This window comes from Coenobita brevimanus, chromosome 86, assembly GCF_032717465.1.
Source record: "Coenobita brevimanus isolate Jiangsu-jjx chromosome 86, ASM3271746v2, whole genome shotgun sequence".
Taxonomy (NCBI): domain Eukaryota; kingdom Metazoa; phylum Arthropoda; class Malacostraca; order Decapoda; family Coenobitidae; genus Coenobita; species Coenobita brevimanus.
The window spans coordinates 27,278,610-27,401,399 of NC_137039.1; the positions used below are offsets into that span (position 1 = coordinate 27,278,610).

At 41.5% G+C, this 122,790-nt stretch overlaps 5 protein-coding genes across 7 annotated transcripts in view; 1 reads left to right on the plus strand and 4 right to left on the minus strand.

Annotated features, from left to right (window-relative positions):
- Window positions 1-14,273, minus strand: part of LOC145410623 (uncharacterized) — a 19,785-nt gene extending 5,512 nt beyond the window's left edge. The window contains exons 1-2 of the mRNA XM_080280736.1: window positions 12,731-14,273; window positions 12,084-12,685 (exon numbers count right to left, since the gene is read on the minus strand). Coding sequence (XP_080136862.1) covers window positions 12,084-12,685; window positions 12,731-14,273 — 2,145 coding nt within the window. The remainder of the gene's footprint in view (window positions 1-12,083; window positions 12,686-12,730) is intronic.
- A 20,167-nt stretch (window positions 14,274-34,440) lies between these two features.
- asf1 (histone chaperone asf1) lies at window positions 34,441-49,066 on the minus strand. Of its 2 annotated transcripts, none has more exons than XM_080280884.1 (4): window positions 48,861-49,066; window positions 44,708-44,823; window positions 40,155-40,331; window positions 34,441-36,032 (listed from the first exon to the last, which is right to left on the minus strand). In XM_080280884.1, the coding sequence occupies exons 1-4, from the start codon at window positions 48,967-48,969 to the stop codon at window positions 35,832-35,834; spliced, it is 603 nt and encodes a 200-aa protein (XP_080137010.1). In that variant the 5' UTR covers window positions 48,970-49,066; the 3' UTR covers window positions 34,441-35,831. The 2 variants fall into 2 exon arrangements, with proteins under 2 accessions (XP_080137010.1, XP_080137011.1); XM_080280885.1 differs by having other exon boundaries at window positions 40,155-40,327; window positions 44,704-44,823.
- A 6,060-nt stretch (window positions 49,067-55,126) lies between these two features.
- LOC145410543 (uncharacterized) lies at window positions 55,127-67,290 on the minus strand. Of its 2 annotated transcripts, none has more exons than XM_080280660.1 (6): window positions 67,249-67,290; window positions 65,729-65,956; window positions 64,208-64,321; window positions 61,057-61,686; window positions 59,688-60,018; window positions 55,127-56,614 (listed from the first exon to the last, which is right to left on the minus strand). In XM_080280660.1, the coding sequence occupies exons 2-6, from the start codon at window positions 65,953-65,955 to the stop codon at window positions 56,519-56,521; spliced, it is 1,398 nt and encodes a 465-aa protein (XP_080136786.1). In that variant the 5' UTR covers window position 65,956; window positions 67,249-67,290; the 3' UTR covers window positions 55,127-56,518. The 2 variants fall into 2 exon arrangements, with proteins under 2 accessions (XP_080136786.1, XP_080136787.1); XM_080280661.1 differs by having other exon boundaries at window positions 67,261-67,276.
- A 13,059-nt stretch (window positions 67,291-80,349) lies between these two features.
- Window positions 80,350-97,975, plus strand: LOC145410624 (uncharacterized). The gene is made up of 14 exons (XM_080280737.1): window positions 80,350-80,410; window positions 80,795-81,004; window positions 81,655-81,767; window positions 82,422-82,604; window positions 83,272-83,479; window positions 84,094-84,383; window positions 85,156-85,771; window positions 86,257-86,360; window positions 86,770-86,878; window positions 88,397-88,452; window positions 89,283-89,450; window positions 89,536-89,718; window positions 93,180-93,334; window positions 97,951-97,975. Exons 1-14 carry the CDS (start codon window positions 80,365-80,367, stop codon window positions 97,973-97,975), a joined length of 2,466 nt encoding a protein of 821 aa, XP_080136863.1. The 5' UTR covers window positions 80,350-80,364.
- A 7,976-nt stretch (window positions 97,976-105,951) lies between these two features.
- Window positions 105,952-120,177, minus strand: LOC145410829 (isovaleryl-CoA dehydrogenase, mitochondrial). The gene is made up of 9 exons (XM_080280950.1): window positions 119,939-120,177; window positions 116,379-116,468; window positions 114,282-114,503; window positions 113,925-114,086; window positions 113,317-113,482; window positions 111,800-111,893; window positions 111,015-111,105; window positions 107,922-108,090; window positions 105,952-106,173 (listed from the first exon to the last, which is right to left on the minus strand). The coding sequence occupies exons 1-9, from the start codon at window positions 120,077-120,079 to the stop codon at window positions 106,040-106,042; spliced, it is 1,269 nt and encodes a 422-aa protein (XP_080137076.1). The 5' UTR covers window positions 120,080-120,177; the 3' UTR covers window positions 105,952-106,039.
- Window positions 120,178-122,790: the final 2,613 nt, after the last annotated feature.

Sequence of the window (122,790 nt, forward strand, 5' to 3'; positions counted from 1 at the left end):
TCCCACCTCCTCTCACTCCCTCACCTCTCCTCTACACCCCCTTTATCTTATCCCCCTACCCTACCTCCTCCTTCTCCCACACCTCCTCTCTTTGATAACCTCTCATTCTCCTTCCCCACATTTCTCATCCCACACTCGCCTTTTCTTTTCTACAACTCCCTTTACTTATTCCCTTCCCCATCATCCCCTCCTAATCCCCTTCTCTCTTCCACATCCCTTTCCCCTTCCTTTACCCCCTTCCACCTCTCCTTCACCCCCAAACATCTTCCTCCTGCCGTCCCATCTCCCGTCTCCTTTCATCTCTCCCCTCCGTCGATCCTCCCATCTCACCTCCTCTCCCCCTTCCTTCCTTTATCCCCCTCCCCCCCCCAGTAACCTCCTGGCCTGTATATTCCCAACCGCCCCCCTGCTCCCCCAACCCCCCCACGACAGATGTTACACTGGGAACTTTTCTAGCCCGGACACTTCTGCCAGTCATTGCTGTTTTCCTTCACTGCCTCACCCATCTACACTCTCGTCTGGGTGTTGCTAATGGGAAGAAGAGTACGCCTGTCCCTGTTAATTTACAAGAATACTACACTAAATATCCACGTATATAATTATTAGGTAAAACAACAAATGTGTCTTGTTAACTGTTCAATTGGGAAAATGTTTAGCCATATTTGAAAACTGTTTACTAAGAAATTACACCACGATAGTTTATGCTCACCTGGACCACCTGGGCTATGCTGTCTAATCACTTCCAATACGCTGTCTAATAAATACTTACAGTCTCCTCGAAGGCTAGCTATTCTAACATCAAGGCAGGTCTACTCTAATTATTACGAAAACTACATGTATATACTGTATCTACACTAATAAAAGTGCTACTAACATCAAAGTTACCAATACTTCCCACCATCTAAAAAAAATCGCACACACACACACACACACACACACACACTTATACATACACATACACAGGTCCCTCACTTCACAAGCCACACCTAAGTCGGGAAATATTCAAACCCTTTACAAACAAAATACAGGTACACGGAAATGGCAACACTCAATAATTACCAGGAAGGCCATGCATCACCAAATCCCAGAAAATAAACAAATAAACAAATACGGTACCTTAAACGCATATATAAATAGCAGATAAAAAAAAAAAACCGCAATATTCCTACGTTACAATTACGCTTCATTCAAACACCGGAATAACCAGAAAACAAATGGGAGTGGATCAAAACCTCGCAGGTAAATTCCGGCCGTGATCAGTTGAATGTCCGTCTTAACCGCCTCTGTGACGTCACTGGGTAAGGTGACGTAAGCGACTAGGTGGTCTCTCTCTCTCTCTCTCTCTCTCTCTCTCTCTCTCAGTATTAAGCGGGTCTTCGATTGTGATAGAAGGTGGCATGTTGCAAATGAATCTGGATAAGACACGGCTATCAGCGCTTCGATAGCCCTTATCTGCAAAGGCACGGCACAGAGAGAGAGAGAGAGAGAGAGAGCAAATAATACCGAAAGAGGAAATGAATAACAAGCTGTAGCCCGATACGGATACTAAACCAAAAAAAAAAGTCAGAAAAAAAACAGATAAAAAAGACAGATAACAAAATGATAAATGATAAAAAAGAAAACATGAAAACAAAAAAAATGACAAGAAATAAGGAAGACCGAGAACGAAAATTATGGAAAAAATAAAAAGAACAAAACGACACAAAATTAATACGAATAAAAGACCAAAAGACATACTAGGTCAGTTCTAACACTTTCACGGCACACAAGGTCACCCTAGACCAAAGCCAAGCCACTTCCGGGGTGGTGACGTCATAACATAGGCCTGTCTGGAAGTGTAGCTGCCTTATATTCACACACACACACACACACACACACACACACACACACAGAGGAAACATTAAGGAGACATGTGGAGGGATAGGGTGTCAATGGCAGGAAAGTGGTAAATAAAGCGTAAGGAGGGGAAGGAGAGACGAAAGGAGGGACCACACACACACACACACACACACACACACATAAAGAGTAAGAGGACAAGAGAATGAATGGTGAGAGAAAGGATGAATAGCGGATGAAGGAGGCTGAGAGAAATGGATCAGAGAGAAGAGGTGAAGGAGAGGAAAAGGAAGATGAGAAGGAGGAGAGAGGAAATGATGGAAAGAGGAAGAGGACAGAAAAGAAAAACGGAACGGAAGGGAAAGGAGAGGAAAGGGCAGAAGAGAGAAAGAAAGAAGAGAAACGGAGGGAGAGGAATAGTTAGGAAGGAACTGAGAGAACAGAGGGACAAGGAGAGAGAAAGGGTGGGAGAGGAAAAGGGGGAGGGAGGAAGGAGGGAAACAGACACAGGGATGGAAGAAGAGGAAATGAAGGTGAAAATTAGGTACGGGAGAGGGAAGGAGAAAGAAAAAAGGGAGAGAAAAGAAGAGAGCAAAGCATCAGACGTATGGATGGGTAGGGGTGTTGATGGGAGGAGTGTGGTGGTAGGGAGGGAGGAAGAGGATGGGAGGGAGACAAAAGAGGAAGGAAGGGACTGGGAGGAAGAGGAAGGTACCGTAAGTAAGGAAGAGGAAGGCAGGAAGATGGAGGAATGGAGGGAAGAAGGGGACGAGATGCTGAGGAAGAGGAAGGAAGGGAAACGCTGAAGACGTGTAGGGTGTTAGTAGGATGAGAGAGAGAGAGAGAGAGAGAGAGAACAGGAAGCAACACACTCACTATTCACACAGCCATACTAGCCTACTCACACTACCACGTACACCTCCTCTCTCTCTCTCTCTCTCTCTCTCTCTCTCTCTCTCTCTCTCTCTCTCTCTCTCTCTCTCGCCATTAAAATAACCTTATACATTGCACTGCCTAAAAAACGACGATAAACAAGAACACCATCAACAACACGATAAATAACAATAATAATAATAATAATAATAATAAATAAAATCCAATATAGTAATAAACAACTAGACACGCCTACAATAAAGCAGCCGACCCACCTGCTACAATCTATTATCAAGAGCAAATATAAATACAGATAAAAACCCACCGATGTAGCAAATGCCGCCATTGTTAGCGGATGAAGCAGCAAACAACATGCAAAGCCACAACTGTCAAAAAAATATCCCGTCATTTTTTCCTGCCAGATTTCTCTACACTGGCAGGAACTGAACAAATGGCTAAAATTATGAATGTGTGTGTGTGTGTGTGTGTGTGTGTGTGTGTGTGTGTGTGTGTGTGTGTGTGTGTGTGTTATAATGTATGGAGGTGTTATCCTGGGAGTCTAAATAAGTTTTCTCCCACAACTGCCGCACAAAAGCCAGAATTTCCTATCAAATTACTAACCATTAACCTTCATAGGAATTGAATATATAGCCTAAATATACGGTATATACCAGTATCACAGTGCCAGAATTCTTTGTATTCTCTCTCTCTCTCTCTCTCTGCGTTTTAGTGACTTGCATTGGATTATAACAATTGATATTCATTTTCTACGGAGCCAAAGTCTGTCTCTGCTACAGCTGCCCGCTAAAGCTCCCCGCAATTAGACTATTCTCTTTCAAGTTTTTCTCTACTGGCCTTGATGTTAAAAATAAAAAATAAATAAATAAAATATATAGCCTAACTGTGCAACTTATCCTACTCAAATTCTCTTATTCGCGACTGGTAGAGACTAAAGTGGCAAAGGATTATAATTTTAGCCTAAGCGTCTGTTTTCTAGGGAGCCGAAACGCATCTCGTGTGCCGAACGGGGATGAGATGACGTCAGAGGTAAACAAAACAGCCCCACGTGGAAATGACACCATTGTTGGGTGTAATTGTGGTGGTATAATTTTCTTGTGCCCTACTGTAAAAAAAAATGCTGCGTAAATATTTCCCTAACTATATTAAACCTGGTCGTGATTAAAAAAAGAAAAAAAAAATGGAATTTAAATAGGACACATCTGAGAGAGAGAGAGAGAGAAAGGGGGGGGGGTTATTGTATAGCATGTAAGTCGAGCCAACTCACCCCGGATCACTAACAGGTGCAACGTATTCGATCCTACGCAGACCAAACATGTCTTGCCTTTTCATATCAGGCTTGTGTGTGTGTGTGTGTGTGTGTGTGTGTGTGTGTGTGTGTGTGTGTGTGTGTGTGTGTGTGTGTGTGTGTGTGTGTGTGTGTGTGTGTGTGTGTGTGTGTGTGTGTGTGTGTGTGTGAGAGAGAGAGAGAGAGATTTTCATTTCCCTTCAGTCTATCTAAAGCCTGATCACCTTGCACTCATTCTGCCATCCTCTCATTCTCCTCATCCCCCATCAACTTCACTTCTACGCACTCATTCTGTCATCCTCTCCTTTATCTTATTCCCCATCGTCTATGCTCATTCCGTCACTCTTCATCCCCCTATAAACTTCACTTCCATACACCCAGTCTGTCATCCTCTCATTCTCATCACTCCCTATCAATTTCACTTCTATAATCATTCTGTCAACCTGTCATTCTAGGAGCATGAGTTCCACCAAGCCTCATCAGACTGAATATTATCAAAATTATACGGTGCCTATTTTTTTACAGCTAAACATACAGACAATTTGGCGACGTAACACCAAACTTATTTCCATTGCAAATCACTTCCATTGTTATTACCTATTTATAATACGAGAGGAACGTGGTCATCCATATACCGGTATTACAAAATAAATATTGTATATACATTATTTGTAATACCGGTATATGGATGACCACGTTCCTCTCGTATTATAAATAGGTAATATAAATGGAAATGATTTGCAATGTAGATCAGATATTTGTTCTAAGATGTTTAGTGGAGAAGTATCTAGGGAAGGGAAGGAAAGTGTATGCTGCCTTCATGGACTTGGAGAAAGCTTATGACAGAATAGATAGGCAAGGTATGTGGAGGGTATTAAGAATATATGGAGTGGAGGGGAAATTGTTGAGTGCTGTGAAAAGTATGTACGAGGGAGCTAGGGTTACGGTGCGAGTGGATGGTGAGCTGAGTGAGTTCTTTGATCTCAATGTGGGACTGAAACAGGGTTGTGTGATGTCTCCATGGCTGTTTAATATATACATGGATGGGGTTGTAAAGGAGGTGCAGGGTAGGGCAGTGGATGTGGGGGTGGCTCTAATGAATGAGGGTGAGATTTGGAAGCTTCCGGTGTTACTGTTTGCTGATGATAAAGTACTGTTGAGTGAAGATGAATGGGAGTTGCAAGGTTTGGTGAATGAATTTGGGACAGTGTGTAGGAGGAGGAATCTGAAAGTTAATGTAAACAAAAGTAAAGTTATGGTGTTTGAGAGGAATGAAGTCACAGAATGTGCAGTGAGGTTGGATGGTGAGGATATGGAGAATGTGAGTGCATTCAAGTACTTGGGTAGTGTGATGAGTAAGGATGGAACTTTAGGGGATGAAGTGCGTGAAAGGGTACAGCAGGGAAGGAAGGTTGTTGGTACAATTAAAGCAGTGATGAGAAATAGGGAGGTGAGTATGGAAGTTAAGAAGTCACTGCATGATAGTATTGTGATCCCTACCCTGACTTATGGAAGCGAGGCATGGACCTTGCAAGAGGGGAACAAGTCAAGAGAGCAGTGGAAATGAGTTACTTGAGAGGAGCATGTGGAGTGACGTGAAGGGACAGGTTGACGAATGAAGAAGTGAAGGAACGCTGTGGGGTGGATGTGGATGCGGTTGAGAAGATTAGGAGAAACACACTAAGGTGGCTTGGACATGTGAAGAGAATGGAGAATGAAAGACTAAGAGGGTGTATGTACGTGAGGTGGAGGGAGGGAGAGGGAGAGGTAGACCGAGGATGAGGTGGAGGGATGGAGTTGAGAGGTATGTGAGGGAGGGTGGGGGTGAGTTGGGGGGAGGGTAGTCAAATGGTGGGTGACAGAGCGACTTGAAGGCGTATTGTCTGCGGCCACCCTTTGAGGGATTAGGGCGTCGGGCTATAGATGATAGTCTCATATTTCTTACGCAATGATTTAGTCTCTCTCTCTCTCTCTCTCTCTCTCTCTCTCTCTCTCTCTCTCTCTCTCAAGCCATATTTCTAAGAATTCAACGTGCGTCTATCTTACAGGAAAAAAACTGTTTACGCAATCTCTCTCTCTCTCTCTCTCTCTCTCTCTAAGCCATATTTCTAAGAATTCAACGTGCGTCTATCTTACAGGAAAAAAATTGTTTACGCAATCTCTCTCTCTCTCTCTCTCTCTCTCTCTCTCTCTCTCTCTCTCTCTCTCTCTAAGCCATATTTCTAAGAATTCAACGTGCGTCTATCTTACAGAATAAAATTATTTACGCAATCTCTTTCTCCGTCCCTCCCTCCCCCTCTCTCTCTCTCTCTCTCTCTCTCTCACACCTGGAAACCCAACCAAAACTATAACCAAACTCAACCACAAAATCCAGCCCTCCACCTTCCCTTCCTTTTCTTTACATCAACCTCAACATGGCATCGCGTCGCACCATAAACTCTTAACATTCCCCATCAATTATCGACTTTTGGCGTGTCTGCTGCATCACCCAGCCATCGAGGGTAACCAAAATAGGAGAGTGGCTTGAAACTGCATGTCCTAAGGGAAATGGGTGGAGGGGATGGTCCTAGGATGGAAGTGGGGAGGGGAAAAAAGTGGTGTGTGTGTGTGTGTGTGTGTGTGTGTGTGTGTGTGTGTGTGTGTGTGTGTGTGTGTGTGTGTGTGTGTGTGTGTGTGTGTGTGTGTGTGTGTGAGAGAGAGAGTTTAAGGAAAGAGAAAAGGATGAAGATTATGAGGAGGAAGAGACAGATGTAGGCTACCGTGATGAGGTGAACAGAGAAGGACGGTGGGGTCGTGTGAGGGGAAGGGGGGAGGAAGTGATGGGGAATACAGTCTATAAGAAGAGGGGAAGGAAGTGGCGGGGCGTGTGAGGGGAAGGGGAGGAAGTGGTGGGAACAAGTGAGGGGAGAGGTAGGGGTGGATAGCAGGAGAGAATTGAGTAGGTGAGTGATGAGGTAGGGACAACAAAAGGTCAGTGCAATGAGAAACACGGACAAGAGGGTCGGAGGGATGGGAGAAGTAGAGGACAGGATGAAGAGCAAGAACAAGGAAGACATAATAAGGGGAACAGAATGGGAAAAGCAAGGGGCAGAAGATGGGGAACTGAGGAAGAGTAGAAAGAGAGAGGGAAAAAGGGAAAGAATGGAGACAAAGAAGAAATGGAGAAATAAGGGAAACAGAACAAGAAAGGAAGGGCAGAACACAGGGAAATGAAGAAGGACAGAGAGAAACTGAAGGCAAGAGGGGATGGGCTAGTTCGGTAAAGGGGTAAAGGGAAAGCAGACTGAAGCAGGGAAAGGTCTGTGGTGGTAAGAAAAAAGAGGGTGGGGGAAGTAAGGTACGGGTAAGGGAAAGGTGACAGGAGGATGGTAGAGGCAACAGGGTAGAGTGGAAGGTTAGGGTAGGGATAAGGATAAGAAGGGACGGGGGAAAGGGAGAGAGAGGATGATATAAAGCAGTAAAAAGGAAAGAGCAAAAGACCTACTGACTCTTTGAAGGCTGTCTAATATTGGGCAGGTTAAAAATATGTAGGCCCAGGGGCGATTCCACAGTAGTTTTCGTTTGTTTGCTTCCTCCCCAACCACACTTATAACTACATTTTTTTCCAAAAAGTTCAGTATCCACTTTCACTACCCCTGTCAAATGTTTAGATAATTAAGATTGCTACACAGTTTAGTCACCAAAATCATCATATAATTCAGTAATAAGTCATTTACACAATTCAGAGTCTTTCGTTTGGGTGCTTGCAAACCACTACAAACACCTGTGGAATCGGCCCCTACTCTATTCAGTGGGGATTTAGAAAAGCAGGAACGGGGAGTTAGTGGCCTATGGGAAGTGGGGTGGGTGTGATGAGAGGTAGAGGAATATGGAAGGGGGAATGATAAGGGAGGAAAGGAGAGGACAGACGATCAGGAAACAGGGGGAGAGGGGGGGCTGGGCGATGCAGATGTAGGCAGGGAAAAGGGTGAGAAATACAAGACAGAAAGGGACAGGAGGTAACAGGAGGATGAAGAACCTTGTGGAAAAGAGAAGGAAGGGTGAAAGTTAAGTAAGAGAAAGGGGAGGCAGGAGTGGGTAAGAAAGGTACGAGAACAATGAAATGTGCGTGTGTAGGAAGAAGGGGAAAAATAAAGGAAAAGTCAATAGGTGCAGTCCGTCTTTGGTCAGGGAGGGTAGTGAGTCATCCTCTCTCTCTCTCTCTCTCTCTCTCTCTCTCTCTCTCTCTCTCTCTCTCTCTCTCTCTCTCTCTCTCTCAACATTACACACTCCAATACACATCCCATAAACATTTCTCTCCTCTCCCCTCAAAACACACACACACACACACACACACGGACAGCTTGCAGACACTTTTGCACAGACCCCCCCCCCCTCCCTCTCTCTCAAACCCACCCAAAAAACTCTCAAAACTACAGCGTAACAAAAAGTCACATCACACGAAAGCTGCAGTTAGGTGTGGTTAGGATAGTTTTTGTTCCTCTAATCCCTTCTCGCTCTAGCCACCTCTAGCCTCCACATCCCTTCCGCGTTGCCTAGGACGCATCCAGGGCTAGGCAATTCATGGGATAGGAGGAAGTGGTGGTGGGTATAAGGAAATGTAACACAAGTAGAAGTTGTATGAAGACAGTAAATTACTCTTCCCTCCTTAAAACACAGATATTATATATTTCTTTTCTCGTTCCAATCTAAATTGTAATATATTTCTAGCACAAAATAACAATCACAGGCTCTAATCAACTGCCTGAACACAAACTATTTTTGCCTAGATACTGTAAACAAGGTCAAGATTCTTATAACGTTTAAGACTGCCAAACGTAACAAAAAAAAAAAAAAAATCTGGATTCAACACAAAAGCTATGATATTAATCCCACTCCTACTACTATTAGTAATAATTATGAAAATACTGCTGCTGCTGTTCTACTACTACTACTACTAATAATAATAATAAAAACAAGATATCAGTAACAAGATAGAACCCAGCAGTAAAGAATGCAAGTAAAAACCCACCAATATACGCCTACTTGATTCCTGTGAAGGCTACTACAATTATCGTACCGTACTAATATTATAGGTGTCAAGAGCTATTACACCGATCAGTATCTTTTTACCATATAGCCTAACCTACTCATACAGCTATGCATACCGTACATGGATATAATACACAGGTTTCTTACCGTTGCTAAAATGTTAAATATCATTAGTAATATGTCTAGTGGGATGCTATCAGTGGGGTATATATTTTTCTTTTCACAATATAAACGAAGTCACACATTTCATACTTGGTTCAATATCTACCATGGATCTTAGCAAATTTCCAAGATAAACACGTCGACATAGCAGTTATTATCAGAAATACATTTTTTTTTTTCTTCTACGTATTTTTCTTTTTCCTCGTGCTCACTCGAGTCTGGTTGTGAAGTGTTTAGCAGCTGTATGAGTGACCCTAAAGTATAAACGGTCTACACTAGGCACGTAAAGCTCAGGATAGTTTGTAAATGTGGACTCGCACACCTTCACTCTCGTATTTAAACGATCACCTGCATCTCTTCATTTCTTCCATACCGCAACGTCTTTTATAGGTACCGGGTACCGGTTCTCTTCGTAATGCCCACAAACTATTTTTTTATTAAGCTTTAGGAAAGAACCTTCGAACTGGAAGGGTTCTGTAGGTAGCCCTGATTATTCTCCATAGCACTAAAGGTCTTTCACTGAGTTTAAAAAATCATCTGTAGCTGACACCATCGTAGTGAAGACGTTCATCGCTTCATTACGATATCAATCTGTCTGTGTCAAAAGGCAATACACCAGTAGCCCAAAAGAGAAACACCTTCTTGTTTATTTCATGATGGTTACCGCCAAATAATTTTATGCAGTTTAAGAAAAGTCGCTCGTAGGGCAAAAGTTAAGGGCAAACCACATATAACAGTACTGCTGTGGCCCTGTGCAGCACCCACGTCCTTTACATTGCCCTCGTAACAATGCCAACAACTATAACCAGCATGCGGGCTCCTGCAACACATAGGGGTGCAATAATACGTGATTTTGTATAACTTACTACTCTATTCAAAATTCACCAAACTAAACAAGAGGCAACAATAAGGGCTTAACGGTCATTTTAGCCCTGTTTTCAACGTTCACATGGGGGATGGAGATCTCAGGCAAGGCTTTTGATACCTTATAGGACAGTATGAAAGAACTAAGAAAATGAAGATCAAAATATACGGTAGGTCCACTCGTCCATGCCTATTATTACAGGAGGCAACAGAAGCTACGGGGCAGTTTGTAACATACTATTAGACGATGGGGGTGCCACATCACAAAGCCAATACATGTCATACTTTCATCCAGCATTATATTCATTAGCAATATTTTCCTCACAGGTAGTCATTATCTTTTCCTGTTGCCTACCAACTTCCACAAATTCTCGAGCTACAAAAAACGAATTGCACAGACTATCAAACTTCAGCTTCAAGGCCTATTAACTATTTACTGAACTATTTGAGAGTCTACATGATGTAACCTAGCCAAAGCCCTACAGAATTTACCCAACATTATCACTTTCGTCCATATGCCTCCCGTACGTAACTAAATCTATCAATATACCAGACACATAAGTAAATATATAAAAATCGTGGACTAGTTTCATATCCCAGTCGACGAAGAACGTGGAGAACTTCCCCATTCATCACAACTCTCTCCTACAGTATTTTTGTTTTGCTTACGTGTGCAAGACTGAGTGTGGTAGTTTGGGAACACAAACACACACACACACAACCTTCTGGTGCGGCGTGCAGGCTAACTGGCAAGTATCAAAATTATCTACCTCTTCACTCCCTCCAACAAGTTAGAATCTGTAAATCAATACAACGGCTTATAACATCACCAAGCTTGTACAAACAAAAACAACTATGGATACTGCATTCTATATATACTACGCTGCTCCTCAGACTACTACATGAACACTAGGAAGACAACACAGAAAAGGAAGAGAAAGAAGACCTTGATCGTTTACTACCGGTACCTACCTTTTCCTAGTTTCAACCTTTACATAGCTACTGTAATGGTTGCATCCTTTTCATTCTCGAAATAATTCCCTACACATACAGCTTTAAGCCTATGCTTTCCTATGAAGCTGAAAGGTATAAAAATCAAGGGATGAAAATGACTACAGTGAACATCCTTTAGTTATACCATAAATACAGTCTAGGCCATATACATAAATCTATCATCCCAACTATTTCCACCTCAAAAGATGGAATACACCTACAGTAGCTACCGGTACTTTTTTTTTTTTTTTTTTGGGGGGGGAGAAGCTTTTCACAGCTTAAGAAATGGCAATACATGGTCAAAGCATATACACGACTCTTAATTAATATCTGCTTTTCCCACCTGTCGCTTTGTACAATGTCGCTAACTCTACTTACCAGAACTCTACATCTTCAAACAAGAAACTCGTAATATCAAGCCAATTTGGTAATGCCCATGTCCCAAGCCTCGAACTGAGGTTACGATTAGCCTATAACAAAACTGTGTTAACTGTTGCATCCTCCCAATTAAAGCAAAATGAAAGATGACATGACGACTACAGTGGCTTCTAATTGTATGGTGAGAAGATGGCATGAAATACGGTACAGCACGAAGAGTTGGGAGACCGAGAAAGTCCGCCACTGCAGAGACAACTGACAGCTGTTGCAGAAACTTGCCACAGAGTAATCTTACTGATCTACCGACTCCGACCAATAGCCCAAATAATCACTGGAACATAATTTGGCGGCTGTTGCAGAAACTCATCACACTGCAACCTACCCAGCATATTAATATTTAATTTGTCTACCCTTTGGCCACAAAGAAACCCACCAAAACCCAAACTTCTTTGTCAACCAGATACTGTAACAAAAAAAAAAAAAAAAAAGGCCAAAATCAGTTTTATGTCCAAAATACCAGTTAAAAAAAAAAAAAAAAAAAAAGACTAGTTATTGAAACACAAACCTCAATGCAACTTCACCAAATAAACCACCAAACAACACAAAAAGAACAAGATGCTACAAAGAAACGTTTCCTCACCTCTGGCCTGCGTCGTGATAAATCAATGCCGTCATTTTCGATGTAATCAGGAGTCTCCTTTTTAGTCCCGGTGAAGTTGAAGACCAGGGTGGTATTCTCCTGCTGGTGCCAACGATCCCGTGATGAAGCCGTTTTGCCGGTATTAGGACTGCCCAAGAGAGCCTGTTTATTTGTGTTCACGGCCTCCACTAAATTCCCTCTACCTGGACTCCTCACCAATTCCTCGGTGGTGGGAGATGAGGGCTTTTCTGACTTCACAGGAGAGCGCACTTCCTTAATTTCAACTTTTTTAGAAGTTGGCTTTAGGTCTACCTGGGGCGTGGGTTTGAACAGTTCCGCTTTCGCACCGGGTTTACCACTTTCCACTTTGGTTTGTTTGGGCGTCTCCACTTTGGCTGGGGTGTGCACTTTTGAATCCACCGCCGGCAATACGGGAGGCTGTGAGCGTGATTTTTCAGCGTTCTTTAGATTTTCCTGCTGTACGCGATCACTCTCTACGAAGGGAGAGTGCGTGGAGGGGGAGAGGACCCTACGAGAGCCCACTGGGGAGGAGGGAAGAGGGGAAGGGGTTGGGGAAGCTTGTTTTGGTGCCGTGACCTGGTCTGAAGACCCACCAGCAATATCTGCTGTCTCCTGCTGCACTTTACTCTCTTTCTTCACGTTCGCAGACCCGCCGGCGAAATTAAACTCCTGCACCTGACTATCCTTCCTGATGTTGGACACGGCTGTGCTTGATATCCTCCTGACCCCTTGCTCAGCTGGGCCCGCACTGACACTTTCGCCGTGCCTGTCTGCGAGGTCACCGTTCACCAAGGGGGCAGTGACGGAGGCAGTGACGGGGGTTAAGCCAGGCCGGACTCTCCCCAAGCCACTTTCCTCACTCCTCTGCCCTCCGTCAACCTCGTCACTCTCCTTATTGCTGTTTTTCTCACCGTTAACTGCCCTGACACTAAGCGTACCTCTGGGAGAGGCGCGAGTTGTTTGCGACACCTTCTTGAGCGATTGTTTGGCTTCCTCGATAGTGACTGGATGACTGGTACCTGCCGGGGGTGTCACTTTCCTCGGAGGTACGTTGGTTGGCTTGGCTTTAAGGGCTGGCTTGGACACTGGGGCTACACCGTTCGTCTTGTGGCCCTGGGAACTCTTGTGGGTGGCGACTTTGGCAGCCGTACCGCGGAGAGGGCGCTTGTTCCCCGCCTCGAATATCCTCTTCACCTGCCGTACGGTATCGGGAGGAGGCATGTCTTCCTCCTCTTGGCTGTTGGAGGACATTCTGCGTGTGAGAGGTGGAGGCATCTCATCCACACTCCTCCCGTTCACCGTCTTCAGCTCTTGTGGCGGCGGTCTCGGGGTTTCTATAATAATGACATCATCCTTGGCCAGCGGGTTGAGACTAGACTGGAGACGACTCGAGGCAGATATACTCTTGGGCATACCAATCCTCCTCCCCCTGTCAGTTTCATCGGCTAGTCTACTACTGAGGGAATCCACTGAACGGGCCCTCCGCATCACTTCCCTTCGTCGACTGGCTGAATCATGCGTCGGGCGGGGTTTGGCCGTACTGATACCCTTTTCCTGCCACGTGGGTTCACTATCAAGCAAGTCTTCTAGTGAGCTGAACTTTCTAAGAGACGGTCTAGACCTGCTCTCCCTCATAGCCAAACTCATGTAGCGGTTCTTTAGCTTGGACACGATGCCGGGTCCATATTCCAGCTCGCCATCTTCTTGCTCGTAGGAGTCACTGACGGAGGAGTAGGTAGGGGAGGCAACCCGAGGCCCCACGTCATGTAGACCCTTGTGGTGCATGTTGCCGGCTGCGGGGACACTTACGTCACTAATTATTGCATGCTTGGGGCCCTTACTACCATCACCAGCACTGCATCCACCACGAGCACCTTCCAAACGAGAACTGAGTGACTGGTTCGCATGGCCTGCGGAGGAGGGAGGGGGGCCACTCAGCGAGCGTCCCACCCCCTGATGTTGACCACTCAGCGAGGATGCCGTCGGGGAGGTGGGGCCACTCAGCGAGCCTCGGCCGCGACCCGCCATCGGTGGATTGGGAGTCGGGAGGCCAAATCCCCCGTGAATTCTAACATTGGCCCTCTTACGTAGGATCAGTTCTCTTTTCCAAGCTGGTAGGTCGTCGAGCGGGGTTTCCTGCCCACTTATGTAACCTTGCATCGTAGCCATGATAACGACACCCTCTTTATCACTCAAAACATCCGCCAGTGAGATACCACACTTCCTAAGTTTTACACCTCTCACTCCACCATCTCATGCACCGAGTTAGTTTCCATGCAGGACTAGAATAGTACACTATATACACACACTTGATGAGCTAAAATGTTAGTATCACACACACAATAGCATATTTTGTCCGAAGGTGTGGCAGAGTAACGCCCTCCGCCACCGTTCTATCTTCACTGTTGTTGATAAGCCAGTAGCCGAGTTGGTGTTGTGCCGCGAGAATTATTAAAACGTCGCAAATTATAAATAGACAGAATTAATAAACAATAAACATCATACTGCGAGTTTGAATGGTATACACTAGATATTTTGTCAGAAGTTAATATTTCATACGAGGAAGTAAGTGTGCAATTTTTCGGAATTATTGATCAACGTCTGGCGGTACATGGAGCCGAAGTGCCAGGGGAGGCCTCTGGCGGCAATGGTAGGAAGCTTGCTGTACTCACAGCTGACACCTTTTCTAACTGTACTTTCAACCATACTCAACGTCACCTCCTTCAAATTAAGTCCCCAGGTTCCCCACCCACAGCCCGCGTTTCCTCAGAGCACCCTCCTTTCCGGACTTTTGGGTGGGTGTCCAGTTAGGCTTTCATGGGGAGGTCAGTTCAAGCCCACTCACACAAACTCCTGCTGAGTCACTTGCAAGTAAAAGCTCTCAGATCCCTTGCACTTCTCACGTTCTTAATGAAACTGGGGCGCGTGAGGAAGTATACGACTGTACTTAATGCAACCAGAGCGAGGCCTTGAATTAACTGCGAACAGATGTCACTGAAGCCCAAATGTTTACTCTTACCCTTTTAACGCTTATCTTCACGTCACGTCCCCCGATAAGATAGCGAATAAATTATTTTGTTCTCTGATAAAGAGCTTGTCACTGGTATTCACATAATTCGTGCAATGCCTTAACTGGGACCTTTGTTACAACTCCCATACAAATATTATTGATGCATACCACATGTTACTGAATCGCCATAGATGTCACCGACGAAAATTGGGTGTTTTGACCTACTAAGCTGTCATTTAATATTTCATTGTAGCTTCCCACCTGTACAGCCACGTAATCACAACTGATAAGATAAATGGAATAGTGTGATATCTCGCTGTGCAATACATTACAACGGAATACCATCCTGCTAATGGATTTTATTTTGGATTAAAATAATTGTAATGCATATTTCACACATGAAAAATGTTACTTTCCGTCTCTGCAATTTCAGCCTATTCAGATGTTTTTGCTTTTTTTCTCGCAAAATGTTCAGCATATGTGTGACCTGATGATTTTTCTTCCAACATTTTTTTTTCTTTCAAAGTCCGGATTTACAAACATTCCGATCAACGATCAGAAGATTTATATAAAAACAACTCGCCAAAGAGATGCTTTTACGAAGTATCCAGTGTCAGCAATAATAAATCTTGCTGTGACAGCTGAAATTCTAGGGTTAGTGTTTTTTCTCCATCAAGAACCAATGCTATTTCGGTATAATTACCGTTATTTGTGGTACTTGAAGATACCATAATCTAAGAGGTACAGCTTCATCTAGCCATAATCAAAGAAGAGGTACGGTACATTTAGCATAAGCATCGATATTGCGTAAGTGATGCATCTCCATATGGTAAGGATGTCGGATAGTTTTAAGTGAAAATTCTAACAGGAGATATTACTCATGAGCAAGATAGGCAAGACCGCAAAGTTAATGAAATGTAAAAAGAATGTACCGTACAGCAAAACACAGTAAACACAACTATTTTGCTGATACTTTTTTCTTTTTCCTTCAGAATGTACAGGAAAACACAGTAAACACAACTACTTTTTCTTTGCTGACACACTGCTGAACTTATCTGCACCGTATTACATTAGTTTATCGAACGTTGATATTAAATATCTTTGACGTTAAAATGCCAACATCCCTTTCTGACCAAATCGTAGATATTTTTTACACTCACTAACATGAGATGATTTTAGTTTCTGAAAGCCTTCGAGGTCTGAATGAGCCTTAATTTATCTCCATAAGTATACCCCAGTCTGCCTATAATTCCATTTCGTTTTGACAAAGCCAGATGATTTTAATCTGCTATGTGAAAACTCCCGCGACTTTCGTTGTCGTGTGAACCCTAGACTAAAAATAAGTGTGTTTGTGTGCTAAATACTGAGGTTCGTAGTACTCTACCGACTGCACACACACACACACACACACACACACACACACACACACACACACACACACGCACGCGCTCGCGCGCGAGGTAAAAAGGCGTCCAACTGATAAAAGATAAGGGTGATAAAATATGACCAGTGTTCTACCCACGCTCGTCTTTCTTCCGGTCCTCCTCCTCCTTTTCTTATAATAATAGTAATAATAATGAAAATAGTGATAGTACTACGACCAACAACACATACTTCTGTGCGACACTAAAAACTCCCTCGCACATCTTCCATGGCTATCAGTTTATATGCAATACCCCATTTTCCTCTTGGATTTATTTTTGTTTATTTAAGTTCATCATTATCATCGTCACAGTTTGCATTAGTAACATACAAGAGACCATTATACTGTGGCATTAGCAGAAAAATTATGAACGAAGAGATATTACAGAGCAAAATTCACACACACACACACACACACACACACACACACACACACACACAAGCTCCAAGTGATCATTTCCAACATGGCATTTCTTTGTCATCCTGTCAAACTAATGCTATGTATTTCGTACCTACTGATTGTTACTGCCCAATAGCGAGTACAACCCACTCAGTTCGCCCTACTGTTAAAACACACACACACACACACACACACACACACACACACACACACACACACACACACACACACACACACACTAACCCCGAGATGGAGGCCAGCCACCTGCTTGGGGTAGATTTCTTTCACTCAAGTGACCTTTGACCTACGGTATGTGACCTCTTGGCGTAGATGTGATCAAAATCTACTGTCCTACAAAAAAAAAAAAAAAAAGGAAAGAAAAAAGTCAAGGTTTCCAAAAGATAGACACACAGGTAGACAAAGAAAAAAAAAAAAGCTACGTAGGCAGTAAAGGAGTGTGAGTATATGGTCCCTATTAGTTGTTTATGTAGTGCTTTCAGGAGGAGTCATTTTTGAGGTTTTATCTGCGTAGACTACTTTGGGGAGTGGAGTCTGCCTCAGGGCCTGAAATTGAAACACCGTAGTCTTTGATTTTTGCCCCGTCAAGTTTTGTACGCTTTGCTTCCTAGCTCTGCATATTATCCCTTGCACCTGTTCGGCTGCTAAATGACAGTGGGAACTCTAATATTTAGCTTAAATAACTGTATCTTTATCAATCCATATTTCTTGCACCTCAGGATTAAAGAAAAGGAAAAAGAAAAAAAAGGCATCGCGCAGGACGGGTCCAGTTGTATCCTAAATAGTTAATATGAGCTCAAGAAGTCCCAGTATTAATCCGTTACCATCTGAATGTGCTTCATTGTGATAACATTAATGGCTAGGAAATACCACAGCCTCTTGAAAGCAGGGCTACCAAGGTGAGATCATATCACAGGACATATTGCAAGTCATTATAGGCTGTTGTGTTTAAACTCTTTCCTAAGTCAACACTGATACTTTTTTAGTGGGCGTACGTGATGTTAAGTACAAGGGAATATCGGCAAGAAGTAAAATGGATCAATAAAAGTTAAATTTTAACGCTATAAAGTGACTAGATAAAGGGTTGTTTGAATCTGACGCTAATCCCTTCACTGAGATAACGTATTTTCGTTCTTGCTACTTTCACCTCATACATATTGAGCTCAGGGGAGACTTTAAACAGGGTTGGGTAGAACCTTCATGAACCACCTCAGTACTACGGCGACCTCTTAAGCTGAATAAAATCACCCTTCAACAGCAACAATACACTGCCAAAAGACGTCCTCGTACTGAAGGGATTGAGCAACATGAGACTGAGGGTAACAAGTCAAACGGGTGGAAAGCCTTACTATAAAACTACGAGAGACAGATATCACCATGTATGAAAAGGAAAATATTGTCACGTTCTGTTTCATCTTTTTTTGGTCTTACTTTAATTTCCTTTCTTATTTTTCATAAGCTCGAGTGTCGTTTTCGAATACTTCTTGGCTTTGGTTGTATTAGGTTTTCCTACTATCTCCGCTGATTCTCTTAGCACGTTTGTTAGTCTGTCATTCAGCTCATCGATGTCATATTCAGCATTACTTAGGGCCTGAAATCTGTTCCTTATTTCCAACTTAAAGGATCCTTTATTTTCGTTCACTTTTATTAGGCATATCTTTTTATTTTTAATCATCTTACTTTCACTTCTGAAAGTGAATCTGGCTGTGCAGCCCACCATTCTGGTCACTTCCGATATTTACTTTGTTGCTAACTAAAATGCCGGGAATAGTGACTGAGGGCAACACGACTAAAATGCGCGCTCCCGCCGCCGACCCCCCGGCCCGCTACGGAGCCAGGTAGACCAGGTGAATACGACACTGGCCCAGAGCGAGACGGGCTCAGGTGTGCCCCGACCTTGTGTCCCTCTTCCCCTCAACCTGCCCAACCACGACGTCGCAGGAATGCGAAACTACTAATCGGCCGGACCAGTCCTCGTCAAGATCTGGGTGGGACTGCTCCAGATACAGGCCCAGTCAGTACCACGGTAACGGCCACTGTACGTCCCTCAGCTGCTTACCCCTGCAGCCCCGCGACGATGGCCACTGTACTGTACATCCTTCTGCTGCAGCCACATCTTGAGCCAGTCTCAGTGTAACGGCCACTGTACGCACACTGACAGGCAAAGGCAGGAGAAGTGGAACCGCGACGATGGCCACTGTACGTCCCTCATCCACCTCCTCCTCCTCCTCCTACGGGAGTAGCACCGTGGTAACGGCCACTGTACATACCGGGGAGGGAACGGCCACTGTACGTCCCTCAGCTACTTCCCGTTGGGCAGGCAGACCTGCGGTGAGGGCCACTGTACGTGCCGGGAAGGGAACGGCCACTGTACTTCCCTCATCTGCCTCTTCCTCCTTCGGGAACAGCCCCGTGGCGATGGCCACTGTACGCGCCGGGGAAGGAACAGCCACTGTACGTCCTTCTGCTGCTACCCCAAGGGGCTATGGAACCTTGACGACGGCCACTGTATGTGTCAGGGAAGGGACAGCCACTGTACACCCTTCGTCCACAGTCCCGAGGGTTTTCCCGTTGAAGGAGGTCCCTTGTGCGGCCCACTCTCCACCCCTCGGCTGCGTGGGACGCCCTTCTGTCTCTCCCTCCAGGTATGGTTCCCCAGAGGTGCTGCCATTCCATGAGTGGTGGCGAGGTCCTGTCGCTGAAGGCGGGGTTCACGCCCTCCAGCCTGCCCCTGGACGACGCCGGATCCTGACGGACACCCCGCGGGCAAGGTGCCGCAGCCAATCCCTGACAGCGCCCCCACCTAGAGGCAACTAGGTCCCAGGCCTCCCAGGTCCAGCCCCCGGACCCCAGAGTGGGACCGATCTGGCCCCACTCACCGTCAGCCCTCCGCCAGGAGCAAGAAGCGGCAGGCCCGACTCCTGACACTGTTTGGCCCCAGTCCTGAGGGCCCCTCACCAGGTCATTAATAATGACAATGACTGTATGTGGTATAAAAACAGTGAGACAGAAACACCCCCCATAAAGTGTCTCTGCCCCAGATTATCCAGAGTGCTGTGTTGCCAAGAGATCAAAATACCACGTTGAGTCCAAAGAGACCGAGTGTATGAACAGTGTCACCATATCTATGTGATATTCTCTTGTGTAATAACTCAGGTGTAAGCACAGTGCCCGTGTGATATGTTGCACCAGTATTAACTGACCTGTCACAATACCCCATCCACATTCAGTGTACCATTGTATGTATATTGTAAGGAAGTTAGACTAAGGCAACATATGTGTTAAGGTGTCTTGCCGAGTTTTTATGCCCTGTTCCTTTGTAAGTGTTCTATTTCCGGTCTAGAAAGAGGACCCCACTCAGTCGCTGGTGCCTTTGGAACGAGAAGTCGATCTAAAAAGATCCAGCATAACACTGGTGGCAAGCGGTGGTTCTGGATCCGATTAGAACACGGAGGAACGAACAGGGAAATCTAGCACAATGGCAGCCAAACCACATATCCAACTGCCTAAATTCAACCCCGAACAATACGACATTGATGTGTACTTGGATATGGTAAAACCCATATTAGACATAGGGTTTGAAAACGACAGGGAGAAAATTGCCATCACACTGCCTCACCTGGGCAAAATCATGGCAACCATAGCCACAAAAATTGTCCCCGAACTATAGTGGGCCCAATTCACACATATCGTGAAACAGACAGTTACGCCTTCCTTGGGCAGAGTTGTCGCTCTCTCACAACTAGACGCCCTCACATACGATGGTAGCCTCGATGACACGTTCATCCAGGCACGGCGACTCGTCACCGCCGCCTATCGCGAAGCCAGCACAGCCACTCGGGATCAACATATATTCAAGACCCTGCTGAGGATCCTCCCAAGCACAGTCAGGGAACACTTTACAATTTATGATCCATCGGGAGACATGGACCAAGATCTGCAGCTTGTACGACGCCTCCTCGCCGCTCGCCCCACACCTCAACCAATAAATGCAGTCAGTAAGTTTCCCACAAACAAGGCCGCGCTACAAAAGCAACGAACGCCCCCACCACAACCCACTCCCAAAACCACTATCTCATCATCCCGCATACCACCTACTACGCGTATTAAATCATCCCAAAATCTATCTTTCTCAGCTTCACCCAATCCTGCCTGTGGGGCATATGCTGATATAATTGCAGTTAATCTTTCTGCCGAACAGAATTTTCACTATCAATATCCTCTCGATTATTGTCATAACATATTCCAACCATTTCTCTGCAACCATCACACCAACACCCCCATATCCATCTGTTCCCCCCCTGCCAAAACAACTTACAGTAACAGTCCTTCCCAGCAATCTTTCTGGCTGATCCACCCCTGTCCCATATAACCAAACCATACGTGCTCCCTACGTGGGTTGGTGGAGGGTTAGTGCCCCTCCCCGTAAAAAAAATAACTCAAAGTCAAATGGCCACCCCTTATGGGATTATGGTGTCTGGCAATAGATAGATAGATCGATAGGTGTCAGCCTAGAGACAAATTTCGGCATAAAGAGGAAGGAAGGAATAACTTAGCAGGGTTGAACCCCAAAGAGGTTAAATTATTGAGGATTAACTGCATGTATGGTAGTGTTTACATAATCAGGTGCAGTTCTTTACTTGATTTCCTGGTAGGCTGATCATATAGTACATACTATATCTTTTTGTAAGGAAGTTTCTGTGCCTTATTCTTAAGTTCAGTGTAGTTGCTGTTTCCATAGGAACCTTCACTGTCCAGGACTTAGGCACCTGCAGGACAAAAGGACCACACCTAGTAAATATTATAGCATTCCTTAATGTTGTCTCAGTGACATCCTAATAAAGTCGTTGTGGTAAATATGTTTTACCCTATACAGTACTATTGAGGCTGATATCAGATGATATTGTTCAGCTCAGGAGACACTCCTCTGAAGGTATTAGAAACAATCTCCATTAATCCGTCAAGTCTGAAAATGGATTTTGTTTTAGGGAAATGCCAGACCTATTAATTTATCGTAGGAGAGATCCTCCTTGGTTATAACACACCTGTTTTATGGATGTGAGTGCAAATATCAGACCTGTATGCATAGTATTAATGAACTGGTATGTTTGCAGCCAAGAACGTCCTGGGACAGCTCAACCAAGGCATTTATGTCCTGTTTTCTGGTTTGGATTTTGAGAGGTTAATTTTGGCCTCAGGTCCACTTGGGTAAGTCAATCCTTAGTTAGCAGGGGGAAGTTACTGTGCATAACCAGATGTCTGTCCCTTTGGGTTGTATGTAGAATGGTCTTGTACCTCTTCCTTAGTAATTTATTGACAGTTTTATTTTCTTATACTTGTATATTATTTATACAGTATATTTTTTATATTGATATGTATTGCAAAACAGCATGGATGATTATGTCAATATGTCAGATACATATACTTGATAAGGAAGAGGTGCTAGAAAAGTCTTATCTAACAAGAACACAACCTTTTATCTTTTTTGAAGTCTTCAGTGCCTAAATTTGCCCCTTCAGTCCAGTGACGTTATATTTTACTCTTGCAAACTTTATGCAGTTTTATTCAGCTTTGGAGAGTTTCCGAACTGGTGGAATTAAATGTATTCTTCATCAACTCCTTCACCAGTAAAGGTGTTGATGACAATTATCTAGTGTTACAGTATCATGTGGTGTTTACATGTTGGTTTGGGTGGCTTTCCTTGTAAATAATGGTGGGTCAGAGTGTGCATAATCAGGGAATGGATTGCAGATGAGTAGCTTTGGCCTGCAATCCACTATTCACATTCAGATGACTCTGGGACAACAACAAAGATGTCAGTAAATATATATATATATATATATATATATATATATATATATATATATATATATATATATATATATATATATATATATATATATATATATGCTGCTTCCCCCAAGGAAAGGGAGGTAGCCGAGACAGGACGACACACTCCCCATTTATTCATCCATTCAAACACATTCATTCACATCTTAGCCCCAAAGGGGAGAACGGACAGATCCTCACCGCACCACACCGCACAAGGGTCAAGTGCGCAATGCAATCAGTGACATCCGCAGCAGGGCCCGACAGCAGAGCTGGTTTACCCCTGCCACATCATAACAGGCTCATCCCCTTACCCGCACCTGACCTGAAATAGCTGATCAGACCAAATGCGGGAGAATATCCCCTCAGGGCTGCGTCATCACTTATTCATTCACAGTTTCTCTCCATTTATTTCTGTCACGCACAGCCTCTCTTCCTTGCTCAACAGACATCCCTCTCGCATCCAGCGCTCTCTTCACACTGTCCATCCATCCTATTGATGGTCTTCCTCTCAGCCTTACACCTCTCACATCAGATCTAGTTATCTTTTTCACCAATCGCTCATTATCCATTCTCTCCATATGCCTAAACCATCGCAACACCCTCTGCTCAACTCTACCAGCCATCTCCCGAACAACTCCAGTTCTCCTTCGCACTTCATCATTCCGCACTCGATCCATACGCGTCACTCCACACATACTCCTCAGACACCTCATCTCCATTACATTCAAACTTTTCCTCTCTGCCACACCCATATTCCATGTTTCAACCCCATATAATGCAGTCGGTACCACAACACCCTCATACAGCCTTCTCTTTACATCCATTCTAAGCGAACTACATCTAAACACTTTTTCATTCCTCCCAGCACCTTTCCTATTTCATTTATTCTAAACTTCACTTCTGCATCTATTCTTCCATCCACAGCAACATGTGACGCTAGATATTTAAAACACTCTACCTCCTCAAGCAACTCGCCATTCAAAACTATATTCATCCCCCTACCATCTACCAACCTCGTACACTTCATCACTTTACTCTTATTCTCATTTACTTTCAATTTCCTCCTTTCACACCCCCTTCCAAACTCCTCTACCAACTGTTTCAATCTCTCCTCTGAATCAGCCACCAGTGCAGTATCATCTGCAAACAGCAGCTGCTTCAGATTCCACTCTCCACCATCAACATTCACCAGACTCAGACCCCCACCTAAAACTCTTGCATTCACCTCCCTTACAACACCATCCATGTAAATATTAAACAACCAAGGCGACATCACACATCCCTGTCGCAGCCCCACTCTCACAGGAAACCAATCACTCACAGCATTTCCCACTCTTACACACGCTGTACTATTTACATAAAAACTTTTCACCCCTTTTAGTAACCTACCATCAAGTCCATACAATCTTAAAACAGTCCACAAAGCCTCCCTATCAATTCTATCATACGCTTTCTCTAAATCCATAAAGCCCAAAACACATCCTTGCCTTTCGCTAAATACTTTTCACACACTTGTCTCACCGCAAACACCTGATCCACGCATCCCCTCCCTCTCCTAAAGCCACACTGCTCATCACCAATCACTCCTTCTGTACCCTCTCTAACTCTCATAATTAACACTACCATACACCTTACTTACAACACTCAACAGACTTATACCCCTAAAGCTAGTACATTCATACTTATCACCCTTGCCTTTATACAACGGGACCACACAAGCACTTGCCTAGTTAACTGGCACCATACCTTTCACAAAGCACACATTCAACAATCTTACTAACCAGTCAACAATAGTCACTCCACCACCCTTCAGGCATTCCACAGCACACCCTGTTTTCATCTCCTTTACTGCCTTCTCCACTTCCTCCTTCGTGATCAAAGAATCATTCAACTCTCCCAACACATTTATTCCTTGCACCCTTCCATCCGCCACAATCTAAGCCACCCTTCCTCCTCTACATTTAACAATCTTTCAAAATACTCTGCCCATCTCTTCCTTACTGCATCCATCTCAATTAACATCCTTCCATCCTCTGCTTTTACTCGTTCTTCCTTCCCAGACTCTCCCTTTCGCACCCTTTTCACCTCCTTCTAAAACGTTTTCTTATTCTGTTGAAAATTCTCTGTAAGCCGCCTACCCCACCTCTCATCTGCTGCCACTTTAGCATCACGCACAGCCCTTCTCGCCCTATTCCTCTTTTCCTTATACCTCTCATATGACATCTCATCCTTCCTCTGCAGCCACACTTCATATGCACGTCTCTTCTCAGCCACGGCCATACGTACTTCCTCGCACCACCATTCACTTCCTTTTCTTACACCACCACCCACACGTCTCACACCACACACCTCTTCTGCATGCCCCACCACAGCACTCTTAAATAACTGCCATTCCTCCTCCAAACTGCCATTTTCCCGATCTTTCATTGCGTTCCACTCATCTTTCAGTTTCTCCTAATACTCTATCTTTTTCTCTCTTTTATCCAACTCACTCACTTTCAAAACCTCCCTGCCACACCTAACCCTCCTAGCTCTCACCCATCTCTTACCTGCTCGTAACTTTCCCTCCACAAGGTAGTGGTCAGACATACCTCTACTCTCCCCTCTCAGAACTCTCACATCCAACAATCTTCCTATTACATTCCCAGACACAACCACATAGTCCATCAAAGCTCTATCAACAACCCTTCCACCCTCCTGTCTCGTCCATGTATACTTATAAATATCTTTCTTCTCAAACATATATATATTTTTATGTATACCTGCAAAACATACCTTGGGAGATGACTGGATAGCGTTGCCTGTGGGGTACAACAGAGAATTTTGAGTTACAAGTGAATCAGTTCGCTGGGCACTCTGTTAATAACCTCTAATTACAGTATACAGTATATCTGTTGTCCACTTCTCATTTCTTGATCGTACCCTCTCCTTTGAAATGGTGAAGAATTGGTTTAATGATGAATACTGAAGAGCATGATGTTAGGCAAAGAATAATAAAATATGAATAATGAAATATGTTTGTGATTTTTTTTTTTTTTTCACTATGAAGTTGATACTGTCCTTTCTCTACAAGTGGTACGTGTTTTCTTTGCCAAACAGAACAATGCAGGCAGCGTGTGATGTTGCCTTTGAGTAGCCTATGTCCACCTCCGTAAACAATTTAATACATGCACTGGCGAGTTCCAGTTGATGCAGGTTTGTTTTTATTAAATAATTTGTGTGGGGCGTTCATGATGATTAAAGCCTTTTCAGTTTGGATTAGTTTAGGTTACAAAGCGTTATCATGAGCAAAACTTCACCAGTAATCTGCTGCCAACATTGTGTCCTGCTATCCATGTCTCATTGCCCCTAAACATCAGAGAAAATGGGAGAAATGGAGTTCCCCCGAGCTAAGCCCTGTATTGGACTATATAGCCCCGTTAGGGTTACAGGAGCGAGCTACCACTCCCGGCACGGCAGCCCGGGCGAGGCTCGCACTCGCAATCCCCCGATTACGAGTCCGGCGCGCTACCACTGTGCTACTGCGCCCCCCTAAACATCTGAGAGAAACCCTCTGTATAATACTCTTATGTTGTATATTTTGTATGTTTCATATTCTATCTATCTAATGCCAGACGCCTTAATCCCATCCGGGGTGGCCAAACAAATTGCCTCCATATCGCTGTCCCCCGCCATTTCTCATTGCCGTGCTCCCAGCTGACATCCCCCTTTCTCATATACCTCTCCACTCCATCCCTCCATCCACCCACTTAGTGTAGTGGAATTCTGTTTTTTTTTAGAGTAGCTCTACATTGACTGGCAAGCCAAATGATTTCCTGTAAACCAGGAAAGCATTTATAATGCTGGGTGGTACCCTTATAACCAACCGATACATGTTCCCTACGTGACAGCAAGTGGGTTGGCGGAGGGTTAGTGCTCCTTCCCGGAAAACAACTACGGTAACTAAAGATACGAACAAGATGTTTCCACATTGCCACCACATAATTGTCCTCTTGTATTGTACTGTTTGTAAAGGCTCCAACATGCTTGCATGTCACCTAATGGTAGCTCTCCACAAAGCTTTATCTCTGGGAGCCTCCCTATTCAGTCTCATATCCCTGACGTCACAGAGTTACCTTGACATCTATTGCACAAAATGACATAATACTGAACAAAATACCTTCCATCAGTACAGCCGCCAGTGTAATGTTGTTGAACTTTGTTGTAGTACAATTTTTTTTTTTAATGGGTATTGTAATAGCATGACTGCTGCCTGTTAAGTTGTGCAAAGAATAATTGGTTGTCAGACCTGATTAGCCTAACCTTTCAGTGGGGTGAAATTGCTTTGTACTATGTTTTTGCTACCACATGATTTTAAGGAAAGCCCCCTAGCAGAAATGTTAATGAAGGCTCTATCTAACTCCTATAGGCCAGGTGTAGTCAGACTAGAGGGTCAGTTTGACTAGTGATCAAAAGACCTCATTCCTATCTAACAACAAAGGTTCAACGAATTTCTTGCTACCACGACTTGTTATTCAAGTTATGAGAGTGGCCCTGCCCCAGTGATTCATTACTTTTAACTAGGCAGAGTTTTTCATCCTCTTGCAGATTATTACCCATAGCTCAGAGGCAGAAAAAGATGATATTTTAGCTCAACATCCTTTCCATTCTTGGTGACTATCACTATTTTATAGTGTTTATCTCCTTACAGTTCAACATTCAGGGTGGAGATAGCAAGTTTGTCTATTTAAAATGAACAAAATATACGTGAAAATTAAAATAATTGTAGTGGAATGGCCCGGTTCCAGCAGATGAAGCAAACTGAATGTAGCATTAAAGTTGTTATAATGGCCCAGTTTCAACATGTGAAACAAACTGACTATAATATTGTAACAAACTTTCCCCACCCTTGCATATCCCCAGGGTAAGATAGCTAACATGCACTGTGACCTAAGTGCTTGCCGGGCCTACCTGTACTCTGTAGCTCATGCTGCTGACCTGGGCCACATCAATAGGAAGGACTGTGCTGGTGTGTTGCTGTACTGTGCTGAGAGGGCAACCCAAGTACATGTACTGTATGTCTGCAGGCCATACAGTGCCTTGGTAAGTCATCCTGGGCATCATCATCTTCACCTTTGCCTTCATTGTAATTGTCATCATCATCATCATCCTGACCTTTTTTCCCAACTAGGGATAAGGTGAGACAAGATCCAGAAAACAATGAAAGAACTATCATCAGCATTCCTAATACTTTGGTAAGATATTCTGGGAATTATCATCATACACTATCCTGCCACCAACAATGTTACCATCACCACACTGCCATCACCACTTCTACTGTATAACCACTGTGCTACCACCACACTGATAATACTTCAGTTGTTACTATTACTACTACTGTTACTGCAAAAAACATTTGATATATTTGTACTGTGAACAATGTCGGCCTGTCCATTTTACAATCCTGTATATAAAATGAATTATTTATACAATGAAAAAACTAAGGTAATACAACATGACTTTATATGTTTAACCATTAGTCATTGTACATTCCACCCTTGGCTTACAGTACCACTGTTGTTGAATTTGTCATGCTGCCAGATAGTTTTGCAAAATATATGAAATGTGTCATGACAGTTGTCGTCACTATCTGATGGCTGACTTTGTTCATCCAATTTCTCTGGTTATTTCTTGATTGTTGAACTCTTCATGGACTAAAGTAATCAAGGCATTCCCTTCCTCCTCCTGGAGCTTCTAAGCCCCAATATTATAGCAGGGAGAAAAGATAAAAGCTTGCAATGGCAAGGCAAAACGGAGACAAGGGTGCTAGTGGTAGATATGTAGCCTCACCCTGCCACTCACTGATGGTTATTAATGTGTCATTTTGAAACTGAATCATACCTCACAGATGAAGAGTGTTCCTGAAAGTGCAGAGGCTCACATTCCTGTACTACATGGGTGGGAAATGGAAAATTAATGGATTAGTTGTGGTACTCCAATAATAGTATTGTGTGTACTGATCGTAGATATTTTTGTCAGTTTTTATCTTCCCCCCTTGCTATCATAGTGGAACCTAAAAAGCTCCAGGAAAAAAAGGAATGCTTTGGATTACTTAGGTTTATGAAGGGCTTAACAACTGTGAATTTGCAAGAAATTTTGGATGATCAAAGTAGGCTGTCAGATACATGGACAGTTGATAAGGCACACTTTATTTTGCAGAACTGTATGGCACTGTGTCAAACTTGACATCAGCAGTATTGAAAGCTAAGGATGGAATCTCCAGTGACTAATGGTCAAACATAGGAAGTCAAGTTGTACAGTATTGCCTTTGCTTCATTCCCATTAGGTGTACTATCAGTTTTACTATTACTACTGTACTGAGTGAATTGCATAAATTTCTTCACTTGCAGGAGGTAATGGCTAAATCAACGATTATCCCACTGGGCGCTTCCTCAGACATGCCAAATTATACGAGATTGGAGGTGGAACCAGTGAATTTCGACGCATAGTCATTGGCAGAGCTCTGAATGCTGAGTATAAGTAGTGATCTGGAGAAAGAGCGATTTGGTCAGTGATATCAGTTAGTCAAGTGATGCAGTGCATTCATTCAAAGGAAATCCCACACTGAGGCTGACCATGGTACAGCTGTTTTCAGTGGTGCCAAAACTGCTTATTTACCAACAGTTGCTGGAAAGTTAGAAGAATTATGTATAAGAACTATAACAAAATTATAATCCCTGCTTGGAATCTGAATCCATGTGCTTAAGGCTGAACATTTCCTGCCTGAGTGATGATTGAATGGCTAAGTTACCAAGCTTGTAACATTTCACTCATAGCAATACCTCCCAGAGTCAGTGGTAGCCAACCATCATTTACCCCAAGTACAAGCAATGCAAGATTCAACAAAGGATAGGGATACAGACCTTGTGGACTGCAGGATAAGATACACTCTTACAGTCTATCATCATTCTTTCAGGGGATGGGGAGATGAAGGATGTTTGTATAATCACTTCCACCACCCACATGTATTGATCCCACCACAAGTAGGAACCCTTCATCACCGTTAACTCCACAGGGTAGGAAGGTAAGTAGGGAACTACATAGGAAGAGAGGCAAGGAGACAGACAGGTAACAGGGAGGTACAGAAGGTAAGTAGGGAAATTAAGTACAAGTTAATCCTTTGTATACAGTACTAAACAATTAGTTGCACCTTAATACCTCCCAATGAAAGAATTACATAGTCTGCAGGAGTGGTTATGAACCAGAGATTAATTATGGTAAAGAATCCAATGCACATGGCAAAGATTATTTTAGACTTCGTCTTCAGGACCATAGCATGGCAACATGCAGCTAGAATCATTAGTATTCTAATAGGATGAAGTTAGTCAGCGAAAATATGGAGTATATTATTACTGTAATACTGCAGTGATACTGCAAAGAACCATTACAGTGTTTACATTTTGTTTCAGCTGGAGTAAAGTAATTATTAACCGTGATGTAAAGACTGTTAAATATTCCTATATACTGTATTTTTGTTGTAACTTTTGTACCACAGTATATTATAAACTGCTACTGCTGTGAACAGAACTAATTTACTGGGTACATTAACATTATAGATAAATCTGAATGCCAGTTAGCTTTTGTGTGTGTACAGTCTTTACCTACCATTGGGCGGGGCTATTTCGGACATTTTCAGCCTTCTTAAAAAACTTTTTGCTACAAAGAACACATTGTAATTAACATAGGATCCTCATTTATTCCATGGATATATAGAACAATGTTTTGAGAATAAAATGGTGCAAAGAAAAATGTTCTCTGATAAAAAAAAAAAAAAAAAAAAAAAAAAAAAAAGGCAAATTTTTAAAGCAACACTTCTGAAAATCTTGGCTCTGAGGCTATTTTGGACAATACCTTAAATTTTCATTTAAAATGCCCTTCAGCCAAACAGTAACTATTTTTCATCAAACACTGATGTTATAAAATACTTAGATCAAGTATAAATGTACTTAAAAAAAAAACTTAAGATGGAATTTTAGGATATTTTTATGAATTAAATTTTATGAAAATAAAGTATTCTATGAAACCTAGTTATTTATTTTTTTATTAAAAAGTAAGTTTAGTTATAGAATCAAGTTATAGTGACAGTTGCCTGGACCACCTGTAGTCCATGCATCCATGAGACACTCAGCCTTGTTGACATGGTAAGGGGGCAATCATTTGCCCGGCCACAGTGCCAGCAAACATGATGGGGATGTTAGTCTTGCTTGTGTTCATAACCCTCTCTGATTACTTCATTCCCCTACTGAAGAACTGCATTTTTTATCTGGGATCATCCTGTAGGTTTGTCTTATGGTAATTTATGATGTTTGATGGAGGAGTGCCAGACAAGAAGTCTTCTAGGTGGGAAGAGTAGTCTTGATTTTGCTCTTTGGTGATGGCAGCATGTTTTTGACTGATATTCTGAGTGTCTTCTGGTAAGAATATGGCAATTTCTCTTATAAAACCCAGCAACCCACTCCTGCCTTTGTAGGTTTTGCTGAAAGGCACAACCATCCTCGCTGTTCTGTGCAGATTTACTTTGATGTCCTTGGAGTCAAATGCCAGGCCATAGTCCCCAAGAGTTACTACATTCTGAGCAATTGCTTCTTCCTCTTCCCTTGTTAGTGAGGTGGGATGTCCTGGTTGACTAATGTGCAGCCCTTCAGTTGTGGCCTTTTTGTCTAAGATTGTGCTGTAGGGCACATTAAACTCCATGGCAGCTTTGCGAAGTCATCCGTCTATCCAGATCAGCTTGAACAGCTGCATTAAGGTTCTCTTGAAAGTAATTCTTAAACTTGGCAGCCCTCTCCATGGCTCTCTTCTTGTAATTTCTTACCATCAGTAGACAGATAAATAGGGGGAAAAAAAAAAAAAAAGGCCTTTGTAAGTTCCAAGAAGGTGCAAGGTTGAACAAACTAAAAATGCTTCAGCAAATGTGTCACTGTTTGACATAACCCCAGACTTTTGTGCATTTTTTTTCGTAGGGTAATTATTGCTCAAATTTAATAAAATACTGGGTACACAAACCTTAACAGTCTAAAAAAAAAAAAAAAAAAAAAAAAAAAAAAAAAAAAAAAGGTGGTTGTTGTTCGGTGTCTTTAAGTCTGGTATCTGCACCTTAATATTTTCTCACCAATTCTGCAGGAAAAACAGTGCCTTAAGAACACAGCGATAACAACAAAAGAAAAAGAGACTAAAACAAAGAACAGAAAAATAACAACTCCACATAATTAAAGTACAAAGCATACAGCATCTCGGGGGGGGGGGGGGGGGGGGGTCAATATTTTTTATAATTAAAAAAACAAATCATCATCATCATCATCATCATCCAGACCTCTTTTCCCACCCTAGGGCAGGTTGAGGTGTAGCAATGTCCAGACAGCCTAAATTTGCCCAAGCCAATGGGCCACGCTTCCATTCACTCATCATTCAAGCCTCTGGAATCCTGGCTCTATCGGATACGCCAAAAACATTCACCACGTTCTGTAACTTCACATAATCGTATCTGACAGAATCAATCCAGATGCTGCCATGTTAAAAAGGGGTGCCATAAATCCCTGACCATGCACTTCTCACAAAATTCATCCAGCCAGCTCGATCTCCTGTCAGTTCCCTAGCCTCACCAACTTCCAAACCTCTCTTCCTCACACATTCATCCACCATATCTCTCCACCTTCTTCTTGGCCTACCTTGCCTCCTCCCTCCTTCGAATTCGCTCAGATATACCTATTTAACCACACTATTGTTATCCATTCTCTCCACATGACCATACCATCTCATTACACTCTCTTCAATTCTGGTGTCCACCGACTTTCTCACCTAACATCTTTCACAAATCACATTATTTCGTATCCTATCCACCCTCTGTACTCCACATACATTCCTTAGCAGTCCCATCTCCACTGCTCCTACTTTTGACTTTTCATTTCCATGCCACACCATAGTCTCACATCCATATGTTAAAGTTGGCACTAACACTTCTTCATGTTAGCCTCGTGCAGCTGCAACACTCAAGCCTCTGTTTCTCATCAAGGCCTTCATTGCACCAGCTGCTTTTCTTGCTTGTGTCACTCTGCTTTCAACTTCTTTTGCACATTTTCCTCTCTTTTCTCTCACTGTACCCAGGTATTTGAACTCTTTCACCAATTCCAGTCTCTCTCCATTTACTGTTACATTGCACTGGGAGTCACCTTCTCTCTCAATAATCATCACTTTACTCTTTTCCACATTTACTCTTATGGCATGACGCTTACAGACATCCGCAAAACTCTGTACTAGCCTACCAAGTTCCTGTCCAGTACTTGCAAGCAGTACTGCATCATCATCATACAACAAGCTTGAGATATTCCATCGATCACCAGTGCCATCCCTCTCTCCATTACTCGTGTTTTTACTTCTCTCATCATCCCATCCATATATATATTGAACAACCAGTGGGACATCACACAACCTTGTCGCATGCCCACACTGATCATGAACTATTCACTTAGATGCCCATTAACCCTTACACATGCTTCACTACCATCTTAAAAACTCGACGGCACCTAGCACCTTACCCTCTACACCGTGCATGCGCAAAACTTTTCACAATCCTTCTCTGTCCACTTTGTCATATGCTTTTCCCAGATCCATGAATGCCATAAACACCTTATGGTCCTTCTCACAAGCCTTCTCTACTATCTGTCTCACTGCAAATATTTGGTCCACACATCCTTTGCCACTCTTAAACCCACCCTGTTCATCACTCACTAGGACTTCTGATATATCTTTCACTTTCTCTATAATAATTCTTCCTTATACCTTCCCTACCACACTCAGTAAGCTTATGCCACAATAATTCGTGCACTCACTTTGCTCACCTTTATTTTTGTACAGGGGTACAATCACAGCCTTTTTCCACCCTGCAAGCACAGTTTCACTCATCCATGCCTTCTTATATATCTCCAACAGGCACTTCATTCCATTCTCTCCATTACATTTAAGCATCTCTGCATACACCTCATGAACACGCCAGCTGCCTTCCCATTTTTCAGCCGCTTCACAGCACTTTTCACCTGTGCTAGTGTCACGTCTCCTGGTACTGCATTCCTTCTCTGCACCCTCCCCCAAACCAATCATGTTTACAGCTGCTCTGCTCTCTCTATTCCCATTCAGTAGGCTTAAAAAATAAAAAAAAACAGAGGTCTGCTGTCTGAAATAGCCCCGTCTGATGATACAGTGTCTCAAAGTTGGTACAAGTAGTAATCATTTATGTTGTAGCCTCAAGCTGATCAGGACATGAACCCAATGGACTTCACACTGAAGCTGCCATTCTCATGCAGTCCACCACCTACTTGTCAGGGGACATTGAAAAAGTGGAGGACATTTGTACATCTTGGTGCCACAGCATGAAGGTGTCTCTCTCCAGCACCTGAAACACTTTAAGGATGCTGTAATTTATTTAACTGCAGAATTCACTTAATTCTTGCTGTCTCCGGGAAGTCTAATTTGGGTCACGATAGACTTTCTGAATGAGGTCTTTCCTATTGAATAAAACTGTCTATTAATGGTAAGGAGGTCACCTTGAATCAAGGGGGTAACAGCAGGATGACAAAAGCAAGGAATTACAAAAAGAACATTTAATTAAAATTCCTAAATACAGTAGAACACACAAAACTTTTCCCCCCCATTTTTTTCTGAACGACTAGCTGACCAATTATTAATTACACAGTCACAAGCTGGCCTCCTGCAGTTGCTTCATGAATCATGCTTCAAGGCCTGATACTTCTGACAGATGATGAAATTCCTGTTGTATATTGGCAGTCCTTGTTTTATGTCTTGGATGCTACAAAATATTACAGTACTAGTTTTTCTGTACAACCTATAGTAAGACCATGGGAAAACTGACAAGTTAGCTCTATAAAATAGCATTGGAGGTTTGACAGAATTTGTTCAGAATTTACTGCGGATCTACGTGAAAAACTGCATAAAAAGGGTGACTATACAACGAGGACCTAATGCACCATGTCAACTTCTCCACTTTTGTTCTAGATCAACCAGTTACCAAATTACCTGTACAATTATAACATCTACTGTATCCGAATGTACTAAGCCACTGACCTTGGCCAACTGGTATTGCTGAAATATCACCTACATTCAAATACAAATATGGTAATTCCTCATAAAAGTACTCAGACAGTACCTTCACAACAAAGCAATAATTAAGTCAGGATCAATAAAACTATTACTGTATCCATACAGGAAAAGCTTACCACCAAATTTGGTAAAGTTTACCTCTAATTATCATGCAGTGTTAACCCCTTCAGCCTGAGGACACTATTTTATTCATGCTACCACCAAATGACTTACTCAGCTTAGAATCAACTTTTCAATATGGAAGGGCAGGATGCAGCCTTCAGTGACCCCTTCATTACAAGAAGTCCTTCCTAATTTTAAATAAAACTTAGTAAAATGAAAAGCACATCTTGTAGAAGAGGTTAAATACTTTTTCAGTAATTTGAAAGATATTCTCTTCAAGCTGGACTGCAACTTCCACACTGCATGTGTTGTGAAGATTTACTGTAAAACTATAACTGTGCCCTAGAAACAGTGGGTCAGCTGAAATAAGGTCATATACTACAAGATCCTGACCTCTTCTTTCTACCTAAGAATGGGGTGAAGAAACAAAAAGCAAAGAAAAAACACCAGGTATTGATTGTACACTTGTGCATTAAAAGCTTAATGTTTGTTAAGCTTCTTTTTTAAGTCTTGCATTTCATGGGGTGATGGGACAAACACTTAATTTATTTTGTAGTTATATTAAACAGAGCAGGAAGTGGATATGCTGTTTAATAAACTAAGTGTTATGAACCATAAAAAGATTTTTATCTAATCTGACACAATAATAAACTCCAGTTAATATCGAGGAATTAAATAAAGGTATAGCTATATAATAGAAATCTAAACAGGTACCAATCAATCCTTATTCCTCTTTATGCTAATATAAACATAAAGCAAATATAAATTTTCAAAACTAAGGCTCAAATATTTACGCAACTTCCATAGCACAAGCGCTATTGCTGTTCTCCATTAATGCCGCTGATTTTAGGTCAGAAGAACTCTGGGAAGTTGAGGCTGCTCCATCAGTAGCATTTTCCGATGGGGGAATATTTTCAGAGTCCTTTGCATCGTCCCAATCTATTTTGAATTTTGTGACACGGGGTTGAGAGCCAAGAATATTTCTTTGTAGCTGTAAAGAAACAAAAGAAATCCTGTTTCTGAAGAATCCAATAAGAGGTGAAAAATTAAACTAACAATATCTGGACCACATGTGTCTGGATTACACCCCCCCCCCATAAAAGGCTTTGAAATTTGCAGCAGACATTATGTATGGTATCTTTCTCTGTGACCAAATTTGAAGTTTTCAAAGCATTTTCCTACACACACACACTGTATTAATATAAGGGGGAGAGGGGGAGATTATTCTGGGAGTGTCCTCCAAGAGGTGCCAGTCAATGAGAGCATCCATTTGCCAGGAGGTGGAGAAACCAATCAAAACAGTAGTTTGTATATTATGTCAAAGAGTGCCAGTTTCCCTGTGCTCACTGGCATACCAACACCATTATAGCATGTTGGACAGTACTATATATAATTCTTTGCTACCTGCCATTCTTTTCCATGCCAACTGACAACCAACAAGAAACACCTCATACAAGGAGGTGATGAAAAGGATTGACTGGAAAACACTGTTTACACCATTCTAGGGATTTCTGAGCCTTACTTTTCCCATAAGGTTTATTATTTATTCAGTATAGAATTAGTCAATCGTTTGCCATAATTTAGTGTAGTAGGTGGGGGCGCTCACCATGCACTCACTCAATGTAGTGCTGCTTTGGGTGTCTGCCCTTTTTTCTCTTCTTTCCTTCCTCTTCTGTCTTTCTTTCCTCTTTCTTTTGCCTACGGGTGACTTTACACTCCCTCTTCTGTCTTTCTTTCCTCTTCCTTCTGCCTATGGGTAACTCTACACCGAGTGACAAGCCAAATGGTTCCTGTACACCAGGGAACCATCTGCTACACTGGGTGGTATATAACCAAATTATGGCACCTGGTGGTTTAGTGGGTAATTAAGGTGCTCCAATTGGATTGGGCCTGTGTAAGTTTATATCCAACGGGTGGTTGGGGTTTACTGCTCACATACTGCCACTCAAGGATGAGTGAGGCTGGTCACTCTTATCTTAAAGGTCAGGACCAACTTGCCTAGCCCCAGGTTCCTATGCTCCTCATAGGGCGACACACGATTGGATAATGGATGGTTGGATGGATTATTTGGACGACCAATCCGCAGGGAATTACAAAAATTGACACAAGACAAGACCACTGAGTGGACCAATGTTAAGAGGTAATGTCTATTCAGGAATTTTGTCATAGAGTACAGATTTCTGATATGCAAGTTACACCCTCTGACAACTTGATTAATATGTTCTTTGTAGTTTACCTTTGAATTAAAATAAACACCCAGATTTCTAACAGAAATGACTGGATGAAGCTGTGACACATCAATGTTCAAAACCACGGCATTATCAGTGTCATCACCCCTTCTGTTTCAATCTGATGATGATCTCAGTTTTACCAGCATTCAGCTTAAGTTTCCTCCCAGCCATCCAGATCTTAATATGAGACATTAGTGATCCAAGCTTAGTCTTGGTATCATTATCTGAAATCTTAACACAGTGTTGAGTGTCGTCAGCATAAAAATGATAGGAGACGTCAAGAGCATCAAGTAAAGAAGATAAACTACTCATGTAGACAGCAAATAGAATTGGACCCAAAGCTGAGCCCTGAGGGACTCTGAATAGAAGGGGAGCAGAATCAGAGCTAGCATAATAAAAAACCACTCTCTGAGATCTGTCCGACAGACATGCCTTAAGAAGCAAAAGAGCACTGTCACATGCACCACAAAAATACATATATTCAAACAATAGTTTATGATCTACTGTATCAAAAGCTGCAGATAAGATCCAACAGAACTTGGAGAGAGGACATCCCACTACAGTTTTTTGCCACCAAGTCACTATGAATTCTTGTTAATGCAGTTTCTGTTGCATGGTATTTTCTGTATGCTGACTGAACAACGGGAACACCTCTGTTATGTTCCAGTAGTGGTAAGAATTGATCAAGTATGGCACGCAATATAATCTCGGATAAGAAAGACAGGTTAGAGACGGGACAATAATTTGTCATGTTTGCAACATCCAGGCCTGGTTTCTTTAGCAGAGGCCTAAGCATGGCATGCTTCTGAGACTGCACAAAATTACTTTCACAGAAGCATCTATTTACTAGTTACGTTGCAGGTAAAGTCTGCTGTGTGCTCATACACATCAGGCAGTTGCAACGTGTTAAACGGATTGAGTGGGTAAAGTTTTGTTAAGATCTCTGTTATAACATTTGACTTTATTTACATCCAGTGGATGAAATGGGGCAACATAGGATTGGATGATGGATGGATGAAATGTTGAAAGCAAATGACCCTCTGTGCACTATAAATGGAAGTCAACTGAGTTCACTTCACTAGAAGAACCGGTCTAAATCATTCCTTATGCGAGATACCTTGGTGGAAAAAATGAAGCAAAATCAGAGGGCAATTGGGCATCAGATACAGAACTTGGTTTAACAGTTACATTCCTCTGACCAACCAAATGGTTCACAACTGCATTCCCCCCCCCACCACCACCACCACAAGAATAAACTTCATGTGATAATACCTTGCCTTTTGGGATTTTTCAATGTGAACAACTGCTCTTCTCACAAAAACATAATGCAAAAGTTTTGATTCAGTCTGTTGCAAGCACTATCACATTTTGCCTTTCTATGCTGTCTATGCAAAGAATTAAGTTAAGATGAAGGAGACAGATAATTAGGAGGGACTGCGTGGTCCATGAAAGGTTAAGACTTGGAATGCTTACATTTCACTTCAAACTTATGGTAGCTTCTAAGAAACTGCAAGGTGGTAAATTAACACCTTCAATCCCATGACATAGTGGTTTCATTTATTTCTGGTATACTCAGATGATTTTATTCTGCTTGGGGGAGTTACTTTTGGCTGGAGGAATTAGAAGAAGCACCTACTACCCTCCTTCAATATGGCAACTCTTCCCTTATTCGAAAACAATCATTCTGAAAGAACCAGAATAAAATGAAAAATAAGCCATCATACTGAAAGGGTTAAATTCAACTTTCATCTAACATTCTTCTTCATTCTGGAAATAATGAAATTTCTGAGAATACAACATATCAATCCTTAGCATCTCTCAACACTTTACTTCCAGGTTTTGGGGTTGTCAAGTCCAAAAGCGGCACAGGACTCACTAGTAGATTAAATTTTAACACTCCCTATTGACTATTAAAGTATGACAGCAGCAGCAATGAGGGACTTATTAAGTGACCCCCTCCCCTTTTTATAATGATAGTGACCACATTCATGCTTTCCATTTATACTGCTACTGCTGTCTGTCCTGATGTGATACTGCGCTGTTAGAGTCTCATCTCTAGCTGCTCATTCATCTCTGCTGTAACACTCCCACAGTTCTTTCTTTCATTTATCCATCAACTAATCCTGTGTTGTCCCATGAGGAGTAGTGCCCAGGGCTAGGCAAGTTGGTCCTGGCATTTAAGATGAGAGTGACCAGCCTCACACATCCCTAAGTGGCATTACGTGAGCAATAAACCCCAAACCTGCACAGGCTCAATTCGACTGGAATGCCCCAATTACCCACTAAACCACCAGGCGCCATAATTTGGTTATATAGTTACCAGCCAGCAAAGGAAATGGTTTCCTGGGGTACAGGAAACCATCTGGCTTGTAACTCAGTGTAGAATCACCCACAGACAGTAGGAAGAGGAAAGAATGAAGGAAAGAAAGACAGAAGCAGAAGGAAGGAAAGAAGGAAGGCAGAGAGGAAAGGACAGGCACTAAAGAGCAGTACTACACTGAGTGAGAGGATGGTGAATGCCTCCACCTACCACAGTTCTTAATCATATATAAACATGCAACTTCATGTCATGCAATCAAACCAAGTTACAATGGTCTGTCTTTCACACACTTTAATATTACTGCTACCATTTAGTTTGTTATACATAACTGCCTCAGTTTAATGCAACACATAAAGTCAGAACACAAAAGCAGGCTGCCACTTTCACCATCATCTTAATCAGTTTCCCATCAATAAGTCAAATGGATAGGATCCAGCTAAGAGAAAAGCATATATGTAAACCAATCAACAGAATGCCCAGTGAAATGAGTCAAACATACATCCATTCATCATGCTAGGCATCATAATTTTTGCTCTACTTCCCCTCCCCGCCTCTCCTTTACCTTATCAAATTTGGGTATGTCTGGCGGATTTTCCTGGAGCTCAGGGTCGGTGTAGGAGTTGTTGACATAGTAGCCTACTCTCACGAACTCCTGCCCCTTGTACCCACATGTCAGGAGTACAACCGTTACACCCACTGCATCACCTACAGGTATCTTCTTTTCATCGGGAGGGTCTGCCTGCGAAACAGTTCAATAATTTGATTAATAACAGATGATTATGACACCTTCAACATAACCATGACATTTCAAAGCATTACATAAACAAGGAGACTCATTACCAACATCTTTCTCTCTTCCCCCCTTCCTACTGAAGGCTGGAGGTAGGATCCAGAAAGATTGAAATACTGATGTGTAATATTAATTTTCTGCTGCCCTGGGTGAACTTCTGCACATTTCAAGAGGAACACATTATCATGATCTCTTTTCCTACATGAAAGTAAGGAACACAATTTAAAACTACCTGGAGCTCAGGTATTTATCACCATTCTCATTAAGTTTCTTGTGTTCAAATGGGGTGGACTGATACAAGGTAAAGCTCTCTGAATCATTCAGATATCAACCATGAAAAAAGTGATGTTCCATGTACAACACACAGTCCCAACTCCTTTATGACAATTTTTCTATTCTGTACTTGCTGTCTCCACACGATATTATACAGCACATGGGAGATCGCACAGTGAGGGGAAGGTCAAGCTGACTGTTTCTGAAGCCTTCTGTCTATAGTTCTACATAAGCTGAATAAAATCATGAAAAGCTGGTCAATGTACTACAGAAGGTAACTAAGAATGGATATACAGTACTGTGTGTGTGTGTGTGTGTGTGTGTGTGTGTGTGTGTGTGGAGGCAGGATAATGAAGAAGTGAATTACAGATACTTGGATCTACACACAAAAACTTAATACAGTCTAAACATTAATCTGTAAAGGGAATTTAGAATGGAATATTGGTATAAAAACAGTATCATCAATTCAGCATAAAACAATGACTTGGTGATTTGCCATTTTCAAGTACAGTAATCTCTTCTTACAGCCTTTTCAGTACTGACTGCAAGGTAATTTACTGGTATTACATGTAAAGTAATATGGGACAAAAGTTTGCCTACTCTGGTCATGCCTTGTAATATGATGAGGTTATGTCATGTGAAAACCCATGCTGATTTGTTGTATAGCAAGATTGGTGTAACATGGGTTCAATGAGGCTAAGGGGAGAGGATGTGACCATGTAACCTTTATTTAAAAAAAAAAAAAAAAAAAAGCCCTTGGCACATTCAGTAGCATCACTTTCCAGAGGGGGTGGCATCCTTGTCAAACACGATTTCCAAGTCACAAGTTTCAATATTTCACACACAAGATGTTATCTATCTACCTACTGCCAGACGCCACAATTCCGCAAGGGGTGGCCATTTGTTTTTGAGTGTTTGACGTGAAGGGGCAATAACCCTCCGCCAATCCACATGCTGACACGTAGGGAACAAGTATGGGATGGTTACATGGTAACCATTTGACACTGTAAATGGTTTCCTGGCTTACATGAAACCATTAAGTTGTCCATCATCTAATCCTATGTTGCCCCATAAGGAGCGTAGGAGCCTGGGGCTAAGCAAGTTGATCCCGATATTTAAGATGAGTGTGACCTGCCTCACTCATCCTTGAGTGGCATTGTGAGCATTAAACCCACCCACCCCTTGGCTATAAACCTGCACAGGCTCAATCAAACTGGAGTGCCGTAATTACCCACTAAACAACCAGGTGTCATAATTTGGTTACATGGTTACTACCCAGCATAGTAAATGGTTTCCTGGGTTACAGGCAGCCATTTGGCTTGTCATTCAGTATACAAACCATAAAGCAACACTACATCGAGTGAGTGGAAGATGGATGCCCTCTCCTCCCCTGATATAAAGTTGTCACTCAATGTAAAGCCATGTGAAAGGAAAGACTAATAAAGTGACAGAAACAATGCTCTTCACAATACTGCACACTACACTATTTGTTATGGACTTGCATTGTTATTTGTCAATAGTAATGGTGTTTCAATGGCCTTTCATGCACAAAATGAAGCAATAGGTAGATGACCACAGCGAATGTAAACACTGGGCAGACATCTTGGCTCAAACAGCTGACTGAGAATTACTGTGTATGTATGATAGACATGATTTCCAAGCCACATTTCTTTTGGTTATATGGTTACCACCCAGCATAGTAAATGGTTTCTTGGTGTACTGGAAACCATTCGGCTTGTCACTCAGGGTAGAGTTACCCATAAGCAGAAGGAACAGGAAAGAATGAAGGAAAGAATGACAAAAGAGGAAGCGTCAAGTCACCCGTAGCCAGAAGGACGAGGAAAGAAAGAAGTAAAGAAAGACAGAAGAGGAAGGAAGGGAGGGAGGACAGGAAAGGGCAGACACCCGAGAGCAGCACTACATCGAGTGAGTGGATGATGAGTGCCCCCACCTACCAGAAAGGTGGACAATCATTGCAAATGTAAACACTTGGCAGCCATCTCGGCTCAAGCAGCTGACTGGGAGGCACCATTCGCAATTTCACCATCGTTACAGCAAAGCTAGGTACCCTATAACTTTTAGTTCATCATTTGAGTGATTTATCACAGTGAACATATGTATAGTGAGGACTGACTGTATTCTACTGAATTTATTTCACACACATTATATTCATCACTTTCCCATCTGGTGCATCATATCACTGAGATCATCTACAGATGAAACATATATCTACACTGTACAGGACTAAGAATCTCTCACCTTATAACCAGCAAAGCACAATGAGAAGTAGAAACAAAAAGCAGAACCTCGTTATACACTGAACCAGTCTGCAATAAATCGCTCATACAGTGATGAATGCCAGAACTTTTTTTTGATATATAAGAGCATTTCACCTGTACGATCATTATGATTCTACATGAAGCCTTGCTGATTGATATACGATCACTATTTACGGTTATATGATTGCTGACATGAATGCATACAATCATTTGTTTGTTCCATGATGGCCTATCAACTCATCACTATTGGGTATGTTAGTGTCAGTGATGGAACAATAATGTGGTGATGGAAATCAAGCTGCAAGTTAAGTGAAAAAATTACTAGCTTAAGTGAGCTGGCAACAAGTTAAATCCAGTGATGTGAAATAACTACCAGTTTAGGTGTTGGACACTTGTTGGGCGAGTGACCCTTGGCCAAAAATGTATCCCCATTGAACCTGTGTTATAACAAGTCAATGAGCAATAAACTGTTATGCATCCTCAATGTAAAACAAGGGCATGCTGTGCTATGCAAAATTTGTCTTTACTGTATAAGATAGCAGCCATTCTGCACACTCAACACTCAGATACAAAGTAATAACAATTTTACACCCCTAACTGAGCTAGGACAGTGATATAATATGATTACTGCACTTGAGTATGACAAGTAATGGGTCTTCATTATCCTGAATCTGTTCCCACGAGTTGTGTTTCTAAGAAGATGTAACGGTTTTGACCTAACTTGGACCCTCTCCTGGTACCGGGTATGCTATCTTCACAAAAACATGACTCAATAAGCTAGTACAATCTCCTCCCTAATAAGATACGACCACGACTGACACCAGACATGGGGTAATCATAATCTATAATCATGATCGACTGTAATTAATTACAGACTTTCGTGTAATCATAATCATAATTGATTATGTTGGCATTTTTTTCAAAGTAATCACAATCGTAATCAATTACTCTCATATTGTAATCATAATCATGGTTACTTTTATGATTACAAGGCCCCAGATAAGTTATTCTTCCACAAATGCTCGTCAAGAATAAAATACTGTAATTAAGCGTCAAACAATCAAAGATACACCATAAAAGTCCATAAGTAATATGAAAACAGTGAATTGTAGGTTATCACTTAGAAGCTTCCATATAATACCCTACCTAGGCTAGAATAATACCACCTAGGAAGATCTCAGTTGGTAGAAAAGTTAATACTGTACAGTAGAATGAAAGGGTCAAGGACAAAGTGAAGAAAAGTCTCGGTGCTTGAATTATTAAAACGCGTTTGTATTGCAAACTGGCAAAAAAATAAAGGAACAACTTACTGGACATTGCACTGTACAGTATATTTTCAACCAGAGTAACAGTTGCCATTGGTTCTGCTGAGCTTAACTCTATGTTCTTCCTTACGCAGGCAATTCTTTTTAAATTATTTGCATATAAGATATATATCCCTACAAAATATCAGTTTTATACCGTATTACTGGATGATGTTTTTGCTTTTAAAAACTAACTTCAGCTATTTACTCAATGTTAAGTATAAGAGAAACGTGCTCATAATTATATAGTGCATAACAGTACATGTAACCATGACTACTTCTTATGTAATCATAATCCATTACTCTTACTTTTACTGTAATCATAATCATAATCGTAATCTGAAGTTTGCAAAGTAATCATAATCGTAATCGATTACAATACCCCTGTAATCGCCCCGTGCCTGGCTGACACATGAAAGCATGTTTAGAGCTTTTACAACAATACGGCAATACCATAAGTGTAACCCACCTGGAAGACAAACATATGCTTGCCCTCTGGTACCGGCCCCACATATACAGTGTCTAGCGTCTGGTCATAGTTCTCACTCTCCGCACTGCCCACATAAATAATTTTCCACTCCAGATCTGAGGAAAAAGTAATGAGTCAGTATATGGGACTTTTAACAACTGATGAAGTCTGGATAGTCTTATGTACTGGATCTAAGAATGAAATACATGTAGGCTATGACACTACAAAGTTAATCTGAAATTTTCAAATCCAGAGGAAGGCATATCTGAAGTTCTCAAATCTGAAATCTTTGCATCCAAGCTGTCATTCAACCAAAGAAAATTCACTCACATTCTGCCCCATCATAAGTGTAGGGGCCCTGAGCTAGGCTACTCGATCTCAATATTCTGGGGTTGAGAGACCAGCCTCACTACCCCTGAGTGGCACTGTGCGGGCAATAAACCCCAACCACCCCTCAGATGGGAATTTTGGTACAAATTTTGATACGACCTCAGATGGGAACCCTCACAAGGTCATTTATTAGAAAAGTATCTAGAAATAACAACAAAGGATATTTATGTGAATGGTTCTGCCTAAGACAAGGACTCCAGATTCTCAAAGCCTGATCCATTATACCGTACTGTTTAACAGATGATGTGTGAATGTGTGAAGCACTGCCCTGGGAATACTATTTAACAGTTCTACTTTTCTTTTGTGCCCTCTTTCCCTGTTCCAGGTTCATACCTCACCCTACCTTTTGGTTGGGAAATATGGTTGCACTGATAATAATTATGATCAACTATTTCTCAATAATTAACCTTAAACAAATAAATGGATGATGGTACCATACTTAAAAATCAGCTAACTGCACACCTGTGATTGTAAGTTACCGGTACGTGTTTCCCAATACTAAAAAATATGAATACCCTACAGTATAGTAATCTCCCGATTACCCGGACGCCCAGAAGCCTACCCTGACCATACATTACCCAGATGCTGTGATCTAGCCGTTCCAAACCATTATTCATACATTTTTTCCCACTACCCGGACTGTGTCCATTTCGAAATTATGATCGCGCAAAAAACTTCCACCTGGAGAGGCGAGAATAGCCCGGTGGCACCGCCGTGTCGGGCTGGTTTGTTTATCCCACGTCCACCAGACAGCCACTGCTTGCCCTCAATTTCATGTGTGTAGTGAGTGGCTCTTCCCAGAACGTTGTTATGGCGGCACATACTGTATGATAGCTTTTGTGGTGGTCCCCTACTTGCTTCAGGCCTTGCTATTCCTTGCATGCCTCTTCCTGGGGTGTGTGATGATGGCCGCTTCACCAGGGAAAGGTGAGAGGGTAATGCTGACTCTTTAGAAGCTGGAGATGTTGGTCAAGACTGATGTGGGATGGCTGAATCGTGAGTGTTGACGTTGATTTTATTCTAGCTCACTGTACTGTACCATGACTTTATTCTATTTTACCATGATTTTAATCCATTTTACCATTATGTTTTGTGTGACCCCCTTTTTTTGTGTAGCCGGTTTTCTCATGTCACTGCAGGGCCATACCCTGCGGTAGTGACTGCTTGTCTGTGGTTGTTGGGTCTACCTGACCATGGTAATTGCTTGGCTGTGGTTTATAGGTCTGTTTGACCAGATACAGAAGTATTAGACAACAGGAACAAGTTTTGAACAATGTACTGTAGTGGCCTTTCACACTGGCTTTCAAAGTTAGGTTATGTACAAATAGGGGCCAGGGGAGAAGTCCACTATCTGGATGGGGCCAGTACCCGGACATGTCTTTGGCCCTATCACATAAGATAACCGAGGGATTACTGTACAGTACTTTTTTTTAATGCAGAGAGGAGACAATGTTGTATGCCCAAACTCAATTTTTCCAAAGCCTTGGGAGGAGGGGGGAGGTTCAATTATTTTGTGATAAGGTAAAAGAATACCACAAGTAATCTGATGTATACTGGTCACTAAAACTACAGTATGCTAACCCTTAGAGATTTGAACATACATGTAAATTGCATCACAAAGTCATGCAGAATATTGCATATGTCACTCAATCCCTAACAAACCCCAATTGTCTGGGGTAGTATGTCAATGGAAATAAATTTTCACTTGCAAGCATACTTCACAAGAAAAGTATCATCAAATATACTGAGTGACAAAAGGATATCCCATACTTCTGTGGTTGTTTTTCTAGTCTATGGAGCACTGCATTCCAGACTGTATTTATTAATACTGTTCAAGAGGCTTTGATGATAGGCATATGATAGGTTTAGATTTAGAATACTGTACCAAAGAATTCAGAAGGCTAGATTCGGTCAATTAACTTTTGTTTTGTTTTTTATTACTTCACCCATTTTTTTTACCGACTTTAGTGTGTTTCATTAAAAAATAAACAAATAACTGTCATTAGCATCAGAAATGCTGAATTTTGTCATTTTTGACCTCCCTCCCTCCTCCAATGGTGGTGGGGGATCATTTATTATAAATGATAAATTGATCAAATCCCATGAAAATCCCCCCCCCCCAAAAAAAAAGGTGAAACCCAAACTGGGTACCAGTACCAGTACCTATCTTGGGGGGTGGGGGTGCTTTGCCCCCAAGATATTAAACAATCAGTCCACCACTAAACCTAACCTTGAATGCCACTCACAACTAGGCTAGAACCTACCTTACGATGCCACAGCTTTGTCAGCGTATTTGTCTGTATCAAATTTGGTGGGGATAAGGAGACCTGCAGCCTGGTATGCACATGGTTTTAGGGATCATTACACCGCCAGTATCTCATCTGCTTTATACCAGACTACCGTAATGTATCACTGGACACTTTGCTTTGGTAGGTATAACCCTGTAGCTGCTAAAAATCTCTAGGCTTGCCATGTTGCTTTGAAAATACTGCTGGACTAGTCCCACTGCACCAGACCACAACCTCCGCTGGACTAGTCCCACCACATCAAAGCACAACCATCACACAGCAACATACTGTATTTGAAGAAACACTTTCTGCTGCTGGCAGACGTGGCTGTACCCAGCACGCCCAGGTCCACACTAATTGGCTGGGGGATTAATCATGGTTCTCTCATTGGTTCATTCATAAAAGCCATGAAAAACTGACAAGGGGCAACATGGTCGGAAAAATGACAAAAAGTTGAGACGGTATCAAGGTCACAATCACTTTAAAGTAGCTCCCACGGTAAGATCCAGATCCCTCAATTAATCATGAATAATTTTCATGATCGTATAAATCTTAAACATGCATTTGCAACAGAAATACCACAAAAAGCCTCCGTCCCCTCCATTTTGATGAGAAAATATCATGGCATGCTCTAGAAAAACTGCTGGGTGTGATAAAAAAAAAAAAAAAAAAAAAAAATCCAGATTTATCTAACATAATCCTGATCATATTCAACAGACTGTCAGGTTAATGTTGGGTTATGCTGTTAAGAACATCTAATCTTATACCAGTCATATTAAAATGGTTCGTTAGGTTATGTTGTTTGATAAGTTCATCTGCTGGTAATCCAATACCAATAATAATTTATTCAAAAGACTGAACTGGATTTGAGTTTGATTAAGTTGTCTGATTTGAACTTAATCTACTGGAGCTTAACCTTACGTCTGAATGTACTTTGCTACTGAAGATGACACCAATCTCTCCCCCCCACCCCCCATAAAAAAAAAATAAATTGCATCCTACATTACAAACAAAACAATGCCCCCAAATACTATCTGCAATAATTCAATACGAGGTAGTACAATGCGAAATACACCTACTGCAAAAATCCATAAAAGAAAAAATGGTTGTCCAAAACCATACACTGTCCCTTTCATTAAGAGTCAGATAACCAGTAAGTTGTAAAACTAGTCTATTCCTTGATTATGCTGCCCAAGTTTGCAATTATACAACTGAAAATTATTAAATACCTAATAATTGTACACCATTTAAAAAAAATAAAATATAAATGTACTGTTTATAACCTGCCACTTCGCAGACCCGGAACAAAATAATTATCCTGCCTTACGAGTTTTGTCTCGCATCCAAATCCACACAAATTTATCATTCCAAAGCCTATTCTCAATCATCAACTTATTCCATTATTTGTAGTTTGCATGTATGGGCATCAGCAGGCCCGTCACGGAGTAACCCAACAAATCCTAGGCAATGTTTACCTTCCTGGAGGTCTTCCACACACTCAAATGTTATCTCGAACTGGAAGGGATTGAAGAATGGCGAAGGATTATCCAGCACCACTACGTTCACTATGTGCACCTTGGCCATCCCGGTAGCCTAAAAAAAATTACCAGAAGCCACACTTTAATTCACAAACTACCATACACTTCACACGATCCACCTACAACCTTGGCGGCAAATGTTGTGCGTGCTGTGGGGGAAATATGGCGCGAAACGTCACCACGACTTTGAGTTCTTGACTATGATTGGGTAAGACGATGGGGATGTGTGCTGCCGCCTGTGATTGGCCATTGCAACGCGGGAGGCTTTGAAAATCTGCTGGAGGTCATGTACCCGCATATTTGCACTTGCAAGACGGTTGAATGTCAGCAATGCAGCCTCAGTGAAAAGACCACTTCAGTAACGACGTGAAACTCAGTACAGTACAATGAAGCCGAGATGAGTGGGAATCTTGCGAGGTACTCTGCAGAGCTTTTTTCTTTTACGCAATCGGCTCACATGCAGTATTCTATACTTATATCTATCTATATAGGCACATAGATAGATAGGTGGGGAGATGCCCATCATCCACTCACTTGTTGTAGAGCAGCCTTCAGGTGACTCTACACTGAGTGACAGGCCAAAATATGGTTTACTGTAACCCAGGAAACCATTTACTGTGCTGAGTTATAACCATATACAGCAGTCAAATGACACCTGGCAGTCTAGTGGGTTAAGTTGCTCCGACCAGATAGGAGGTCCTGCAAGGGTTTACACATTAGGGATGATTGGGGGTTATTTCTCACAAAATGCTACTCAAGGACAAATGAAGTTGGTCACCTTTGCCTTAAATTTCAAAAGTAGACTAGCCATGGACCCTTATGCTAGTGATGGGACACATTTGGTGACCACTAGGATATCAAAAGCAGTATAACTTCATCATATTATTTATAACACATCCAGAGTGTACGGTATGTAACAGGTTAAAGAGAACATCATAAACACTGCAGTCAAATGATATAAGAAACTGGGAAAAGCTAATTTCAGTTATGAATACAGTACTGCACCTGTATTACCTTATCTTCATCATTAACCACACCTCCTTTCCCACCCAAGGGCAGGGTGAGGAATAACAACATTCAGACCCCCAAATTTGCCCAATCCGATAGGCCACGCTTCCATTCACTCATCATTCCAGCCCCCAGAATCCTGGCTCTATATGATACGCCAAAAACATTCATCACGTTCTGTAGCTTCACATAAACATATCCGATAGTCAATCTTATCTTCAGTTAGCTTAATTTGTTGTACTGGACCTGAAGAGCCTCTCTGTTCTATTGTCTCTCTTAGCTTATGTTTCTTTTATTTTCCATTTTTAGTCTGGTGAAGAGGAAAAGGGAGGGTTAAAGGCTGAGAAGAGTAAGTTACACATGTGATGAGGAAAAAATCTGAGGTAGACTGAGACTTGGGATGAGGTCCTGTGTGGAGACCTTCAGGATAGGGGTTTGGGAAGGAAAGTGGCTTAAATCATGACACATGAGGAGCTGACATCAAGTAAATAGATGTACTCATGATAGCATGTTCCATGATTTTTAAACATGACATACGAGTATAGAAATACTAGAGGTCCTTTAAGTGTTTTTTTGAGAAATTAACCCTTATACATCGACTGTTCAGCATCTCCACTGCAAAGTTTTTCAGTGGGCGCAGTACTGCAGGTTGACCTTGATGGTTGTCTCCATACTGTACTCCCAGTGGCTCTGGGGCAGCCTGCCTCCAAATGCCTATGTCATCACCATTTTCATTTGTACATGGAATGATGAACCTCACACAAGATTCTCCAGTAGTCACCACTAAGGGTGACATGTTTGTAGGTATGTAACTGTGAATGCCAAAAAATGTTTTCACCATTTTCAGTAAATCAACAGCTGTACCTATGATTCGTTTTTGCTGGAAGAACAATAAAAGGAGAGTGTAAACTCTTCCCATAAGTTTCTTGCTGTAATAATAAGTCTAGACTATGAGACGAAACTAAACATAAATATGATTGAGAATTTTAATCCCAGGATCTGCTGGGAGGGACTGCTTGTAGCTCAGGCTGAGGCACAAAGGATCTTGGCTTCTTCCTTACTTCACACACAGTGCAACTGCCTTGCTTCTCTGGGCACAGCTCTAATTTGACTGTTAATCAAGATGGAGTTCAGATTTTTGGAACCCCAAGGTTTCTAGCCATAATAAAATAATAATACAAAGTAGACATTATGCCCCTAAAAATTAAAAGCATTTCATTGACTCTCATGTGGTCACATTTTCATTAGTATTTCATCACAACTAACATTCAATGATGCAGAAGGAGTTTGAGAGCTAATATGTCATCATTAACCCTTGCACAGTAGGGAAAGTTCAAATATTTTTTTCTTCCAACCAATGCCAAACAATCAGCTTCAGCTGAGTGAGTCATACAACCCTGAAAGAGTTTTACAGCACTAAGCTTTGATATGGCAGTCACTACTTGGTCCTGCTGCTACAGATGCCAATATCCAAGAGATGTCAGGAAGCTGATGGTGTTACTTAACCTCAGTCTGTCTGGCTGAACACAGGTAACTCACACTAAAGGAAAGTTTGAGAAAAAGAAAAGAGAAAGCACAAAAATGGGATAGCTATAATCAGCATGCCCAATGAAGTGAGTCAGACATTCATTTTCACTTCAACCAAGCCCCTGGAATCCTTGTTTCATCTCAAGCTTAACCATTTGCACAATATATATATATATATATACAGTACCCTCGCGTCCAACACGGTAATATTGTCATGCATGGGTCCAGTGTTGGACAAACAACAGGGCTTATGGGGAAAAATGAATTATGTCAGCAACCCTAGGAAAAGTCATCCTAAATACCTACTATATACCTATACATATATCGGTACTACTGTAATTATAATAAGTGGTACTGTACTATGAATGATAACTAACCTTTTAGGATAGTGTTGGTGGGCTTGCTGGGAATGGAAGGTGATATCCGAGACTGTAGGTAGTCCTACTGGGTCCCTGGAGGATGGCTGCTGGCGTCACTAGCGGGTAATGGCTGCTGCTCCTCCTCAATCTCCCTCATAAATCCTTTGAAATTCCTCTCCCTTTTCTTCTGCCTCTCAATGAATTCTAGCTTGGTGGCCTGAGGGAGGTGCCGCTGCTTCTTGGGGTTCTTAGAAGGCTTCCTAGGCATCGTGAGCACGGTAAAATGCAGTAGCAAGGGCAGAAAATGCAGCGAGAAAAATGCACCGTCCAATGCAAATTATGCGACTGAGTGGTGCTGTGGCGGGAGAAATTTAAACAAAACATCACGTGAGAACAGAAGTGTTTTTCATTGGGCGACATCACGATCTCGTCATGATGGCGGGCAGGGGAGGCTACTTGATCATACGTTTTGATTGGCTGTCAGCGTCACGGGAATGTCCAGTATGACCGTGTTGGACCGGGGGTGATCGTGCTAGAGGCGAACTCTGCGGATTTCGCCCACTTCTCGGAGCTTCGTCAGCGTTATGCTTATGCACCCATTTTACAGTACTTAAATCGTATTAAATCATACTAATTTTTTGCTCTCCGTGGTGGACGCGAATCGTGCTGGACAAACGCGTGTTGGACGCGAGGGTACTGTATATATATATATATATATATATATATATATATATATATATATACAGTATATATATATATATATATATATATATACTGTATATATCTTTTTTGTCATATTCTTCATTATATATGTGCTTCTCAGACACCTGTCACAGAGTAAATCCATTTACAATCAATTTATAAAGGAAGAGAAATGCCACATCCATGTCATGCGCTCATCTGTCAGCTTCACGCAGTCAACTGATGCCCAGTCAATATCTATGCTAGATTAAATTCCATACCTTACATTCTCACATAAGCATCTACCATACACAATACCCAATTCATTACACCAATATCTGATTCAGTTTTATAAAATTACATGAGCAGTTCTGTACATTAACGTACCTCAGCATCTAACCTGTACCATCTGCTTCACATATCACACCTTGACTTGTATTGTTATATCAAAAATACCCTTCCCCCCAATGGTAGGTGAGGGTGCTCACCATCCACTCACTCAATGTAATGCTGCTCTCTGATGACTGCCCTTTCCTCTTTTCCTTCTTTCCATATAACAAAATTATGGTGCATGGTGGTTCAGTGGGTAATTAAGGCACTTCAATCAGTCTGAGCTTGTGCAGGTTTATCCAAGGGATGCTTGGGGTTTATTGCTCACATAATGCCACTCAGGGATGAATGAGGTTGGTCACTTTCATATTAAATGTCAGGATCAACTTGCCTAGCCTCTGGCTCCTATGCTCCTCATGGGGCAAAACAGGATTAAATGATAAATGAATGAATGAAAATGCAGAAGTTTCCTTATAATTTCACCAACAGTCAACTAAAATTCAAGATTCAGTATATTCATCTTTAATAAAAATAATTACATTCTTCAAATGAACTGTACATGCAAATGTCTATATGAGGTATTAAATAGTGCTATACATTATAATGAATGATAAAATTAATATACAAGCAAATATCATCACTAAAGTTATTTTATCTCACCTAAATACATGAAGTTAGTCGATATTACTGGATGGTTAATAAATAAACTAGGTCTGTGCAAAGATAAAAGAAAGAATTTGAGGATAAAACAATAAATAGCATGGTGCCAAAGTTAAGAACAGTACCATCACGAGTAAATATTCCCTGACAATCCCCTGCCAGCATTGTGTCTTGCCTTCCACATGTTGCATTCTCTCCTCTGTATATCAGAGAGAATCCTTCCTCCTTAAACTCATTTGCTCTCTGTTTCATACGGTCATCTCATTAATATCCTATGTACCATGTTTTATCACCACAGTCGGCAGGGAAGTGTCAATGAACCTTTAACTGTGATGGTACATTACATGTACTTAGAAGTCACAAGGTACAAGGGTAGACTGATAGCAAGTGTGTACCTGGATCCACTCAGTATTTTCTTCACCTCATATTCTGGGTGTTCATGATTCACTTCAGAGTTGCACTGTAGTCAAGTGAGTGATTCTATGTTATATCCTTCACCCCACCCCACCAAATCCAAACAAAATAAATAAATGTTCACTTAAAGTTTTTTCCCCTTAAAGTATTGATTTGCCTATATACATAAATTACTTAAAATGAGAACCACATGTAACTAACAGCATATATCATAATAATACTAAATGCACTTGTTATACATTTTCCAAAGTTTCTTCATTCTTTCCTCTTCCTTCTGCCTATGAGTGACTCAACATTGGGTGACAAACCAAATGGCTTCCCGTACACTAGCAAACCATTTACTATGCCTGGTGGTAACCACAGAACAAAATTATGGCACCTGATGGTTTAGTGAGTAATTAAGGTGCTCCAATTGGATTGAGCCAGTGTAGGTTTATATCTAAGGGGTGGTTGGAGTTTATTGCTCTTGTAATGCCAATCAGGGATGAGTGAGGCTGGTCACTCTCGTCTTACATGTCAGGATCAACTTGCTTAGCCCTGGGCTCCTACGCTCCTCATGGGGCAACATAGGATTGTATGATAGATGGATGGATTAACACAAACATTTGAATGGCAATATAATGAACTACAATATGGTGAACATCAATCACTGCAGAAACTGCCATACCACTAACTGAACTCTACACTCATGGCAGCATTTACATACCACTGCAAGCACTAATGTATATCACAGTGCCAAGAAAAATGTCATCAGTATCAACCTTACCCTGTTTCATCCATCCATCCATCCATCATCCAATCTTATGTTGCCCCATGAGGAGCGTAGGTGCCAGGGGTTAGGCAAGCTGGTCCTGACATTAAGATGAGAGTGACCAGCCTCACTCATCCCTGAGTGGCATTACAAGAGCAATAAATCCCAAACACCCCTTGGATATAATCCTACACAGGCTCAATCCAACTGGAGCGTCTTAATTACCCACTAAACCACTAGGCACCATACTTTGATTATATGATTACCACCCAGCATAATAAATGGTGGAATTGGTAGAATCAACAAATGTAAGTAGAAAAGCAAAAAAATTAGAACTATCAGCAAAGTGTTCAGTGAAATGGACCACACACATCCATTTTTGGTGTAAAAGTAGTTATACCATTTACTGTTTCATTCACACACATACAGCATGTGCAAATCTTTCACAAATCTTGCATTTTGCATATAAGGTGGCACATAAGCTTAAAGTAACTGCAGTTAACGGATGAAGCTGCATTATTACAAGATCACATTTTGATTTCGAAGATGTAAAACTTAAATGCAACATCTGTGTTCCTTCGTCTACATCCTAAAGACTAGACAAAGTTCTGTGGCATGGTAGGTAGAGACTCTGATAGCTGATGAAGCACTGTATTATCATGCATGAATCTTTCCATATAAATGCACAATAATGCATAGAATAGCTCTGCCCTGAATGAGCATTTCAGCAGCACCAAATATGAACACATATGTACCTAGTCACAACAGTCAAGGTAACCGAGTCGCCTGTTCCCTAACAGCCTGACTACTAAAAAGCTTAAAGCAGAAACCTGCTTAAAATAACAAAAAAGCTGAACATATAAACAAAATAGGTACATTCTGTACTTCCACTCTGCAATATGAAAGACAAAAGAAACTGGAATGCAGCAATGATCAAATTGCCTTGTCAAAATGTATGGTACTTAACCCATTCAAAAAATGGCATTTATAACTCTAGGTACCATCAAATGGTGCAATCATCATAAGAGGGAGCTCTCATAGTGAAGTGGTTAAACAGTGACTCATCAGAACCTTAAATAACATAAATTATCACTATGACAATAATGAATGCATGTCAATGGAATGGGAGAAAATAGAGGCTTCTGAGTTTTGAATGGTGAGCATTTAAGACTTAAAAGATTCAAGAGGACAGTTATAATAAAAATACATTATTTTCAGACTAACAAATGCAAAAATATATCTAACTGGTGAAAATACTTCATGCATCACACAACTGGTTGTTAGCAGGAATGTTAGAAAGTATACATACGTAAAAAAATTAAAGTGGAGAAATTACAAAGGAAAAGCATTAGGAACAAAACTTTTGGTGGAGAGAGAGAGAGAGAGAGAGAGAGAGAGAGAATGTTGGATAAGGAAGAACATGAGAGAATGAGGAAGAGGGCTGTGGTAAAGAAATATAAACAGCGAAGATAGGAAGAGAGTAAAAACAAAGAATGGTGTAAAAATAATAAAAGGTGAAAATACAGTGAATGAGTAAAAACTGAGTAAACAGATGAGATGACATGAATGAAAATGGATATGGGAGATGAAAACAGAATAAGAGGATTGGCAAGGTGGGGAAAAAACGGGGACAAGAGGATAGGCAACAAGGAAAAGAAAGAGGACAGTATGACGGGGAATATGGTGTAAAAAAGGATGGCAGGAGGCTAGGTTAAAGGGGGGGCAGGTGGAATTGCAAGAGACAAAATGAGTACAATGGGCAAAAAGAGGAAGAACAAAAGAAAATAGGATGACAGACAAAAGAGGAAATGAGAGGGCATGAGGATCGACAACAGGCGCCTTGGCAAGAAGTGGTAACTTTGGTGTCACCGGGACAGGTCAGATGCCTCACTGGATGGACTGACACTCTGTCTAGGCTCGGCAGGTGGTACCACTCGCTTCTTGAGCAGGTGCTGACCAAACTGCAGTGAAGAAGAGTTTCCTTACACTTGGTTAAGACTTCATCATCATCATTAATAAAACCCTGTTTCCACTGAGGAAATAGAATCTCTGTATCTGAAGCCATAAGCATGTTCATAGATAACATAAATGACCAAGAAAGTATAGTAGCCTTTTGTTGAATTGAAACTTGAAAAATATGGCTCCTGCATATATATGAAATTTTGTGTAAAAACTTGTGTAAAAAGAAATACCCAAACACTGAATTACCATACCTGAAGGGCTGCAGAAGGAGAGATAGTACTAATGATAACTTGTTTATATTGTACAGTGTTTCAGCTCTTGCCTTGGTAAGCAATTGCTTGAAACAGTTTCATAATGAACCATCCTCAACTCATACTAACATGAAATGAAGTAAGCAGTAGTTAAAGAAATGCACATTTCAAGTAGGGTACTTCAGCTAAGGTACTGGAAACATCAAAGAGGTAGCTGGAGACAATGAATAATCTGAAAATGGAAAAGGCTTCTACAGCTGCAGGCACTCTAGCCAAAAAGATGAAAAGATTAACTAATGTTAAAAACAAAAGCTGATGAAAATACACTGATGTGGCAAGCAACTATGGAAGACGCAGAAAACTGACTATTGTACCATAACTAATCATGCTTCAAAACCACCAGTATCCTTTTTACCCTAACTTGGCCCATATTTGTCCTTTTGCAGCTTATTTCATGAAGCTCAGTGAAAAAATAAGACAAACTATGGCTCAACATTCTTCTCATAGCACTCCTCATGACTAACATCATTTTCTAGTATTGATCTCTTGCTATACCTCATGACTCATGATGGGGAGATGGCAATTTTAAGCCAACTTAGGGTAAATTCTGCATAGCTAGTTGAGATTCTTAAAAAAGACACATCAGCAATATTAAAAATGAAAATCATGAGTTAATGGGTACAGAAACAGAATAGGCGAGACACGAAGACAAATTTATGAACAAAACATTCCACACAAATAGCTCTCCTGTTGGGGAGCTACCAGAAGGAAAGAATTGTAGGTTACTGTCACTTTCAACCTGACCCTCTTTCCTCCCTAAGGATTGGTGGTGTAATATCCAAAAGACAAACAAAGATATGTTACAAGAGAGGGAAAACTATCAACAGTAAGACAAGTGTAATGAGCCAGACACTCTTTCACACACTATTTACACACCAGGTTTCATGGCTCCACCTCACAGGGCTAACCATCTGCACATTTTTATTTATTGCAAGTTTCTTTAAATACTGTATTTGCATCACATTACCTTCCAGATAGTTTCAGAACTATGAAATTAAACAATCTGTTCAACCAACTAAAAGCTCTGTCTGTTCCCTAACATTATCAACTTCCATAATTCACCTTCTTACTTATTTACCACATCGAATCACCTTCTTTTTGGCTTACCATGACTTCTACCACCCTAACACATACTCCACTTTCTTACACACAAACACTTACCACACCCAATCACCTTCTCCTTGGCTTACCATGACTCCTCCCACCCTCAACTCACTATATCCTTTTCACTACCCAATCTATTAATTCTTTTATTCTCTCTATATGACCATACTATCTATGCACACTTTCTTCTACTCTATAATAAAAAACTTTCTTACAGCTTCCACAAAGTATGGTACAGTATTTCTCAACTCATTCACTCTACACACCCCACACATATTCCTCATTAATCCCATTTCAAATGAACAACACAACTTGTATATTTGGTCTTGCCTCTACTATCAATCCAGTTTCCTAACAGCAAGCTCTAACTCATACAGCCTTGTTTCAGTTCTACCCAATTACCTCCCCTGATTCATTCTTTTTGGAGCTGTATATATGTTGGGTAAGAAAGGAAAGTTAAATCTATTGTATTTTAGCTCTGAAATATGAGCAAACAAAGATATGCAGTACTTATATACAGTCAGAATACAACATATTACATCATCATCATCATCTGGACCTCCTTTCCCACCCTAGGGCATGGTGAGGAGTAGCACATCCAGACAGCCTAAGTTTGCCCAGTCCAATGGGCCACACTTCCTTTCAATCACCATTCAAGCCCCTGGAATCCTGGGTCCATCTGATACGCCAAAAACATTTACCACATTCTGTAGCTTCACATATACATATCCATTAACATGACAACATATTACACAGCCACAAAAACCCAACTACTATTCATAGAATCAGGCCCTACAACAGTGAGTTTGGTCTTGTTCAAAACATGTGTCAAGATTACTACATCTTATATCAGAATATGGGAAAATACAAAATATACTCACTGCACACAATTCAATGTTCAATAGACATCCTGTAGCTGAAGAAACCATCTAATGCCAAATATGATTACCAGTATGTGCCAGGAAAATTCACCATCTCACACCTGATGATTACTGCTACACAGGAACGGGTTTCTGTCATCTCATGCGAGGTGATTAGCACTTCAGAACTTCGACAGCCAATTGAAGTCCCTAATACTGTATTCCTCCTATTCCATCCATCTAGACCAACTCCCAGAGCAATTCCTTTATACAGCATGACTAACTGACCTGTTCCGAGCCTGCCTTCCGCGGGTTAGACCTGGACTGATAATATGATGAAAATTTTACTTACTTCCTATGAAAGAAACAATGCATTAACCACTATCTTAATGTATGAAAGTAAAACTTAAACTTTTATCCTCATTACACAAAAAATTAAATACAGCAGAAGTTAAAAATACATCATTATCATCATCACAAACACAACACAAATACATTAACCCACTCACAGACGGGAGAACTCTATTAACTATTCTACTCCAGCAAACACCTGATGATTTTATTCAGCTGAGTGAGTCACTTGAGTATGAGTGTTAATCCTGGTACCAATAACCTCCAAATGGTCAAGGCAAAGCTGGTATTCTATTTCAGCTGACACCCGATGATTTTCTTCAGCTGTATGTGAGTAATGGAACTTGTGTATTAACAGTTTTATTCTATTCCAGCTAATACCTGAAAATTTTATTCAACTCAGTGACTCATACGAGCTTGAAAAGGGTAACAATCAGTCAACATACCACAGGCAGTGCAGGTTTCTCCTCATCTTTTGGCCCTGGCTTTGATGACTTGAGTGATGGCTTTTTCAGGAGTTTCACCAGATTCTGTGCTGGGTTACTGTTCTCTTCCACCAGCTTTCGCCTGGGTACCTCTGACCAGTTTCTCTTCTTGGCCTGGGGTGTGCTTTCTTCGGAGGAGCTGAAACCATTGTGATCATCATGATGGTCTTTCTCTGGAGATTCTACATTCATCTTAGCAAACCGCTTTTTCAGAGCGTGAGCAATGATAGCTGCTGGGTCATTAGCTAATGGTGACTTGTCTCGAGATCGGACAGGAGTTCCACCCGGTGACCTGTAAATATACATTGTTGCTAAGCTTAGCTACTACCTTTTTCTTCCATATATCCACTTCTTTGCTAATTTATGAAACATACTACCAGTACTCTTTAGCTCATTCCAAAAAGTGACTATCAGACAAATACATTTAGTAAACTGTCAAATATTAATTCAAATCTTATTTAACACACAGCAGGTAGAATCTAGATACCAGATACAGGAATGAGACAGCATAAGAGCAGAACTATCAAAAGGGTAGACTGTATAATGGACCACATAATCATGTGTATATCATTTCAGCCTTTGAACCCTTAGCTCAAAACCATTTACAATAACCAGTGGTGGGGACCATCATCCATTCATCTGATGTAGTGCTGCCTATTCTTCCTTCACCTTTACCATTCTTCTTCTGTCTGCCCTCCTCTCTATCAATTTCTCCCATCTTTCCTGTCACATTTTATTGCTCTTCTTTCCTCTTCATGGGGCTTTACATTAAGTGACAAACCTAATAGTTTCCTGTAAGCCTGAAAACCATTCAAAATGCTGTGTGGTTGCCGTATGACCAACCTATAAGCATTCCCTACGTTTCAACAACTGGGCAGGCGGAGTGTAAGTGACCCTCCCCATAAAACAACTAACTCAAGGACAAATGGCCAACCTTTACGGGATTATGATGTCAGGCTATAGACAGGTAGACAGATAGATATCCGTTTTTTTTTTTTTTTTTTTTAAATACATGTGCATCACAAAAACAGTCTGCTGCATGCTGCCCATACAATAAGTAGCAGGATGAAATACACGGCCAATTATGTTTCAAACAAAGTGGCAGAACAACAAGAAAAAAGGGCTCTTTAAGGCCTGGAAAAGCAGAGGTACAGTAATATGGAACAGTACCTAATGTCTAATCACAAGACAATGAGGACTGGAGTTAAGAAGTTTGTAAATACAGTACTAGTCTATATAAATTTCTAAGCTGCTCAACAATTCAGAAATAACCTCATAACAGTAATAAAAATACTGTGGCTAAGGTGACAATACAATGTTCTGATCGTACCTGGACACTTTCTTTAGCTTGACCTTATTGAGTCCCTTCAGTACATCCATCATACACACTGGGGTGGAATTATTTTGGTTCACTGGGTTTACTGGATCCTTATGCTTGTTTGAGTTCTTGTTTTGTGCTACGATGATCTTGTTTTGGGCTATTAACTTTGAAGGAGGAAGTGGTGGAGGTACAGGAGGTGGAGGAGGGGGGGGTGGTGGTGGAGGGGGAGGAGGCACTGAGAATGGAACAGGGCTGGGTGGGGGAGTAGCAGGGCGTTTTGTCTGATTTAATATCGATGATATTTGTTTTCGCAGTTGTGACAGCTCATCTTCAAGAGCTGATATCTTGGCAAGTGCTGAAGGGTCTGTGAAGGGTGAAGCAGCATGAATGGCTGAGTGATGCAGTGCTGACTGATGCAGCAATGAGTTCTGGAGATTAGTGCGATGAAGTGTGGAATATTGGAAGATATCATGTGGCTTGCTGCCATCAGGGTAATAGGCCACAGGATGTCGCAGTGGCCCAGACTCTGATGCATGGCTAAAGGGTGTGGAGGAACGTGGGCTGGTTTCACCATTACTGTCAAACTCACAGGCCTGAGGGAAAAGCTCAGGGGCCGTCTCACAGCGTGACAGTACAGGCCTGAGGTTGAAAATACAATTAATTGAAGCTACATTAAAGTAAATACTGCTTGTATTCAACAGAAATAAAAATATATGGAAAAAAAAAAAAAAAAAAAAAAAAAAAAAAAGGGGGGGGGGGGAGGGGTGCAGCTGAATAAAGGCTAAAGAATCTGTGGATTACTACTTGAAATAATACCAGTAAATCACCAAGTACAGTAGGTCAATTTGTAAATGACAGAATGTGTACAAAGAGGTATACGGTATGGGAGAATCCACTCATCCATGCATCATCCAATCCTATGCTGCCCCATGAGGAGTGTAGGAGCCCGGGGCTAGGTAAGTTGCGAGTGACCAGCCTCACTCATCCCTGAGTGGCACTACTGTATGTGAGTAATAAACTCCAACCACCCCTTGGATATACACCTACAAAAGCTCCATCCAACTGGAGGGCCTTAATCACCCACTAAACCACCAGGTGCCATAATTTGATCATACGGTTACCACCCAGCATAGTAAATGGTTTCCTGGTGTACAGGAAACCATTTGGCTTGTCACTCAGTGTAGAGCCACCCACAGACAGTAGGAAGGGGAATGAATAAAGGAAAGTAAGACAAGAGGGAGTGTAAAGTCACCCACAGGCAGAAGGGCAAAGAATGAAGGAAAGAAAGACAGAAGAGGAAGGATGGAATGAAGGAAGGAAGAGAGGAAAGGGCAGAAACCTGAGAGCAGCACTACATCGAGAGTGGATGGGGAATATCTTGTAATATTACTGTGAAGGAAATGCAGTTTAGTGTGCAAACTGCAATTTATTAAATCATCATCATCATCATCTAATCCTGTGTTGCCTCCATTTATTAAATTACTGTACTAATAAATGTAGGTACTGTAAACATCAGCAGAGATCATACTTTTATTAAATGTGATGCTAATGATGATGATTACCATGTTGTGTTTCAATGTAACAATGATAATAGTGTTAGGATACAAAATCACTGTATCTCCAACTTTAAAATCTCATGTCAAACAAATTTTTTTTGCCCCCCATGCAAACTATAAATGCAGCTGTTCTTAATAATTTCTCGGTCTTTTGAAAGCAGTGCTTGGTAGAGTATATTTAAGTCACATCTTCCGTTTACTACACAGACTGAGGCTGAACAAAAACAGCTCAAATGAAAATTGTATGTGACTTACATTACATACCTTAATTACTAATGTAGATAATGAAGGAGCTGCACTCTATATTTTTTGTAATGGTGTCAACAAATATACCTGTTCTATTCTATTGACACACAGTACTCACCATCCTGTATGACAGCATGCATGAAAGTAATACTTTAATATAGCACCAATACAGTATATGCAAATACAAGCAAGTACAAAAATAAGTGTCTGCCACAGTCCCCTCATCTAAATTCTGATCATTAATCCTTTGGGTCCAAATGATGAACCTCTACCATGCAATAATTCTTGGAATTATTAATGTTATAATCTCCATCTGCCACTGAAAATTCAAAGCATGATACAACTACGAACATACCCGCTATTATAATTCTGTCACAATGTCCTATAATCAACTGGGATTTTTCCAATAATTAATAACCGCATGATAAGTGAAACTGAGTCTAGCAGTTTATCTAGCTATATTAACACTGTACAGTATAATGAAATATATAAAATGATCTTTCCACAACCAAAATGCTGATGGCTGAAATTCTGAGAAATGCAATGAAATTCATAAACTAAAATATTTTAATATCATTCCAATCCAGGTTAACAACATCCACAGTAAGAACAGAGCAGCTTCTGCTAATAGTAGTTTCTGTCAGCAGAGCACAATTACTGGACTCATTCTGACTTCTTCTTCTCCAGGGGTTTAAAGGCTTTGGCCAGTATATCATCAGTTCCCTGCCCACTTATTCTGACTGAACATAAGCTGAAAAACAAGGCTTGAAAAAGTAATTAAATGAAAACTGCAAATCAGAATGTCTTGGGAATTACTCATCACCATCATTCTATCCATACCTGTTGCTGAAAAATGAGGTGGGCAGGATAGGGAAATAGTAAAAGAAATATCAAAAGTGCACAGTGAAATGGGCCACACACCCATGTAGCAATCATTCCAGCTGTCAAAATTCTCAGCTCCAGCTCAAAGGCAAGACCAACCTACAAATCTCTTTCTAAGATGTGCTCTACAAACACCTGTGAGAAAGAGCTATTCCACTAACCACCAAAGTATAAAGGGGTGCAATCCTTGTCATATGCATCTCATGTTTAGTTAATGATAAAACTGTATTATGATCACTGTCTGGCATTAGCTGCAGTGTTAAATGGTATGCTTGCACTATACTGTGGGCATTATTTGCATAAAGCTGCATATACCAGCATTATAGTACCAGAGCAAAAACATTAAGGCAGGTGAAGTATAGAAACTACTGTACAACATGGACTGATCCACATCAAACTGTAGTTTTAATTATATATATATATATATATATATATATATATATATATATATATATATATGTACATAAAAGACCAACCTGAACCTAGTGGAGCGTTCTGAATCAGCGAGCCAGCGTGGGTCAATGGTGCCCTGCGTGTGTGCTGAATACAGAGAGTCACATGAGGTACTCAAACTTCGTAGAGCGACATATCTGGAGGAAAAAGAAAAGGGGGGGTGGGAGGAGAGAATTTTGAAGTTCAACAGTACACTACATGAAATGTAAAACTGTACTAAAAATTAAAGGGTAAAAAATTCAAGAGAACCAAATTTGTGGTCATTCTTTTCATAAAAAAAATATTTTCTCTATTTTCTATTCAAAATTAAAAACATTCTTCATAAAGATAATGGATGCTTACTAAATTACTTTGTGTGCTGCCTCTGTCCCTCTTCTAGTTAGTTCAAACTCACTAATTTATGCTGACAGTAATTAAAATGACTAGATATTCATTCAGCATGACTGCAGACTTTAGTTTTTACTATTATTATGCTTGTTACCTGAGGGTAAAAGAACTGCTCTAGCAGTTATTTTTAAAATCACAGCACTGTTACACCAGCTACAAGTTCAGGGTGAAAGTATTATAAATTATGGTATTATACCACACACATCAATATCATAGTTCTGTACTGGTATGGTAGCACAGTATTGGATATCGCAATTCTGATACGCTTTTCTGATTACCGTGAACATCTGTGAACATGTGACATACATAGTACAGCTGGTAATAAGCATTCACTGACCAGGCAAGGGCAAAGAGTTGAGAATTCTGTTACAAACTGAACCTTCGATAAGATGGGATTTTAAAAAAATAATAATAAATCAAAAAAGTAAAATAAAATAAAATAATCCCCAAGCTAGACCTCATCAGATCATATAGCCCTGCTAGGGTTACAGGAGAGTGCTACCCCTCCCAGCACAGCAGCCACTGGGTGGGGTGCGAACTTGCAACCTCACGATTACGAGCCCAACACCCTACCCCTGAGCTACCACATCCCCAGGATGGGATTCAAAGCCTTCACTCATGACACACACTGCATGTTTTAAACATCTTTGGCTAACAGCAAAGTACAAGATAAAATAAAGTCAGAGTTCAAAGGCAAAGAGCAGTTCAAATCTCACTTTCAACAGAGCATAATGATTCGATGTAAAAAGGATTACCAGTATATAGTCAAAAAGCCTGATGGGGTTAACTTTAAGAGGGAAACATATTTTAATGAAGTAAACATGGATCACGTATACCACAATGTTTCCTGTACAGTAATTTATTCAATTAATAGTCTACTACATTCTAAACTTAAAAATGCATGTGCTGAACAAGACCTCCTCATTCCATTTTTTTTCTGTTTTTAACCTCCATCTAACTGCATACAATTTACTGTACAAATGAGCTTTTGTACTGAAGAAATAACTGAAGACTGTACCTAATCTTTCCATTCTCTAAAGTCTTTCCTATGCTAGATACAAGTGCCTGATGGTAGAATGAATAAAACCTATGGTATAATACAGCATGTCATGGTTGTAAAATAATTACCGTATAGCAAATGCATAAACTATACCTACCTGAGGTAGGGTCTCTCTACTGGCTTGAGTGGAAGAGCTGAACCCAATATGCGTACAAATGAACGTCCGGGGCGACTGGGTGAGTGTGAGTGAGTGGCCAGTTCCCTTCTGAGGCGCACCATGAGTGGCGCCAAGCCCACCGACTCCACCACCAGCCACACCCCATCTGCCACATCTGCTGCCAGCTCCTGCCCAACACCCACCACCAGTGCCCACACACCGCTCATCCTGCAACACCAAAATATAAATATCAACAATACAAGGAGAGAAATAACAACATAGAAAATAATATATAAACTATGATTGGCACAGAACAACTTGATATGCATACTGAGATAAAAACCATGACAATTATATTACCATCTCCCACAAAGACAATTGTGTCGATCTTATATATTAAATACCAAGAAATATTCTTTAAATAAGGATGACAATCCTATCACTAAAAAGGTATATGGCAATTCTACCCTCAGGCATCTGTTCTACTGTACTCCCAGCCACATAACGTACAGGCCTGGGCAGCCAAGACAGCCAAAAACATGATGGAGTTTGGAGGCGTGAAACATGGCAGATGACGTTTTGCTCCTTTGTTTATTTTTGGTACTCAAATTCTTTCATGCAACATCTCTTATGAATACTGCATGGTTTATATATTTTGACAAAAACATAATATTATACAGTTAATGCATTCTCCTCTCACAACCTGCTCATGTGTGCATCTGAGTGGGTCCCTGAAGGCTATAGTGCTTTAAGTAGAGCTAAAACCTCCCACAAGCCAGCCAGGGTGCTGTTCATTACATCTGGCTGCCAAAGCTTCTTCTACCATCACACACTCATGGGCCTTTCTTTCCCAGCATACAGATAAGACAGGGTGACTGGTGTCTACACAAACTATCCTGAGATCTTATTTATACCAAGCCATTCAATGCTTCAGGGCAATACATGCTATCTGGACACACACACACATCCCCTAAGAGACAAAAGCAATCTACAGCACAGCCAACCTTTTGCCCTGCAGATATTAGCTGCTATGCTAGGTAGGGTGTACCGTACTGTACTGTATAATTGCTAGGAATTCTCCCTGACCACAACATAAAAAAATGTAGCAGGTAAGGCAAATGACCCCCCAAAATGCCATTAATGACGAACCACACTTTAAATAATTATAAATAATGATATCAAAGTTAGATATGGTACTGATGTGGTAAACTAAAATATAAAAATCTAAACCATCACTCAAACTGTACACTAATATTCCAGACTCAAGAATTATTCACAACAATAAAACAAACATAATATAATACTATCATGAAAACGGACAGTGTCAGGTGGAATATCTTATTGCAACCGAACACCCGTCACAACCTAAATTTTTGGTTCTTCACTGGGCTGTGACTATCTCGGCTTCTCAGGCTGCACAGATTGGTAACTAATCACGCAGTTTTTCACCTCACTTGCTGAGACACTCTTGATACAACTTAAAATGATGCACAATCAAACCATTACGTAGATAAACTCACTTAAACAAGCACCTGCTTTCATTTTTCCCGTCTGCTATGACATCAACCCGTTACCCGACCGTTGTTCTTTATCTCAGGGTTGCGCACCGGTGATAGTTATCTCATATGACGACATAAAATAGGAATACACCTATTAAAATAAACTACATCAATATACATAACAATAAATTACAAGGCACTGCCATTGATACTCATCTTTAAATTCAAGGAAAGGGGAAAACTTGTCGCCATGGGAAAATGCTATTTTCGTAACAACTAATTTGGACACATATAAAACATGCAAATCATAACATGAAAAAGACATTCAGAGTGAATCACTAATGTATAATAAAAGCATGAACCAAGACATCTGATAATATCGTCTTAACACCGACTCACATTACGTCGGTCAAAGCGATGAAAACATAAAAACTAAACTGTAATAGAGCTACCCACACATCATTCATGAGCGAAAACAAGGGTACTTTCACACACACACACACACACACACACACACACACACACACACGCACATCCTGGATAATGTGAAAGATTCTGCTTGTGCATGACTGGGCTGCTTCTGAGTTTCAGAATACTGTGCCGTTTATCTACAGTATAAGGTTAGGAAAAAAAAAAAGGGGGGGGGGGTGTCCTTTGAATGTGCGAGTATGCAGACCACTCAAGAGTGCCCCTCCCCCACTTCTCTTTCTCGTGGAATATATTATGCTCTCCGTTAGGCCTTAGCAGAGTATAGTCTGTGCCAGACGTGGCACTTCTCCCTTAGAGCTTTACTTAGCATAGCATACTTTAATTGTATTGTACGTTATTTATATAATCACAATAACCTCTTAGTGTGTATCAGAAATATATATAATGAAAAGAGAAAAGCGAGGTGCTACGAAATCTCCAACGTCATTTTTAGGCAAAGGCCTATTATCATTCGCTATCTCCCGCTAATAACTGTTATCACCAGCCAATATCGCTAATACCAACTCTTTAGTAATCCCGTATTATATGCACTGATAGGCGGGATGAGTCATTTTGTGAAGTGATATTTCCTTGACGTTCACCTATCGATAAGAGCTTTTCATTTTAGGAAATCTATCTATCTAACTACCTATCAACTAGTGATTTTATTCAGGATAGGACAGACTTCGAAATGGAATTAAATATAGTCTTCAGTAGCCCCTTCAGTACGAGAGGTCTTTTCCACGCTGAATAAAATCGTCTGAATTTAGAGAAACAATAGAGACAGCATCTTAATGAATGGGTTAACATTTTCTCCAAGTTACATGACGATCATCATCAATGACAAACCATTTGATTCAGCCAGAGAAGACCTTATAATAATGAGGGATGTATGAAAGCTGTACCTAAGCCTTCCGGTGCAGTCTCTCCTCTACAGAATAAACTCGTCTGGCAGGAGAGAGAGAGAGAGAGAGAGAGAGAGACTGTGTGTGTGCTTTATTCAGTGTGCTTTCTAAGGATCCCTTTAATGTTTCTTGGAGGGAGCTAAGCGTATAATGATAATGATGATGATAATGATAGTGTGTGTGTGTGTGTGTGTGTGTGTGTGTGTGTGTGTGTGTGTGTGTGTAATGTGAGATGCATGTGCTTGCCTGACAGCACTGCGGGAAGATACAGCATATGGAAATAGTGTGTGAAGGTCACACACACACACACACACACACACACACACACACACACACACACACACACACAACTAACAATGTCTAGTGCGTCATTGCGCAGGAATGATGAAATACAAGAATGTCAACACACACACACACACACACACACACACACACACACACACACACACACACACACACACACAAACACACACATACAATTAAAGACACATTTACACACTCACGTATACACACACATATCCACAAATAAATATAGAAACATACTAACACATTATCACTGAAACAGTGAGTGAAGGCGGTAGGATAACGAAATAGAAAAAGGTACACAAAAGTATTCTTCTGTCAACAGTGTTCAGAGTAATTTAGTACGAAAAATAAATTGCTTAGGAAGAGGTGCTGAGAAGTGTCTTACGCCACTGGCTCTAAAGGGCTCCTTACAAGGTCAATCATGATTGCGTAGTCATTGGTTTTGTCCATACTAATAAGGGTGTGCAATTTTCAGTTATCGTGCGCGGCGCACCTTGCAAAGATGAGTACTGAAGGCGCATATACAGCAATAATTCTTGTTCCAGAGCAGTGGGGTAGCCAGAGGAATGGCTATGGGTAGCACTGGCCACCCTAAATTTCCAAGAGAAATATTCCCAGCGTTTCCCAAACAGTTATCCCTGGGCTGCCGCTTGGCCACCCCATTTTTTAAATGTCCGTGCTCTAGATACCACAGAGCCCACGAATAAAAGGAAAAGGAGAGTCTGGATGAAGGACTGGCATATGAAGAGATCAAATTTCACACATGAGACGGCTTTTACAGTACCATGATTGCCCAATCATCTCCGTACACCTTCAGGCATAATTATGCAAGCGTCATGATTGACGAGAAATTATCAAACCATGCTGATACTATTCAATCATTTGTACAGGCATTCAGTCACACCAATACACAACGGGTATGCCTGTGCAATTACCATGTTTGCGTAATCATGCATGACTGTCTAAGGGGCCCTAAAACCTAACCCTCCTCCTCATTCGTTTACTTCTTATTTAACTTAGGAAGGATCTCTTGTATAATCTGTAATTTTTAGGTATATTTCAGCTTAGCCACACCTTTACTGTAAGAAATTATTATTGCTTTCAGTAAGAGGACATTTGTGCTAAATTCTAACTGTAGTTGGTTTATTTTCATGTGATGGACCAGGGCCACTCCCACAACTTGAATATTAAGTCTTGGTTGCATGAAATTCAATGAGCCTTAGTCATGAGGGAGGAAGGAGTCTCCTTGGTTACTGCTCAAATCAATTCTCCAATCTGACTAACACTTGGCCGTGAACTGAGGTGAAAGATGTTAGGGATCTTGGTCAGGTTAGAATGAACGAGCTTTGTGAAGGTTATATCTTTAAAATAATATGGAGATAGCGTGACTGAATTACAATAGATGTCCTTGGGCCAACTGAGTCATGAGAGGACTACCTCAGTGTAAACACGAGACATGACGTGTGTGGTCGACGATTTCTTTCAAACCTACAATCATTGATGGTAGAACCCTATTCTAGGTGGCATTGGAGACTTCGTAGCACATCTCTCATTGCAACTTATTATATATATTAAACGTTGAAAATTTTTCGCATGCTTTCTCTCGTCTTAATATCGTCACAGTTTAATATTAACAGCACGAACAGAAAATAAAGGATGTTCCAGCAACTGAGTATGGCGGGAACTACCTTAGTGGGTACACACGAGACATGGGATAGTACAATATTCTAAAATCCTGAATAATTCCCACTTGTATTCGTGCCATTAAAGATTCATGTGTATTTTGAGGCACTAACAAGGCGTAAATTGCAAGGTGTGGGACGCAAAGCACTTCCCGACGACTATTTCCCATGCACTGGCCTGTGTCATGAGCCTCAAATATACGGTACTGGTTTTCTGTGTATAGTGATTTACATTTGTTGTTACCAGAAGACGATCCTTATCCACTCTCGGTTCAGTTGTAGGCCGAGTGTAGTCAGAAGAAAGGGTCGATTTAAATAGTAACCAAGGACGCGCACTCCTACATCATAACTAAAGCTTACTGAATTCTATGCACCTGAAGAAGACCCATAACCCCTTCCAGCTCAGTTGAAGGCCGAGTGTAGTCAGAAGGGAGGGTTGATTTGAATAGTAACCAAGGACGCTCACTCCTACCTCATAATTAAAGCTCATTGAATTTCACGCAAGCAGGACTTGGTATGCAAGTTGTGATCAGTAGCTCAGTTCCATCCGATGAAAATAAAGCCACTATAATTGCAAGTCTAGAGGCTGCGTTTTTGGTATATTCCACGTGACACCTGTTCCTTAGCGATTTATGCTGCATATTAGGCCTGGATATCCTCTTACATGCTATTACTACAAAACTAAGTCGAATTTAAAGCGCTATGAAGAACCTAGAAGAGAATGTAGAGATTCACTCCGCAAAATAAATCGCTACGGAAGAGGGCGACTCCTTGCACCACGCCAGAACTTTAACCCGTGCACACTGATGATGTTTGTATAGGTCAGAATTCTAAAGCTTGGAAGTGACCTACACAGTAATGTAAGGCTATGTGTATGGGTGAGAATTATAGAGAATGGACAGGTTAGCTTGTAAAAAACACAGATACTGAAAAAAAAAAAAAAATCTTACTTTTCTTTTTTTAAAAATATATTATACTGTTGATTCAAAAGCTTTCTCAAATGGACAGTAAAAGATGAATACTTGGGATGCTGGAAGGTACCCCAATATTCTTCAAACGAAACCAAATCTGTTAATTTCTTACTAAAAACTGTAGGCTAATTTTTTTTACGGAACTGCAGAATTTGACCATTACAGAGAAAGGGGTACATCAAAACTCCGCAGACGAAACCAAATCAATTGTATTTCCTTATTTAAAAAAAAAAAAAAAGAAGAGTATGCCAAATTGTTCACCAAACTGTAAAGGAGAGCCAAGAAGACTGATTACGTGACCGATCGAAAGGGATATGCAACTGGAAGCCTCACACACGAAACCAAATTTGTTACTTTCCTTTTTATAAACCAAGTACTGATTATTAACTAAACCACATATGCCCCTCAAAAAGCTGCTCACATGACGGGCCCAAAGAGACAGCTGAAAACCTCACGAACGCTTGATCTGTTACTTTCCGGGTTAAAAACTGAATACCGATCCTTTGCTGAATCACAAAAGCGCGCCAAAAAGATGAACACGTGATGGGTCCGAGGAGACAGCCTGAGAAAAGAACCATTTTTTTTTTTCTTCATGGCTTAAAAAGCGATTATTGATAATCCACGGAATTATAAAAGCGTGCCAAAAGGTTACTCATGCGCTACGGCGAAAGAAGCAGACTAGTAGTAGTAGTAGTAGTAGTAGTAGATGTTGTTGCTGCCAGAACCCCAGGGTCACCTAAACGTGAACCCCATGGATTGCAGGTTAATGTTGCCGCCCTCCTTCAATTCGCTATCTTTTATTAGGGGGACAGGGAGGGAGTTGAGGGACGTGTTAATTAACCGGGCAGTGAAATAGCTCGGTTATACCGGTGCCACCGCACAAAGGCGTCCACCTCCAGCACCCAAGACCTCAAAAATGAAACCCAATCTATTACTTAACGTCCCCAAATGCTAAAACAGATTATAGATCATTAAAAAAATTGCCCAAAGGTTGCTTACGTGACAGGTCGAAAGAGATTATTCAGAATTCCAATATCCGTCACTTTCCGCCTTACAAACTACATTACCGATCCACACAACTGACCACGTGACAATCAGGCCATCCTCACATGAAAGCAAGTTGCACATCGACAGGGGAAGAATGTCGAGCTGATGCTTGGGGCCGAAGTGGTATTACGCGTGGGGTATTCAATCATGCACACACATTGACGCTCTGGCACAGTGTGGTCGCTGTGTGTGTGTGTGTGTGTGTGTGTGTGTGTGTGTGTGTGTGTGTGTGTGTGTGTGTGTGTGTTTTAGAGAGAGACAGAGAGAGAGTGAAGTATTCTAATATCTGAATCATCATCATCATCATCATCATTATTATTATAACGATGATGATGATAATAATGATAAGCCTAATAATAATAATAATAATAATGATAATAATAATAATAATAATAATAATAATAATAACAACAATAATAATAATAATAACAACAACAATAATAATAATAATAATAATAACAACAACAACAACAGCAACAACAACATGAACAACAGCAACACGACTATGAAGAAGCACCGTCAGACAGAGCAACACACATGGGACACGCATGGTTTTCTGGGAATCTTTAAAAAAAAAAAAGGAAAAAATCGCTAATGCCACAATCTTACCTAACTTTGGTAAAATTTATAGCTTAGCTTAGAATTCCTTACCTAAACACAAAAAAATAACACACACACACACACACACACACACACACACACACACACACTTATTATGACGATGACATAAGTACAGCAAAACATACTAACAAACAAACAACTTGATATAATTACCACACAACTATAGAAGAACAAGCCGGCGGGCCAAGCTTTGTCAGCAACCGGAAGTGAGTTTCTGTATGAAAAATCATAACCACTCTCAACCCTGCTTGTAGATAGCGCTGCCAACGATCGAAAGTAAGTTTCGGGACCAAAACTCAGTCCTGTAAGAAGGTACTCCTGGACAATATTCCATCCAAGAATAAAAAAGCCCTATACTCAGTTTTTGTTATTGAGGAGAAGATGCACTTGATGGCTTGGTGACGATTGGCTGAATGTAACATGTCCGAATAACATTTACTAACCCAAATCTCCTCATCAGATATATGTTGTCAAATAATAAAAAAGATATTATGAAGTAACGTTCCATTCAGCCAATGATCACCAATCTGTCAAGTGCATCTTCGCCTTGATAAAAAAAAAAAAAAATGAGTATAGGTCAATAACCGTCGGTGCATTAGCATTACGCGCGAGAATGGTCACGATTTTAGCGACTTTCACATTATTTTTGCACTTGATGACCTTTGAACCCTAATCTGGCGGATATAAGTCACGGATATATGCTGCACAGTTGTAGTACTCATTAACGTCTATAAGCATGCAAAGTTTCATTCAATTCCATCCACCCACTGTGGAGCTACAGGATTTGAAATTCGCAGAATGGCCCACCCGAGGTACAAATTATAAGTGGCGCTACTAGCGACCGGAAGTGAGTTTAGACACTAAAAGTTATTTTTATATGAAGGTACTCCAATGCAACATTCCACCCAAGAATCATGGCCCTTGCTTAAAAATCCTCGGAGCCTTAACATTTCGCACAAGCAAGGGGTGAAGAGATGACAATCTTACTCCTATACTGCTTTTGCTTTAACATGGGCCAGATTTCTGTCCTATTGCAGCTTATTTCACGTAGCTCACACAATAAGTCAATACTGTGACTTTACATCCTTTACGTAGCACTTAATAATGACTAGCATCATATTCTAGGGTTAATCTATTATTACGGCTCACCATTCAAGATAGAGAGATGACAGTTTAGACGAACTATAATCACCAAGCACAAAATCGGAACAGATACTATATATAATGCATTCATCGGCTCTCTGGCCAACCTCAGTGATGTCTAGAGTGGTGAGAAGGCGCAGTCGCAAGCACTGGAGGTGATGTGCGAATGGAAGTGAGCTGCAGTGAGGTGAGAGACAGTACCAAAGCCACATTCCCGCCAAGATGTGGGCGGTAGCGGTGCTTTTCCTTTCCCCCCTCACCATTCCACCCTCAGCCAAGCCTCTAGTGGCAGGTGGGTCGCTTATACACTCAGTCCCTTCAGTTTGTGGGCGTCATTTTTGTTTCTAATTGACTCTAGCTATACCCCTACTGCTTTAACTTTACCTTGGTCGGAAATTGCCATCCACCCATCTTGAATGCTTTTGTCATAATTTATATTAGCGTTAGATTATGGTGCCACTTACGAAGAATTTATGAGGAAAAGATACAGAGCCACAATATTTTCTTTTTCTGTGACTGAGCTACAGGAAATAAGCTACACACGGACGAAAATCTGTGCCAAGTTAAGGTAAAAGATCTACAGTACCAGCACTACGTACCCTCACACTTCACTCTGATACGGAGCTGGAGAAAGACGGTGCTGGCGTGTGACACCTTCCCGTGGTGGCACCAGTATAATCGGGTGGCTCTGCTTCCCTGTGAAACAAACATCCCTCAACTCTTCCCTTATCCCCCAAAATGAGGATGGTAAATTGTAAGCGAGGGGCAGTTTGAGCCTGCAGATGTCCGGGTTTACGTTCGGATAAGCCAGGGGCCACCACCACCACCTCAACCACCACCACACCACCACCACCAAAAAAGACAATACCAGGGGACCCACGAATTTATTATGAAGACCGAGAACGCAAAAGTACAAGTTCCCCCCTTTTTTTTTTTTTTTTTTTAACGATAATTTCTGAGGCATGTGATAATGAAATGCACGTCTGACCCTTTCTGTATCGCTGCTGACTGCAGTCGGTGATGTGGGATCCAGGCTAATTTCATGAAACAATCACATGTATCCTTTTTAATATTTTTTTTTTCCTTTTCTTCACATGATGAACAGAGGATGGAAAAAAATTAAATATAAAAAAAATTCCATGCACCAGGTTACAGGTGTCCTCCATTCATAAAAGGTCTGTAACAGTTGGACTTGAACTGCTGTATGTTGAGGTTTAGGAGATAACCTGAGGGACTTGCTTACATTTTCGTTTATTCTGTTTTGATAATATGGCCGTTTGTCCGTGTACATGGGTCACTGGTGTATTTTTCCATCACTCACTTCTTGCTGTTAATATTACATCGTTAACTCTTCTTCTGAGTTTCATAACTGCTTGCCTCTCCATTTACAGAGGGCATGCGCCATCAAATATACTGTATATACACATCGTCACCCTATATCTGTTCATATTTACTAACAATATTCTCAGTTTTCCATATATTCAAAAGGCCTTTTTTCTAGAGATAGGATCCCTTCAGTCTGTCGTTCTTCCTGCCTTTACGTTCCAGTCTTTCAAAGTCACTGTGTCTAATGAGTAGTGAGTCTTAAATTTGACTGACATATATATTTTTTTTCGAGTGATAAATATTTCTTTTTCGGGAGATGTTTAATTTCTCTTCAGTCGATCTCTTCACTGCAATACACCTAATTTCACAGTTCATCCACACCTCTTTATCTCAGCTCAGTCTCACTCACTGGATAGTCTTTCATGTAATTTTCCGCAAACAGAGCCTTCCCTTCATTCTCTTCTTATTCTTCTGTCATATTCATTTTTGCACACTCTCCTTGTCAGTCTTTAACGCCCTATACATTCCACATTTCTCATCTTTAACTGTTAGGAATTTGTTTTACGAAATTAGTGCAAGAATGACACGAAGATATAAATCCAAACATGGAAGCTTGTGCGGAAAAAAAAAAAAAAGACTCGTGTACAGGGAAAGAAAAATCAGAACGCTCTACCACTTTTTGCTGTAGCACAAAAAGTGGCGATCACAATGTCTGCCTAAAGTGGCTCGCGTGTGGGGAATATGCATGAGATGATTAAGTTGGTGAGAAAACGGCACCAACTAAAACAAATTATAGTCCTAAATACAAGAATAACTGCCTATATCTAAACCAGAGTAAACAGTATCATTTTTATCTTTTTCCCTCGTTTTCTGAGGCAGGATAATGATAGACAGGGACTAGAGGCTGGTGAAGAAAGTTATCATAAATTATTTTCGTATCTCAGTCCTGTGAGACGTGTGGCCGTACGATCATGAAGGCTAAATAACATCATACTATCTGTTCATTTATGTGGGTGACATCTTATTGTTCTCTCCGGTGTTGTATGTTATTACCGCCAATAAAAGGGTGCTAATTGGGCGGCCAACCTCCTGCGTGCACGATAATACAGTCCTTTCTGTGGAGAGGGGTGCGGGGAGGTAGAGACGGAGGGGTGGAAATGGGGGACAGAAATGGAGGAGTAAAGGTGGAGGTTGAGGCTGAGGTAGAGATGGAGGGGTGGAGGTGGGAGGCAGAGATCGAGGACCGAAGATGGAGGGATGGATATGAATAGGTAGAGGTGGAGGGGTGGGCGTGGAGGTGACAGGTTTGAGGTGGAGGGGTGGACGTGGTGGTGTCAGGTTTGGGGTGGATGGGTGGACGTGGAGGTGACAGGTTTGAGGTGGAGGGGTGGACGTGGAGGTGATAGGTTTGAGGTGGAGGGGTGGACGTGGTAGTGTCAGGTTTGAGGTGGAGGGGTGGGCGTGGAGGTGACAGGTTTGAGGTGGAGGGGTGGACGTGGAGGTGTCAGGTTTGAGGTGGAGGGGTGGGCGTGGAGGTGACAGGTTTGAGGTGGAGGGGTGGTCGTAGAGGTGACAGATTGCAGATGGAGGGGTGGACGTGGAGGTGAATGGCTGGAGATGGAGGTGGAGGGGGACTATGATTTATTAGCGACAATCATCCATTCTCTTTGCACCTTTCGCACACCTCAGCCATTATCATACTTCAGCGAAACGAGCGCCGCAAATTGTCTCCCTTACATTTTTGAATCAATAATGGCGGTTCCTTCTGCGTAACTATCGTGACTGTTAATGCAGCCTTAAATCACCCACTCGTAAAGCTGCAATATTGATCGATCCACCCCACACGAACTGAGATTATGTTATGCAATATGTGTTAGGTTGGGTAAGGTTAGATTAATTTACGTCATGTTAGGTTAGGTTAGGTTAGGTTTGGTTAGGTTAGGCTAGACTGGGTCATGTTAAATCAGGTTAGGTTGGCTGATGGCCCTGAGGTTGGATTTGGTTGTTAAATCAGGTTAGGCTAAATTTGGCTGAGTTGGGATAGCTAGGTTAGGTTGGACTGGGTTAAATTAGGTTGGGTTGGCTTATGTTACTGTAGGCCGAAACATGAGGGCAAGTTAGATTAGGATGGGTTGAGCTGGGATGACTTGGCTTTGGGTTAGCTTAGGCCGAACGTGTGGGTTAGATTAGGGCGGGTATTGAGTGCGGGTTAGGCTAGGTTAAGTTAGGGATTGTGTCCGAAGTGAAAGGTGAGATCAGGTATATTCTTTCACCTTAACTTGGCACAGATTTTCGTCTTTCTGTAGCTTTTTCACGTACCTCAGCAGCAGGAAAAGACATTGCTGCGGCTCACTATTTTTCACAGCACTTCGTGACTAGCACCATATTATCGTGTTAATTTATTGTTGCAACTCAGCAGTCAAGACAGACAGACGGCAACTATATGACAAAATATGGTGAAACGAGTGTAGTTGTCTAGGGCCGGATCGAACTCCCATTCTTTCACACAAGTACCCATCACTACTCAGTTCCTGACTGAGTACCTTGATATCCGATACTCTCCTCCCCAGACAATTTTTCACTCAGCTACTGCGTACAGCCTTGAGTTATTATGCATTAACCTGGGGATATGGAATGGCTGCCAGTAGAACTGTCCTGTTCGGATCACTTAAAAGTAAGGACAACGTATAGGTATAAGGTTGTTGTTGTTGTTGTTGTTGTTTTTCACTGGTTTTGGAGATTTTGTGACACCTGTTCCTCAGCTATTAATTCTGTACATTAAATACGTCTTTCTACACAGTGAGGTGTTGGAAAGGGACGGATTCACGTGGTGGTGCTGATATAACAAGGCTGCCCGCTGACCGGTTATATAAAATGTCCCTCATCCCCTCTATCCCCCAAAGCGAGGATGGTGGACTGCAGGAAGAAGGTAACTTCAGCCTGCATTCCACCAGGTTCACATCTAGATGAGCCTGGTCCCACAGCAACGAACTAAACCACTGTTTTAAATTACTGTTGAAAACAGTATCCATTTTATACAAATGTACAGTATACAGCACATAAAAGAATATGAAGGTGTAATATGCAAATTAAACCACCAAGGTGCTGCGATACCTTTACCAACACTCAGTAACGACCTATGGAGAAGCGGTGGCATAAAAATATTATACCGCACTCATATGCCTCTTGTAACTGGGAGTACTCGTAGAAGAGATTCTCAAATATGGCGACCTGAGACGGAACAGACTGACATCCAGCAGATCAAAGAGACTTACAGTACATAGGCCCTCCCATTTCAGCTGCAGAGGGACATACAGAGTGTTGTTGTTGCTGATGCAGACCCAACAACCACAAGCAAGCGGCCGCCATCCTGTGACAAACAGTGCCTCACCAGGGTCAGAACAAGATCCTTCCACATGGCGAGATGCAGGGAAAATGGAGGAGTCATTGTCCCCAGGAGAATGAGCTGCGTATAGGAGATATGTCTGTGTGAGCAGTCTCAACCTAGACCTGATTACTTGGTAAATGTGGCTGAGTTCCCTGCCTGGGAATGCTGTGCAAAGTCAGCTACCTGAGCTTCGTCCCACGTCACCCTCATGGGAGTTCCTCCCTGAACGATGGCAGCCATCCACCCATAACTTATTTGGTGGGCTAACGGGTTCTACACCTTACCCAAGGGTGACCCAAGACCATGCAGGGCACGGGTGTCCACTTTCCCTGAGCCGGATACATGCTTCGGCTGCATACTCCAAGCAAATATAGAAGAAACACCCACCGGCGTAGGTGAAGGGAAAATTGTTGAAACATATGAGGGAAAAATACGAAAAAATTTCTTTCCATTTACACCCAGAGATGAAATATTTAAAATTTCCTTCCATTCTCGCCAAAGCTAAAAAATATAGTCGAAACGCCGGACGAGGCAATTTGAGAAGGAAAATATCTGAGACACATGAAAGAAATAATATGCACTTTCCTCCCACTTACCTGGTAAGAGACACATAAAATCTCCTCACATTTACATCCGAAAATGATATATTTTCAATGTATTCCAGATAAAGGAAAAATATACCCGAATCACTGGACGTAGTAACTGCAAAGGAAAAATATCTCAAACGCAGTAGTAGAAAATTTACACTTCCACTTTAGCTGCTGAAGAGATTGTACCTAAGTTGACGCTGTGACTGTAGAAAGAATATATATATATATATATATATATATATATATATATATATATATATATATATATATATATATATATATATGTATATATATATATATATATATATATATATATATATATATATATATATATATATATATATATATATACACACACACACACACACACACACACATCCACAGAAGTCGATACAAGGGATGGACATGTACAAATGCTGGTGCTACTGAAATCATGTACACCTTTACAACTGATGGAACTAGCTAGTACATGTAGAAGGAAAAATATTCGATAATATTTACCTGCTTTCTATCAAAACAGCCGCTGAAGGTGATGCAGGGGACGGAGAGGTAAAGGTGCTGGTTCTACAGGAGTCAGGCACGCCCTCACCCTTGAGCCACGCCCGCCTGGCCTCCACCTTCCCCGCCCTGGCCTCCTTCACCGCCTGCTACTGGCTGTACCTCAGCAGATACCGCGAGGAGTCCACACTTATGTCATACGCTGTGTCCGGTAACAGGGACAACGAGCTGCGGATGGGTGAGAATTTATATATATATATATATATATATATATTTTTTTTGCTACTTTTCCTCAACTATACTCTCTCTCTCTCTCTCTCTCTCTCTCTCTCTCTCTCTCTCCCTCCATATATATACAGTATATATATGTACATATATGTATATACAGTACATACATGCGCTCACACATACGAACATACCTGCGCCCATACTTATATATACTATATGTATAAATACTATGCATAAGTACATACAACACATACTTAAATATATGTATGAATATACATGCATACACATACACACACATAAAATATAAATTAATATATATATATATATATATATATATATATATATATATATATATATATATATATATATATATATATATATATTCTCCCATCAGACCACCGCCTGGGTCAGTACAAGGTGTCGATACAGAGTCAGTGGGCAGAGGTCACCCTGAGCACGCCCTTCCGACGCTGGTCACACTTCTGTTTCACCTTCAGTCACATGACCGCCGCCTGGGAGGTCTTTCTGGACGGCCAGCCACGAGCACAAGGCATCATCAGCTCGCCTCCTAACTCTTTGGACCCCGGCGGTGCGTTTGTAATAGGTATGAAATGGTATTTACAATGTTTCCGGTGTGTGCAAATGTTTTCCTTTGTCAGTCTCCCTTTTCATGCTGTCTAAGTGTGTTTAGTTATTAAGACCATGCTGAATTTTTATAATACGCTTTAAATAATATGTTTTCTTAGGCCAAAACTTTTACTTTCTTGCTTACGAAGTGCCAAGGGCATTTCTTGGTTGTCTTTGGCACACTTACTAGTGCTACTTGTGTGTATGTGTGTGTGTGTGTGTGTGTGTGTGTGTGTGTGTGTGTGTGTGTGTGTGTGTTTGTGTGCGCGCGCGCACACACACACATACTTAGGTTCAATTCCCTCTTGTAATTAACTTTTTCCACGATCACAGCACATTTGGGGAGATTTTGCATTTTCCCTTCCTTGTCCTTCATGCCTAAACACATCTTACAACAGGGAACTGACAGTAATTTTGGTTGTGCATTACCGAGCTTAACAGTAGGTCAGCTCCAAATTTTTCCTCCTCATCATCATCATCGTCGTCGTCGTCGTTATCATCATCATCGTCGTCATGTCCTTTTTGCACAGTTACGTTTGGGGTAAGTTTATCTTAACCTTCCTATAAAAAAAAAAAAACTTAAGATAGGGAATTTATCGTAACTTATTTATTATTTTTTCGCCCCAGGCCAGGAGCAGGACGAGCTTGGGGGAGGCTTCCAGCGAGACCAGAGCTTCAGTGGCGAGATTACAGAGCTTAACTTCTGGTCCACCGTCCTCGACCACCACACCATCAGTAAGGTAACACACACACACACACACACACACACACACACACACACACACACACACACACACACACACACACACACAGCCTAAGCAAATATGTCACACATCTTGAAATGAAAATATACTGATTTTGGAATTCAGCTTATTCGGATGGGATAACTCATACAGACATCCCCCTCTTGGTTCTCTGTTTCTGAATAAAAACATATACATGCATACACTGAAACAGAAATATGAAAATAATAACCAGCTCCATCAATAATCACTACACTGCGAAAATTGAGCAGACACATGGATAGGTAAGCAGAGGGACCGATATATACACAAGCATTTTATATACACTACATCCTTGGGTAACTGACGCATATAATGTAGGAGAAAAGTGAAGGGAAAATGAGGATTAGTAACTTAACTTGACCTGGCCCAGATTTTTGTCCTTTTGCAGCTTATTTCATGTAACTCAGTGATTGACAATGATGATGTTGTGGCTCTACATCTTTGTCACAGCAATTCTTCATAACTTTACCATATTCTAGTGTTAATCTCTTGCCACAATTCGGTATTCAAGATGGAGAGATGGCAAGTTTAGACCAAGTTAGAGTACAACAGGTACAGCATGATATTTTTGGTGGTTGGGTGTATTTAAGACGGTGTGGTGTGTTTCAGGTGGCGGTGTGTGAGGGGGTATGGCAGGGTGACGCGCTGGGGTGGAAGGAGCAGCAGTGGAACATCTCAGGGGAGGCCGTGTGGCGGCAAAGGAGGCTTGGTGACATCTGCAGTAGGTCCACCAGAAGCATCACACTCTTCCTTGATAGGTTCTCTTTGCCCGACGCCAGACATCTGTGTAAGGTGTGTGTGTGTGTGTGTGTGTGTGTGTGTGTGTGTGTGTGTGTGTGTGTGTGTGTGTGTGTGTGTGTGTGTGTGTGTGAGAGAGAGAGAGAGAGAGAGAGAGACTGAGGGCTGATAATTACAAAGCATACATAAACGCAATTAAAGCTACACAACACAGCTTTTGCAAGTTTCAGTGAATTCGACAATACATCTGGAAAATGAGTCTGGCACTAAACATATTGTATTATGGTGTGGTGCATGCTGGTGATGAGCGGCCGTGTTCAGGTGCCAGTGACGAAGACGGAGAAAACTTGACCTACGAGTCATAACAAAGCCGCTGAGGTTGAATCATAGGAGCCTGAGACTATAAATTTTGGTATCAATATGTTTTATTTAAGGAGGTGATGGGTGGCTGTGTTCTGGTGCCACTGACGGAGGCTGAAAATACATGGATCTACGAATTATCCTAAGGCCTGGTTTAAAGCACAGGAATGACCTCGCATTTAAAAGCAGGTTAACACTGTCCTCTGTACTATTTATGCATGAGGTGCGTGGCAGCTTTCTGATGTCACTTGACTGACGGAGATACAGAAAACACGAACCTATAAGTCATCCCAAGGGCGCTGTGAGGGAATCCTATGAGCCTGAGTGTAAATACTGGTACTATGCTATGTAATTTATTCAGGTGGTGGGCGGTCGCGTTCTGGTGCCACGGACGGAGGCGGAGAATTCATGGACCTACAAGTCTTCCAAAAGCCGCGATACACACTGCTCAGGGGGCCAGGGCGCCACGTACCTGTGGCTGGGGGCTCACGACGAACGGGAGGAGCGAACGTGGGAGAACTTGGAGACGGGGGAGCCGGTGACGTGGGAGGGACCTTGGAGGGGATCAGGTGCGTTATTTATTAGCGGGATTCTCAAATGTGTCTAAGACAGCGCCCATGTCGTGACTCAGAATTATTTTTACAGGAAGAACTAGATACATGAGAGGACTATGAACCCTTCTTCCTTTTTCTTGCTGCAGAAAAAACATATAACCCACTACAATTTTCTCCTCATAACAAAGATTATATATATATATATATATATATATATATATATATATATATATATATATATATATATATATATATAATGATCAACATGGGACACGGGAAAATTCTGCACTCCCCTTCTCTTCCTTTCCTGCAAAAAACAAACCATGATTAAGACAGAGAAATGAAAAAATGAATATGATTTTTTTTTTCTGTGTGTGAACCTGAACCAAGGGTAATAACCAGCTTGAAGGATAAACCTGTCTTCATAGCAGTTTACAAAATTAAAGTGAATAATTTGCGCGAAAATTCTACAAAATACGATTATGTCTTAAAATAACTGACTGATAAGGCAAGCCACCCCTTACGGGATTAAGGCTTCTGGCAATATATAGATTGATTTAAAAAAAAAAAAAAAAGCCGTTTACTGTATAGACAAAAAAATCGCTATGATCTTTGGTGAACTTGGGCAGGTCCAAATGGCGGGACAGCCGAGAACTGCCTGGTGATGCTGAGTGGTTCTTTCCCCGCCCAGTGGTCCGACATCGCCTGCTTGGATTCCTACGAGTTTTGCGTCCCCTGTGAATTTACCCACCTCACCACCCTCTACCTGAAGGGTCCGGCGCTCTGTAACAACTCGCCATTCAACCGTGAGTACGTCCTTGGTCCCGAAATAGGGGGACGGCCATCTTTGAACGGGTATTTCCACACTGATATCTACTGGAGCTCCGTCAATCGTACTTGGATGCTACAGTCTCGCAAGGTGACAACTCAATTTTTCATTTTCATGTTATTCACAAAACCTTTCTCCCTCCATCACATTTTCACATCCATCTTCCTTCACTTTCTTCCTCCAAAGCACATTCAGGTACCTCCCCCTACACTGCACATTCACTTCTTCACATCTTCACTCCTCAATGAAGCATCTTCACACCTTCGTTTTCTCCCTCATCTTCACCCCTCCGTCTCAACCTTATCTTCATCTCCTCCCTCCATCACCACAGCATCACCTGTCCCTCTCTCCATCACCTTCACGCCTCTCTTTCTCTCTTACCTTCGTCTCCTCTCTCCATCATCATACCTTCATCTCTTCATCTCTCCCTCATCTTCATTTCCTCCCTCCACTATTACATCTTCACCCCTCACTGACCTTCAACTTCCTCCATCACCACTTTCAACGATAACGTAACAAACTCAGATATGCAAACTTTTTCTAAACAAACTTACTGTCCTAACTTGAAAGGCTGAAAACTCGATTTAATTATCTTAGGGAGAGAAATCAGATTATGAATAAGTTAACGGGAACTGTTTCCAACCCCGCTAACACAAATGATCTTTCTAATACTTTTTAATAATCACTTGGAGGCAGCAAGAACAAAATAATAAGTATATCCTTGGGTTAAGTGGTTATATGAGATAAAGTGGTTCTATGTGATTAAATATACTGGACTATGTTTGCCTAGCCACGGGTCCCTACACCTCACTGGGGGCAATATGAGACTGACTAGTTATGTTTCACCATCTTGCATTGGCAGGTGGATGGGGCAGTGGCAGTGTGGCAGCCACCTGAAGAAGGGATGTACCCGTTTGGCACCAAGACATGGGTGTTGGCAGGGAAGGTGTGTAGCATGGCACCTGGCACACCCGTCAAACTCACACTGTCAGTGTGTGCACCTGGCCAGTTCACCTGCTCTGACGGCACCTGCATCCCACTCAAGAGCCGCTGTGACCTGCGGGTGGACTGCAGCGACCAGAGTGATGAGGCGGAGTGCTCGGTGGTGCAGGTGCCACAAGGATACAGCAGCTCCATTCCTCCCCCTCCACCAGACACAGACCACTACCAGGCTCTCCCCATTCTGGTTTACATCAACATCATCTCCTTTCCCAGCATCGTGACCCAGGACCTGACCTTCCACACGTCCATGGAGCTGAGTTTGCGATGGCAAGACGTGCGGCTCAGCTACCTCAACCTGCACGATGACACCACCCTCAACTTGCTGACCAAACCTGCCGTGGCTTCTGTATGGACTCCAAGGGTCTTCTTCAGCAATGCTCGTGACAACATGTTCACCAATCTGGACCAGGGTGCTAGAGTTGAGGTAGTCCGCCAGGGCAGTCCGACGCCTGCACCCCCATATCTCACACACGAAAGTAAGCACTGATATCACCACATCTCACGCATCAGCCTTGGCCGCTCTGGCGCCATCTTACTGTGTGCCGTGAGCGGTACGTCTACTGAAACTGACTGAAATACGATGAAAATAATGAAATATCGGGAAAAGATATGCTGAACTTTTCAGCTCAGTGTTTGTGTCTTCATTATAGAGTATGCTAGGGAATACAATATATCGATGTCATTTGTAAGTTCATAAACTGCTTCCAGGCGCAGTCTAAAAGGTATTAGGAAAACAAATGCGTATAATAGATACGCACAAAAAGCGCACGCACGCACGCACACACACACACACACACACACACACACACACACACACACACTTAGCTGCATACACGCGCAAATGTTCCGTTTTCATTCAAACCTGTGGAGGATCTAAGTCGGGCCGTAGTAGTTGCACTGTAACAATAAACACAATTCTGATATGTGTGTATAATCTCTCCGCTGTTTGCTTCTCCCTCAGTGAACATTTATTCCGGTGAGACGAGCAGCCTGGAGATGAGTCAGCTCTACACACTCACCTACAATTGTGACTTTGATCTCGCTATGTTTCCCTTCGATGCCCAGGTTAGCTCATCCCAGGAAGCGTTTGAGTGTGTGTGTGTGTGTGTGTGTGTGTGTGTGTGTGTGTGTGTGTGTGTGTGTGTGTGTGTGTGTGTGTGTGTGTGTGTGTGTGTGTGTGTGTGTGTGTGTGCGTGCGTGCGTGTGTGTGTGTGTGTGTGTGTGTGTGTGTGTGTGTGTGTGTGTGTGTGTGTGTGTGTGTGTGTGTGTGTGTGTGTGTGTGTGTGTGTGTGTGTGTGTGACTATACAGGCTTGTGCAGTTGTGTCTAACCAGATGTGATATGTAACGTCATATGCATGGCAAAGTTTATTTGGCATCGTGTGTGTAGACGTGATTAAACAGCTGTGACTCTACAGGTGTGTGCAGGTGTAACAAAATAACTGTGTGCATGTGTGATGGTTCATTTTGCATCAGGTGTGCTCGCTCCACTTCACCCTGGTCTCCGCCGCTGTGTCCTACATGGAACTGATGCCCGGCGAAGCAAACTACTCCGGTCCACCCAGCCTCATTGAGTACACGATAGGTATGTAATCCTGTCGGCCCCAACACATTTCATACAGTAATTCACCTCATCTCCGTATTTCACATCAGCCTAAAGTTACGTATTCCTCACCACACTTACCGCATCACCATAAAGGTCCGTATTCCCCAAAACATCACGCCCATCATATCACCCTAAAGGTCCGTATTCCCCATCACATCACACTCAACATACCCTAAAGTTCTGTATTCCCCACCACATCGCATCCATCACATCACCCTAAAGTTCCCTATTCCCCACCACATCACCTTGAAGTTCCGTATTCCCCATCACATCACCTTTAAGTTCCGTATTCCTCATCAAATCACACCCCTCATTCCACTCTAAAGTTCCGTACTGCAGGCAGCATGAGGGGCAACACAACACCTCTTCTTAAGCGATTTATTCTGCGTATTACACCTTAGAATTCTCTCGTATGTTCGGTATATCATAGTCTGCATCATAAGAAATAATTAATATACAGGATGATAACAACAGTATAAAAGATGATATTGAGGTATGATGTGCAAAAATGAATTGGGATGAAAATGTGTTACGTAATCTCCAAATCCACTCAGACTACTACCCTCACTCCCGTCACGTACGTCCTCTATATTTACTTACCCTTCCTGTTCCTTAACACGTTCAATCATTCATCCACCCCTACGTACCTTGTATCTCCTCCACTCACTTTCTCACTCACTCTGTCACCCACTCACTTACTAACCACGCACCCTGTCACACACTCATTTACCAAACATCCTGTCACACATTCACTAACCACATACCCACCCTGTCACTCACTCACCACACAGCCCGTCACTCAATGTACTCATTCACTTACCACACGTCACTCACTAACCACACACCCTGTTACTCGACGCACCGATTTACCTTAGTTTTTGCGACATCTAATAATAACCATGACGAAGCCGCGTTCTCGGTGCTAATGGAAGGTTCGAGCCGCCCTTTCCTCAGAGATATGTGCTGTACCCAATACCCTAATTATCCTCGATACTATGTTCACTTTAACTTGCCATCTCTCCATCTTAGAGACGAAGCTTCAAGAAATTAACACCAGACTCTGGTCCGAGTTGTAAACGTTATGGAAAGATGTGATGCCGTAGTACCGTTTCATTGTCCTTTTGCTGCGGGGAAAAGTGCCGCAAAAGACGAAAATCTCCGCCTATTTAAGGTGAACGAACTATACTGTTACTGATGCAAACTGTCAATACTGAAGATATCAATAACAATAAAAAAAACCATGCAAAACAAATCGCTACGGCAAAGGTAAGCCACTGCCAAATTTCCTTGGTGACAACGCGAATACAGGTTAAGGTAACTCATCTTACAATTTTACACTATCGTAATACATGAAAATGAAAGACCCGCATCCATTTAATGAAGCTTGCTTTGAAGAGAGTCCAAGTAGGGCTGAAATTCTCATATCTCCACAATAAACACAGTTTTATTATCTGGGTATAATATTTTGCAGGTTAATTAAAATCTTATCGTGTGCAGGTCGCGTCAACATGGACTCCGCCCCACACGGCCAGTTCTCCAGGCTGAGGGTCCAGGTAATTTATTCACAATATTTCTTGAAGATAAGGTCACCGTGGCACCTCTTCCATAGCGTTTGATCTTGGATATTATTCCTTTGCCTATAAGTTGTTATTATCGGTTCAGTATCTACTGTAGTATATCCAAAGCTTGTATAATCATAAGACTTGCCCTGTGTTTATACGTTTGCTAATCTTCCACAGATATCAAACGCGAAGGCTCTAGATACTGTATTCATAAATATTAGTAAGCCTAAAATGATGGATTTTTACATTTTTACATATAACTGAACAGGTACCAAACACTTCACAAACTATAGTGAATAATATGAAAAACGAAGCAGTCAAAATTATTTTTATATAATATTTAACCCGCCTACTTTACTGATGCTGCCGTCATACACTAGTCAAACTGTAGGTGTTAAATACTGCTTTATTCACTTCCTAACTATTAATGTGCTCATCTAATTTGACTAAATTAATGTACTCATCTAATCTGACTAAAATCGACTAGAAGTAAACAAGAATTAGCTAATAATATGTCACCAGATTCAAGAGGCTAATATCCACAAAGTTAACAGTATGGCTTATGTGGTGCTGGTGAGGGGTGCCTTCATGTGGTGGCACCGATATAGCCAAGCAAATCTGCGGTCTGGCTTATACGAACATCCTTCGGGTTCATTCTTCTCCCCTGAGTGGAGGATGGTGGACTGCAAGGCGGCAATTTCCGCCTGCACACCATCTGGTTCACGTCCAGATGAGCCTAAGGTTGTAACTATTATTATTATTATTGTTGTTGTTGTCTTTGTTGTTACTACTACTACTACAACATTATGACTACTGCACAGGTTCACTTCCTGAGGCGTTACGGGTTCTACCTCCTCACCTTATACATCCCCACCACCCTGCTGATCCTCATCGCCTACGCCACCTTATTTTTCAACCCAGAGGACTTCAATTCCAGGATAGTCGTGGCCTTAACTGCCCTCCTCGTTCTTTCTTCACTCTACACGCAGGTTCGTGGTTCTGTTATTTATGTTACTATCTCTCACTCAGTTACTCATTACTTACTCACTCCTCCTCCTCTCATCCCCACCCCAGACATCCAACTCCCTGCCCAAGACCTCCTACTTCAAACTGGTGGACGTGTGGCTGTTCTTCTCCATCGTCATAATATTCCTGGTGGTGATGCTGCAGACTCTCATTGACTACTCCTCCTCCTCCTTACCCTGGTTCTCTACATGCCGCCGCCGCTCATCGTGTGCTTCTGTTACGATGGTTAAGGTGACTTTCGTCTTTTACATGAAAATGAACATACAGGTATATATTTACATTACATAAATAGAAAGTACTCAGAGAGCGCATACTTCTGCCAATGAGTGCAAGACTTTTAGTCTGCATATAGACTTTACAATTCACGGAGTGCATACCTCCGACAACGCCAATAAGATGTTATTTACTCCTGTATCCGAATCCGGATCCATCTCGAAATCCAAGCCTCCCCTCTTTAATTCACTGCCCACTTATCCACCTGATTTCACTGAAATCCGAAAACAACTAAGATATTTTGTACATGAACAGACACGGGTGAATCCATAACGTTTGTCCAACTTCGCTGGCGAAGGTATTTATTACTTTTTTAAGGGATTAATCCCAGAACTTGACCTCATCAGATCATATAGCCCTGCTAGGATTACAGGAGAGCTCTACCCATTCCAGCACAGCAGCCACCGGGCGGGGCGCGAACTCGCAACCTCAAGATAATTACGAGCCCGACACCCTACCACTGAGTTACCGCGCTCCCCAGGCGAAAGTAATTAAACACATAGAGTACAGAAATGCGAGCGCGCGAGCGCACACACACACACACACACACACACACGTTCTCTTCTCCAACTATCAACATCACCTTCCCTCCCACCCTCTACAAGCTACTATCCACGCCTACAACCGGTAACAAAGGTAAGTATGCTACAGTATAACTGTCAAGTGCATTGTCTTTCGTATTTCATTCTTGCTCTCTCCAAACGATACAATAAAACGATGCTTCGAACTGAATAAGGTAGATACAGCTTTCATTAACTCTTTCAATACAAGATTTCCAGAGTTTAATAAAATCGTCTGGATATAGAAAATTTTAAAAAATCCCATACTAGGCCTACTTGCCCCTGACCAGTTTGTTACCTTAGGAACGATTTTTTGAAACAGTGGATTTTATATACAGCCTAATCATCATTTACAGTACCCGACGAGAGAAATTTCTTAAGTTGGATAAAATCGTACGAGGGACACAGGACAAGACTGATGTCATGGCTGTAAAGTTTTTAGTATTCTTCTCCGCTTCCATGAGACTCAAGGTGAAAGTAGAGGTACAAGACTGACATACAATTAGGCTTACTTCAACTCTATTTGGTACCTGTCTCTCTCAGTAATTTTCTCTCAACTTCCAAGTGCTCCACCAACCTCCTCTTTTCTTGTTTAGTCACAGCTCTCTCTAACTCTGTTCAAGCGCAGTACTTTTCTTCCTCTCCCTTCCTAAACCTTCTCTCTTTTCTCATACCGTCAACACACACACACACACACACACACACACACACACACACACACACACACACACACACACACACACACACACACACACACACACACACACACACACACACACACACACACACACACACTGGTGCAGTGGTAACGCTCTGTCGCTCTCGCCTAGCATCTGCTAAGGAAGGGGTTCGCGCCTTGCTCGGGATGCGAAAAAGTTTCACTGACAAAGCGGGTGGTCACTGTCCTCCTTGAGCAAGAGGATGGGTGTGTGCGTGTGTGAAGGTCAAGGCTTTGCCCATAGATCGGACTATATGAGCTCTTAGCTCTCTTCCGGGAGGGTAAAATGCCGATGATCACAAAAAACCATCACGTGATCCTGACCGACCCGGTGAATTACACACACAAACTATATTAAGGCCCGACCACTGGATAAGAACCAGAGGGTCTACGTGACTTTTGTTTGCATTTCCTTTGATTTTACTGCTCACAGATACGTATAAACTGTGAAAGGTCCATATCATTAACAGAAAACAGCACAGCATTATCTGCACAGATCCTATGTGAAATACCAGCATTCCACCCCTCAACACCATGATCACTCCCATTTCTTCAACTCTTGTGCTAACTCCTTTCATAATCCCACTCATTTATATCAATCAGGGAGATGTCGATCATCCCTGACTCACTCAAATGTTGATATAAGCTCTCTCATTTTGTAATCCATCTAGTCTTGCACACGCCTCACTCCCATTATAAATACTCTTCACAAGATTCAGCAACTCTGCCATTGTTTTATTTCCTCCAGATTCAAGCTGTAAATGCAACCCTACTTACATGTTTTCTCGGCAAGCAACCCAACTTCACATACAGTACTGAACTTAATCCACACATCCTCTACCACTATGGAAACCATGTTCGTCAGTCTATTTATAATAAATTCAGACCTGTCTACATTTACAAATACTGTTCTTCCATATACTTTACTTTCAACACTCAAAAGACTCATTCAGTTATAATTTTAAAATTCACTCTGTTTACCACTACTTTTATACAAAGGCACTGTCACAGGTCCCCTTTACTCCAGTAGCACAGCTCCACTCACCCAGGCTTTCCAACAAATCTCTCCCAGGACATGTATCACACACTCCAACAGTAATAACTTTTGTTCAACAGCATCTAATGGAGTACCTGTTTTACACACGTCACTCTCCTCCTCGCCCTTTGGCTCCTGTTTTCCCTTCATCTGTTACTACCCTGTTTTTTCTCAAATTTACTTCCTCCCATCTTCGCTCTCCCTATCCTTGTCCTCCCTTCACTCTCCTTGCCCTACGTAAGTCACTGCCTTTCACTCTGCCATCCCTTCCACTACTCTCTTCCTCTCGGTTTACTCCTCGAACCCTGCTATTACTGTCTCTACGCTTCCATTCCTTCAACCTCCCTTATCCTTCTATATCTTCACTGCTCATCCCCACGTTAACCACTCTCTCCTTCTCTCCCCTTATCAATCCTTTCTACCATCCACTCACTCAGTGTAGTGCTGCTTTGGTTATCTGCCCTTTCCTCTCTTCCTTGCATCCTCTTCTGTCTCTCTTTCCTTCATTCTTTCCTCTTCCTTCTGCCTATGGGTGACTTTACACTCCCTCTTGTCTTTCTTTCCTATACTCTTTACTTCCTTCTGTCCATGGATGACTCTACACTGAGTGACAAGCCAAACGGTTTCCTGTACACCAGGAAACCATTTACGATGCTGGGTGATAACCATATAATCAAATTAAGGCGTCTGGTGGTATAGCGGCTAATGAAGGCACTCCAATCGGATTGAGCCAGTGCAGGTTTATATCCAAGGCGTGGTTGGGGTCTATTGCTCACGTAATGCCACTCAGGGATGAGTGGGGCTGGTCACTCTCATCTTAAATGTCAGGACCAACTTGCCTAGGCCCGGGATCATACGCACCTCATAGGGTGACATAGGACTGGATGATGGGCGGTTGGATCTACATACAGGTAGTCCTTACTGTCGAACAAGGATGCTTTCTGAAAAATTAACATTTTTCATGAAATGGTACGTAGGGGAACCTGGCAATCAGTTTTATGAGTTGATGGGCATTTCTCTTGTATTTTAACTGAGCTTAAAAGTGGAGGGGGGGGGGGAGGACTTATAACCAGGATTGTGTACTCATTTCCCTCCTCCCCCGCAGGAGATAGGGAAGGGTCGAGGTCCAGGTGGGTCTACATATCGCAGCATACCACGGGTGAAGGGGACAGCAGACGAGGGTATGATACGCATGGGGAGGATCATGGTGCCTGTCGTCTTCTTCATCTTCAACCTGGGTTACTGGAGCACAGCCCTATCGTCAGTTTCATTTTACATGCATTTTACCTTTCTCATTTGCCCTGCTAATTTCACCTAGCCAAACTAAAATACTGCGTCACCGTTTTCTGTTTCCCTTCCAAAGAAAATACAGCTCATGAACAATCTATTATGTCTTCACTGTAAAGCAGCCCCTCACACCACAACACACATGACACACACAACACTCAAAGTCATTCAACAAACGTATCCACAGCATCTGACCCCTAGAAATGGTCAGCTGAGATGACTGGTTTGCTGCAATCCACCTGGTTCGCATCCACAACAGCCTGGGAAATAACAACTTCACTTATCCTGGCTTTTCACTTACATTATCCTGATCTGTCTCATTCACTTCACCAAGCTATTTGCCTCTAACTCTCTGCACAATCTCTGAACTGTCTCATCAACTCCTTAACATGTCCTTCTCATTTGTCCTACAATCTAATTCTTACTAGCCTGCTTGATCTATCCTCCCAGTTTCCTATCTGTTCTACCTGCCTATATTATTTCATCTACTTCAGCTACCATGCCATTCTCCCATACCTACCTTACCTGTCCCAACTCCATCAACTGGTTTGTCATATGTCTCATTTGCTGTACCTGACTTTTTAAAATGTAAGTGTCCTGTTTGATCTGTCTGAATGTCATTTTTTTTTTTCCAATGCAAGGAAGAAGGAGCCAAAGGCCAGGAGCCTGCAAACTGCTCCAAGGAAAAACAAAAACAAGACAACAGAGAGCCAAATTTAAGATCCATTAATTGCCTGCTAGATCTCTCTTCTTACCATCAATTTTAAGTACTAATTCCTAATTCCTTCCAAACCTGCTCACCTGCCTGACCAATTACCGTATTATTCCCTTTACTCACTTTCAATTTTAATTATTAATCCTGCACTTTTTCTCTTATTCACCATCAATGTGTTGCATAGGACTAATCCTGAATCCTTTCCAAATTTGTTCTGCCTCCTCTCCTCTTCAACTTACCCTACTATCTCAATTCCATTTCCCGATAGGAACACATCATTTTTTTTTTTATAATGCATGAAGTGTACAAATACATACTCCTGATCTGCCCATCTAAAAGGAAAAAAGTGCAGTAAAAAAAGAAAGACAGCGTCATGGTTCACTTACAGTCAAGTGAGATCCCTTAGCAAAATATACTTGTGATTAAAAACAGGAAAAAAAAAAAAAAATTACCTTCTCAAATATACAGTACTTGGTAACTATTACATTAGGTAAATACTGGGAGTAGGGTTTTTTTTCAAGAATACTCCCCCAGTATCCCTGCTTGTCGTAAAAGGCGACTAAAAGGGTTGGCGGAGGGTTTGTGCCCCTACCCGGAAAACAACTAACTAAAAAAACAAACAAGAAGCCTCGGACAAGGACTGACCAAACGATGACGACCCAGGACCGGACAAAGGACTTGGTAATGGGTACATGGAATGTAAGAGGAGCGAATGATGAGGTGAAAGAGAGAGAGATTGTCCAGGTGCTTGAGGGTGCGAAAGTGGATGTATGTGGAATAACTGAAACAAAATGGAGAGGAGAAAGTGTGAGAGAATGGGAGTATGGATGGGGTGTATGTGCAGGAGTAGGTGAGAATGAGAGGGCAAAGGAAGGAGTATGTATAGTTGTGAGTAAAAGATGGAAGAAGAGCATAAGACAGTATGGATCAGTTGGGTCAAGGATTGTGTGGGTAAAGTTGAAAGTTGGAATACAAATGTGGGCGATTGTGTGTGTGTACGCGCCAACGCAAGATCGTGCTAGAAGAGTGAGAGAAGAGTTCTGGACAAATGTAGAAGTGAGCATGGAAAAGTTTGGAAGGAATGAGAGAGTGTTTTTGATCGGTGATATGAATGGTAAAGTTGGTAATGTGAAGGTGGATGGAATAGTTGGTGAGTGGGGTGTGCCTGCTGAGATAGATGAGAATGGCAATGCGTTAGTGGACATTTGTGGTGGGAGGGGGTTGGTGATAGCCAATACCCTCTTCAGGCATAAAATGATCCACAGGTATACATGGCGAGTGATGAGAAGGGTGGGTGGTGAACTGAATGAAAGGAAGGCAATGATTGATTATGTGTGTGTGGATGAAAGGATGCGAAGATGTGTAATGGATGCAAGAGCTTATAGAGGTTGGGGGAGTGGACTTTCTGACCACTACTTAATAGTGGCCAGAATTAGGATTCAAGTAAGATGGAGGAATAGAAGAAGGGAAAGACGAGAGGAAGGAGTAGTTGCAAGGAGAGTGGAAAGGTTACAAGAGGATGAGAAAATGGCAAAGTATAAGAGAGAAGTGGAGGAACGATTGGGCAAATATGATGGGAGACGTGGAAGGTGTGTGTAGGATATTTACAGAAGAAATATGTGCAGCATGTGATGTGGTGTGTGGAAGGAAGAGAAGACGGAGGGAGGTGCAAGGAACAGCGTGGTGGACTGAAGAGGTGAGACAGGCTGTGGCACAAAGGAAGAAAGCATACTATGAATGGATGGGAAATAGGGGCGTGGAAGAAGTTGAGAGGCGGAAGAGAGAGTTATATGTAGAAAGAAAGAGGTGAAAAGATTAGTAAGAGAGAGTAAGAAGAAAGTGGATGAGGAATTTGGAAGGAATTTGAGTGTAAAGTGGAGGGACTGTAAGAAAATGTTCTGGAAAGAGGTGAAAAGAGTAAGACAGGGTGGAAGTGAAGTTAGCAGGGAAGTGAAAGATAAAAACGGTAGATTACTAGTGGAGAAGGGAGAAAAAGTGAGCAGATGGAGAGAACACTTTAAGGAATTGTTGAACATAGAGGATGGAAGTAATGCGAGTATAAGTGGCTGGGGAATGGCTGGGAGAAGGAGGGAGGTGAGAAGACAGGAAGAAATCAGTAGGACAGAAGTTGTGGAAGCAATGAAGAAAGTTAAATTGGGGAAAGCCCCAGGAATTGATGGAGTGTGTGGTGAAATGCTGAAGCATGGGGGAGAGATAGTAGTAGAATGGATATGGAAGATGTGCAGATTGGCCTGGGAGGAAGGCAGAGTCCCGGAGGATTGGAAGTCAGGTACAATTATAACCTTGTACAAAGGAAATGGGGAAAAAGAAGTGTGTGGTAATCATAGGGGCATTTGTCTTCTTAGTACAACAGGAAAAGTGTTGTACTAAGAAGACAAATTAGTTGGAGAAGAACAGGGAGGCTTTAGGAAGGGAAGAGGTTGTGTAGATCAGATATTCATTCTTAGATCTTTAGTGGAAAAGTTTCTTGAGAAGGGAAATAAGTTGTATGCGGCTTTCATGGAATTGGAGAAAGCATATGACAGGGTGGATAGACAAGGATTGTGGAAAGTGTTAAGAATATATGGAGTAGATGGGAAGTTGTTGAATGCTGTGAAGAGTATGTACGATGGTGCGAAGGCTGCAGTGCATGTGGATGGTGAACTAAGTGAATTTTTCTCTTTGAAAGTTGGGTTGAAACAGGGATGTGTCATGTCTCCATGGTTGTTCAATCTGTACATGGATGGAGTAATAAAAGAGGTACAAGGTAGGGTAGTGGATGTTGGAGTGGCCCTGGTGAGAGAGAATAGTGTTCGGAAACTCCCTGTACTGTTGTTTGCAGATGATATTGTGTTGTTGAGTGAAGACAAAGGGGAGCTGCAAGGCTTGGTGGATGACTTTGGGAGAGTGTGTAAGAAACGGAATCTAAAGGTGAATGTAGGGAAGAGTAAAGTGATAGTCTTTGAGAGAGGTGAAGTCAGTGAATGTACAGCGAGGTTGGATGGTGAGGAACTGGAAAATGTGAGTATGTTTAAGTACTTGGGTAGTGTGATGAGTAAGGATGGAGGTTTGGAGGATGAAGTGCTTGAAAGGGTACAGCAGGGAAGAAAGGTTGCTGGTTCTTTGAAAGCAGTGATAAGAAACAGGGAAGTAAGCATGGAAGTGAAAAAGTTACTACATGACAGTATTGTGATACCTACTCTAACGTATGGAAGTGAAGCTTGGACGTTGTTGGAAGGACACAAGTCAAGAGTGAGAGCAGTAGAAATGAGTTATTTAAGAGGAGCCTGTGGAGTCACATGGAGAGACAGGCTGACGAATGAGGATATAAAGGAGCGTTGTGGTGTGGATGTGGATGTGATAGGAAGCGTTATGAGGAACACACTGAGGTGGTTTGGCCATGTGGAGAGGATGGAGGGTGAAAGACTGACGAAGAGAGTGTATGTGAGTGAGGTGGAGGGGGGAAGAGGGAGGGGGAGGCCGAGGATGAGATGGAGGGATGGGGTGGAGAGGTATATGAGAGAGGGGGGTGTGAGTTGGGAGCAGGGCAGTGAAATGGCGGGGGACAGGGCGACTTGGAGGCGATTTGTTTGTGGCCACCCCAAACGGGACTGAGGCGTCTGGCAATAGATAGATAGAAATACTTAAAAAGCACTAGAATTATGAGATTTTCCATATACAGTAAAGTATACAGTCACAAATGATCAGTTTAAAATACAGTACACTACTTGGTAACTACAGTACAGCACTGTATTATGTTACATGTCGAGAATTTTAAAAATATTTTGCAGCACTGTATTAAAATTATAGGGCATTACTCCATAATTCTGTTAACTCTACTGGAATGAAACTAATTTAACATTCTTGTTGACAGGTACTTGGCAACAATTGATGCGTAGTACCCTCTTGCTGAAGACTGCGGACTGGGAGTTCCTTTACATGTCCTCCCCACAACTATTGCTTCTGAACAAGTATCCCTGGGCAATCTGGGAACATCTACAATTATGTCCATGGCCTCAACAGGTCAAATCAACTTCCCTGCAACAGTGCATTTTTATCAACCTAAACAAGATACCTAACCCCTTTCAGCTCAGTTGATGCCTAGGGTAGTTAGACTGGAGGTTCAGTTGACTAACAACCAAGGAGACTCAATTCTACCTCATAACTTAGACACTGAAATTCATGTAACCACAACTTAGTACTTTATTCAGGTTCTGTGCAGTGTCGGGCACCAATAACTAAAAAGTTAACTTAGATAACAATTGGGGGAGGCAGTGGCTCAATCGGTAGAGAGGTGGCCTGCAGTCCTAACGGACTCAGGTTCGAATCCCGGCTGGGGCAGGAAACAGTTTAAGGATTTGAATTTCATTAAATCAGGCTTTACTGATCTACCAGAAGACCCGCCAACATGTCGTAAAAATACCCCCGCTAATACCAATACACCAGTCCTGTATGAGACAGCCCTAGCATGTATTCAATATGGACGGTGGGTGTTAGCGCCGAAGTGGTGACATGTAGAGGTGTATGGTATGTAGGACGACTGCTGGGCCTTGATAGCAGGCTGTGAAGCCTATGCCCAGAGTCGGACACACACACACACACACACACACACACACACACACACACACACACACACACACACAAAATCCGATAACCACAATTTTTAAGTCAGATATCGATACTCCGATACAGTAATTTTGATACCTACTTATCAGAAGTTAACGATAGTACGATAACGATAACTTTTATAACAAATTAAAAAAAAAAAAAAATTCAAAACCCATTGAAAATGCGTATTTTATGCTAAATCCAAGAATAAATGGGCAGTTTCTACAAGTTTTGCAACTTTTATGCTTAAAAGTCTTCAAAAATTTTGAAAAAAAGGTACTGATTTGAAACCCTTGTAGCCACTCTAATACCATGAACTAAATTTTAATTTGCCAGTTAATTATTATGGCATGTTTGGTGGCTGAGCTATTAATAACATAAGGCATAGATTAATCTGTTTTTAATATCTATATTATTTTACAAACCATATAATTTTCATCACTATACAGAAATAATGAAAATTAATCACTGCATGAATATGGTAGGTGAGGGCACTCACCATCCACTCATTCAGTGTAGCTCTTGGGTGTCTGCCCTTTCCTTTTCTCCATCCTTCTTTCCTTCCAACCTCTTCTGTCTTTCTTTCCTTCATTCTTTCCTCATCCTTCTGCCTATGGGTGACTTTACACTCTCTCCTCTGTCTTTCTTTCCTTCATTCTTTCTTCTTCTTCTGCCTGTGGGTAACTCTACACTGAGTGACAAGCCAAATGGTTTCCTATACACCAGGAAACCGTTTACAACACTGGGTGGTAACCATATAACCAAATTTTGGCACCTGGTGGCTTAGTGGGTAATTACAGAGTTCCAATTGGATTGAATCAGTGAAGGTTTATATCCAAGGGGTAGTTGCGGTTTACTGCTCACATAATGCCACTCAGGGATAAGTGAGGCTGGTCACTCTCATCTTAAATGTCAGGACCAACTTGCCTAGCCCCAGGCTCCTACACTCATCATGGGGCAACGTAGGATTGGATGATGGATGGATGGATGAATCACTGCATGATTATGTTGGACATACAAAACAAATAAACACTATATCTGAGCTATATACAATAACTTACTTATATAACATATATACTGTACATGTAAATGACAACAAATAGAATGAACAACAAAGTATATCAATTATATAATCAATCATAATTTTAAATTTCCCATTACAAGAAACAGAATAAATGACAAAGAATAACAATTATGCTGAAGAACCTAAAAAGATAATGGTACAACGATAAAAATGTTATCAAACAAAAAATTAACGGACAGTATCGAACTAAAAAATCGAGTTATTGGAAGTTACCTGGTCTGATAACGATTATGGAAGTTAACTTCCGATAATAGTCCAATAATTATATGTTATCAGATTATTGCTTTGATGCCCATCTTTGGTTCTGTGACTGGCCAAGTTTGTCAGTTACAAATAAACCTACTGCCCTAGGCAGCAAAGAAAGGGGATATTCGTAGGCTCATATGTACAGAAATGACAACAGATGGATGTGCACTGCATCCTTGAATGTAAGGCTTGGAGGGGTTAGGTTTGCAACTGATGAGTTGAGGGGGAAACATGGGATTTGAATGTACTGGTGCTGTGATGAGGAGGGGTATATTGAGATGGTTTGGGCATACTGAGAGGAAGAGGATGACAGATGGGTGCGGAAGGTAGTAGGGTTGTGAGAGGCAGACTGAAAAAGACCTGGGAAGAGGCCACAAAGTGTGACCTCATGGATATGGGACAGAATAGGGGGGCAGCATGGCGAACTACCATTAGGTGACCAGGCTGACTCGTGCAAGCATGTTGGAGTGTTTATAAACAAACGATGCAACTGCATAAAATAATTATAAAAATAATAATTTGGTTTTACGCCAGGTATCCCCGAAGGGCTAAGGCGTTGCCTCTGGGTAGAGGACTTTTGGATTGGAGCGTTTATGACCGGATGCCCTTCCTGATGTCTACCAATGACCCTTGGGTGTATTCGATCCTCCGACCCTTCGGTCAGAGCAGAGCGCTCTAACCCACTGAGCCATGGCTGCTACTGCAATGCATATATGAAAGTATGGGTCACTTCCACAGTTAACCCTTGCTGAGCTGCAGACCTCACGTGGCAAAATGATTTGCACAGGTCAAGCTGCACGTCTCATCTGAGGTACAGTTACACTAGTTATAAAAAAATGACTAAGGGGAGGTAAATTACCTTACTAAGAATCAGTCTGGAAAGGGTTGAACTGATTGTATATGGAACACCTCACTGGGGATGTATCTGTACTGGGCTCACTAAGGATTCCATGGCAGCCATTCTAATGATGCTCATGCTTATGATTTGCATGCTTGCTAACGTCACCTTCAAAAGTAGCTGTGGAAGTGGAAACAGAGGCGTAAAGATTGTGCTGGTTATCATTTTGTCAAGAAGTACAGTAACTGTGGAAGCAGCTTTGGAAGTTCTTTACCAATGGCATTTTTCACAGGAGCAACAGGTTAGTAATGTCCCATTTTATTACATATTTCTATAAAACTGCAAATATTTCTGCCACACACATTGTCACTTGGTTGCTGCTTCAGGGTCAGTTATATTCTGCTGTCCTATGAAAACTGTATTTCCTTACAACTTTAACTCCCATTATTTAATGCAGTTTCTAGTGCTGTCCCTTTTACCATCAGCTGGCAGGTATTGTGCAGTCTCTCCTAGAAGCTGAGTTTTCTGAGGCTGTATATACATAAAATGATTTATTTTATGGGCTTAAAATAATCTAATATTTGATAAATATATTCAAAAGTTTTGTACATATTACACAGCACACTTCTAATTACAAATATACAGTACAGTACTCAACTGTTAATAGTAAAAAGAACTTTGTAGCATTTGATGCCAATTATTAGCATAATACACAGGCTATCACTAAGTCATTTCCAAAATGACACTTCAATTACCAACTCACGAGGAACTCACGGTCCTTCCTTATTTCCTAGTTGAATGTGCTGCCAACTGCTGCCTCTAGTTATACTACTACCAGTAGTTAAATACTTACAAACTCATCCACATTAATTTTCTTAATAGTAATAAGATTAATATGTAAAATAAACCCTTTGAGTACCAACAAACACTCAAACTTTTCTGGCTTCCACCTAATGGTTATATTCAAATAATAACCAATGGACCTTAATGGACTAACAATCTATAGTATTTTTATGTTTTTACCTATGACAATAATACAGTAATTACAATTCCTAAAATTAACCTTGTCACAGGATGAGTCAATATACTTAACACAGATACCTAAACTGTCACTCAAACCTTGTGTGTGTACCATGCTACATATCCTTAACTCCTTCAGCCCTATGAAATCATTTTGCATTTTTTCTTACTGGTCTCAGAACATTTTGTTCAACTTAGGAAAGCTCTAATAATAGTGATGGCATTAAATAAGGTTATACTTAATCCTTCCAGTCTTCCCTAAGCTGGGTAAAATAGTTTGAATGCAGCGAGAGTAAAATAAGAAAGATGTCATCTCAGTGAAGTGGTTACTGCCAGTACCTAAACACTGATTCAAACTTCAAGCCCAGCATGGTATAGATACCTTAAATACAGTACATGTAAACTTAAAGCTATAGTTGGTAATCTTCTCACGGCCAGGACAACTCTTGTACCATTCATATACCACTTAATCTTACTAAGCCAAGAGTGAGTGCTGGAGACTGAGTGTATTAATAAAGTTACTGTCAATCCTCTCATGGTCTGGACAACACTAATATTTTATTACAGGAAACATCAGATAGTTTTATTTAGTTGGGAGTTAGTATAGGACCCTACGAATGTTAATGAGACACTACTGTACAGTTAAAGCAATAAAGCAAACCTGTTGTGCTGAACCAGTTCATTACTAGCTTCCCTTCTGGTCACTATACTCACACATGGCTTAACACTGTTACACTCCTCCTCCTCCTCCTCCTCATCATCATCATCATCATCATCACTAACATTATGCAAAGAAAAAAATCACAGCTTAAAAAATAAACAAACTGGGAAGGCAACAAGACTGCATAATCTAAATTTCTAAATGCAGAGGTGTTAATATATTGGTCGATGTAAAGGTAAATGTCACACACAATATATTTTATGTCGTCTGGGAGACAGGGTTTTGCACCTGATGTTGTGTCATTTCATGAATGAAAAGGTCGCATAGTAAAAAAAGTTATGAAAGAAAAGCATTTGGGTGCCGAATGTTAACTGTCAGCCAGAATATGCTGTTCGCAAAGTCCAAGATTTAGGACATATCTTGATACCCTGAAGGTTTCATGCTGATAGATCAAGCCATTCATGAGATATAATGGTGCTAAAGGTGGGTGATAAAAAATTTGGCAGCCATTTTTGGTGACCTTGACCTTGACCCCAAGTGCCCATTTTTGAACCTGGCCAAGATTTTGGCCATATCTTGATACCCTGAAGGTTTCATGTTGATAGCTCAAGCTGTTCATGAGATATAAAGGGAACTCACACACACACACACACACACACACACACACACACACACACACACACACACACACACACAGAGGCAGGCAAAAAATATCACACTGCCTTCCAAAGGCAGGTGATAATTATGGAGAAATTACCCTGCTGAGCATATCAGGAAGGGTGAAAGGAAAAGTAATCACTAAGATGGACAAAGTGACATAAAAGAACAGGCAAGACTCTAAAATACAATAGATTAATGTTCATCAAAACTTTTTCTTGAGAAGCCGACTAAGGAGCACTTGGGGAACAAAACCTGCGTGCTAAATTCAGTAACCTCGTTATCGCACTGTTGACAATAGTGATTTATGGTAAATCACTCTAACTGAGGCATTCTAACCAACAGACCACCAAATGCAAGGAGAGATAAGATTATTCTGATGGAGAATGTTCAAGATTATTTCTCACAGTCCTTTTCTCAACTCTCATATAGACTGGCTGATCATAAGACTATTACATTACACTGAAAGTTATCTGTTCTATCTATCATCCAATCCTTTATTGCTCCATGAAAAGCATAGGGGCCTGGGACTAGGATACTCAGTCCAGACATTTAAAGTGAGAGTGACCAGTTACTTTCCCCAGAGAAACATTATATGAGCAATAAAATCTAAGTCTCCTTAAGATTTCAACTGGCTATATTCAAAACCCATTCTGATTAAAAAAATAATAAAAATAATAATAAGAAACTGGTCAAGGGGCAACTGGTTAATTTTAACTATGATGTCAAACAACACAAAATTATGTATATGAACTTTATTCATGTTAACAGTTTGCGCCATCTCTTACTATATGTTGCAAATAGTTTCTTATATTGAAGGACACCACTTACTCCAGTGGATGGTAACCATAATGGACATATGCAATCCAGTGGGTTAAGGTGTTCTAATTGGGTGTGGCCTAAACAAGTACATCTGAGGGGTAATTGCAGGGTTACTGATCACATACGGTTGTGCCTCTCAGGTCACTCTTGCCTTAACCCTTTCAGTTTGTGATGCCTTCTTAATTTTATTCTTGGTACCTCCAAAATATTTTATCAAGGTTACAAGTGAATTCTAAACTGGAGGAGTTAGATATAGTCTTCATTAACCCCTTGAAGGCTGAAGGCCCTCCCTAAGTTGAATAAAACTTTCTGTAGTAGCAAGAATTAAATGAAAGACACACTGTCGGGTCAGAGTTTAAATATCTGGACTGTGTAGCCCTGCCTCAGTCCCCTAGATTGCTGATGGGTAATACAGATTGGACGACAGATGACTGTCGGTGATTGTGAGGTAGACTGGTCCTGAGAGATCCCTTGAAGGAGGATACTGGAACCCAATAAATAATAACCAGTATGTATTTGTAATGTATTAATTGTAGTGGCTGACTTACACACACCTCACATGGCCAGGTGGTTGAACCACACACATTCAAGCTGTGTATTACAGGTCCTGAAAAGAAACTGATTTGCAGGGCTTAAAAACCACTTTCTGTTGCTGGCACTGTGACCTGCCCCACCTAATGCCTCATACATATGGTTACAGGTATGAAAGACTTTCGGAGTGTAAGGTGAGAAATGATTCTGAAAACTGTGTGAAACTGGCTATATTTTTGGGTGAATGAGTCTTTGAAATGTGTAAATTACCATATACCATTAAATCCAGAACCAGTATCTAAATACAGTATGTGGCACTCTGCTGCTCCCCAAAAGAGAATCACATGGCTCACAGAAAACAATAACACTAAATAGCTATCAAACATTAATCTGTTATGAAACAGAATAATACCAATAAACTATAATAAGCAACTTTACCAACACTATTTGTACTCTACATCACATCTAAACTTAAACCAAAATCACATATTCAAATTACTAGCTACAAAAATATATTCTACTTTACAGCGACTGACTTGGATAAACTACTGATTCTATACATAGTTAATACATATACGTTTTGTCCCTTTCATCATACTTGCAGGCAATAATTCTGCCTTTACACATGGTATGACATTTTTGTTTATACATAATTCCCGGCATGAAATCTTCATCTACACATTATTGTCAGTATACTGTATTGGGTAAGAATACAAGACTGACAGTGACATACTGTATTACTAATAACTCCTTGACCCATTTTATTCTTGCCATCTCCTGACAATTCTATTCAGCTCAGGGCAGGCTCTTTGAACTTGAGGGGTCAGACATAGCCTTAAAAAAACCCTTAAGTACATGACGCCTTTCTTGAGCAGAATATAATGGACACCACCCAATTCCAAAGGATTATCTCATTCCACCAAAGGACATCCTTTAGATTTCATTCTTGCTATCTCAGGCTATTTCATCCTACCTGAGGAACACTCTCACAGTGAGGGAATATGAACTATCTCCATTTAATGCCTCCAGCTACTGATACTACTTAAATAAATCTGAAAAAGCTAGAAAGGTCATATGATAAAAGGTACAAGAAAAAATATATACCACAAGGACCCCTACTAATGAAAGAGATAATCAAGGCTATAACTGAACCCCTCCAGTTCACCAATTCTCACATAAGCTGAATAAAACTGTCATGAAATAGCAAATATAAAACTCACATTATGTCCTCTGAATGAAAGAGTTAACTTATTCAGCCTGGGAATTTCTTTTCTTAAATTCTATTTTTGCTGTCCCGTAAGATTTCATCATGCTAAAGACAGGCTTTCAAACTGGAGAGGCTAGATGGATACCAGTACAGCCTTCATAAACCCCTACAATATAAGAGGGTTTTCCTAACTGGATCAAAATAATCTGGTTACAGCAAGAATAAACTATAAGGACGTCATCTGGATACAAAGGTAATAAGCCATTTGGATTCAAAGTTAATGTACCTTTTATTTATACTCCTGATTCAAAGCCCGGCCTATCACCATGCGTCGTATCTCACTAGTACCAGCACCAATCTCGTACAGTTTGGCATCCCTGAGGTAGCGTCCTGTTGGATAGTCATTGATGTACCCATTGCCACCTGCAATGAAGAGGCACTATTAAATACACGTGGCTCCTCTCCCTATCCTGAAGTGGGAAAAAGCATGATTATGATGATGATGATCATGATGATGATGGCAACAATGATGATGACTAATTATGGTAAATATGTAAAACTACAATACAGAGAAGTGCAAAAACATGAGACAGAATTTTGAAAATTAAAAAAATATATGTAAGAAAATGTATCAAGAATAAGGAAAAAGGCTACATACCAGCAAAAGATAAGACATGATGGTGCTACTATTTAAATTTAAAAATGGATGAATGGTATCTGCAGATTCACCCACTATAAGCAAGCAATACAGCACCACCCATGTACATTTCTGAAATACAGTAATCCATCCCTCATCAGCTATACGCTCCTTTCCCTAACTCGTTTTTATTTCTCCCCTAACCCCATTCCCATACATACAAATATCTAACTATCTATCTATCTATTGCCACATGTGTTAATCCCAGTAGAGGACGCACAAACAAATCACCTCCATGTCGCCCTGTCCTCTGCCATTTCACTGTCCTTCCCCCAACTCACACCCACCCCCCTCTCTCATATACCTTTCCACTTCATCCCTCCATCTCATTCTCAGCCTTCTCCTCCCCCCCCCCCTCCACTTCACTCAAATACACTCTCCTCGTTAGTTTCTTGCTCTCCATCCTCTCCATATGGCCAAACCACCTTAATATATTTCTCCTAAAGCTTTCTATCACATCCACATCCACACCACAATGCTCCTTCACTTTCTTATTTTGTCAGTCTGTATCTCCATGTATCTCCACATGCTCCTCTCAAATATCTCATTAATATCTCATTTCCACTGCTCTCACTCTTTGGTCATGTCTTTTACTAACCCCCTGTGTGTGTGTGTGTGTGTGTGTGTGTGTGTGTGTGTGTGTGTGTGTGTGTGTGTGTGTGTGTGTGTGTGTGTGTGTGTGTGTGTGTGTGTGTGTGTGTGTGTGTGTGTGTGTGTGTGTGTGTGTGTGTGTGTGTGTGTGTGTGTGTGTGTGTGTGTGTGTGTGTGTGTGTGTGTGTGTGTGTGTGTGTGTGTGTGTGTGTGTGTGTGTGTGTGTGTGTGTGTGTGTGTGTGTGTGTGTGTGTGTGTGTGTGTGTGTGTGTGTGTGTGTGTGTGTGTGTGTGTGTGTGTGTGTGTGTGTGTGTGTGTGTGTGTGTGTGTGTGTGTGTGTGTGTGTGTGTGTGTGTGTGTGTGTGTGTGTGTGTGTGTGTGTGTGTGTGTGTGTGTGTGTGTGTGTGTGTGTGTGTGTGTGTGTGTGTGTGTGTGTGTGTGTGTGTGTGTGTGTGTGTGTGTGTGTGTGTGTGTGTGTGTGTGTGTGTGTGTGTGTGTGTGTGTGTGTGTGTGTGTGTGTGTGTGTGTGTGTGTGTGTGTGTGTGTGTGTGTGTGTGTGTGTGTGTGTGTGTGTGTGTGTGTGTGTGTGTGTGTGTGTGTGTGTGTGTGTGTGTGTGTGTGTGTGTGTGTGTGTGTGTGTGTGTGTGTGTGTGTGTGTGTGTGTGTGTGTGTGTGTGTGTGTGTGTGTGTGTGTGTGTGTGTGTGTGTGTGTGTGTGTGTGTGTGTGTGTGTGTGTGTGTGTGTGTGTGTGTGTGTGTGTGTGTGTGTGTGTGTGTGTGTGTGTCAAATAATGTCTACTGCACCCACTTCACTGTTTGCAGGAAGATAAGTAATGTGAGCTGTGGATTAACAGAATATGAAATTCTGCACTGGCACATCTTACCTAGGCACTGTATGGCTTCCAAGCACAATAAAGTAGCTTTTTCAGCACAGTAAAGAATGATGCCAGCACAATCCTTCCTGTTGACATGGCCCTGATCACAGGCGCGACCCACACTGTACAGGTAGGAACGGCAGGCATTCAGGGTGCAATACATGTCTGCTATCTTGCCCTGGGAACAAAATTGGGGGTGAGTAAATATAATAAACTGCTGACCATGAGAAATTCTGCTATTCACTTTCTCAATACAAGCACTCCTCAATGTCTAACACAGATAAATCAAAATAAAAATACACTTATACAACTGGCGATGTAAACTGGGGGATACTGGAAAACCAGCTGTATAGGTAGCAACAGAACTTTAATGGATAATATTCCTGTAATTACTAGGGACTTTAGCCCCTAACCTCCGGGTGTGGTTCGAACCAACGACAAAGAGGCACCAGATTCCCACCGGGAGTCGGCAGGAACCAACTCTGCGTTAGCGCCACAGTTTGAAGTGGCTGCCACTTTATCTCACCACCAACAGCTAGGAAGAGAGTCCAGCCAACCGAGATAAACACACCTCAGTTGTCTCTCTGACTCTGCCAGGAGTAAAATGATGTTTTCTTATTCTTCTTGTCCAATTCCATTCCTGCCTCATGTGGACATTTGCCTCATCCATCCCTGCCAAGACTCTTTCTGAGGATACTGGGAACAGGCTCAGTGGTAGTGCCAAAAGGTGTGCCTTGGATGCCACTGTCTCTAGTTTATCTGGTAACAAAGCTATCACATTGAGGGCAAAGCCACAGTACGGGCTGCAAACACATGCATGAACACATCCTACCTCTCGCGCTACAAATTAGTCCTCTTCCGCACGTCCTTACCCACTGACGTGACAACGTAACAGATCTGGAGATACTTTCATTCGCAAAAAGAAGAGTTTGTGAGTAATATGGTTTTTGTTTCCCTAACTGCTAGAGTTTCTTAGATATTAAGGTTTGAAAACAGGCTATTTTCAGAACAATTCCTGTGCAGGGAGAAAAGAGTGTGCTGTGGTGAATGGTATAAACAGACCGTCATTTGGGGGTTGGGAGGGGGACTGGTAAGATAATGGGAATATACTGCTTCAATCATCTACTGCTTAAGATTAGCTCATTGAATTATTACAGAATTATGATTCTGTTCCTTCATATACTTAGTTCTGCAATGTCTTAACTTGTAAAAAGATTTTACAAACCAGGAATGTAAACAATACTGTAATTAGAATACATCAGATACCAGAGATCCTTTGCTGAAGATATGTTAAAGGATTGTCTGTGTTGGGAAAGTGAGCTGCAAGAGGTAGGTATGTTGTGTGAGGGACTGTATTATAATGGGAGAATAATGGATAATTTACAGTAAGAGTTTGGGTTTATGCCAGGTAGGGGGACCACTGATGCCATATTCATTGTTCGACAGCTTCAGGAAAAATATATTGGTAGGAGAAGGGATCTTTATTTTGTTTTTGTTGATTTGGAAAAGGCCTTTGACAGAGTCCCTAGAGAGGTGGTGAAGTGGGCAATGAGAAAGCTTGGCTTGGAGGAGTGGCTGGTTAGGGTGGTTATGGCCATGTATGTGGGTGCTCACACCCAGGTGAGAGTGAATGGAGATTTGAGTGATGAGTTTTCCGTTAATGTTGGTGTGCATCAGGGGTCAGTCTTAAGTCCCATGTTGTTTATCATGGTACTTGAAGCCCTTTCACGTGACTTTAGAAACGGACTCCCGTGGGAGTTGTTGTATGCTGATGATTTGGTGTTGATTGCAGAGAATGAAAGGGAGGCGGAGGAAAGGTTTAGGAAGTGGAGAGATGGTATGGGGCAAAAGGGTTTAAGGGTAAATGCAGATAAAACAAAAGTGATGATATCTAGGGTTGGTGGCGGTACTGTCAAAGACGAGGGAGAGTGGCCATGTGCAGTTTGCCACAAGGGCGTGGGAAGTAATTCCATCTTGTGCGGTGTGTGTGATAAATGGGTGCATAAGAGATGTAGTGGTATCAGAGGTAGACTGCGAGATAATGCTGATTTTATGTGTACGGCGTGCCGGGGTGAGCAGGTGGAGATCATCAGACGTGAAAGAATTGAACTTGCTGGTGAATCTCTTGAGTGTGTGGAAGAGTTTTGTTATTTAGGAGACATGTTGTGTGCTGGAGGTGGGGCTGGAGCTAGCTCTGTGGCTAGGGTGAGAAGTGGTTGGAAGAAGTTCAGGGAGCTCTTGCCTCTCCTGACATTGAGGGGGCTCTCCCTACGTGCTAAGGGGTCTTTGTATGCAGCGTGTGTTAGGAGTGTAATGCTGTATGGCAGTGAGACCTGGGCAGTGAAGGAGGAAGACATTCGCCGGCTCAGACGTACAGAAATGACAATGATTAGGTGGATGTGCAGTGCGTCCCTGCGTCCAAGGCCTGGAGGGGCTGGGTTTACAATGGAAGAGTTGAGAGGTAGGATGGGACTGGAGTGTATTGGTGTTGTGATGAGGAGAGGTAGATTGAGGTGGTTTGGACATGTGGAGAGGATGGGGGATGATAGCTGGGTGAGGAAGGTGAGAAGTGTTAATATTGGGGGTGGGGTTATGAGGGGTAGACCGAGAAAGACATGGGACGAGGTCATTAAGTGTGACCTTAGGGTTAAGGGACTGTACAGGGAGGCTGCAATGGATCGTGCAGCATGGAGAGCCGCCATTAGGTGACCAAGGCCGACACATGCAAGCATGTTGGAGCCTTTAAAAACGAAAACGAAAACGAAAACGAAGTTGTACCTGTACTTTGTGTTGCTACTGAAGCAGAGGAGAAAGAGGGCCACATTGCAGTCGGCATAACACTTTGGCTGGCTGATGATGCTATTAACACCACTGAAGTAAAATATTTGCCAAAAATTCATTTATTGCTCACCGTTCATGGAATTAAGTTTAAAATGCGCGCCAATGTCTCCCCATTCTACCTGTGCTCTACAAACATCACTGTGAAGTGTTAGGTGGAGGAGAAAGAGGAATACTGCCAGGGCATTGTGTAGTGTTATTTTATTTGTTTTATTTAAACACTCAATACTAGACGAGGGCATGACAGAAGAGTCCTCCACTGACCTGCATCAACTGGAACTCTCCGATCTTGGTGTTGAATTGCTTACGGATGTGTACATATTCGAAGGCAGTATCACAGGCAGCCTGCATTACCCTGTTGAATGCATGTAGTCATTAACAAACATTCACCTAATATTTCACCTCCCCTACTTCTCACCTCCTTCCAAACTATTACTTCTAAGCTGAGAGAGACCTGAAGTGTTTCTTGACCCACTGACGATGGTCTTTAATATGACAGGACAAGAAGGAAAGTGACAGACAGACCCTAACTGTGAAGTAGATGTAGCAGAACAGTAGGCTAATTTTTGTCAAGCTGTGCAAGACCAACTTCAGGGATTCTACTGTACAGTATATGACAAAATTCACGAGAACAGCTGATGAAACGAAATAAAGTGCAAAGCAATGACTGACATGTCTAGGACTGGTGGTGTACAGAGAATGACAAATGAGTTCTCCAAAAATATATAAATAACAGATGCTGAGGCTACAATAAAGTTAAAAATGGAGAGCATGTATATGTTATGGCAAAGGAAACCTTTAATACTGTGGACTTTACTTATATAATGCACCTTAAACATGCCAGAACTCTTACACTGGACAATATCAGACTCATTCCAATACAAAATAAGAAACCCTCGACTCACCAGTGTCAGAGGTTGATAGGAATGCATGTATTATACTAGGTAAAACTTAACACTCCCAATCTGGTACAAATGAAGAAACTACAGACCACATAACGTAGCTAATACATCAAAATGAGTGCAGGGTTTTTACTAGAAATAACTTACCCAACAGGTCCAGCTGCCAACACCAATCTCTCCAGGTCCAGGCCAGAGAACAAGACGTAGATGCCACCATTCAGTTTACCCAACATGTTCTTGGCTGAAGAGACAGCAAAAACAAACCAACATTTACAATGCTGGAAAAACACCATGCAGTAACACTTCTCAATAGATGATTCATATATACTGTAGTATCTGCAGCAATCAATTATCAAGATACGATAAAATCTCAATTATCTGTCGTGGCAATATGCGGCGCTGCTGGCTCAGCTCTATTAAAGCAAAATCCTGCAAAAATTATGCAATATCTGGCGCCAAAATGGGACGTAACCAGTGGTTCTATGCAATATCTGGTGTTGAGGCGTGTCAACCGGCTTGTAACTGGCAGCCAACTGGTGCTGTATTACTATACTGTATCATTACTTTATTGTATTTTATGATTAATTTTCATCGTTTACTCACGGGAAAGTTTTTAGGATGGAGGTTCAAGACGGATAGTAACGCAATATCCTGCTCAACATCAAATACTCAGCCAATGAGGGGTACTATGCAATATCCTGCGTTTTGCCTTAACCGGTGAAAGGCTTGGCTGAATTATGCCAAATAACTGAGAGTTTACTGTATTGGCAATCATTGGAAAGCCCTGTTACATTATTTTATAACCAGCTTATGCACTCATGCTATAAAATACAGTACTGTATCCTGATATCTAATACATCACTACCTGCATCCTCAATCTATTTTCCAGCCTTACACAGGGTAGGAAAATACAAAACCATGCTCAATTATTTCTTTTAGGATAACAATCAAAGGAAACGAAAGATCCAGTTCCATCTTCATCCTTCCTGAATTGTAATGCCTATGAAACTGGTCCTTGTCCAAATGGGTAAGAAGTTATTACCATAACCCTATGCCATTATTAGATACATTGTTCATACAAGGGGGAGAGTGTATGATGCCTGTGTAACAAGCAAAACACAGCCATTACAGGAGTTTAAAGGATGAGAAAACTAACATGTTGGAACAAATAAGATAAGGATAGAGAGCTATGGTACAGCTTTGAAGGAATAGTTTATGATGTTTATTACTGATGTGATGTGAATGGGATGATCAAAACAATACAGGACAGACAAGCAGAGAGAATCAAAGGGCTTTAATAGGTGAAAGCAGTCTGCCACAGAGAAAGCTACAAAGACATGGAGTGAGGTCTTATGTAAAAACTTCAGAGGTGGCTAAGGCTTTTACATTAGAATGGTCAAAGCCTCTATCACCTTCCTTGCCATGACATAATTCTAATTTTATTCCTGCTACCATCATACATTATTCACTTGGCATTGAATGAAACAATCTTTGCTAAGGTTTTAATAGGGTATGTCTTTAACCCCCACAATCACAGACATCTCCCAAGCTGGTTACAAGAAAATACATTAACTAAGTTGATGTCACAGATTCATGGGGTTAAAAGAAGATACCTTGATGTAAATATCAAACCTCACAAGTTAACTACAAGTAAAGCAATTCACCTGGAACCTTGCAGTCTTCAAAAATAAGTTCTGAGGTGTTGGATCCTCTACAACCCAATTTGTCTAGCTTCTGGCCAGTGCTGAATCCCTCAAAACCCTTCTCAACCAGGAATGCTGTCACTCCATGCTGAGCCTTGGAGGCTGTTGGATCAGTTTTGGCATAAACCTGAAAAATGAATCAAACACCTAATCAACTGTGTCTTGATTACCATAATGTCAAAAACTACTGAAATGGAAGAATTATACTCACATACCAAATCAGACATCACTATATATACCGGTATAAGCACGTGCTACATCTCTACTCATACCTTAAGATGACCAAAATCATGTAAAAAAAAAAAAAAAAAGATACGCAGTCCTCATCACACCAGAAGAAAGCTGCAAAACAGCTAAACTTTTACAACACAGTTAGTACTATTAATTGGGAGAAATGGCAAATCAACTTTATAGGTGGTAATGTAAATATGATTGGACTTCTTACCATAGATTTAATAAAAAAAAGGAAAAAGAAAAGTGACATCTCTGTATAACAAGGTCTCACCATACATAATCTAATTCAAAGATTTAAAGCAAGTCTTCCAACTGTTACTTGATACAGTACTCACTACAAGAACATCAGCATCAGGTCCATTGGTGATCCAGAACTTGTTGCCATTAAGAATATAGTAATCACCCTTTTTCTCTGCCTTCAGCTTCATGGACACTACATCGCTCCCAGACCCTGGCTCAGACATGGCCAGAGCTCCCATGTGCTCACCTGAACACAGCTGATAAAAATAACAACCTTAACTGCACAGTACTGGCAAAAATCCTTATGCCGGTACAAACAATTTATTACATTATAACAATATTTCATTATCAGGTAAAGCCCTAGGCACTGGTGAATGGATAAATACATTTAAAAGTAGGCTATGGGTTTTCAGTATGTGAAAACCTTACACTTCAATTAATCTGTGACCCACCTTTGGAAGGTATTTCTCCTTCTGTTCTGGTGTGCCATTGATGTTGATTTGGTTGACACAGAGGTTGGAGTGTGCCCCATATGAGAGGCCAATTCCTCCAGCTGCTCGAGATAATTCCTCCATCACAATGGCGTGGTCCAGATACCCCATGCCTGAGCCTCCATACTGTGGATCTGCTGTGATGCCCAGTAAGCCGAGGCCACCCATCTTGCGCCAAAACTCCTGGTTAAGGGGGGGGAGGTGGAGGTATAACTAATTGCATATTGACAAGCAAAAGCCTGCTGACAAATGCCTGCCAGTACTGTTTCCTTCCTTCCATATTTCTCAATCCTCCTTTAACACTAGAGTATCCTTCCTCCTTCACTCTTTCACTGTGTGCTTCATATTGCTAACACATTACAATATTTCATGCAACATCTTGAATTGCCACACCCAGCAGGAATATGTTTGTGTACTCTTGATTATCCTAATACTGTACCACTGCCATCCCCAAAACATTTATTATGGTATTTTTCTTGCTTTTCATCACAACATTGGCCCTTTGAGCCAGTAAGTTGAATGTTTTATTATGAAACACACCAATTTCCGGACCTCAATGGGTTCAGAACCAAATTCACTGACAGTTCAACCTACAGAAGGTTCACAGGCAAGGAGTTAGAAATCTATACAGTACTGGGAAATGGTTATCACAGCAAAAAGATCAAATAAAGAGTCCCAAACTAATGTGGCCAAGATCAAGACAACAACCACAAAAAAGGTAATAAAAACACACACATTTAGCCAAAATAAAAATATGGACCACAGAGAGAAAAGGACACATTAGGGACTTTCCCTTACTAAGCAGGGATGTCCCAGATTCCAATCACATCACATATATAAGTCATGAGGGCCCACATACAAAAGCCTTTAAGTCCAGCTTTATGTATAGGGACCTTTGCTATTTAAGTGTAAAACTACTTATAAAGTCCCATTAACCTTCACTGGGAGCAACAAACTTGGGTTGCAAAAATTATTTTTTTTTTCTTCCTTCATCAGTTATAACTCCACAATGAAAAGTCATACAAGTGCAAGTTAGGCACAAAACACTTTGTGACAACCAGGGATGTTTCTTACATATTTAAACAAGCATTTGAGCAACAGTATGCGAGTTACTGGCTAAAAAAATTCTACAGCACTCAGCTGTCTTTTCAGATATGTGAAACTGTGTGGATTCAAATTGCCTCATCCCACATAGGGCCAATGGAGGAAAATTGGAGCAATGGTGGAACACTGCTCCAGGCTGGAAAAGGGTTCATTGGAGAAAAGAGGTACCATGAGGAAAAATAAATCTATGGGGGAAAATATGTCCACAGGAAAATATGTCAACCAGGAAAAACTAGTTCATGAGGGGAAATAGGTCCAAAGGAGGAAATTAGGTCTAATGGGGAAAACAGGTTCACGAGAGAAAGAAGACTAAGGTGGAAAATTTGTCAATGCAGGAGCTAATTCCAGGGGGTAAAAAGGTAGGAGAGGGCTTGCATCTGGGGGGTGTAGATGAAGACGGGTTAATGTGGTTCCTGTACCTACAATAAGCATTTGGCAGCTAGCTTCAATAATGAAATATCATAAATGAGAAAGCAAATATTTTATTCTAAAATGAATGTTAATAAGTAGGGATGAAAAAAGTACAGTAACAAGAGGTGTAAAATGGACAGCAACAAGAGAGCAATTGGGACGGGAGAAGATTCAGAGTTCCATACCCATTACTACATTCCACCAGATACAAATATTTTGCACGTACCACGTGGAATGTAGTAATGGATCGAGGACTCTGAATCTCCTCCCATCCCAAATACTCTCTTGTTTCAGTGCTTTTTACATCTCTGGTTTCTGTACATTTTTCATCCCTACATGTTAATGATAATTTTAGAATAATATTTTTATTTCCTAGTCACAACAGGGTATCAATAACATAAATATATATACTGCATTGTAATGCCCCTAGAAGACTCACCCCTGAAAAAAAAACAAATAGGACCAAGTCACAAAACTGACAAAGGTAACTTCACTATTACTGCATTTTAATATGAAAAACAAAGTATACTCATCACTACTTACCCTGAGTTCAGGAAAATTATTCTGTTTATCAATTTCTGCTGCCTTTGGAGCCAACTCTTTCTGGGCAAAGTCAAAGACTGTCTTCCGAAGCTGCAAAGAAAGAGAAATCATCATCATCTGGACCTCTTTTTCCACACTAGGGCAGGGTGAGGAGTAGCACGTCCAGACACCCTAAGTGCGCCCAATCCAACGGGCCACGCTTCCATTCACTCATCAAGCAAGCCCCCAGAATTCTGGCTCTATCTGATATGCCAAAAACATTCATCACATTCTGTAGCTACATATTAAAATATCCAATACTGGACATCATCTACAAGATTTCAGCCACCCTAGTTAGGTTTGGGGGCACTAGTCAGAGAGTTTGTTGAAATTCATAATTTTTTACTACAAATCCAAAGTACAGTACAGTACTGTATACAGTACAACTATTTTCATTTATCTTTACTATGTGTGTGGCCTTAGCAGGAAAAAAAAAAAAAAAAAAAAAAAAAAATTAGTGCAGTATACTGTACAACTACAGGCGTACCCTGGTTTAACGATGTACTTGGCTAGGTAAAACCCCATCGTTAGGCGGGGTATCTTATATCGGAGCATTTTTAACAAGTAAAGTAATGTGAAGCGTTTACCAGCCTTGGGTTTCCCCCTAAACCAAGCCCAAATCCCACCCAAATGAGCCCCAAAACAAGTTTAAAGTCAATCTAAATGGCCTAACAGCTGTCAAGGAAGCTAACCTAACACCTGTAAATAGCTCACTAAAACCAACAAATAAAATCTGAAAATCATCATATATAAGTCTGGAAATAATCAAGATTAGTAAACTGTACCCCAAAATGGCAATGTTCACCCCACCTATGGCAAAAACACATTAATCTAAGTCTATAAACAGTTTATAAATCAACCTAAACACACAGTTTTAGTCTAAAATATCTTAAAAATCGGTAAGAAAACTCAAAACCCATAACTGAACTGGGGTTTGGCCATCGTTAGGCAGGGTATGGTGGTATTTCTATCCCCATTGTTAAGCCAGGGTATCGCATCTAGGGTACCAGTATTGTATATTGAGTTATTACTGTACAGTATTACAAATACAGGTACCAGTAACTGTGACGTCTTGATAGAAGGCCCAAGTGATAATGTGCATAATATTTTTCACTCCAGGTCTAAAAAAAAAACAATTCTGAACCTTTTTCAGCACATGTAAATTACAGAAGACCCTCAATATAACGGACCTCAACAGACCGGACATTCGATTTAATGGACACTACGAAGAGCATCGGACTTCCATCAGCTATAATGAACAATGTCTGTTAAATGGGGTGAAATGGGTTGCAATACACGTTTCCTACCCTTTTTAATCCAACCTGACCTGAAATTGCCCTCTCCCCATTATGATTGCTGAGTTGTAGTAACAGACTAGAGTGCACTCACTAGTTTCGTGAAATATACTGTCCTTTCGCGAATAGCAGTTTCACAATGCAAAGGAATGATCCTCATCAAGGAGTCTCATGATTTTATTGAGAGTTTTGCGAGCCACCGCAGCGAGTGATCGCATGCAAACACATCTCCTCGGTCACTTGTTCACGACATTGGTGAGCTTGAGCTCCAACTCGATTTCGAGGGCTTTGATGCTGAGAGATTGGGAAGTGGTGGAATGTGAATGTGAGATTAATAACTACGGTAAAGTTGGGATTTAAGTTAGCAGTGAATTGCTTGGGGTCTAAGGTTAAATCTAAGTGGCATTAGGGTATGTTGGTGCTTAAAATGGCTTGTAATTCACTTACTTCTGGGGAGGGACCACACCTCAGAAAATGGTATTTTTCAAAGGAACTTACAGTATCGGTAATACAATTACTGCCAAATCGAGTATGGGACAAGAGATAATACCACAATATCTGTTAAACAAACTGAAACTTTGTTAAAAAAGAAGGCAAATTTTTAGACGTAACCAATGTTTTCTTTTATTATTATTTTTACGGTTTCCAATGCAAAATACTGTGTTTTAATTAGTTTTGACCTTCATTTTTTTTAGAAAATCCTCCTCCTGGAATTTTGAGTAAGATTCCCAAAAATGGGTTTATTCCCCCCAAAGCAAGATCACAATTAATTAAAAACACACTATTTTGCATTAAACTAACCTAACCTAACCCAACCTTACCTAGGGCCTGACATAGACCGAGTGCACACGCCTGCACCGGCCAATGTGGAGCGACATTCATCTGCTACTGAGCGATAGCCTAACCTAAACCACTCCATAACTACCCCTACAAAATTTGCTCCCCCACCTCAAACTAGGCTTAAAAGGTAAGTCTTTGTTAATATAGTTCAGGGATGTAATATAATGAAAATCGGTAACGTTGGTTACTTCTAAAGTTATACCAAAAAGAATATGATGGCATTACAAAGAAATTAGCAACTAAACTACTGATCTGCACCAGAATGGGTACTGATAAAAATTGTATCACACTGCAACCTCCACTGAGAGAGGAAACAAAAACTCTGGAGGTAAACCTAATTGTGATAGGGATATTTGCTTGATCTAGGTTATGTCTGGCTTGATCTGAGTGTGTTTCAGTAGGACAACTCCCATTACTTCCTTCATTTGTAAAGGCTCCAACATGCTTTGACCCTGTTTGTGAATGGTGCTTCTCCATGCTGCTCATCTCGAACAGCCTCTCTATTCAGTCCCTTCGAGATCATACTCTATTATATCATCCCAAGTCTTTACTTATAAGAAAGAATGCACACAAGCAGGAAAGTACTACTTAAAAAAAATAATAATAGTTGCAACACAAACGGCTGCAAAATGAGGAAACTCTGAAATTTCTTGGAAAATTTCAAGAAATGGTCTGGTCTTCATTCGAATAATACAGAAAATTATCAGAATTTCTACTGTAGAAAAAAAAAAGGGGTAAATTTTTACAAGTGGGCAATACACCCCCCAGGTTGTGCAATATATTTTTCTGGCAGTTTTTGATGCGATTCGAATGTTTCTGACCTTCATTTTTGTCGGAAATGCCTCTCACCGAACACAATAAAACTAACCAAACCAAACCCAACATACCTAACCTATCTTAGGGGAGTAATAATCAATTTCCGAATGGGCTAATGGGGGTTATTTGTGATCCTCAGGGACTATACTATACGATAATGGTGCTAAAATTCCAAAACTGCATATTGTCCACTTGTAAAATAATACCAAAAAAGGGTGGGAAATCCCTCACACTAGGATCAATGGACCAGGTAGCTCAGCAGGGCAAGAAGAGATCCCTGGAAACTGTTACATCTCTCACCAGAGATACACTACCTTGGTGTGGGCTCGAACTCCCAACCCTATGGTTGCAATGCACAATTTTCAACTGCAAATCTTAACAAAACGTGTATCCTAAATTTATCAAAACATAATAGGTTGCCAGAAAACAGTGAAGATTCCAACTCATGCCATGTCAGTACTTATGAAACAACTGGTTACATAATACTGATTACTACACCATACCACAGCTGTTATCTCAAAGTCTATCTATACTCGTCTGTGCCATTTACTCAGATCTGCGGAGAGGTACCTGCTGTTGCTCCTCGGTGAGGCCAAAGACAACATCATCTATGGGGTAGTAAGCGCCGTGATGCCGGACTTGGGTAGCAGTGGTGGCTCCAGCTGCTGCCCTTACCTGACGTGCTAACAAACCCACTCCACGAGCCAGCATTATGCCTGCAGTTTCACTAATAACGAGTGGCCAACCTGTAGATTATGCGTCACCTAAGTCCTCTATCAAGCACGGCCTTGTAAGTCTGGCGCCTGGTCGTAACCTTGTATCTGTGTCTGACGCAAGTCTTCTTGAGTGTAGTCACCCCTTCCTAATAGAAAACTATTAAATGACGAGCCATAACTTAAGTAATTTGATTTGACCATCGTCAGCACCTATAGTCCAGTGTTGTGATTTTATAAGCAGTAAACAATAATGCTCAAAATCAGGATGACATCCAGTGATGTTAGAACTTAGCCTATGAACCCACGATATTCTGCTGTGAAAACGTTTGGTACAACACAGTAACACTAAATCAGAGGATGCAGTATCATAATGGTTAAAACAAATATATGGCGATGAATCTGTTATATGGAAAGAAGTTCACTTGGCGATGAATCGGACGTTCACCTAAATAACGAATATATGTACTGTACGTGTATTTTGTATTTTAAGATGGTTTTACAGGGGACCACTGAGCGGGACGTCACATAAGCCCTCCGCCAACCCACTTTGTCATGTATCGAAACATCCGTGGTTTGGTTGTATGGTTGCCACCCGCCGGAGCAGGTGATTTCCTGGCTTACAAGAAATTATTTTGGCACTCAATGTAGTCACCATTAGTCACAAGGAATATTCTACATAGAGTGAGTAGATGATGCCAAGGCCCACTTGTATGATCATCCCTCAATGATGCGTGCCCCCAACCATCACGGAACAGAAGACAACGTGGAGGCATATTGTTTATGGCCACCCCCAACAGGATTAAGGCATTTGACAACAGATATAGATAGTTTAGATTAGGTGTGGCCTATCTAGTTTACCTACCCGTGCGCACAATGGCTTCAGACCATAGTCTATAATCCTTAGCAGAACCACGCACCTGTATAGTTTTTATCTGAGGTAATAAAGTAGCAGACCAAGAAAACTTACCTATTTCCGACAAGTATTTACACTTATGAGGTCTTATCGTGTTGTATTCCAGCTACTGCCAGATGATTTCATCCGGCTGAAAGGGAATCATATGGCAGCCCAACCGCTCGGTTAAAAAAAAAAAAAAAAAAAAAAACTGCAGTCCTTTGAGCCGCACAATTGTTATATTTAACTTTTAAAAAAATCTTCACGATGATGTGGTTGTTAAACAACCCCAGTCTGTCTGGCTGAGCAGACCCATCATCCGCAGGCAAGCAACCGCCTCTGCAGGGAGGACCCATGCAGTGAGCCCATTTTTCCTTGCGATATACAGCGTCTCGCCACTGCAAAGCGCGGAGAAGTGTGTAAAGGTTCGGCTCCAAGATAGACGCCACATTTGCATCTCTCCAGGGACACCAAAGTTATCTGACTGTATGGCTGCCACCCAACGTTGTAAGTGGTTTCCTGGGTTACAGGGCACCATTGGAGTCAATGTACAGCCACCCGGAGTGGAAATAAGTGCACTAAAAAGTGACAGGAAGGATGGGAGAAACACGGAGAGAGGAAAGCAGACAGAAAAAGGATGATAAAGGTGAAGGAAGAAGTAGGTAGGCATCACTACATCAAGTGAGTGGATGATGATGGCCACCACCTACCATATATTATTTAAGGTAGTCAAGTAAACCAACATTCGCGGTAAACAAACAGGCAGGACAACTATTATGCAGTTGTTGATTCTATTTAGGGTAGTGTATATATATATATATATATATATATATATATATATATATATATATATATATAAAAGGAATATTATGCAACTTTTTTTTTGGGGGGGTAATAAAATAAAACGACAGGAAAAACAGGAAAATTATTATGCAGCTGCTGTTTTCATTCAAGGTAGTAAAATAAAGCATAAAGAAAAGCAGGAAAATTATCAAGCAGCCGTTGTTTTCACTTAGGGTAGTAAAAGAAAAACAACAGGAAAACAGAAAAAAGACATCTTTATTGGTCATAGCTATCATCATCCAGTGTCTCCAGGCCCTGAATACTGTCAGCTTCAGATAGGTCAGGATATGTAATGAAGATGGTCCTGTATTTCACCCCTTCACTGCAGCTCACGATGCTGGAGACGGACGCCTTCATGTGGTGGCACCAAGCTCAGCGGTGAAGTTTCCCGGTTATACAAACAAAATTAATGTTCCTCAATCTCCTCCATATCCCTCAGAAAGGAGGGTGGTGGACTACGGAAGAAGGGCAACTTCGGTTTGCCGTTCACTTGGTTCACGTTCTGTAGAGCCTGGGGTTGCAACTACTACAACTGCCACGCTCACTCTTTACACAAAACAGTTCAAGATGTAAAAACGCAGGGACAAAAATAATCGCCGAATATTATTCATATCTTCCGTATCTCGCGTTCCTCTGTGGCTACAGCATTCCCAAGTTGAGATGGCTTGATATGTCTCTCCACCCACAGATGATTTTCTCTGCTATAAGTGAGATGAAGGGCAGTCGCGTAGTAGCCCAGCTTTTTTCCCTGCCTGTCCATTTTCTAGTATCACAGTTCCGTTCAGCATTTTTAGAACAATAATCATTTTCTCAAGTTTGGCTCATTGGTCACAACAAGGTAGATCTGATTCATATTTTCTACTCATTTCAAGTCCCTACAAAGGTTCATGAGGCTGTGGGTGATGTTTTAATTATCATAGTTCCGTACTGGATTATGCAGCACACATAAACGTAATCAGAAGCCCCTTAGT

Coding starts and splice junctions, on each gene's coding strand:
- asf1 (XM_080280884.1), bottom strand. CDS start 48,969: ATGGCCAAGGTGCACATAGTGAACGTAGTGGTGCTGGATAATCCTTCG. Junction 44,824..48,860: donor TGTGGAAGACCTCCAGGAAG/GTAAACATTGCC, acceptor CTTTTTCCTCAG/ATCTGGAGTGGAAAATTATT. Junction 36,033..40,154: donor ACATACCCAAATTTGATAAG/GTAAAGGAGAGG, acceptor GTTTCTTTACAG/CTACAAAGAAATATTCTTGG.
- LOC145410543 (XM_080280660.1), bottom strand. CDS start 65,955: ATGAGCGGTGTGTGGGCACTGGTGGTGGGTGTTGGGCAGGAGCTGGCA. Junction 61,687..64,207: donor GAACGCTCCACTAGGTTCAG/GTTGGTCTTTTA, acceptor TTTCAACCTCAG/GCCTGTACTGTCACGCTGTG. Junction 60,019..61,056: donor AAGCTAAAGAAAGTGTCCAG/GTACGATCAGAA, acceptor GTATATTTACAG/GTCACCGGGTGGAACTCCTG.
- LOC145410624 (XM_080280737.1), top strand. CDS start 80,365: ATGTCATACGCTGTGTCCGGTAACAGGGACAACGAGCTGCGGATGG. Junction 84,384..85,155: donor GGATGCTACAGTCTCGCAAG/GTGACAACTCAA, acceptor TTGCATTGGCAG/GTGGATGGGGCAGTGGCAGT. Junction 85,772..86,256: donor CCCATATCTCACACACGAAA/GTAAGCACTGAT, acceptor CTTCTCCCTCAG/TGAACATTTATTCCGGTGAG.
- LOC145410829 (XM_080280950.1), bottom strand. CDS start 120,079: ATGCTGGCTCGTGGAGTGGGTTTGTTAGCACGTCAGGTAAGGGCAGCA. Junction 116,469..119,938: donor TCACCGAGGAGCAACAGCAG/GTACCTCTCCGC, acceptor CTTTCTTTGCAG/CTTCGGAAGACAGTCTTTGA. Junction 114,087..114,281: donor AGGAGAAATACCTTCCAAAG/GTGGGTCACAGA, acceptor TATTTTTATCAG/CTGTGTTCAGGTGAGCACAT.